The sequence below is a fragment of the Rhyacophila brunnea genome, unplaced genomic scaffold (assembly GCF_057557595.1).
Source record: "Rhyacophila brunnea isolate RB1 unplaced genomic scaffold, BYU_Rbru_1.0 scaffold_11, whole genome shotgun sequence".
Lineage (NCBI taxonomy): Eukaryota > Metazoa > Arthropoda > Insecta > Trichoptera > Rhyacophilidae > Rhyacophila > Rhyacophila brunnea.
In genome coordinates, this window is record NW_028232763.1 from 26,833,018 (window position 1) to 26,977,196 (window position 144,179).

General features: G+C 33.8%; 1 protein-coding gene across 4 annotated transcripts; it reads left to right on the forward strand.

The window, feature by feature from the left end:
• Window positions 1-47,797: 47,797 nt before the first annotated feature.
• Window positions 47,798-102,088, forward strand: Eaat2 (Excitatory amino acid transporter 2). Of its 4 annotated transcripts, none has more exons than XM_085960221.1 (10): window positions 47,798-47,991; window positions 82,911-83,087; window positions 85,559-85,895; window positions 87,193-87,357; window positions 88,805-89,013; window positions 92,362-92,533; window positions 94,274-94,468; window positions 95,230-95,364; window positions 96,090-96,201; window positions 101,650-102,088. In XM_085960221.1, the coding sequence occupies exons 2-10, from the start codon at window positions 82,928-82,930 to the stop codon at window positions 101,797-101,799; spliced, it is 1,635 nt and encodes a 544-aa protein (XP_085816347.1). In that variant the 5' UTR covers window positions 47,798-47,991; window positions 82,911-82,927; the 3' UTR covers window positions 101,800-102,088. The 4 variants fall into 4 exon arrangements, with proteins under 4 accessions (XP_085816347.1, XP_085816348.1, XP_085816346.1 ...); XM_085960222.1 differs by lacking the exon at window positions 47,798-47,991 and adding an exon at window positions 48,224-48,241; XM_085960220.1 differs by lacking the exon at window positions 47,798-47,991 and adding an exon at window positions 82,325-82,442.
• The last annotated feature ends 42,091 nt before the right edge of the window (window positions 102,089-144,179 follow it).

Here is a 144,179-nt window from a genome sequence, read left to right on the forward strand (position 1 = left end):
TCATCGGCCTGAATCTATCCACTACTGGATGAAGGCCTCTTCAAGCTGCTTCCACTTCTCTCGGTCCTGTGCATTGCATTGCCACGTACTTCCGCAGAACTTTATCATTTCATCGATCCAGTGGCCTCTAGGTCTACCTTGCGGACGTTTAGTACTTCTTGGATACCACTGGATGACTAGATTTGTCCAACGATTGTCTCTTCTCCCAGCTATGTGTCCAGCCCATCTCCATTTAAGGCTTTTAATAAACCCTATTACATCGCAAACCCTTATCTGCTTCCTTATCCACTCATTCCTCTTTTTGTCCTTTAGCGTTATGCCCAGCATGCACCTCTCCATACCACGTTGTGTTACTCTAAGTTTCTTGAGCTCCCTTTTACTTAGGGTCCATGGTTCACACGCATATGTGATCACGGGAAGCACACACAGGTTGAACACTTTGCGCTTTAGGCACAGTGGAAGGTCACTTTTGAAGACATTATTCAGGCGGCCAAAAGCACTCCATCCTAATAATATATATATATATATATATTAATATAATTATAATAATAATATATATATTGTTATAATATATGAATTTACTGCGTTGTATGACGAAAAAAAAACGAAATGGCAGTTGTCGCTATGAAGTTAAAGATGTGATGATTTAATTTATATTACCTACTGATTACTTATTACGAACTATAATTAGCATTATTTTGTATGTTAATAAATTTTAATTTGCTTAGTAATGATGGATTCTAAATGAGTTTTTTTACTACTGCTACATCAGTAATGCACAACAACAAAGCACAAAGGTTTGAATTTTACTTCGAACGAGTCTGCAATGCACAATAACACACGTAATATTGTCATTATACTAGTAGTAAGCTTCATCATCAGTGGTTTTACAACCCAGTGCGGCCTGACCTCTTCATCCAAGTACTTCCCCCATTTCCTCCCATGCTAGGCAAGTGTCCTCCGGGTTAGGGATTCCAATCTCGGGCTATTTTCGATACCTATGAATCCCGGGATTGATAAACATAATCCCGGGATTTCGGGATTGATTTTTTTATCAATTTTTATGGAGAATAAAATAAAAGCGAAAATAAAACAGAAAAAATACTTTTAATAAAAAATAACTACATTAGAAATAAACTGAGTTTGAATGAAGTTTGATTTATACCCATGTGTAGGTTGCGGATTCATTTTATTTTTTCACATGAATTATTAAAAATGAAAAAGATTGGAAAAAAACAATGCTTCGCACTTTTAACAAAGTAATTCCACCATGATATCATACGTTTTACGGCAGTTTCATATTTGGCTGACTAATTAGATTTTGCAGGTTGAGCAAGTGGCTGACATCCATTTCTCGTAAAAAAAAAAACAAAATCTGTTAATACAAACCTCTACTCTGTGGAGGCCCATATGATCCTATTAGGATCGGACATGGTCGAAAAATTAGATTTATGATGCGGAAAGGCCATAAGTACGCCATGATTATTTGCTTTACTATTTTAAATCTCGCTAATCCATTCATTATGTCTTTACTATCAGAAACAGCAATCTCATATTAAATTCACATTATTATTTATATTACAATATTATTTACTTCATTAAACTTGTGTATTTCTAAGATTGAACGTATACAATATTAACAATAAATGTCTTAAATAGTGTAAATTATACTAGATTTATTTTTGACCGATTTTATCAATGTTATTTGTAAATATAAACATTTTATATTAACAATGGAAAAAATGACCAGTCCCGGGATCCCGGGATTGTCAAATTGTAATCCCGAAATCCCGGGATCAGAATTTTGGCTCGGGATTGGATTCCCTACTCCGGGTGTCTGCGCCAGCTGCTCTATCAGTTTTATTAACATCATACAAGACACCACCATACAAAAACTACCATGGATTATATTTAAAAACAAATTTACAATCTAGTTAATCAGTTACGGGCAAATAACAAATAATAATAATAATAATACAGGCGAACTATTCGGTGTCGTTTAGCCAAAAAAGTTTCTCGTGTGCTCGGGCAAACCTTCACTCAGCGATTGGGATGGCATCTGTTGGTTGCTTTGTCGAACCAACTGAGCTTTGTCTTATATGCATAGTTATCGTATTATTATTTTTGTAAGACTATCTATATGATATTAATGGTATTTAACATATTTTCAAATCAAATAAATATAAAGTAGTCGAATGTAATATATAATATAAAAGGGTAGCCAACATTTTTCTGTCTCACTCAAAAAACATATTTTCCGTATATCCAGAGACTTGCAATTCGGTAGAGATATATTAAAGCGACGACCATACATTCTATTGGAGCGGCCTGGCACTCAAAACATTCTGTCTCCATTATGATATTCTTCAAAAACCAATTTTTTTATTAATGTCACAATCGATCTGAAATCTTCACTAATAGATTCCTCATAGATGTTTTCCTGTAAATGTAAAAAAAAATCATGGGTATCATCGATCATTTGTTTAAGATAATGGAATTTATTTCACTTTCACCTATTCCATTAATTTAGTTAATTTTTCGCGTGTTGCTACAGGAGGGTAGGGGCGACGCTAATGGATAGTTAGGCCGCTAAAGGCACCCATGTGGAATGAAAATCATTTCCCATATGCAAAGTATTATGATCCTTGGTCATTGTGAGCGTCACAGCAATATTTTCAGCTGTCTCCTCAGAGTTCCTATTCTTCCACGAAATATTAAATCATGTAGGATCTTTTTTTCAATAATTGTCAATTAAACACCATTATATTGATTCTTAATAGTTTTAAAATATAGTTATTCGTTTTTTAGGCTCTCTTTAATAAGTACATAATATATGTAAGTATATACTTTCGAAGTTTTTATCATACTTATAGCTGAAGAGCAATTCTAATATTATTTCATCGTTTGCAGTTTGAGTTCCTTAAATTTAGAGTGTTACAATATAAAGGCGCTTCCTCGGCGTGGAGTGGCGACCGCCTCTTGTAATCTCCAAACAATGGTACGTCAGCTCATTTCGAGGGCCCTTGTTGCTCGGTCGCCATATCCAATTATATTTCTCACTCTATTATTCCTTTAATATATGGCAACAGCCTGTAAACTTGGACAGAATGATGAAAATAAGAAATAAGATTGAATTTTTTTTAGCCTTATCTTTAAAAATGTTAAAAAATACAATGAATACGTTATATTATACATATATATATATATTATTTTTAATACTACAATAAGCCATAAGGCCCAGTGACAATAGTGTACGTTAGTAATAAATATTTAACAATAAATTAGAGAAAATCACATAAATATATTGTGATCTCACTCGATATCGAGCCCGGAGCCCCTAAATAAAAAAAAAGCCAGCATCTTACGCTCTGGACTATGAAGGCCGTGTTATTTTTCTATTAAAATATCGAAATAGAAGTTTACTAAAAATCCAAAAATAACTAATATACATCGCTCAAAGAAAAGTAAATTGTGGGAAAATACAGTTATCCAGTGATCATCGAGATAGGAAACACCTCAAAGGTCAATCGCCGCTGGATTGGCGATAGTTAAGTTGTAAGGAAGTACATAGTAACGCATCGCACAGAGTGTAAAGAAATCAGTAGAGGCCTTCATCGATTCAAGCTAATTATGATAATAATAGCATAAAATATGTTCAATGCTATTAATAACATATTTTTTTAATATTTAGTGGCAGTTTAAGATATATGAAGGCCCATTTGCTGACTGATTGAGAGATACCTACAAAAGAAATTAGGCCAATCAACAAAGTGTATTTTTTATTTTTTTATATTTTGTTTAATATAATGTACAATGACCTTTTTCTTGAATTTAATTAGTTTGCGTAAACAGATTAACATACCAACGTATCTGTTTCGTATTGCTTTTTTTACTTGTTGCAAAATTTTCATTTGTAGTTACTTATCGTATCCACTTAATTTTACAAATATATGAATGTGCTGCAACCATTTTTATAATTAAAAACATCAGTTTGTGAAAAACATCCACCTATTTAAAAAAAATATAGCAATTTTACGAAACTGTGAATGATGAAAAACTATTTGGTAGTATAAACAATCTCAGTAGGTAATACTGAAGATAATATTCTAAATTTGTATAAATCTATCGAAATTAAATTTTGGTAAATGTGCCGCAGCTGCCGTCATGAGATTTTATAACTTTCTTTTTAGACCAAACCAAACCTAACCTAACCTTACCTAACATAACCAATCTTACCTACCCCAACCTAATATTACCTTATATAATCTAATAGCGCCTGTACACATGCATGGAATTACTCTGGGCAATTATGCTTATTTTAAACTGTCATGACAATAACTGTTTACACGTAAAAGTGCTGACTGTCTCTCCAATTTCATTATTCAAGAGTAAGCGAGACGCGATGTTGTCATTTTATACTACTATCTGACAGGTCGTATTAAAAATCGGAGCTCAAAATGAGTAGTTCGTTTTTTTGCCGACAGGTTCGCTACGATCGCTCTGCTGCGCAGGCGCAGATCGAAAATAATCCTACTGTCGCATTTGGAATCTTCCAATCTTGTTTGATTTATGCACGCAATCTTGCCAACTGCAGGATAATACATGTTTCCCCATACATTTTCTTACTGTGCACAGTACATCCATGCACGTGTAAACGGGGTATTAGTTTGCGATAATGATGCATAAAAATGTATGAAAATTTCAAATTTTAAATTAACAATTGGATCGAAAAGCCTATGCGCCTACAGAAAGTGATATTTATTATAATTAATTATTGTCTACATAGAATAAACTGTTTTAGTAAAAAAAAACATAAAAGCTCATGACGGCATCTGCGGCACAATTACCCAAATTTTTATAGTTTACTCTCTGTGTATAGTCATAAACATTAATTAAAATGAATATTATTATATATGTACCTCAATATTAAATTTGTGATATACTAACAAAAGTTCCCAGCCTCGCACGAGATCAGTTAGTAAAGTTGATCGATGCACATATTTTATCTCGCTGAATAAAACGATAATAAGAAAATTACACTTTTCAATATCAAAAGAACTGTATCTAGGTATATAATAATTTATGTGGAAATGAAAATAATTCTGACAGCAGTAAAAGTCAAACAAAAGAATCTAATAAATATGCAATATGCCGTGTGAAAATTCAAAATTGGAAGGAATAAAAATACTTTATATTTTATATAATGGATGTCACGTGGACTTTGTATGGAAAAATAAAAATATGGCAAAAACCTTCAGAAATCGCATAAATAATTAACAAATACGATAATCAGATGGTAAAGATAACGAAGAAAATTCTGAAAAAGGATAGATGAAACCATCAGCGGTGATTTTCTTAGACGCATAAAATACAATCAATTCGCCATAAGATTTAAACGGGTGCCTCGAAACAGTCCAAACCAGTCATACAATTATTAAATTATAGTGAAATCTTAAAAAGATGGGTATAAAATATCACATAAAATATAACAAAATCTCCGCAATTAACAATAAAAGGATCCTATCGCATGTAGTGTCGTATTTAAAAATAACTATTTTTAGCTACATGATGTGATTCTAAGAAAGAGATACATTAATATTTTGTATTGATATCTACGTTGGTAGCTCGAATTTATGCATTTAATTTTATTTTTTATCGTGAGAATCAAAATCAGCTAGTGCCTCAGGCCTCTACGTTTTTAAGTCCACCACTTTTAACTATGTTTCGTCATACAGTGGTGCATGGAAGAGCAGCTTATCACTTTCTACTAAAATAAGGAAAGATAGCTGGAACTCCAATTCATAATAATCTGAATGAAAACAAACCTAAAGCCTCAATTACATTGAGCTTCTTTACGAGCTGTTTATTGGCGAATTTACAATCTGCCTGTCAAGTCGCCCAGTGTAATCATCGAATAAGCTAATAAGCAGGTTGTAAACACTCTACCGAGAAAAGTTGAAAGCCGGTCAACTTTACACGCTACACGCCGGCGTGTGGGCCTACTGCGTCTGCGCAGTAGAGCGCAGTAGCAACCTCCCTGTAAAAAAACGAACTACGTTCCGTCAAAAAAGTCGCTGGCATGTGGCTTTTCAGCGAATGGAAAGTTTTGTGTGTAATCATCAAATCGCAGTAGCTGAATCGCCCGTTTTTAAATTCTCCAATAAACAGCTCGTAAAGAAGCTCAATGTAATTGAGGCTTAAAGGACTATAACAAGACGAACAACAAAGAACAAAGTAACTGGTATTTTTAAATTTCAAAAAAACTAACTATGGTTTACTTTATTTAAATTATCGTGAAAATTTTCAGACTGAATTGCTAGTAATAAACTTACTATATTCTGGCGTAGAACGAAGCTCTACGTTTCTGCGTAGGCGTACGACAATACGTCGTAGGTCTACGACAGGGGTTCTTAACCACGTGCTTGGTCCATTTTCGTGCGCCCTCGGTAGAGTTGAGAAAATGGAAAATTGATCAACTAAAATCAGGACTATCTACACAGCAAACGTATGGTACTAACCGTGAATTAATTGTCATCACTTTCCTTAAAATTTCTCATTTGTTGGGGCACAAAGTAAAAACCCATTTGTAAGCAGCGAATTAATTAGGAAAGCATTTCTCACTGGCATTTTCATTATCTTAAAATCAAACGGACTGAGCTTACAAAATTAAATTCTATTTTTCCCCACATATTTCTGCGAATCTTAATTTTTAACCATGCACATAATAAAATAAAAAACAAGATCTCGACTTACTAATACCAACCTTGATAATTGTTTATAATTTGTATTATAATCTTACAATCCTGACTTTGAAAAGGTTGTAAGTGAAATGCAATGTCAAAGATCGCACTAATAGCCTGTGTTATTTTAAGTGTTTTTTTTTTACTCTTTATTGTATTTTATCTCTTTTTATTTTCTGTAAGTATGTAACTGTATGGGTGTTTTATGCTTCTTTTGTAAATGCCTAGTCTGTATAATCTACTGATACAATAAATTACACAAAATACTTAAATCTTGTTTTTTTTAGAAATCCGATATGCCCCCCACTATTATCCCAAATCTCAAATGCGCCCGCTACCGCATAAAGTTTAAGAACCCCTGGTCTACGACATAAACGGTAATATGCGTTTATGAGTGCCGTGTAAAAGTTTTTATTTGTATCAACAACGATGTAACAAAATAGATGCTCAAGCGAACAGCGGAGTCTACTTTACAAATTACATTATAATTTGAGAATTATTAAAGGGGGGGTGTGTGAAAATGGAACCATATTGTTTTCTTTACGCATTTTTTGTCAGTTTAACAGCCCACATGCTCAGCGTAGGTTAAAATGGAGCTTTTATGGAATTATGAAAGCATAACTCTGGACATTCCTTAAACGTTGTAGATAATCTATTTATAAAATTTTAAAGCCTTATTATCCTTTATATTTACTTTAAACATGTGATGACTGCATAAAGTATTTTTATTACATAAAATAGTATTCTTTTAAACCTCTCGCTCGAATGTTTTAGAATATAGTCATATTTCACTACATCCATGTGCAATGGTGTTAAGATTTTTTAGATTTATTAAATTTTAAACGCATTTACAAAACAATTAGTAAAATTGTTGTTAACATTATATAGTGACATATTTACGATAAAAAATTATATTTTATAATCTCTGTGATCCCAAATTTGACAAGAAGTAGGCATTTTATTATTCAAAAAATGGGCACGATTAACACCACTTCACATGGACGTACTGAAATATGACTATATTCTAAATCATTAGAGCAAGAGGTTTAAAAGAATACTATTTTATATAATAATGCAATAAAAATACTTTATGCAGTCATCAAATATTTAAAATAAATATAAAGGATAATAAGGCTTCAAAATTATATAAATTGATTATCTACAACGTTTAAGTAATGTCCATGGTTATGCTCGGAAAATCCAAAAAAGCTCCATTTTGACCTACGCTGAGCATGTGGGCCCTTTATACATTTAAACTGTTATATTGCGCTTATTTTATGACAGTTTATACCATAGCTACCGTATCGTGAAGCGGGCCTCTCTACTTAACGCTAAGGTTAAGGGCAGTGTGATGCTCTACAGCAGCGCCCAACTGGTTCACAGCGGTTCCGCGTTCCATTTTAGCGCTTTTTGTGTTTTTCAACAAATTCACTTAAATTATTGAGCTATCAGCAGTAGGTGCCATATGACTACTCGCGATCTCCTTTTGTAATAATCAAGTAAACTACAATTATTCTTTGTCACCTTAGCATAAATAGGCATTTTTATAAGAGTCAGGAAATACACTAAAAACAATTCAATCTCATTTTTCATATGTGAAGTATCATAAATTCTTACCTGTGGCTTAATTTTCAAACAACTTTTCTTTTGATTCTGCAATATTGATAAATTTACATTGAACACATCCTCGAAATACAAGAATATAAATAAAAAAAATAATAAGAAAAAAGTATATTTTCCGTTACGTATCCACACCCGTAATGCAGGCGTATATAGTGGCGTAACGAACGTTAGGTGCCCTTCAATATTGTGGTGAGAGGTGTCCCAGGATCAAATTTTCAAGGCCTCAGTTGGGGTGCTCTAGAGTGTGCGTAATTCCTATTTTGATATTATATATTATGTCAATGTTCGATGAGAAAAGACCTTCTCGCTCGCCGTAAAATGCCGCAAACTTTTTGAAAACTTAGAACTGTTCCCTTGTAGATACCAAGTCGCAATGACCAACCAGTCCAACTGAGGGTCGAACCGAGTTGAGAAGCTCTTCCCTTTTAACTGAGATATGGGAATACTCCCAGAGGATGTAATCGACTTCATGCAATTCGCCACATCAAGTCGTAGGTCCTATTAGGCCAAGCTGACAGAGCTTGGAGGCAAAACCACCGTGTTCCGTTAAGGAGTGAGAAGTCCAATGGTCTGGAGTCAATATAAATGGTTTTAACATTTACTAGGGTAAAGACTAAAATCTGTCGAAACATTGACTGGCATAATAGTCGATAATTTATATCCTGCTCATAGTATTGACAACCTTATAATACGACGTTCTCGAGAACCCACTTTGGGTAATAAAATAAGTAGCAACGTGGCATTCCCTCCAAATCCCTTGCAATATTACCAAGTAATGGCCCTTTCAATTGATCTATCGGCCTAATTATGACTCATGCAAATCTAATATCTACGTCAGTGGAGTCACACGAGTCATGTCGACTGCTTAAGGGGGATTATGCGCAGCGTAGGTCAAAATGGAATTTTTCTCTATTTTCAAAGCATGATCCTGGACATTCCTTAAACGTTGTAAATAATCTATTTATATAATTTTGAAGCCTTATTATCCTTTCAAACCTTACCGTTAAAAAAAATCGGTTAGGTACATGTTCAAACACGCGCGTTAACATCATTTTACTCCCTACTTCAATTCAGTTTCAGTTTGTCAATTTATGGCTACGGCCATATGTTGTAGCTTAACCACTGGGGAATGCCAAAAGAAATGGCGTATTTCAAAAAAACACTACCTTATTCTTATGTCAATAATTATTATAAAGCAATCATTATTCGTAGGATGAAATATAAAGGATAATAAGGCTTCAAAATTATATAAATAGATTATCTACAACGTTTAAGGAATGTCTAGGATCATGCTTTGAAAATAGAAAAAAAACTCCATTTTGACCCACGCTGAGCACGTCCGCCAAGGCCGGCTAACTCCATTTGGGCAAGTTGTTCAGGAAGGAGAAAAAACTTAATAATTTATTTAACTAAGTACAATTAGAAATATTTTTTTTTACAAATAAGCTCCACTAAGAATTAATAAACTATTTTAGCTTCCCTTTTATATAATATTATAAAGAAAATTTAGATAAAGCGCGGAGTTATTCCATTTACGATATTGGAAATTTGGCACCTGCGTTGGCTGTTTTGAGTGAAGAATGATAACACATTTGTTTATTGGTTTAGGAGTTTGAAATTTTGTGTGAGCATAGAAAACATGCTTTATAACAAAATGCCACCAAAATTGCAGTTGGCGGGTTTACAGATTAAGCAGTCGATATGTAGAAAAAACACAAATCTGCCTTTTCACAATGTAAACGTATAGTATTTATTAAAAAGTATGAGACAGAATTAATCATTCATTAGGTCTAAAAACTGGCTGCTTGACGGATAAGTTTCTTAACAGATCTTTTTAACAATATTACGCCCATGCTCTGGACACAAATACGCATTGAAAAAAATGTGAATTTTCTAGATCTTACTTTCGAATCCATAAGCTAACACCACTTTACCACTAGTCAATCTTAGGTGAAACTGTTATGTATTTATACTATAAAAACTATTCTTATTAAATATAAATAGTGTTGCTTTAACTTGGCGTGAAAATTCAATTTCTTTTAAATATTTTCGAATATAATGCGAGGAGTGATAAAACACCTTACCTTTGTTTATATACTCAAAATTACTTTTTTAGTTGCGAACCATTTTTACATTATCTAGAAAAAGTTTCGTAAGTACTACATTGTGTTACTTTACGATTACCGACTGCGAAAAAACATATTATATTCTCATAATATAAAATATTTTCAATGTAAGAAAACACATAAAGAATACTACATATATTATGCAATGTTGAAAGATTTATACAATGAAAATAATTTTTGATGAAAGGTAACGGAAAAATACTCGTTTAGAGTTTATTTATTATATTATAATAATAATAAAATATATGCAATGTACAAACTAGAGTTTTCAATACTTAAAGACAACCTTTTTTATATGAATTTTTGGGAATAATACAGTCACCAATTAAATATTTTTTTTTATATAAAGAAAACTGATAAAAAGCACATAAACGAAAAAAAGCATAATTAAAATTTCGATAAAATATCACTCGTTCATTGCTAAAAAGATAATATATCAAACATTACATACTGAAAATCTGAAACGTTGATAACAACAGACACATGATCCATGTTCAATGCACTGAACATATTAATCGTATCTCATTATTTCAACTTTCGATGACAAAATGCTAACCACGTCATCTGAGAATGCCCTGACACATGTATCGAATGAGATGAGATATCCAAAACGATCCAAACTGATTTCCACAAAGGCCAATTTTGTTACATTTAGAAAATTTGTGACGTCATACTCCCAACGTGAAGATCTCTTCACTTTGATTTACCAGCAGTTTTGTATAGGCTGTTACTGTTATCTTATTACAATTTTTAATTTTGTTCTCAACATTTTCCTCTCTCTTAAACTTAAATTCATGTAAATTTAAACACTTAAGGTGACGCATCAGTGAAACGCCAAATAATGTTCAACTGTACGCGCGACGAAAATTTGTACTTGCTTCGCATTCCTTGAGAGAACGTGGATTCGGACGCACGTCACTTTGCTGGGTGATGGCGACGGGCCAATTAATTCTAAAATCGTGTAAAGATGACTAAAAACTTTACCCATTTACTTTAAAAAGCAAACATGTCAATGAATATATTATTATTGATACTAATAGAATAATAAACAGAACATAAAATGGACGTATGTTGGATTTATATGAGAAATAATATTTCGTTTGACAGGCGTCATTTTCACCCGCGACCCGCAATCCGCACATCGCCTTGCAACGATCTTTTTAGACCGTGCCTCAACTAATGCATGGCCTTAAGTGCGTGGCGGCTTCAATGTTGAGTAAATGCTCCTGAGACATTCACAGTTTTAAAAATAATGATGCCACCAAACGTACGGTCCCGTGATCACCCGATTAAAACCGGCTGTGAAAATTCGTTTGTGTTTTCTTTTTCTTAGTAGTACAAATTCATATTATATCCAATCCTGATAATGAAAATATTATCTAAGATTGCAATCCCATATATACAATGACATTTTAAATGGACAACTCACTTCATATCGGCGCGCACGAGAAATTGTGCATGAAAGCCCGCAGATGTATAGGTAGACGTCACCTGACCATATGACGTATCCATTTCCATTATGCGATACAAACTTCGAGAATTTATAGAAATATAACCTTTATTGTAATGGCGTATTAGTGTCATTGCGTTAGAAACAGATTATCGGTTACTTACGATTTCTCAGAGATTAGACGCAAGTGAGCCCAGCGCATCACAGGCGACTGTCCAATGGTTTCTGTCATTCAATTGCATCGAATAAACATTCATCAATATCTTAAAATGGCATTTTATCAATAATAAATAATACTTACACATGAATAGTGATATCCCATATTTTTTGGAGTGTTTAGTAGATTTTTTTTACAATTTTTAACTAGGCACATTGGCATTTTGTAGCACAATAATAACGGTGGAGTCGAAACCTGACAGTCAGAAAATTTGTATGGGCAGACCCAGCGGTGTCGCCAGACCGCTTGTAAGCAGAATGTTCATTTGAGCGTAGGATACCGATATTAAAATATGAATTTCGCCATCCGGCAGACCCGACACAAAGTGAGTGTCATTTTATTTTCCAGATGGTTCGTCCATGCATATATATCATATTTTCTTAAAATGGCCTAAAATAAGACGGGTATAAATATAACGAAGCATCTTCGAGCAAAACTCGTAGCAAAGCAATGGAGTGGTGATTAAATAATGGTAGAGTCACTATTTACAGTTGAGATTTAAATAGACTAATGAAATGATATCAAAGCGAAACCGGGTGGATTAAATTGGAAAGAAAATACGCCAATTAAATCCGGTGTGGTTGTTTATTCTATACAGAACGCAAATAATATATATTATATATACCGAGAAAATGTGTAACTCATAATTTAACACAGCATAATGAATAAATGAGACATTGTGAATCGTAATATATTATTATTTATGTATTTTTACAATCTGAATTTTTTTAAATTAATAACAAATTAATTACGTTATCAATTTACTTAACTGATGTAAATGTTATAGAACTTCATTATCGTTAATTATTATCTATTAACCTACAATAGGTATTTGGAAACACGATAAAAGCATGCATATTTGAAATAAAAATGATCAAAATTCAATATGGTGCTGGATAAGACTTGAACATAAATCTATGGGCCATCCAGCCAATGTGATTTACCAATTTAGCAATCTGCAACCTACCTAATTACGACGAAATTAAATAACCGTCATGCAATTGGAGCACTTCTCAAATTTCGTTAATATCTATCGACTACCGCCTTTTTGATTTGAATCAAGGTACTAATAATAAGTACTAATCACGATTTCTAGTCGGCGTCCGGATCTCTCCAAATTTTAGTATTAACGTACTTGCACTTGCTAATTATTTTGATGCCCCATAAAGGTTTATTTTTCCTGATTTTTTTTTTTTTGTGGAACAGGTTAAATTTATAATTATTTTTATTAATTTAATTTTCAGTCTCGTAATACATAATTTGCTTTCTTTGTACAATTATATTGTTTAATATTTGTTATCATCGCTCATTAATATTTGTTTTAATATTTACTTTTAATAATTTTATATTCTATTTTACTACTAATTATGGTGCATTGCCTAATAAGTGTGATACCATGAAACTGTTTTCTAAATAAATAAATCAATATCATCATCAGCCGGGGTCAATTCACTGCTGGATGAAGGCCTCCCCAAGCTTCTTCCAACTCTCTCGGTCCTGTGTCGTATGACGGCATTTGTCCAGCGGCCGTCCTTCCGGCGAGCAATGTGCCCCGCCCATCTCCATTTCAGCTGATTGGCAACGTCTATTACGAGTACATAGCGTACTCCTGTCTGCTTCCTAACCCATTTGGACACACCAACCCGTTTGGACAGCGTGGTGTCTTATGTCCAAATACCCACATATAAAATAAATAAATAAATAATGCTTATGAAACATAGTTTTTCTTTTAATTACCAAACAATTTTAGTAGGTGGATACCTGTAGGCTAACTATTTTTAGAATACAATAAATAACTTTAAAATAAATATGAAAAACGCATGTTTCTCGAGTTACTCACTCTACATGTTAATTCTACGATATTTCAGCTATTTATGTTGACCATTATTTCGAGATATAAACCAATCATCAAAACGATTATAAAAAAATGGACAGCAAATGAATAAATAATCGACATTGATGATTTTTTAATATTTAAATCAGTATCGCATAGCGCTGTAAAAATTATATGATATTTATAATTTATTTATTGTACTACAATCCTGGTGTCTCTTTTTAATTGAGACATGTATATTTAACTGTGGTTCCATTATGAGTTTATTCAATTCAGAATGTATCCAATCAATATGTAGCTATGTTTAGATTTTGGTTCTGGGTGCTTCTTTTTTCAGTTTCCACTCCTTTTCCCATTTCCTGAATACGAATTTCTGAGAATTTGAATTGAGTATAATATAATATTAAAAAGATATTTAAAAAAAACAGACAATCAGATAAAAATTGAATAAATTACAAAGTGACAGATGTTTAAAATACTTTAGTAATATTTTTATCTACTTAAAAATTTATCGTTTAAAGAAACTTCGATAAAAGTTATTTTTAATTTTAAATAATTTGAGTACGAGATGTGTTTTAAATTATAGAATAAATATATATATTAAAAAAAAAATTCATTATAGGAAAAATATTTCAGTCAACCGAAATTTCGTACTTACTTACTTATTTATTCATCGAAACATTTATTTCAGGAGAAATATTATGTACGAATCGAAAACTTTTTTTTAAGAATTTAACCGGAAATGGATGGTTAAATACACCTAAAAAGTTGAGTATATTTCTTTCTAGATTCAACTCTTGAAAATGGTTTCTGCAGCGAAATCGAAACGTATATGAAAGAATAATAAGACGCCGTGACAACTACAGTATTAAAATATTCTAATAAAGAAAAAGAAGGAGATCCTTACTGATCACTATATAAAATATAATATAATATGTGCACAACCTACTCATATCTGTCCACATTACCGGACATTTAATAACTCCCTTAAGAGCCCACATGCGCCACGTAGGTCAAAATGGAGTGTTTATGCTATTTTCAGAGCAATAGCCTGGACATTCTTTAAACGTTGTAGATTTTGTTAGGAGATGAAATAGGGAACAGGCAGGGTAGGTTGACTCCAAAATGAATAACTCAGAATTTGGTGCGTGAATGAAATGAACCCTGGTTTTATTATCTCCTTCCAAATAAATATTAATTTAATTATTACAGATACGTTTACAGATTATAATTTAGCAGAATGAAAGCAGTTTATGCGTTATGAGAAATTGCTAAGTCGATCGGGCGAAGTGGGACGATAACCTTACGGTTAAGTCTTTGATAACTGACTGACTATTTGATGTCATGTAATTGAGTGTTTTATACAGATTCGATACAATAGAAAATGCTGATCATTATTTGGATATTTTAATAATCATGCTTTGTTGTGCAATGCATAGCTTGTTTGTAAATTATAAATAATTGATTTTAATTTTTTAGGCAATTAAGCAGTTTTAATTATTAGGCACGATTGATTTTCATATAAACAATTTTATGCATATAATGTTGTTTAGTAATTTATAAATAATTGATTAATATAATTATTTTGCTAAATTAGCTTTCTGTTAAAAATTGATTGATTCACATAAATCGCTTGTTCTACTATTTCAACATTGCTATGTTGCAAGGTACATTGTAATTATAAATTAACTCGTGCAGATGGTAGGGTAATGACCCCTACAGGACCCCCTTTCCAGTAATCCGAGTGGAGGATTGCGATACAGGAAGATGTTGAAGTGGGTGTTGACTGGCTGCTGGTGATGGGTAAATGTGAAGATCTGGTCGTGTGTTGTCTTTATTCGGTACAGCGCTCGCGTTTCGTGGATCAGACTGTACTGACAAATGCAGAGTAGTATTTTGCTGAGAGTGCGTCTCTTGTTCATTGCTTAGCACATTAACATTGCCTGTATGTTAAATTGTGCTTACAATCATAATTTCGAAAATAATATTTGTCATTTGAGATGCTTGATAAAGGTCAGGTTTGACTGTTGTGAAACATGATACTTTCACTGGTTTAATTCGGTTGTTTCATAACACTGTATTTGTTTGCAGGTGTCGAATTGCTTCGTTTTCATGTTTTGAAATTGTAACTTATCTGGCTCGCTTAGATTTCCCTTGATGTTTGTGATAGTGATGTATTTACTTTTATTGAGAGTTGTAAAAGTCATTGACATAACGTAGGTAGTATGAAAATAGCATTAAGTTATAATGCAGAAGCTGGGGTTGTGACTTGAATTATTTGATAGAGTGTCCAATGTAGTAAGGCTTGTAAGTTCAACCAAGGTATTTTGTTTGCTGGCCATCAGAAAACATTAAGTAAGTACGAGGGAATATGTCATTCAGCTGCTCGTAAGATGAATTCTTCTGGCGTTTCCGACTTGCAATGTGTGCAGAAGTGTGGAAATGGTAGCTTAGCTTGTGAGTGGGTCCACAGGGCTAAGAGAGATATAAGCTGTCGAGGGCGTTTGCGCATGCTCGGATTAGCTTAGAGGCTGCTCTGTTAGTCCATATCGTCTGTATGTACGTAACAGGGTACAGTGGATAGTTCAAAAGTGCGTTATTGAAACTATGAAGGGTTGAAAAATGGTTGGTTGAGTTTTGAGAAGTCTAAAGTTGGAGTATCAAAGGTTGCCTAAGACAATTACACATAGTCAGGAATCTATCTAGTATTAAGACTAGATCCTTTGAGTAAAAATGTCTTGGTGACAGAAGTCAAGGGTTGCTGCTTCTAAGTGTAACTAGAAATGCTAATTTCGTGGTGTGTACCTATATATGAATGTGTATAGGAAAACCTTGAGCTTGCCTGAGCGGATTTAACATGTCGGCTGGATGCACCTGGCGGATGACGATGGCCAAAGCGGGTTGCTTGGTGTCCTCCGTCGTGACGCCTGTGATGCACTGGTCAGCTGCTGGCTGCACCGGAACTGCCTCCGCCTGATTTGCTGCGAGGTCCAAGGTGCTCCGGCGATTTGGCTGCGCTGGTGGTTGGATGAATGTGGCTGATGAGTGCAAGGATGCGAATCCTTGGTGGCTTGGTGGTCTGCGTGGTCCGGTGTCTCGTTCGACGTGTTAGGACTCTGAAGTGGGCAGAATCTGATTGGATTGTTGTGGCTGGCCTCTGATGATGAAGACGGACTGTCGGAATCGTGGAAGTTGTCATCGAACCAAGGAATTGGTAGTGCCATTAGCGTGCACTGTAGTAGATCCTGGTGTGTTGTAGTTGTCGATGTCTGTATGTGTCCAGATGATGCGTCTTCTTCCATGGTGAGTTTGGCTGAGGCTGGTTTGATGATGATGGTCATTGTCGTGTCAAAGGTTCGCAGAACTGCGTTATAGTTGAACGCGTTGGCTGAGCGCGGAAATGGCGTTTTAGTTGAACGCGGTAAACAGCACGGCAAACAGCGCGAACAGTACGGCCCGATCGACTTGCAATCCCCCAGAAAACGCAGCGTGAAAATGATAAAAATTATAAAACGGAGTCTGCAAAATTAAATGAGTTGAATTGAATGAATTTAATTTTTGCTCTAGGGTCACCACTTTCGGAAGTGAGATGCGGATGACCAAGTAAATATTTATTTACTTTATTACAGATAAGTTTACCGATTATAATTGAGTTGAACGAAAGCAGTTTATGCGTTATGAGAAATTGCTAAGTCGATCGGGCGAAGTGGGACGATAACCTTACGGTTAAGTCTTTGATAACTGACTGACTATTTGATGTCATGTAATTGAGTGTTTTATACAGATTCGATACAATAGAAAATGCTGATCATTATTTGGATATTTTAATAATCATGCTTTGTTGTGCAATGCATAGCTTGTTTGTAAATTATAAATAATTGATTTTAATTTTTTAGGCAATTAAGCAGTTTTAATTATTAGGCACGATTGATTTTCATATAAACAATTTTATGCATATAATGTTGTTTAGTAATTTATAAATAATTGATTAATATAATTATTTTGCTAAATTAGCTTTCTGTTAAAAATTGATTGATTCACATAAATCGCTTGTTCTACTATTTCAACATTGCTATGTTGCAAGGTACATTGTAATTATAAATTAACTCGTGCAGATGGTAGGGTAATGACCCCTACATAGATAATCTATTTATATAATTTTGAAGCCTTATTATCCTTATTATCCTTAATATTTATTTTAAGCATTTGATGACTGCATAAAGTATTTTTATTACATAAAATAGTATTCTTTTAAACTTCTCGCTCTAATGTTTTAGAATATAGTCATATTTCAGTACGTCCATGTGAAGTGGTGTTAAAATTTTTTTATTTTTATTAATTTTTAAAAGCATTTATAAAACCATTAGTAAAATTTATGTCGACATTATTATAGTGAAATATTTACAATAAAAAATGTATTGATAATCTCTGTGATCCCAAATTTTACAAGAATTAGGCATTTTATTATTCAAAAAATGGGCAAAATTTACATATTCAAAGATACTTTTAAAGATACTGATTATAAGCTATGTCTTTGACCATTCAAATGTTATAAAACATCCTACAAATAATGTTTGCTTTATTATTGACCTAATAATAAGTAGTATTTTTTTGAAATCAGCCATTTCTATTGGCATTTCCCAGTGGTTAAGGTACAACATACGGCCGTAGCCATTAATTGACAAAAGATAACTGAAATAGAGAGTAAGATTATGTTAACGCGCGTGTTTGGAACATGTACCAAACCGCGTTTTTTTCGGCTAGGTACATGTTCAAACACGCGCGTAATGTACATACTGATTATCTTGTCAAATCTAAACAAAGATTAAATTTATGGAACGATACCATGTTTTGCTTCACTCGCGTGTCCATTTAGAATGTCTCACAGCGTAGTTCTCCACGTCTCCTCCGTCTGAAGGCTCGAGAACTGATAATAATAACTAATAATTGATGCCAACACATTTTTTTTTCAGTCTTAAATTTTCGGTCTACATAATTTGATACCAATCAGGATCGGCTTTGTCTGCTTCAATACAAAATTCTCAATTGATACAAAATATACATTTATATAATTACCATGATGTATCATAGCTACGCAGAGGCACTAGTGCCTAACATGCAACATCAAATTTGGTCCTCAGAATAATATAACGTTGACCTCCATGCAACTTTAAGTTTTCAAAGTGCAAACCTCACCATGCCCAAGTCTAAGTTCCAAGTTCACTAGAAATTCCAAAGTATTTAAACTTCAGCACTAGGCAACTTCGATATAAAATCTGCGTAATACATACTGAAACCATGTTAGTTTCTAAATAATTGATTGTCTAAACTCGAGATCATAGCTCGGATGCTATAACCCCGTATAAAATATTGTCTTCTAGCTAATTTTGTGCAATTTACATTATGTTATAAAACAACAAAACGCTCGTATTGTATTAAAAATAATAAATAAAAACAACTGAATTTATTCCACGATGTTCTTTTATAAAGTTACGAGCGTTGCTAAAAGTGACGTGTACCCGTATTATATAAAATGTTATTCTAAAGATTTTCTCTACAAAGAAGTTCAAACGTATTTTATGAAAATATTTTCAAACATTGTACGAATGAATCACTGTCCAAGAAAAGTTTTAAAAAACAGTTTTTTTATGTTTAATAAGAGTAAAAAATGCTTTTTTTTCAAATATATTGTTTAAAGTTTAAAAATTTGTTACTTTATTTTAAGCTTGAGAATTGTAATATATTTGGATAAATTTGAAATATTTCAAGTAAAATATAGAATGGTTTTTCTTCTATTAAATAATTATAATTTGTTAAATGGACACATTTTAAAATGAAATGGAAGACACGTAAGTAAATATTATAATCATTTAAATTGTCAGTTTTTAATAAATGGTTATTTTTAATCACTTTAATTTAAAGATCCTGAAAGTGTGTTTGGGCCAATTATGGTAGAGCTAATCCCATACGAATTCCTAACCCACCTCCCCCAATGATTGTTGAGCGTTCAGGCATGTTATAAACAATTCGTTTATATTCAGACCATCAAACCGTCAAGATTTGCACTAGTTTGACCCATAGCCTCATCAAATAAGTAATTCAATTACAATTTACGGTTCGCCCAATGCCACGTCAATTATCGTAATTAATTAATAATCATAAACTCGTTATCCATTCATCGTCACAAGTACAGCGTGTAACTGTGAGAGTGATTGTACCAGTTGTGATTGCGGGGACACGGAGCCAGCCCAGCGCACCCGTCAGACGCCAAAGGTTAGTGCCTGGATTGAGTCCTTGTATAACTACGCCCCCCCCCCCAGCATCCAAATCATTGTCTTCATATAGTCTACTAAAAAGTGCCGCAACAGTTTGCTGTTAACGCGGAAGAAACCCTCCTAAATATTGTAAATAAATGATTCCTAAATTGAAAATTCTTGAATAATAATTTTATAATGCGACGTAGTTTTGAAGATAAATTCTCCAATACTTAATTATTATTCAATATACATAAACCTACAACCTTTGGAATTGCTTCAGAGACATATCTATTTAAAAATTTATATTGTATTTACTCACTATTTTTGTTTTCAAATAAATTATTTTTAATGTACCTAATGAATAATACGCAATATTTAAGGTTGCAACATTCTTTATTGAACGTACATTCTTATTTGAAGAACGTTGGTAACATACGTATTAAACACCTATAAAAATGTGCTGATAAGATTTGAACCCGCATCCATCATAATCTGCTACCAGCCAATTTCTTTTATATTTCATAAGAAACGCGTATTTGGGGTATTATTAGTTATACATATTAGTTGATAAGTTATTATAATTATCATAAAAAAAAATTAAATAAATAACCGAAAATTAAATAAACCAGATAATAATAATATAATAAATAAATTGAAATACATTTTAATTTTCATGTACCTGCGTATGATGTGAATTTGTGAACTTCGCTGTACCTGGAAAGTTTCCGATTCAAAGAATCCACCAATGCAAAAATTCTCGTTGCTTTTACTCTCAAAGAACGAAAATTGGACCTAAAGCAATATTTCATACTCATGTGTCACAGAACTTACCTCTGGAAAGGAATCTGACGCGAATATCGAAATGAATGTTGTGTTTGGTTGAAAACTGACTTTTATTTATTTTATAAAATGAAACAGGATATAATTAAATCGATGAATGCAAATACTTATTAATTCATTTCAAATATTTTTTAAGCAATGCATTTACCATGGAACGCTTACTACCGCAGACCAGTCTGATGATCCAAAAGAAATCAGTCGGTCTGGTGATGCAAAAGGCAACACTTGCTTAGACTCCTCCAAACCAACTGCTCCACATCACACCCTGCTTGACCTACGTTTGGATATGACCAGATATACCACACACAAGTATTCTATGACTAAGTTTATATGACTTCTAATCTGAGTAAAGAGATCTTAACGTTCGCAATATTATTTTTTAAAATACAATAACATTGGCCTGTTTGGTGACAAAATCGGACAGTCCGAATATTGGGCCGACTTGTGCAACCCTTCCCAGAGGATATGATTTTTTACATCATGCGCTGTCCAATTTTTTTTAGGCCGCGGGCCATTTTTTCTTTAGCAAACATTTCGGGGCCAACGAGGATAGATAAATGAAAAGTCAGTTAATGTCAATTCAAAAGCTATTTTTTTACAAATTGTATACAAAAAAAATCAAAAATAAAAACAATAATATTATTAAGTTATTTAATTTTTTTTTGTAAAAATTTGTATTTATCATAAATTAATTACGTTTACAAAACAAAGATTATACTCATACGTATTAATTTTTAAGTTATTTAATGTGAGCATTGTGGCCTTAGTTGTTGAGCACCAATTTCTTTTATGTCAAAATCAACATTTTTTTGTTGAGGCAAGTCTAATTATATTTTCAAGCGTGGAGTCCTTCAAACTGTTTCTATATTTTGATATTTTGATTGTATATATTTCATGTCAGAGAAGGCACGCTCGCAGATATGTACTTCATATTTTAATTCTCATCAACAAATTTATGTTTTTTTCAAGCTGGAAAAATTAAACAGTATATTTCTTTGTTTTAAAAAAGTATTTTTAATATTTAGTAATATAATGAAATGTTTTCATATTTTAATGTATGGTGGGTAATTCTCTCCCCAATGTTTGATGAAAATTTAGCTGTACAGCTCGCGAGCCGCAAAAAAATTTTGGCGGGCCGCCAGTTGGACAGCACTGATTTACATCGTGTACTTATCCGTCACATGGATGATAACTGTTGGGAGGGTAACAATTATTCCAATTCAATTCATAGAGAGGCAAAAGGCGACAAAATTCATATCGAAGATATTTCTATAGAAAATCTAGATCTCATCTTCAAAGTGTGGATACATGTCCTGGGGGGATAGGCAGGTCGTGCGTTGCTAGGGACGGCAAATTATAAAGAGCGGCGATTAAAGAATCGAATACAAATATTACGGCTTTTGAGAACGGTGGCGGTTTTTCATGAAGCAGACGATGCGATCGCTTCATTAGAAAATGACAACAAAAATAATCGAAACATAACAATTACTAACAACATAACTATAGTTCTAATGTAATACCCATCATATTACAAGTACGGTTTATCGCACAAGAAAAATTACGTACCTCTACACCAGTCAGAGCCACAGACTTCCACTATTCATGGTTTCGTGGAAATACTCAGTAAATTGTGTGTTAGTGAGTTTAAATACTTCAGCTGAGGCATGGTCTCAAACTATCGTGACTACGCGACGCGCAGATTGTGCAAACGACATGTGACGAACAAAACATAATTTGTCATAAAAATTCAACATGCGTACATTTAACGGAATGTTTATTGTTATTTAAGTAATAATTCATTGACATGTTTTGTTTTTCGAGTAAATAAGTAACGTTTTTTAGTCATCTTTATACGATTTAAGAATTAATTCCTCCGACGCCATCACAAAACAAATTGACGTGCTCACGGGTCGACTATCGCTCTCCGATTGGCAACGCTTGCAAAATTACGTCCCACTTATTGCTGAAAATTATTTGCGTTTCACTGAAGTATGCTCTTAACGATTTTTGGTATTTTATCTGTTTTTAAATTGCCTAAAATAAATAATATAATAGGTAAATAGGTAACCTTACGAATTTGCAGACAATTTAAAACTAAAGGAGACAGCATTCTAAGTCAGCACGTTGTCTAGAGATGTCATTGGATATACTGTTTCCCTAAAACATCAGTTGCAGATTATACTACACTATACGAGTTCATGAGTAGATTCGTCAATCCAATCCTTGCTAACGGATGTGATTATTTACGTGGTAGCAATATATACTCCGAATATCGCTAAAAGGCGCGAGCGGCACACCGTGACCCTTTTTCACGCTACAGTAATGCTACAATATCGATCTACACCCAGTGTGACATAGAAAATAGTGCTTTTCATTGATGGTTTATGTCTTTCGAATACCCCTGGAAGTTGCCCACTAACAATAGCACTGCAATAATCCTACAAGAACGATCTACAGCGTAACAATGTAAAATAAATAGGTATTTATTAATTGTTATTTTGGATGATTATCATCTAATATATAAAAATCAATATTTGTTTGTTTGTTTGTTCGTATTTTATGCGCTGCCATACCGTTCATCCGATTGCGATAAAACTTTGTCAACTTATTGCTTGCACTTTCGCGAAGAGTATAGGCTATATCTTATTTATAAAAATGAATGTCTGTTTGTCTGTCCGGTATGCGTTCCTATACCACTCATCCGATTGCGGTGAAACTTTAGTGAGTTGTTGTGTGCACACCCGCGAAGGTTTCTGAATTAGAAAAATCATCATCTTCTTCTTTTTCATGCTATCTTCTTTTATTCGTATAGATCCTATACCATTCATCCGATTGCGACGAAACTTTCGTCAGTTGTTGTGCGCACACTCGAAAAACCATCTTCTTCTTCATATATCTTCTTTTATTCGTATGGTTCCTATACCATTCATCCGATTGCGATGACTCCTTCGTCAGTTGTTGTGGTAACACCCGCAAAGGTTTCTGAATTAGTACAACCATCTTCTTCTTCATTCTATCTTCTTTTATTTGTATGGTTCCTATACTATTCATCCGATTGCAATGAAACTTTCGTCAGTTGTTGTGCCAATACTCGCAAAGATTTCTTAATTAGTAAAACCATCTTCTTCTTCATTCCATCTTTTTTATTCGTAGGGTTCATATACCATCCGTCCGATTGCAATGAAACTTTCTTCAGTTATTATGCCCACACCCGCAAAGGTTTCTGAATTAGTACAACCATTTTCTTCTTCTTCTTCTTCTTTTATTCTATATTCTTCTATTCGTATGCGTTCCTATTCCATTCATCCGATTGCAATAAAATTTTTGTCAGTAATTGTGGCAACACCTGCGAAGGTTTCTGAATTAGTACAACTATCTTCTTCTTCTATTCTATCTTCTTCTATTCGTATGCGTTCCTATACCATTCATCCGATTGCAATGAAACTTTTATTAGTTGTTATGCGCACACCTGCGTAGGTTTCTAAATTAGTATTATATAAAATACAAATTTTGTTGTTTGTTTGTTCCATCCAATTTTGAATTTCGGTTGCATATTTTGGATTCGATTTTAATTTAGTGTTCTTTTGTTTGACCTTTACTTCTATTAGAATTACTTTCATATTGCCATATTGTATTACACAGATATTTTAATATTAAAAAGATAATTACTTATTATTATTTTTTAAATATCTAAGATAAATGTATCCACGAAGCAACCCTGTGCGAAGCCGGGTACTTTAGCTTGTAATATATAAAATAATATTAATAACTTGTACAATATTCAAATAGTAGGTAGTATCACTTAATCCTTTTCTATGCGTTATTAAGGTTGTATATATTATGTTCTCATAAGTGAATATATATATAAAGATATTTAATAATATGAAAATATTTAAAGGATAAATTTTAAAATGTATCGTCAAATTAAATAACAAAGGGAAAGATATGAGATTGAAATTTGCAAAGTTTTTTGGGTTTAGCGGGCGCGGAGAAGGCTTTATTTGACAGCGTCTCGCGGCCCTTTACAGATAACTGGGGCGGTAAACTTATTCCGTTATCTGGGAACTTAACAATCTTTGTCAGCCGCCAGACGACGATGGTCTGAAGCGGTATGTGCTTTGTGCAAACTTTGCCAGAAAATTACACAAAGGTCAGTGGAATATGCTGCAATTTGCGATAATTTTACAGCCGTAAACTTTCGAATTGGCTTAAGCTACATTGAACTTTTTGAGTGTTTCAAATGAAACACTTAAAGGGAATTGCATTCTAAGAGCAAAGGGTTACCGATTAAAATAAAAGAATACTCCATTGTTCCTTTAAAGTTAATAGAATATCACGCTGGTATTATGTTTATTAGGAAGGGAAAAAAATCAAGATTGCAGCATCGTAGCTATCATTAATTTTAATATTATATGCCCACATTAACATAGTATGTGTACTGAAATAAATAATGCTCGAAACATATTACCATCACGTCACGCTCATATAATCATCAGAATATTCAACAATATTGTGTCAATTGACAGGTAATTAATTACCTGTCATTTGTAGCTCCTTCCACACCACTAAAATAAAAAAAAGTGGATTACGTGACATGTATAAACTTGCAGGAAATAAAAAAAGCTATATCATGCGCCAAGACCTTACGTTTTGGCAGATTTTGCTGATAATATTCGTTTTCGGTTTTAAATGAGCTAAGAGATAGAAGCATATATATTTAATCATTTTAAATATCAAGTAAAAGGAAATTTCATCTTGTTTCCCATCGTGCGAAGTTGCCGTGAGTTCACGTTCACTCACGTGACGTAATGATAATGTGTATCTAGCATAATTCATTTCAGTACCTACACATAATATATGAATAGTCTCTGGATATACATGAAATAGTCACAAATGCCGTTGACAGTTTGAAAGACAGACAGAACGGACATAGCCCAAGTTTTAATAAAACAACGTGAAATATAATAAGTAAAGCTTGCACACTGGCGTATTTCAGAAAGTTTAAAAAACTGCAAAAAGGCGCGAGTTTTAATAGGGCTGCGGTATGTCTTTGTGAGCGTGAAATGTGTTTTTAATTAAGTTTTAGCATTTTCAAAGCGCCATATAAAGTTTCAAGCGAAACGACAAAGAAGAAGTTTTATTGTCACATTAATACGTTTGTTACATCATCACTCTAGTTTATATTATTATTTCATACGTTATATAACGACAAACGGGAAAGACCGAAAAATTCTGCGTACACAGTACCAAAACCAGAAAACTACAGTACCATGGACACATAATAATAGGACAAGTGCAGCATTCGCCAACTCATTATTCATAAAAACATCAACAGCAAACGTACCAGAGGACGATTCCACATTTTGTAACTTAGTAAACATCGTGATTGGTACAAGTGCAGCTCTACCAAACTGTTCCGACTAGCAGACGATAAAACAAAAATTACCTTGACGTTGGCCGATAGGGATGGTACGAGAAGAAGAATAAGCATGCTTTTGCAATTGGGTTGTTAATGAACTTTATTATTGTTATACTAGAAAAAAATACGCAAAGCAATATAAAGTAACAATATTCATAGCTGTGGAATGCGATGATTTGAATACCAGTACGGATTGGTAGTTATCTATTTCGATAAAACCGATGTATGTTACGTGAGTTTCATCCAGAGTGACAGTCGCGTGAGAGAGCTACCACGCGGGCCCGATTGCGTCATCGTTACTATGCAGTGCAATAATGCGACTGCTCTATACAGAGAGAAAGTGTGTGTATGGTTGTGTATTTGCGTGCTGCACTACGTTACAGACTGACTGATAAAAGATAAATAAAGACAAATTTATGATTTAATTTAGGTTTTCATTGTTCAGGATTTTGGCATGACTCATTCGTTCATGACTTAGAACTGGAATGGAGACACGTAAATTAAGTAATATCATATAAAGGGAAACCGTTCCAAATAATCATAGCGTAGTGATCATAATATGTACCCTACAAAGGACTCAAACGATTGAACTGAGAAACAATGTTCACAACACAAAGGGGTCGGTGTGATGAAAGTTGCATCGGTGTATTATTTACCACGCGCTGAAAATTTCCATGAATATATTAAATGCATCGGTCAGAGAGAACTATTCTCTCCAGTACAAAGTTTTTTTTCATATGAGAAAACATGTTTTGTTCTGGTAAACAAACACGTATGAAGCGTTCACGTGGAAACTTCACCTCAATCACAACCAGTGGCGCACCCAGGATTTATTATTGGGGGGGGCCGAAGGAGGAGAATGGAAATTAGTCCCATAGGCTCCTTTTCTTCTTCATATAAATATTTTTACATAATTTTACAATACACGGCGATATATTTGTACAGTTTCTCCTAGTGTTTATTAAATTGGAGGCATAGTGGCGGTAACCGTTGAGCGTGTCATCAGCGACTGGCGGATTGGAAGTGAACAGCGAACATGCTGGACATGTGTACCTAGTATGCTGAAACATTGCTTAAATAATATCGGCTGTGGTACCCGCTTGGTCTAGAGCAGTGTTTCTCAAAGTGTGGTACGCATACCCCCTGGGGTACGGGAAGAGTTTGGTGGGGGTACGTACGGGTTATGGCTACGCCTGGTGCAACAAGCATTAATGCAACATCCATGCTAGGTTTATCGCATGCGGAAGAAGAGCAATTGTTGGAATTACTAGCTTCAGACGGATTCTTGCAAAATAAATATAAGGAGTGTACTTAAACATCATTTAGGTTGCAAATACAACATGTGTATCCAGTTTTAACAGAGAAATTCCTGAAATACATTGCCTTTTTCAACTTCATATCTATGTGAAGTTGCTTTTTCAGCATTTGTAGACATTAAGTCAAAAAAAAGGAACAGCCTTTGGGTGTGGAACCGCATCTCAGATTAAAATTAATAACCAGGGAACCAAATTATGATGATCTGTCGTTTCAACATAAATAATTTCATCCTTCTCATGGTTTATAATGAATGTTATTTTTTTATAATATAACTTTGATTTATATTTTATTATGAATGAATTTTATTTTTCGTTTATTATTATTTTGTTTATGTACTACAAAAGGAATATATTTTGATTGTTATTAAAGTACTTATATGCATTTTTCTTTGACGAGGAGTACTCAGTGTTACAAAAATTATAGAAGGGGTACACAGATGTCGAAAGTTTGGGAACACTAGTCTAGAGAGCTACAATATTTATGCCGAATTCCACCGAAAAAAATGTTCTTTTGATTTACACCACCACCGTAGTGGGTGTAGTCGTTCTTTTCGCCGAATGTTTACCGCAGATTTTTGGTTTTTTAATATTGAGGTTTCAACATATTAATTGAAAATGGACAAAAAAGTATTATTGCTTTTAAATTATACATAACCTACTCAATACAACACAGCCTAATATCTCGTTTATCGGTCTTTTGTCTATTGCACTCGGTGTATCTACACCATGCCCCCCACATCCTGAAACGGGCCCTCAGGCTAGGGCGGTGGTCGGCAAACTGCGGCTCTTTGGCTCCTTGAGCGCGGCTCTGCCGCAGATGCTCTCTGCCATATTTGATATGGCTACAAAGAAGAAGCAAAGAAAATGGAAGAGGATAACCGTAAATGTAATGTTGAATAGACCGAGACTTCGCGTTTATTCAAAACTTAAATGGCTTACCGACCTTTATTTATGTGTCGGGAAAAATTAGCGCATTCAAATTTAGAGAGATACTACAACTAAAAACTCGTAATTTTGCGCTAAATATTCTGTCGATGGTGCAAGGAAGAAAGCAGCTGAGGAGAAGAGTCAAGAAAAATAAAGTTCTGTATTTAATTAGGTACTGAATAAAATCTTTCAACAATGTTAATATTGCAAGTTTTGTGATTAGTAAAAAGATTTCCAATTTAGAAATCGATTTATTGATGAGAACCTGGAATCGTGCTTAAAATTAAATCAACAACATACGAACCTGACTTGCCCAAACTTTACAAGGAGATGCAAGGCCATTATTCACATTGAGTTTGTCAGTCATTGCCATGATTCAATTTTATGGATACTTGACTTACAATTTAATTTTTATTAATAAATAAGATCATTATTACGTATGATATTCAGTTTTATTCAGTGTACCTACCTATAATTTAATTAGGACTTAAAACTTTAACTAAAGTTTATTAAGTAAATTAGCAGTGTACCTACTTACTACCTACGCATATAATTTCAGTTTAAGAAATTTGGCTCTCAAAAGAAATCTCAATCGTTGTACTGTTGATATTTGGCTCTATTGACTAATGAGTTTGCCGACCACTGGGCTAGGATATTTGACGGGCCCCCTATCCACCGCTTAGATTAAAGACAGTGTAAAACACTACATTAACGTTTTTTAAATTGTGTTTTACTTCAAATTGAGGTTACTTATACAGTGAATTATTGGCGATTTTCAATACATCTACTTTAATAATGGAGCTGTCGAGTATCGACACATAATAATCTGAAAATATATTGGACAATTATATAATTTAAAATGTTGTGATGATGTGTGTTTACCTCACTTATCTGGTCAACCCGACACGCCGGCCCCCCACAGCCCGGGCCCACAGGCTAGAGCCCTGTCAATCCTATCCAGCCATCACCTATACCACTCCAGAATTCGGGTGGGACACCGAGAATTTCATTAGGGAACGGGTTTCTAAAAAAACCTGACATCAGTGTTTCGAAATTTTTGTGTTAGAAATTAAAATCTAAGAAATTTTACTAAAAAGGGTGCTGGAGAATTACAAATCATTTTTTGCCGTGTTGTTTGTCTAAGCCCAAGGTATAGTTTATTGGCTTTCGATTTCAATGTGTAAAATCATTCTGATGATTTTCATATTTTACAACATATGTGTAGCAACCTCGTATTTACTTGAAAGAAAATATAATAATAATATTAAACCACACAAAGAAAATTGTTGTTGAAAAATAAATATTCACAAATAAAAGTTGTTCGTTTGTTGTCATAAGATAGATACATAGATATTAGATATTTCTAATCGAACAGCTATTTTCGACTTCACGAGAGAGCCAATTGAAATTTAAATTTTATTTGTATATTTTTCACTATAGTCCGACAACATCACACTGAACCTTTTGATGTTCGGTAGTAAAGGTAGTAAACAAATTGTTATGGTTTAATGTTTTTGAGGGCGCGTGCTGTGGACAGCTGTGTTTTTTGGGTATATTTCACTATTTTTGAGTTCACTAATTATTTCATGTCAGCACATTATATTTTTACACCGAGCTGTATCAGCAATTGTTGTTATTTGGTCCTCGCACTAAATTGCTGAACATAGATAGATTAGATCCGGGCGGTAAGTAAAATATTTATTTTTAGAAAAGTAAATAGTAGGGAAATTGTAAAAGAGATATTTTTCAAGTCAACGAAATATGTATCTATCTAAATATTGGGAGACTTAGTCAGGTAGTATTGCAACTAACTGCTGTTGATTTGATAATATATTAATAATATAATATCTGATTTGCTTAATATTTTCTGAATAGTTTAAGAACTATAAAGGATTGGGTTTTTTACAATTTATTAACATTTTTGCATTGTTTTTGTGGTTAAATTTGGAAATTCTTTGCAAAATGTATGTACTATTCTTTGGTGTGTGATAGTTATAAGTGAGTGAGAGAGTGGGTGAGTTTGTGAGTGAGAATAACGGAATGAGTGAGTGAGTGAGTGAGTGAATTAATGAGTGACTGAGTGAGTGAGTGAACGAATGAACAAAATTATGAATGAATGCATGAATAAAAATTAAACAAATAAATATTGGGTTCTAATTTTAGTAATGGTTCATCACATATTCACATGCAATACACGCGACATCAAATAAGAAATAGTAGGTATCTAACTAATTTATAAGGTTAATACGTCTTATTATAACAATATTGCCAAAATGATTCATCACACCTATACTAAGAATTATAATTATGTACGTTGGAGACAACGAGTCCTATGTCAATTTTGGGACTTGAAGTAAATTAACATGTTCTTGGATATTGTTGTGATTGAAATTGTAAAATGTCCGCGCGTGAAATTACTATCCTCGCGAGTAAATTTTGGTGATGGCCATTTTTCGGTAAATCCCAAAGTGAATGCAGGACCCATTGTCAGGGTCAGATTTACCTTAGGGTTAAAGGGCCTCTAATCTAAGCAGAGCCTTAAACATAAATAGAAAATTCACGATAAAAACCAGCCGCCTCTGTGCCAAGACGAAAAGTGGGTAGGTACATTCATTAAAATAGAATATTTTTTAAATCAACTAAAACAAAAAAAAAACACGCTAGGTACCAGAAGAAATACGTATGTTGTTGAACTTGAGCATGCGTGATAAAATTATCATTAAGCAAAATAATAAATAAGACAGGTGTAATGTGATTTTTTACAACGTTTTTATTAGGTCGTATTCTTATTTGTCCGGCGGTTGTTTATCCAGTACAAATCTTGCAATCGATTTTTAACTAACTTCCCGACTAGCTAGACATTTGAAACTTTTATAATATATCAGAACACGATGCCAATGGATTCTTTTAATACTTTTAGCCATCTTTAAGTAGAATTGAATTCATTTTCAGTTAATTCTCTTTTGTATGAAAAGTTATTTCGGAAGAAATCCGTTGAAAGTAAAAAATATTATCGGTTGCTGGGTCTGGGGTCCTAGCAACTAAATTATTAATATATACGTGCGTTACTATGGAAATCAATATGAAATGTCAAAATGACATTTCAGTATTCTATATTTATTCAGTATTTATAACAAGTACAAATTTTTTTGATCGATTAAGCTAGGCAAGTCAAGTTTATATGATTCAACAGAAAATTTAAAAACGTTGTTTATAAAAAGTTCTTTTTATCTTGTAATTATTATATTATTATGTTTGCTCGGTGTTTTTAAGGCTCCCAATAAGTATTGGCCTGGGACCTTCAAGTATAAATTCGGCCCTGCCCGTGGCCTTACCTTACAGGCTTACAGAATTGTCAGGTAAAAATACGTTTTGACCTTTCCAAAAATAGTTAACAAACGATTTTGCCTTAAAAGTTCAAACAAAAAGTTAACAAATCGAAGCAATTAAACGACCAATCCAAACGTTGCTAAATGAGTTATTTAAAGGCTGCAGACTCCACCGAGTAAAGTATATTGCTTTTGGTGGAAGGAATCGGGGTTCATAATTGATTATTTTGTAAGCTTGGCACGGGATTGAAGTAAGAAAGATTGGAGATTTAAAAAGTACAAAAGATCGGCCATGTTTGAATAGAGACGTAGGTACCTACTGTACGACAACATTATTTAGGCAACAACAGGAAGTCGCTCTTATCGCGTATAGAATATTTCACAGTGTTGTCATTTTTTGAGAAAACATATCCCGCGAAATTAGGTTTTTAGTTTATATCAATTCTATTCTCAGTAAGTTTATAAGTACATTAATTTATAAGTCTAATTATTGTTCAATAAATATCAATAGAATTTTTTTTCAAATAATTTCACCTCTTAATTATTACTATTATATTAGGTTAATTAATACAGCGTAATTATTGAATTTGGAAGGAAATGTATCATTGAACCCACATTAACTGATAATATTGCTGCATGTATTTATTAATTAAATAACTAGAACACAAATTATGACTAAAAAACAAGAAATAGAAAGATATAACATATTCAATATTATATTGATGACCCAATCACATGTTTTATAATTTACAAATGATGTCTTTATATCGTATTTTTAGTAAAATTGTTGTAGAAACACATACTGTGAAAATAATTTTCTATAAATTAAATTATATCCACCTTACATAAATTTTAAAACAATATGTACCTACTTATCGGTTTAAAAATTAGGAAAATAATTAGGAAAAAATAGGACAATTCATTATCTAACTAATGATCATTTATACTTAATTATTATACGTCTAAAAATATTAATAAAATAGATTACGATACACATAACTTTATAATATACAAACATAATTTCCAGTATTTGGGGAAATATTTCTAGTATTACAACACTGAATTTTGACATACCTGACATGACAGGAACCCGTCAAATGGGCTTGTTGAAAGTATTGTATGCCTGTTGCCTTTTAAATACGACTCTGTTTCTTCTTCGCAATAAATCAAAAGTTTACTGATAATAATTCGAACATCATTTCGTATTGTTTTAGACATCTTTTGAATATAAAAAGCTTCAAATTACGTAAATTGATAGATGCGTCCAATACGAAGTGTCAAAAATGTAATGAAAAATTTGGGGGCGTTCCTAATTTGAAACCGGAAGTTCGATTAGCTGTACGTAGTTCACAGATTTGCCACGTAGCCAAGATGAAGTTGCCGGACAATACATTAAAAGCCAAGATTTCTGAAAGGTTGGTAACATTTCATACGTTATGTAAGCATTTGAAAATGTCTATTCGAAAAAATAATATATCGTCAAAGTTAATCAAATAATAACAAGATAAAAAGAACTTTTTATATACAACGTTTTTTAATTTTCTGTTGAACCATATAAACTTGACTTGTCTAGCTTAAACGATCAAAAAAATTGTACTTAATAGAAATAATACTGAATTGTCATTTTGACATGTCATATTGATTTCCATAGTAATGCACGTATAAATTAATAATTTAGTTGCTAAGACCCCAGACCCCTTAGCAACCAATAATGGTGTTGAAATAACTTTAAAACAGAATTAACTGAAAATTTATTCATTTCTACTTAAAGATGGCTAAAAGTATTAAAAAATGCATTGGCATCGTGTTCTGATATATTCTAAAAGTTTCAAATGTCTAGCTAGTCGGGAAGTTAGTTAAAAATCGATTGCAAGATTTGTACCGGACAAAGAACCGCCGGACAAATAAGAATACGAGCTAAGAAAAACGTTGTAAAATGCCTCTTTCTAAGTCTAGTACTATAGCGATTTGATAATATAGAGACGTATTTCTTTAATCACAAAATATGTGTGTACATACAATATAATATTTGGTATTAAGAGAAGTAAAACATTATATTCATAAAAAATAATATAATAATTATAAAATTAATTGTAGTAAATAACGATATTTTTAACAGTTGTTATTTATTATAATTTATTTGGACAAGCTATAATTCCTCCCCCAACCTCTCAAGATAGTAGTTGACTTACCTGTTTGAATAACCATACTGATCCGCCATCTCAGATAGTCATATGATCAACACTTACCAGTTTATTTAGTGCAGATGGTCTCTACGAGTATGGTTTAGAGTAATTAAGACGTTTTGAACCCAAATAGTCTGATAATATAGTCGTTAGGGTCTCGTATTTAAAAAAAAAATATTTTCTGCCAAATAAGCGGCTGATGCAAACCTGAAATATGTGAAATGCCGCGAGTGTATCAACCGCGGTAGCATCCTATACCATATTCCAGCCATCTCTTCAAGGTATCATGTCTTTTGCCAGCCTAACGAAGAACTTGTAAGGGTCCCAGGCATGAAAGCTTCCCCGATGCAGCGTTGTGCAAAATACGCATCTGTCATCAAAAATAATTATACAAAAAGATCTGGCGTCAAATATAGCGTTTTTGACAATAAAAGCAATTTTAAGTTTCTCATACAAAAAACTTGAATAGTACACCAATATCTTTGACAATCAACATGCTATATATTTTAGTTTCTCTAAACAATATTTATAGTTATAACTCATTTCTTTGAAGTGCTATTTTTTAGACCTTACCTATTTAATTATAAAAAACACATCTAGCGTCTTTTTCTGCGAATTACTCTATCTGAAAAATTTTAGTCATTAGCAGTTGGCAATACTGCTTCGACGATATTATTGAATGGCATATAAGATTAGAATCACATCATTAATAAATACATACATATTGTCTAATTTATATGTTTAAATGAGTGTCTTATTTAATAAATCATCTATCCCGTTGTAACAAGCTAATAAAATTTCTAAGAAAGGAAAGAAATAAACCATCGTGACAACCATAAAGAAAACAAATAATCGAGAATGTCTCAAGTGATTAGGGTATGATTGATATAATTTATATACTGACACATTAATTAGTAATATAACAATCATTTCATAATGAAATAATATATTTTTTAAGTATGACTGACAAAGTTTAGTGTGGACTATTATTTATATCGAATCTTAACAGCCTACCTCCACCGTCATAGTACTGTACATATTAAGCTGGAAATATATTATGTTGCATGTCGCGTACTATCAATCACAGTAAGCTGCCGCTACGGGAAAATAGTGTGAAATGTCGTTTTTCTTGGTGTTAAAAATGTTATCAAATTAATGCTCCCATCCCGTAGCACATTTTAAACCTTTAAATTAACATTGTCGGTTAGCAAAATCTACCGAAATCACCAGAACAAGAATGAGATCAGCTCACGCGTACCACACTGCATCGACACCTACATGACTCAATGAACGTTTTTTATCATTTTCTACATGTCTACACATTTTGACTCATGATAAGATCGCGTGTTTTTTTTTTGATTTTAGCGGTAGGCACTATGTATTTTCTATAAGAATGTTGTCTTTTATCTGTGGTCTGCGGGTTGGGTTCTGTTCAAAATATTATCTATTGATATAATATCTCAAGTAATTTTAACATACGCACACGTAGAAACTGTTGAAATTTGCATGAATAATGAATATTAATTCAAAATGATTTATTTGATGATTGATGAAACAATCAGAGTTGGAACTTGGAATGCTCAATCATTTAATTTACAGAGGTGGTGATCGTTCAAAATATTCTGCAAAATGACGAAACGTTTTAGTTTATAAGTTAACAATGAAAAAAACATTTTTTTAATAAAATTTGAATTTTTATTTTTAGAGTTGAAATGCGATATGTTTTGTTGGACAATAGATACAGTGGTGTGTATAAACCTGATAAACGCACATAGCAGTTTTATTGCGTTTGTAGCTTTATTTCCTTTGTATCGCAAAGTGCTATCAGTTACTTGGCTGTTGTTTAATTAAACTCTGTTACATCACCTCTCTTCTGTCGGGCGCTAAACATGACATGTAACCAACCATCTTTGGTGAACAACATGATTTGTTATTTATTAAAATTGTTGTTTGTGTAAATAGTTAAATATACCAAATGAATCATAATAGGTACGTATTGTGTGCGTAGAAGAGAAAAGGAGTGAGACAAAACTTCACCGGTACATTAAAGTAACGGTCATACAGACATTACCATAGGGCATAGAAAGTTGAAATAAACCAAAATATAATGATTTTAGACTTATTTCCTTTTTTTGGCATATAAAAATATTATTTCATTAGACAGAATTGTAATAAACCGTCGTTTTGATTGTTAATGACAATATTGATAATATGTAAATCCCGCAAAAAATATATTTATATATAATATATATGTGTATGTGTGTGTGTGTCCATGTATTTGTGGAATAAAAAACTTTTTTCCGAATCTCCAACTTAAGTTATTGGCCCCCAGTTTTGAAGATGGGTTTATAGCTCGAAACAGCTGAACATAAAAAAATAACTCAGTTAAACTAGAATTAACAAAAATAACTTTGTTTCAAAACCATCATATTATAGTACCTACCTAGTGGTAATCTAGACCTATGGATCAAGAAGAGTGAAAGGTGCCAGGGAAGACCTTCATACAGTAGATCGACTGACTGATGATTATGATAGTGAATAATCCCATTTTGTACCTAAATCGGTACGTTAATTGGTTAACATTAAATTGATAGAGAAAATTTGTTTATTAACTACCTAGGTCAGTACGTTCGGTATTCGCCACGTTATCAAACCGATCCATTTTACCAATTACACTAATCAAATCCTGCTACTGTGATCACTGATCATATAAATAAACATGACGATCTCATAAAGCTGACTATTGCAATAAACCGCTACAGATTAATAATGTCTGAAAATAATAAAATAATCCTATAGTATTCAACCAAAAATGCTGACTTATACCTAACGAAAATAAAATGAGGGTGAAGACAAAAAATATAGCACTTTTTAAGTGAAACTTCATCGTATCAATTCGGCTGATGTCTAATTATAAGCCGAATCGAAAAACAAAAACTCGGTACGATACGGTAGGTCAAAATTGGACTGTCAGACTCGAAGTACCGACCTTTCGGTTGACAGCCGTAACAAACGATTTTTCCGTTTATCGGCTGTTTAACGAATAGCAAAAAAAGTGGTGCGTATGTAGAACTCAGAGAACTCAGAAATAATCTGAAATCTGTTCTGTGGTAGAACTAGCAATATGTAGATGTTGTGTCATTCGAAATACTTTGAGTACCTATCGATTAAATACGCAAATACGAAAGACTAGTAGAAGCATTACATACGTATCAATAAAATATTATCTAAAACATTGATGTACCTACGCACTGAAATTGATTTTTTTATTAAAAAATAATTTCACAAACGGATGAATATATTTTGATAGTTTTTTTTATGGCAGAAAAAACTATATAATATTAATGAACATAAGACACAAAATAAATAAATGCTTAAATAAATTACGGTGCCAATAAGATGGAGGTTATTGAATTTGCAACAAATTCTCTCAATTATTTTACTTGAATTATTCTTTTATTACCAAACCATTTTTAATTTGTTCAATCTAAGTTAACTTGTATAATAATATTATTAAATAATCTTTTTTTATATTTTTTATTTTTTCATCCATTGTAGTGCGAGCAGAGCATTCAAATCGGTTTAAGCCGAAAAATAAAAACCGTGTAACTGCGCGTTTCTAAATTAACCAAAAACCGAATAATTTTACGCGGTTAACTGACCGAATTCTTAGTAGGTACGAAGAAAAAAGGATAGAAATAATATGTAAAAGGACACATCAAAAACTGAGCAGCGCACCATTACAACAAATAAAATATTACCTACTAAATTTTTTTAACTATTCTCCAATAAACTGCTAATCCTTATTATTATTTCTGAGAGCTAGTTAACTAATTAAACCCTTTTGAAATGCCAAAAGAATGTCCCCAAATTCCAACCGCTAAGCTAAGTTCACATCTCACGTGCATTTGATTACTCAAAAAATTAACAAACCATAAATACTTACAAATATAATATTATACAAACATCATTTTCCAGTATTTGAAGAAATATTTCTAGTACTGCAACACTACATTTTAACGTATTTGTCATGACGGCAACGTGTGCTAGAGGAGTGTTTGAATATTTATCGGCTTTCCTTCTAGATACGACTCATTTTCTTTTTCGTAATACACCAAAAGTTTAATAATAATAATCGTAACATCACTCCTAATCGTTTTAAACATATTTTTGTTATGCTTTAAAGCTTTAAATTAGGTAAATTAATAGATCCGTATACCACGGGAGCATAAAATGAAATGAGAAATTTGGGGGCGTTTCTCATTTGAAAACGGACGTCTCATATTGCTCTACTGAAGGGGATGGTTAGTTCACAGTTTTAACACGTGGACAAGAAGTTCTTGTTGGGCAGTACCTACTTACATTCGGAGAAAATACATACCGAAAGATAGCTGCCAGGTAGCTATTATTTTGACTGATATTATGGATCTAAATTAAATTAAAAGTATAATCTAAACATGCAACATATATTATTTGATTAATCTTATGGTTTAAGCCAATTAAACGGTTAGTAGTTATTCGCTAAAGTACCGAGTAGTTTTTTTCCCCCGGTTAATAATTAAATGCCATAATTGCACGTGTAGATGCATTGACCAAAAACTACGATGTATTTACCAAAGATGTTCTACACGTCCTTATTCTATAGAGATGAAACGAAACATATGAAACTGAAGCTAAAAAGGACGTCTACAGCTTCAGTGATTTTGATAAGGCATCATCTTGCTGAAAAAAGGTTTCTTCAATGTCTTTGGCGTTTACCGAATAAATAAATACACATATAGATATTACTATTAATATTATTTGTATGCAGCGCTCACCAATAGAATATATTTTAAATATATCTGCCACTCTTCTGGTGCCTATCCTATCCCGGTATATGTTTATTAAAAAAGAGGGTCAGGTTAGCAAAGTAATATACCCCAAAGAGAAAATAAAAGATAGCAAATATGAATTACTAATATTTATTTTCAATACAATATCATCGAAATTAATTTTGTATAATGGGTGGCTACGAAGCCATTATTAATTATCTTCTTTCGTTATATCCAATATTCATAAGAAAATACATTTTAATTTAGTCAATAAGTACCTCTAATTAAATTGAAAAATAATACATTACAAAACTATATTTTCGTAGCATATGTACGTAATTAAGGGTAAGATAATAGGTATAGGTATAAAATGATTTCAATATACCAAATTTCATTTTAGGATGTATTTAATAGCATACTTCAGTGAACCGGCAAATAATTTTCAACTATAGGTGCGACGAAATTTCGGACTCGCTGGTAATCGGAGAGTGAAAATCGAGCTGTGAACACGTCAATTTGTTTTGTGATGGCGACCGGGGTATTAATTCTTAAATCGTGTAAAGATGACTAAAAAACGTTGCCCATTTACTTGAAAAAGAAAACATGGCAATGAAAATAATATTGTTATTACTAATAGAACAATAAACATAACATTAAATGGACGCACGTTGACTTTTTATGACAAATTATGTTTTGTTCTGCACGCGTCGTTTGCACAATCTTCGCGTCTTGTAGTCACGATCGTTTTAGACAGTGCCCCAGCTGAAGTACTCGTATATAGCCTTAAGAATCATGTTATTTTCAAACACGTATGGAGAGTGGGGTTTTTTGAATTCCCCGACTGGAATTATCGAGAAATTTTCGAGATTTTCAATCCCAAATCTCGAGAATTGAAATTTTTAAATTTTGGGAAATCCCGGATTTCGAGAATCTTTTCTCAGGATTCGGGATTTCTTTATTATCAAATATTAATTGAAAAAAAACTATTTTCTATATAAAAAAAGTGGACCGAAAACACAAAACGTTCAAAGACTGATCGGGGCATTTAACACAATTATTAAGCCAAAGTCGACTCAAAATGAGCGCAATTTTTGCAACATCAGGGTATTTTGTGTATCAAAAGCGTACACGATTGTCAGTCTGTGTTTTTTAAAATTCCATTTTAATAAGTAATATTTTGAAATATTTTTGTTTTCCTATTTCTATTTTGTTTGTCTTATTAGATAAATAAAAAAACTTTTTTTTTTAATTTGTCTGTTTTTACACTTATTTTAGGATTTTTACAGGTTTTTTAAAATTTCCCGATATCTCAAGAATTCTCGAGAATTCTTTTCTGGAAATCCCGAATCTCGAGATTGAGATTTTCTCGGGAAATACCAAATTCTACACGTATGTATGTAAGTATCAGTGGCGCGCGGTCCATAGATGCTGTAAATGCGTAGCGTGCTCAGAAATAATGGTCAAAGAATTTCGTAGTAACATTAAATAGGTATTAATTTTAATTAATAATTTTTATACAACGAATAATTCACAAGATTTTAAGAATGTACCATTCTAATTATTGAATATACATAATTCTGAAAACACTCATGAAAAAATAAATAGCCAATTATGGTACTGGTATGTAAACTTGTCGATCTATACGTAGGTATATTCTTGCTTTATCGGTCTTCAAACATTCACTGCTGGATAGTGGTTATTATATTATAGGTAGGCCTGTCCCATTTCTCTGAATTGCGTCCGATATTATACACCCTGTGTCCACCTCAATCTGGCATCTCTTCTAATACCACCCGTCCTTTATTATTACACACATATTCGATGCGTCGATCGTACCATAAACACCACAGGAATTGAGTCGTGAAAATATAAAAAAGGTATAAATTCAATTGTAATGTTACATGATTTCATTGAGATTTTGAAGAAGAAGAATTAACCATTCCTATTTTTATTTCTTACCAACCTACGTGACAGTCGTTCACAAATGACTCATTAGGAAGCCCGCGTGAGCTCGTCGTATCATTTGATTCATATTGCATCACATACGGTCTACGCCGTAGGAGTGATATATGGAGACAACAGTGGCGAAGGGTGACTTTTGGAAAGAGGTAGGCTATGGAGATCTGATAAAAAGAACACACTTGTCAGGTATACTTACGAGAAATAACAAGATAATACGATGTTACTATTAATGAATAGGTACACACTAACGACAACGACACAATAATTTAATGAAACTTCAAAAACTCACTGACGACACTATTTTTTCTAAACATTTATACACATCAAAAATCATTAGATAAAAGCTCTTTTTATTTTTAAAAACATTTTCGATGAAACTCCATAGAAATATTTTTTTTAAATTATCTAATTATTAATTATTTAGTTTTAGGCTCTGCGATCGGAGCTTACCTTATTTCATACAATTCGATAGACTGGGCAGGGCTACGTGACGTAAAGTCCATATGATAAAAATTGACAATTATTTGAAACGTAATTCGACCTTTATTTACGTCAAGACAGATGGCGCGCTGTGATATATTTTTTTAAAACCTTTGCAGATTGTTTTGTAATACATTCCTACACATACGGCATCTCTCATTGGCAAAATAAATTATTTTATAGAATATATAATCAAGTGATTATATAAATAAGTTAATATACAACTAAAAAATATTTATCTTAAGAAGGTAGGCTTCAAATAATCGCCTAGTATGGAGCCTTTGCCACTGGGAGATAATGTGAATCCCTGAGCCTTAAACTGAGGTCGAGAAACATCGTTCTTAGATCCTAGCTATAATACATTACAGTACCTAGACGTCCTAGATCTACTTCAATATATTATTTTTTGAATACATTTATCGATTTTATAATAAAATTGATTGCATTTCTTGCCGAAGTTTGAAATACATCCAGCAGTGTGCTTATTAGAATAATCAATTCGCATAAGTCATAGTCCGATCAATACCTCAAAGTATAAGCACACCCACTCCACAGTGAAAGATTTTTCAATATTTTTTTTTTAATTTATGTACCTATATTTCTGAGGTTTATTAAAATTATGTATATTATTAATTAATCTATATATTTTTGAACTTTATTTTCGGGGTGTTACTAAATATGTAATCCATCTTGCACATTATTTCCACCGCAGGCGGTTCTGAAGTCTTCTTGGATGACAGAAGAAAACCCTTTTTAGATTTTAGGCGTGATTGCAATGGCGTACATCTGTAGACATCTGGTGGTGCAATTCCAGCTAGAATGTGCACTTTTACCACAAAAGTAGGTTTTAAACATTCCGTTAGTATGCGGCAGGTTTCATTAAGGGATGTATCCACCTTTTTTCACATGGCGTGAACGCATACAGGACACGAGTATTCACCAGCTGAAAAAGGCAGTGACTGAGTAGTCGTTTTTCGAGTCTGGCACTCTAACTACTTCCCACAAACTTTTAAAAAATGCTATTACATTTCTAAAGATTTCATTAAGTACATGGTCTTTAGTTTGGTGTAATAAATGCATTATTTATGTATTTTAGAAGATTAGAATTGTATGTTAAAAACACTACACAATTATTATGTTTGTGTTTTATTTAAAAAAACAAATATTATTTTATTCCACTTCTGCAACAAAAATTACTGAAATTTAATAGTATTATCTTTGCAGAGAACAATTCATTTTGTAATAAGTATTTATATTAATACAGGCCATAAATATACACGGCTTATTACTATTTCATTTTAAAAATGAAATATACGCTGAGATATAAAATATAGCATGCAATTGAAGATCTTGGCATAAAAACATCAAATGTCCACTTTTTTCCATTTTCATTTTATTGCATTTCTATATTCCCTGTGTATGATTACATACAACTGTGCAAAGATACATTTTTAAAAAAAATTATAAGTCCCTCAAATCTGCTCTCGAAAATATGCCACTTTTCTAAAAACCGCAATAGTCCAGGCATTTTTGTGTGAAAACAGCAAAGGTCCAGTAGTTCTACACTTTTATCACCAGGCGGCGTTAGTAATGTTAGTATACATTCCATACAATTTAGTGTCTGAGCTGTCAAATTATCCTTGATTCGTTTAATTATTGCTTTTTATAACGTTTTCTAATGATTGTTTTTATATTTTATCATGAATATTCCTAGCAAGACATCTGAAACGTCTCGAAAGAGAAAAATTAACAAAACTATGCAACGTTTTTACCAAATAACGGTGACTTTCATTATTATTCAGTTTGATGCAATAAGGAAAATTCTGGGCCCTTCATTATAAAATCTAAAGAGACCGGAGAAAAAATTTTTTTTAATATGAAATATAGGTTATTTGTAGGCTAGTTATAATGTACAAAATAGACCAGGCTAGTAAGGGAGAAGTGCTTTGCGAACATTTCAGTTTCTCTCTAGGCTGTGGGATTGATTCAATGTAGTGAATAAAAATCAAATGCAAGTCACGATTGCATTTAAAACAACATATGGTGGATTAGTTCCATTGAAAGTAGCTTAATAAAAAAATATTTTAAAATTAGCTAAATATTTACAAAACCCAATAAATGTAACGTTTAATTTGCTGATAGTGAAGGTGTCAGACGAGGCTCATCGGTTTTCTTTTTTCATGTTAACTATCAATTCATGGTAGAAATCCATTGTGTTAATGATTTAATTTATTAAAACACATTTTTTTAGTACTTGTTCCACTTTTAATAAATAAATCTGGATAGGTTTCGTCCACCTTATAGGGACATTTTCAACTGTTGAAAACAGTTGGCAGAAAAACAGAGGCGGACGAAACCGGTACAGATTTATTTATTAAAAGTGGAATAAGTAGATACTAAAAAAATGTGTTTTATTAAATTAAATCAAAAATAATAATATGAAGCTAATCAGTATTAACCCGCACATGATTAAAACATTTTTTCAAATATTTAATTCTTGATTTTTTAGAAACATTGAAGTCGTTTGTTAATAGGTAAATAATATGTCCAAACCTTATTAAAAGTTGTATTATGATAAAAAAATAACAGAAATATATATTCTTTATTTTATTTAATAAAATTATAGTTTTAATCATACTATTTACATTTCGATCTTTTCAATTTTGCAATAAAAACAACAAATGTCCAAAAATTGTGTAAAAACAGCAAATGTCACACTCATTCTTTTTTAAATATCTATTTAACCGAAATACATTTAATATTTTTTTTACATTCATATAGTGCATATACGGTTTCTCTATAATTTCTCATTGTCAAATTAATAAAATTTCTTTTGATAACCAAGATATTATGTTTTTACCCTCTCCTGAAAAAAAAGTGTTTTGTGACATTTGCTGTTTTTATGCCAAGATCTTCAATTGCATTCGTGCAGATAGTACGTATTGTACAACGTACAGTCACGGTCGTAAAGAAGGTATAACCAAAAGTTACTTTATTTCGCTATACGGGTCACAATGCGTAGCTGCATTGGTTTTTTAAGTAAGTGGAAATTTAAAGTGTATCATATTGAAGAAATTGACAGACAAAAAAAGTGATTCTGAAAAATATAACCAAATTGCTAACAATAACATTCGATACCTAAGTACTTCATAACGACGGCAACAGTTTTTCAGTTTTTTTATTATTTATTTATCACTGGCGTGCGATGTCTTTTGAGATGTAACATGCTCTTAAAAAGCATATAGGTTGAAATCATAAGTGATATTTTGAGATAGGTATTTATAACATTTTTTGTTATGTTGGATTTCCCAATTTTGAAATACAATATATTCAATGAATACTCGATGACATATTTTCAAAATAAATGAATGTAGTGTTCATATCATTAGTTATTAATTAATTTATACGTCGAAAACGCAGTTTTAAATAATGGTGATAACAAGCATGCAAAAGATACAATTAAATACCAAAGTCCCGAGTCATACCACGTTTAATCCCATATGTAGCAGTTATTGACAACTATTTTATCATTAAATTTATTTATATTTATAATATCATATGAATACCGTTTAATAATAATTTACGTATACATACACAGCATCTATGGACTGCACGCCACTGTTATTTATACAGTGTGTGTATAAAATCTCGAATGAGTATAACTACAGAACAGATTGATAAAATATAGAAATTTACAAACGATCGCCATGCACCAAAGTTCTGAAGCAGGGTAGTTTAATGCCTGATCGCAAAAAAACCTAAATAAAAAAGACAGCGTCGACTCTTCCCAAAGATAGAAACAGGGAACTCAGAAATAGTTAGAAAGCACGTTACATTAATGTGACAAACTAAATTACATATTATTAACTAGTGAAAATAGCATACTCTTTAACACGTCTTTAAATTTCTCCCATATTTTTACACACTCGATATATTTAGCCTGTTAAACTATACCCAGTAGGGAAAGCCAGTTCCCATTAATGTTGTTCATAGCAATAATTATAACATGTATGGAAAAAAAACTACACATAATAGGCGGTTATGTTGAAGTATAGATTAATCAAAATTCTATTAGGTGCTGTATTATAATTATAATAATGTTGGTAATGCTATAAGACGTATACTATAAGTGTAAACGTGATTTTGATTAAGTATATAAAATAATATACTTAGTGAATAATAAAATACAAATTAGTACTTAATTTATAATTATTGGATTACGAGAACATAAACTTGCTATACTTAAATTATTATATTATGTTATAATGGTTTAATGATTTTCAACATATTTTTTTTACTCGAAACACAAGATTTAAAGCGTGCAATATTTATATTAAAAATAAATAATTTGGAAAACCCTTAAGTTTTTATATAATCGAAAAACTAGTAGGAACCGAAGATTAATTGTTAACTCTCTGAGTGAGTGCTCTCAGCCAATTATGCTATCGATCCTACCGACAATATCTAATATGCCCGTAGTAGCAGTTTTCCACCAAGCAAATGAAGCGTTCGAGTCGTCAGAAAGTATGTAACTGATAAAAATGTTTATTTAAATCAGGTAACACAACTATTGCTCTATTTGTGACGTCATTCAATCGTGGTAGGTAAGAGTTTTGCAAAGGGGCCTCCAAACCAGCCTGTACTTCCGGTCTCCTAGTATTTTTGAGGTTTTCGAAACTTTGTAGTGATTTTTTAAAAACTTGCTTTTTAACCGACAACTGTTTATAAATATTATAAAAAGCCAAAATATCATTCGTCTATAACAGGCACGTCCAATACATCGATCGCGGGTTGTATTTTGACCAATCGCACCATAGTCGTGAAAATGTAAAAAAAAGTGTGTAGGTATATACAGTTGTAATATTATAATAATTTCACTGATACATTGAAGGGAAAGCATTAAAGATATGAAGCCCGCGTGACCTTATTGTATAACTTGATTTATATTGCGTCACTCACGGTCTGCCACAGGAGTAAGAGAAAGAGATGTCGTGATCCCTAGCTCTTTAAAATGCGGTAAAGTGTTCCCTTACTATCTCTCAGTAGTCTCTTCACACCATGAAAGAATAGTTTGATGGTGAAGAAGTGTAATGAGTGGCCAAAAAAAGATTAAAACTTTTCTGTGTGTAATTTGTAGCTTCTCTGCCAAATTTAATACGTTTGCTTAAGGCGATACTTCAGTGAAACGGCAAATAATTTTCAACTATAAGCGCGACGAAATTTTGGACTCGCTGGCACTCGGAGACCGAACGTCGAGGTGTAAATACGTCAATTTGTTTCGTGATGGGATATTAATTCTTAAATCGTATAAAGATGACTAAAAACGTTACCCATTTTCTTTAAAAAGAAAACATATCAATGAATATATTATTATTGTTACTAATAGAACAATAAACAGAAAATTAAATGGACGCATGTTAGCGATAACGCCCATTGAACGGAGCGGAGTGCGGCGATCGTGGCGCAGTCGGCACAAGAAGCGTAAATACATAACCATAATCACACACCTCTTGCCTCACATTACCTCTCACCTATGTAATAAGTGGCGCCGATCACATTTCGCCTCGTGTTTCTTTGCAAAGCAATAAAATTTATTAAATAATTGGTCGGCTCTAAATTTATTTTCACAATTATGTCATTGTGCTAGCGGAGTAACTTAATATTTGCAATAAGCGATGTAAGCACACGGTGTAGAATAACTTATAATATGCGGAATAAGCGCGCGCCTGTACGACAACGCTCCCAACAGCCGAGTAAATTAGAGACCGTCGCACCCCATTCGCTGGTCACATCCAATGTATTTTCGTTTTATTGTCGTGCTATGACGTCAAAAGACGCCGCACTGAACTCTGTGTGCGTTTAAATATAAGGCGCGCGAGGCGTTATGTTCGTCATACGCTGTGTATGCTCTATTGTATTCCTTAGTGGTTCATCGCCCAAATAGAAAAAAATGCGCGAGCGCCCCGCGCGCCCGATTGTATATGCTCGGCGCTTTAGATTTATATGACAATTTATATTTCGTTCGGCATGCGTCATTTGCACCCGCGACCCGCAATCCTCGCATCGCCTAGCCACGATCTTTTTAGACCATGCCTCAACTGAGGTAGGTATAGCCTTAAGTTGGAGAACGACAATAGAAGATTGTGATAAATCACTGCCTAGTCTAAAATAAATATAGAATACAATAAATTATTATTATAATTTAAATAATAACAGTTATTCCACTTTGGTGTACTGTTCCTTTGATATTATCTACTGTGAAAAATGAGCTTCTCAATTCAGTGTCGACTGTGATAGGTGGGTGAGCGATTCACCTACATAATAAAAACTATATAAACAATTCATCGCGAAGTGAAATTTCATTTTATCGTAAAAAAAAAGTTCATAAATCAACGAATAATGCGCTATACGTTTTTAACTCGCAGAAAGAATAAAGTTGAAATTGTCTGTCTTTTTGGGGCTGCATAAACTGAGGTATTATACTTAGACAGATATTAAATTTTCTTATTATATCTACCTACTCACTTATTTTTCATTAAGAACTAAAATGTCGGTATACGTTAGCGAAATTATTCTTTTTTTCAGCGGCGTGTTAAGAGTGACGTACCTACTGATTGCTTTTGAGGCCCCTGCGATTTTTTTACAAATCACAATACGTACTTACATACAAACAGCATTAGGTATACCTAACGTGACCATTGTTTCCTCAAAACGGGACATCTAGGTACTAATAAACTTTTAGGTAATAGTATGTATATTCAAGAAAACGCATATTTCTTTATAGTTTTTATTTATTGATGAAAAACAGGAATGAACACGATATACCTACATTTTTCTGAAAAACAAATTTATCTAAGTAGATGTATTTGAGTACCTTGGTATCAAAGTGGGACATACGCCACCTCCCACTAAATTCATGTTTTAATTGATTATGGTAGTGCAAGTGATACTCTTTTCAAAAAATCCACCAAAAGTATCAAAAACGGTAGTTTTCATAGAGATTTTTGAGTTTAAAGTTGGTATGTTATATGAAAAACGGTCACTTTTCACACATGTTTGTCAGTCTCCTGTAAAATTTTGTAAATGGCTTATGTCCCACTTTGATACCAAGGTACTCATTTGGTTTTGATTTCAAATAGGAATGAAATTCTTGGAAGGATTTCTTGACTTGAAATTGTTAGGTTAGGTTAGGTTCTACCGTGGACTGCTCTCTTTCTGAAAACGGGGACATTTCGGCGTCCCGAAGCTGTGCTTGAGGACAACGGGGTAGGCTACTTAAAAACGGGACGGTCCCGTTCAAAACGGGACGTATGGTCACGTTAGGTATACCAGCCGTCAAAAAAGAACCATACTTTGACCTTTTTTTATCAGTATTGGACCATTTAATATTTTATCTCGAGGTGCACAATACATTCAAATATTTGCAATATTTTAGCATTTATTTCCAGCGATTTTTTTTCGTAATTGTTGCCCCAGCGCATCTATTCTATACACAAGGCTGCTATCGGCGGCTATCGAGGGATGTATGTATTGAGGTATTATAATTGTTAAATAAGTTAGCCGTCTAAACCAGGGGTAGTCAACCTTTTCATACCTACCGCCCACTTTTGTATCTCTGTTAATAGTAAGATTTTCTAACCGCCCACCGGTTCCACAGTAATTGTGATTTATAAAGTAAGAAAGTAACTTCACTTTATAATATTTATAAAGCAGAGGAGCCAGCTGGCTCAGCTACTATAATGATAATTACTTATGAAATATACTTTATGTTAGATTTTCGCTTTTGTTTGTTTGGCAGAATAAATATTTATAAAACAACTTACTGAAGTGTTTTTAAAACCCCTACCGCCCACCATGAAAGCCGGAACGTCCACTAGTGGGCAGTAGGGACCAGGTTGACTACTCCTGGTCTAAACTGTCAAAACTGTCTATCTAGCTCTAAAATTTAACACAGCCAAGAGAGGTGCTGTTAAAACATAACACTTTTTGACAGTTCAGACGATTATTTTTTTACTATTATCTATCATGGCTTGGTTTTTGCAGTATTTAATTGCCTTATAAAAAAACTAACGAACACCATCTATAAATAATTGTAGACTTCGTTCAATAAAAATAAATACGTATGACTGACAAAGTTTAGTGAGCACTATTTATGTCGGAGCTTAGCAGCCTACTTCCACCCTTTGCCACCATTAGCCCATCTGCGCATCTATTCTATACACAAGCCTACTACCAGCGGCTATCGAGGGTAGTTTATCATATTTATGTATTGAGGAGGTTAATTGTAACAATTTAGACATGTCGCATCAGAATATTAAAAGACAATTTGTTTCGTGATTGCAACGGGGGTATTAATTCTTAAATCGTGTAAAGATGACTAAAAACGTTACCCATTTACTTGAAAAAAAAAACATGTCAATGAATATATTATTATTGTTACTAATAGAACAACAAACAGATCATTAAATAGACGCATGTTGGATTTATATGTCAAATTATATTTCGTTCGGCATGCGTCACTTGCACATGCGACCCGCAATCCGCGCATCGCTAGCCACGATCTTTTTAGACCATGCCTCAACTAGCCTTAAAGCAAACATTGGATGACCGGCGGCATATAGATTAAGCATAAAATACAAGTTTTTTGTTTTAATATCCCCTGTTCGTTGCTTGTCAATAATTAAGGTACTGTTGTGATCTTAATAAGTTGACAGTTATTTTCAGTCGATGCCTCATTTTTGATTTAATCATTAATTATATATGATTTTAAGTTATATAATAGTTTTGGATGTCGTTTATTTTTCCCAGAGGAAAATTATAATAATATTATTGCAATATATGTAAACGAAGAATCATTGCTATATATCTAGTTATAACGTGCGTGCGTTTACAATAATTCAGTGTGGTAAAGTAACCATTACATTATTATTTAAAGTTTATAGGTATTAGCTATTAATTTATATTTATTCAATTTATACTATGTTTTTTGTATACTTTTATCATTTTATGACAATTCAATAAATATTATCGATTATATTATTAACATAACTCGACATTCTATATTATGTACATATCGGTCGTAAACGTGTGATTGTTCATCATATTTATTTTAGTAGTTTTTCTTATAAGTATATTTATTTTTTTCTATTGGACACACATATTTATTTTAGATGCTCTGCTCTAACAAAAACTAGAATGAAAGGTATTTAAAAAGTACCTATTTATTGACATTAAATTATGAAAGTAAGATATGTTTATAATATCGATTTAATAGGTAACAGGCATGGTCATGACAAATTATCAAGTTAATTTGGTTTTTAAAAAGTAAATGTGATTTTTTTTAAATTATTTTAAAATATCAATGCCAAACATGAATAAACTCAATGATTTCAGATTTATTATTTAGAAAATATTATGTATGATTGTATGCGATTTCACCAGTGCCATCTACATGTTTATTAAATAATATCGAAATACGTATCTCAGAAACAAACCTCTGAAACGAATTTTATTATCTTCATTACGTATCCGGAAAATTAAAAGAAAATCAGTTTTAGTTTACAATATTTAACATAGATGCTTAGAAAAAAACAGATTTATGTTTATAAAATTATAAAGTTTGGTATTATTTTTATAATAACTTATTTTCAAGATATATGACGTATCCAATACATAATATTATATAACTTTACACTAAACGTATTCGAACCAAAATTATTATATTAGTTATTTTCAATAATATCTCTTTTATTTATGTGAATCAATTTTTATGTTCCTTACCTACTTAGTTCATTCACCTTCTCACGCTCCAGCAAAGGGCAAGGAGCAAATCACGGCATTTTCCTCGGTACAGCACTTCCTCCCGCGGTTTTTGCAATGTCAAACCTGTAGCGGGTATCAAAACTAGGGATTGCAATACCGGTGTTTCAAAACCAGTATCCCAGTATTTTTCCATCCCGAACTACCGGTTTTAAAAATCAGTTAATACCGATATATTCGGATTTGAAAGTGGAAACAAAATGTATCAATTGATGTTTCAGGTTTAACATGACTGTCTTTTTGTTAGGTTACGCGATATATGGTTTACTTCCGTCGCCCTTCAACGCCCTTGGATACCAGTAATGGCTGGTGTTATTAAATATTAATATTTTAAAGAGATTTATATATTATTGGTAGATACATCTGTTTTTTTCACATATATTTCACGAATACCGGTATTCAATAGGATATACCGGAATACCGGTATTAGTATTTTCATTCGGTATTGCAATCCCTACTTAGAACGTCCTTGTGGATTGTATCAACAGTTATAGTATCATTTTATTATAATTACAATTACGGCAATACTAATTTATTTGAAGACTGAATAAAATGAAGATGAGAGTCTAGTGATGCTAGAGAAGAGATTACGAAACATGCAATCAAATACAATTTGCTAAAAATTTACCTTGAAAGATGCTTTAATTAATACGTGTATATTACAATACATTAAAACGAAAAATTACTATTTTGTGGTTATAGTTTATTATTTATAATTTATTACATACTCATAATGTATCTAATGATTATTACAAACCATTGAAATTTCATGTTTAATTAATTATCTCGAAGGTATGTATAGAAGAGAATTTTAAATAATTGGTAGTCTTAATTAGTGTTTCTGTTATTTTTTGTTAAAAATGTTTAATTTGAAATTATTTTTTTATTTATAGTCAATCGAGCTTATCTGTAATGTATCACAATACTGGAGCGTAATAATACCTACGTATTGAATAATTAAAATATTTCATAAGGTAATTTTTCAATAAATTGTATTTAATTGAATGTATACAAATATACCATTTTAAATCGTCAGGTTTTCGAATTTAGAACTAAGCTCAGTAACACAGTATACAAACTGTTGAATGATATGTCAAATGTTGGCATGTGGCGCCCTCACTCAGCGGACAACTTATACTGATGGATATACAGTAATTCCGTCTCCTCCGTCGTCTCATACGTGAGGGTGGGGCAGGCCATGTAAGCTATTCAAGATGATAGAAACCAAACCACCAAAAATTTATACCTAAAGGAAATGGTATCCAAAAGACTTAGCCTGCGGTGGTTAGATTATGTAGAAAGCGACACATCATTCTTGACACTAAGGTAGCGAGGCAAGAGTATAGCAGTCATCGGGTGGTGGAGACGTTTCCTAAAGGCGGCCAAGAGCCACTTTAGGTTGCAGTTTCGATGATGATGATGATGATGATGATAATCGTAATTTAGTCACTATGTAGGTACCTATCCCTAGTAGTACTGCACTTCGCCTTAATAGAAAAATAAATATACATATATGACGCCAGGAAGAGTTATTCAATAATCTGTTCTGTTGACTAATTATTTCCATCAGTGTATATCAATTCAGAAAGTTATTGTAAAACAGAAATAAACTACCAGATGTCTTGCTGAGTTTATTAATTACTTAATCTATTATTTGTTAGAGACCAATTTGTCAGCACTGGTATTGAATGCAAAGCTATTCGGACGTCTGAAAGTTGACAGAAAGCGACGTCTGAAGTCGGGCGTCGCGGGGAAGAGGAAAGACGTGGCAAGTGCAAAGTGCAGTGCGACGCAAATGGTATGACATAGCAGAAGTAAAACTTTTACAGGGTTGAAATAGTTAAGAATTTGAAGGTAAACTGTCAATGAATTGATTGATTGTTTGATCGACTATGGTATACCATAATCAATCAAATGTGTAACTGTTTGTATCAGTCAGTGGTGCACACGTTTTTAAAACCAAGGGCCACTGTCCCAGTATTCATTAACAAAGTGGCATTTAATAACAATGTAAAAAATATACAATATATATGTACATATAATAAAACCGCAACATAATATATTTGTTTAATTAGTTGACGCCCACGAAATAAATATAACTATCCTAGAAACCTAACCTAGAAATAAACTATCAACACGATTCAAAATGCACGATGCAACAAAATGCACTGACAGAGTGCTGTGGTGGTGGTTAAAGCTTGCGATCGAGAAATAATCAGAAAAATATTTTTTCTGAAATCTGGGATTTCTCATTTCTCGAGAATTCTAGAAATTATGACTAGGATAACACAACAAAGTGCTACATGCACCCCACGAGGCAGCATTTGCTTACCACTGCTCTATACGGTAAGCCGTAGGCTTCTCAACAATTTTCGTTTCATGGCACATTATTTAAATCATGTAGCACAGTGAAGAATACTTGCTATTGTTTTCAAATTATTTAATTAATATCTGTTTAATATACTGTATTTCATGTGTAAAAATAATCTGGTGCAATTATTAGTAAGTAGTAACGGTTTGTTTGCAATGATATAGTAATATTATGAAGATTGAAGTATGAATGTATAAAAGTGACATGTCGACAGTCATTTATTTATTTATTTATTTATAAAAAAAGAGTATTACGGCATTACAGCTTTTGGCCAATGCGCCATAATACATAATACATACAAATATATAAAAAATATCTTAATTACAAATAACAACTAATATGACAAGAAAGTGGAAAAGACAGCATGTGTAAATATTAAAGAAATATGATAATATATACAATTATAAATTTATCCTATTTAAAACGTCTACAAACATTATATAATTAATAAAAAACAAATCAACCTTTATGGTGCCATCAAATAAGCTAATTGCACGATACACAGCATCATGAAACATAACATCTGTCCTGCGACGAGGTATCATGTTTAATAACAATTATTGTATTCATGATTGAATGAGCTACTCGTTATTCCTGATCAATGCCAACATGGAAAATGTATTTTTTTAAATTTCTTAGTAGTTAGTTACTATTAGGGATTCCATTCCTGGGATCCCGAACTATTTTCGATACCTATGAATCCCGGGATTGGCAAACATAATCCCGAAACTTTCGTGATTGAGTTTTTTTATCAATTTTTATGGAAAATAAAATAAAAGCGAAAATATAACAGAAAAAATACTTTTAATAACATACAAAATACATTAGAAATAAACAGAGTTTGAATGAAGTTTGATTTATTACCCATGTGTTGCCAATTCATTTTATTTTTTCACAAAAATTAATAAAACTGAAAAAGATTGAAAAAAACAATGATTCCCACTTTTAACAAAGTGATTCCACCATGTTTTTAATGCATTTGTCATTTTGTTATTATTATTGAACTTGTATTTGTTATCTTTTCATAAATAAATAAAACTGTTTTACTTTCACATTATTGTTTATACATATTACAATATTATTTACTCCATTAAACTTATGTATTTCCAAGATTGAACGTACACAATATTAACAATAAATGTCTTAAATAGTATAAATTATACTAAATTTATTTTTAACCGATTTTATTTTTCAATTTAAAGAAATAATTTACAATGCGAAAAATATAATTGCTTATCAGCAAATTATATCGTTTGCCCCCTGATATTAAATTTGAACCCTTGGGACATGTTTTGAAGGCGTTGGCTGAGTATACGTGATTTCCGTTCAATTGAGTACCTTAGATGGCGAATAAGCATACAAATCCAAATAACTAATTTAGTATGCAAGGGATTGGAGGAGATATTCCATATACTAGAAGATTAGAATATTAAGAGTTTTATGAATATTTGTTTATATATTATACTCATGGCCCCCACAAAGTGGGGACTGACAGCACTCTAGCCTGGGGGGCCGGGCTCAGGAAGGGCCCGGCGTGGCGAGTCGACCAGATAAGTGATATAAACACACATCACAAATAAAATTCTCTCTAATAGTAAAAAAAAAAGTCGCCTGCGGGGCTATTTTTCTTGAATAATGTTATTATTTAAAATTACGTGGTTCTACGATACAATTGTTAACTGTGTATCGTTACTCGACAACTACATAATTTAAATAGATGAATTCAAATATACAAAAAATACTTAATATAGGTACACATTAATTTTACCGCGTACGCCATTTGGAAAACGCTACTGTAGAGCATCACACTGCCTTTATCTTTAGCGATAGGTAGGGGGGCCGTCAAAGATCCTAGCTTGGGGGCCCGCTTCAGGATGTGGGACCCATGATTATACTTATAGGTATATATTATTTTACACAAATAATCACTGTTATTTCGTTTCACTCTTTTTATTTATATAATCTACAATTTAAAAAAAAAATACAATTTATTAAAGTATCATAGAACAGAGTGCATTTTAAGAAAATTGTCAAAATAAAAATATCATACTCGTATGAAGACTTCAAGACGTATTTGTTAATCTCTGTTCGGTTTAATATACTATTCAATGCATCTCTGTATAAAGTCAATGTGACACACAAATGTATTTAAGCCGAGTCGACTATAAAAATACGAATGGAAATGGTCTTATGCATCTATGACTAGAGTTAGTTGTATGTATTCTTTGCGTAACTTTGTTACCGCAAGGTGTATTGCAAGTATCGTCTATTGATAGGCAGCAGTATCTGATCGTAATCGCTGTTGGCCACTTACAAACACCGTCGGGTGAATTAATAATATAAGGTTATTAATTTAGCCGTAGTAAATTGGTGGATTATATGGATTTGGTGGAGACAGTTGTTATTTTATTGATGTTAAGGTTATTTATTCACGAATACCTAAAAAGGTATCGGGAAAAAGAAGCAAACTTAATTAAAAATCTATCGACGCATTTTTTAAATTTAAGTAACTCGATAATTTGAAAATCGATAATTTTCTTACACGCTGGCGTATTTCTTTGAGTTTTTATAGCAAAAGCTCTTTCAATGTGTTGCATGTAATAAACAAGTGATATAAAATAAGTCGATAAGAAAAATATCCGTGTGAAACATCACTTCGCTTAATGGTGAAAAATTTTCCATTTCAAGATTAAGGGACTAAGTAAGCAATTTTTATTTTATTTATTTATATTTATTTAGAAAATCACATGAGAAAACTATACGAAAATAGTACTGCTTGAATATAGAAGCAGTTTAATCAGTTTTACTATTAACTAATATACCATCTAAAATACGTGCGTACCACTCTAAAATAAAAACATTAAATGGAAAAAAATAACACTATTTTTTACAATTATTGTAAAATGGGCGTTTGTCAAAGTGGTTCATCCAATTATTACATATTATTTTATAATTATGTTTATCATTTAATTGCAAGTTTTTTCGAATATCACAAAGAAATAAATAATACAGCGTTTTAATATATGTTATGTTTAATTTGAAAAATGAACTTGAAAAACTTGATTTTTTTTTATATATATCGAATCGAGCTTCGATATTGTGACCAAGTAAGTGTACCTTTGAATTAACTAATGTATTTTTTTATTTAGTTAAGGTACCTACCTACATACATATTGGTTATTTTAAACTTAAATGCATATCATTAGTAAAATTTACCACAATTAAAAATGCATTGAATTGCATCTTTCGTATTATGTCGCTGAAGACCCTTAGTAATATTACGCTCCCCCTTAACAAAATACTACTATAATTTGTGTGAAAATGGCCATGACATAAATAAAATGATTTTTTTTCCAAACAATATGGTTTCAAAAAATATATGAAAAAATGAACGATTATGATCTGTACAAATGATGCGTTTTCTTAAGGAAATCTTTACATGTTGAATTTGGAAAACATCAACATAATATAATATGTAACACGGTACATAAGAAGAAGAAAACATTTCTATCAATGATCGTTTAACAATGTTCGTAAACAATTTGTTTATAATGTTAATTTTTGACGCACCGATGTATGTTGGTTTGAACTAGGTAGGCATTAGGATTCAAATGGTTTTCCCGGTAATTAATTGTTAAAGGAATGTGTTGAAATTGATTTTATTGTCGTATTGAATTAAAATTATTATAAATAATTTTAATTTATTTTATTATAAATGATTATCCTGTTACATATTCATATTAAGATCTCAATAAAATAATAATAAATCCTCCTCTTTTTATTCACAACACACACACACATATATATTATATATATAATATAACTCCATTTTACAATAGTATGGATATTATTATAAAAGAATGCAGGTAAACTTTATTAAAATCATAGATACACAATAGGTAATAACAATGAAAGAGTAAAACAAAATGACGATGGGAAAAGGTGTAATAATAATTAAATGATATAAGTACATAATAAATAGGTAGGTACTATTAATTAATATCCTGTCTCCATTAAAACTCTTGACTTTATTACTATAACTATGATAATATAGGTAATTTGTATACTTACTTAACAATTATTGTATGTGGTTTATTGGCATTCAACCTTGGGAAATTTATATTTTATAAATGGTCATAAGACCAAACAAAGTAATTGATTTCAAGTAGGTTGTAAAAATTTAATGGAGATGGGATTAACTTCATACAATCATATTAAAACCGCGATTCGAAAAATAAAAACAACATTGTCTCGCAAATAAAAAAATATATTTATAATATATAAATTATATTTCAGTATAGGTAGTATGTAGTAGGTAGTTTAGTTAGAGGTGATATTGAGCAGTAGTGAGTGATAGAGGTAGGCTGTTATGATTCGACATAAATAGTGCACACTAAACTTTATCAGTCATAGTTATTTGTTTTCATTGAACTAATAATTCAATTTGCAGATGGTGCGAGTTAGTTTTTAAAATTCAATTAAACCCTGCCTTAACCAACCATGATAGTTTATGTACCGATGCTATGGGTGATCCGAGAAAACTATTGCACATTTTTTCAGTTATACTTATTTGATTTCGTTATATTATATTACATAATATGGTGTTGGTTAGTTTTTCAAAATTCATTAAGCCCTGCCTAGACCAAACCATAATCGATAAAAAATATCTAAAATGATGTATGGTTTAATGGCAAAATTTTAGATGGCTTATAGATAAATGAATATTTTTGACTATTATCTACTATAACTTGGATTATGCAAGGTTTTTTTTAAATTAAAAATCTTACCATAACTATGAAAAACACTAACTATGAAAAACAAAGAAATATAAGCAATATTAGTAAAAGAGCAAATACACGGAACTACGCCGAAGCATAAAACAACGTCCTCCTAAAAACTCATGCGCACGTAGGTGGAATTTATCAATATCCGATTTGGTTGAACAGGTTAGTTCTTTCCCTTAGGAGAATTAATAAACAGCTGATGTTGCAGAATGATTTTTGTTATTTCTAATACCATGTTTTCCGTCAAGTAATAACAGATACATGTAACACATAAACCAATAATGCAACAATCGATATTGTCATATATGTGGGATGTTCTTTGTTCAGTGCAATGAATATCGACGTAATAGAATTCGTTATTAATGATTATTAATATATTATATTGGAATGTGGATCTTTAATAAATTATAAGTATATAGGTACTTATTGTTTATAAAAAAATGTTTTCATCAGGTATGCATCAGTAAGGGAAATTCGCGAATGAATTTTAATATATTCAATTTTGCATCTCGGGAAATAAAATAAATAGGTACCTATTTTGTTTCAATAAACGATTGATTATTTTGGTTCAACGTGCTCTTTATGCGAAATAATCTACTTACACGTGCACTATACAGTGTGCATTCTCAGTGTTGCGCTCATGACTTTGCCAATAACTATTACAGGGTTGTCTGTGCATTTCCTTTTTATGTTTTGTATTATTATTATTATTATTGCCGCGCTACTATCTATGATATTGGTTTTAAAAAATGTGGATACAAATAAATGGATCTTATAAATGCTTAAAACAATTATTATTAAAACAAATATTATACTTTTAATCGCAGTGAGTTTGATATATCCAATTTATTTCGGTATTTAGTTTTATTGTTAACCATAGCCGAAAATTCGACCTCACATAGATATGAGGTAGTAAAGAGGAGGAAGATTTTCATAGCTTCATCGAACAGGCAAGGATAATTATCAGCAACTGAGAGCCAGAATTTCGTTAACTGTTTACGATTGAAACTATTTTTCAGTGACGTATCTTCTGATAAATCAATGAGTTCTTCACTTGCTTTTGTTGACATACTAGTTGGTAAGTCGTCTTGAAATGGGTTACAAATCCAACGTAACGAATCAAGCCATCTGTAGTGCATTGGCAATTCAAATTATTATTATATTATCACAATATTTTCCGTAACTTAAGTTTATTTCAATTTTTAAGAATTATAAATAGCTGAATGAAATATCAAATTTATCACTTTCTATTTTTTTAAATTCATGTATACAGTGGCGAGGGCCCACTCAATACTCGCTCGCGACCCACTGGTGAGTCGCGACCCATAGTTTGGGAAACCATGATCTATACTTTAATATGTGATCAATCTTCATATTAAAATTAACAATGAATAATATCAGTATTGAGGAAATGTTTATATCTAAATTATCCTCGACATAATATGACTTAAACCAGTATAAAGTTAGGTTTACAGATATTATGATCAATTACTTATTTATTTGCCATGTAATTAATTTGTAAGAAAATTAAGCTATCAAAAACGAACAGTGTTTAAAATTTTGGTGCTTGGTAACCCTGTATTTTATCATCTCAATCAGTGGACGCATCGGTCTTTATTTATTTGCATAAATGTTACACAAATCAAATGGCAAACGTTGACCTTTATTGACAACCAATCATTTCAAGCAATTGATGAAAAAGTCTGATGACAATCAATTAATATATTATTATTGTTAGTCATTAGACTGGCAATTTACTACTTTAGAAGAATACAAATGATATAGAATTACCCTTATATTATTAAACTTGAATGAATTCACTAAAACTATAACTATAAAATAATCTATACCTATATAATGATTGAGACTTTCACGGTTGTTTGTTATCTTATTTATAGATTTATGGGTTTTCACCGTGTGTATTTTTTCCTTTTTTCCTCTGAGTTTCGGGTTCGTTGCAGAGGCCTTAAGAGATGTGAGTTATTCTGGAGTGTAATGTATAAATGCGAACGTCGCTCCAAGAATGTCATAAGGAATCCGATTAGCTAAGAGCAAACATGGGTCAATGTGCTATGTCAATTGCATGGCCCCTACATCCTGAAGCGGGCCCCCAGACTATGATCTTTGGCGGGCCTCTCTACCTATCGCTAAGGATAAAGGCAGTGCGACGCTCCACAGTAGCGTTTTCCAAATGGTGTACGCGGTAAAATTAATGTGCATATTTTTAGTGTTTTTTTTTATATTTTAATACATCCATTTGAAACATGGAATTGTCGAGTATCGATATATAAATAAAAATTGTATCGTACAAACACATAATTTGAAATAATAATATTAATGAAGAAAAATAGCTTTTTTTTACTATTAGAGAGAATTTGTGATGTGTATTTATATCACTTATCTGGTCGACTCGCCACGCCGGGCCCTTCCTGAGTCCAGGCCTCCACGCTAGAGCCCTGTCAGCCCCTCCTTTGTGGGGGCCATGGTCAATTGTGACGACCATGAGATAACGGATCAAACATCGGATTTCGCTGACAGTGCCGGAAGCCATGGCGTTTTTAACCGTAGCTCATCATCCTTAGTAATATTATTACCTCACGAAATGTCGAGGAAAGAAGAAAGAACAACACACGATGAAACCCCAGTAATCTATAATACGATAAATTGATGATTGGTAGAATTTAACGTTGAATGTGGAATTTGATCAATTTAACAAATAATTATGATATAATATATACTGCTAGGTATGGGTTTACGTAGGGATTCAGGGACATTAAGTATATTTCGCTTGACAAGTAGCAATTAATTACTAACAACATTATTTGTAAACCCACGCTTTGGCGCGAAAAAGGTAGCAACCCGTATTTAGAGGCGACGCTCAAGGCTCAAGGGTAGGTTACCGACTGGCCGTACCTACACTCGATCTTTCATCCGCCCAGAAACAGATAACGGTAACTTTCTTTTTGTTTGTTTCACTGTGAATCCTTGCCTAGCCTTGACTCATTTACCGTTACAATATTATCATTATATTCCCAACTCTGTCGATTGGAAGATTTTTGATAGGGGATTTAGACATATGATATTTGGTATCAATACATACATGTTTATTTTATCGTGCATTCACTATCGGAGGTCGGCTACCATCAGGGTGATTTTTGTTACCCGGAACAGTTCATTGGAGCTGTTCTTAATCCACGGAATGTGACGTCGTTCTCTGATACGTTTACCATTGATCCTTGGTTAACGAATTGAGTAATGTCGTACTTTTGACCTGCCATAATGTGGCTGAGATACTGTAGTTTTCTGGTTTTGATACTACGCAAAACTTCTCGGTCCGAGTTCACGTTTGAAAACGTCAACATTTTGTCACCCGGTCAGTCCATGAAATTTTAAGGGTGCGTCTACACTACCACATCTCGAAAGCCTCAACTCTCCGTGTCATCTCCCGGTTTAACACCCATATAACATAGAAAAGGAATAAGCGAACATAACATAAATTAGCTAATTATAGCGCATGGTTTTGATAACCATTCAAAGACAGTGATACTTTTAAGTAACCGTCTTGCGAAAACCGTAGATACGCGATAAATCGCCATCGAATGTTAACAAAACTAGTAGATACCAATCAGTTATGTTAACATGGTTTTTATTAATTGTGCGTTGATTGATTTTGTAGGTACATTCAGATAATAAAAATATACATATTTTTAAGATTCCCATGGTAAAGCGATCGAAGATGTTTAAATTAAATGTATTTATAATTATCTATGAAAATCAGGCGCGCAAGAGAGGGTTCGGGTCCAGACCCACCCAGTAATGAAAAATACAAAGTATTTAGGTGAATAGAATATCACTTGATTTTTGTCAGGACCTCATGACTGATAATAGTTACGCGGATGATTTTGACAACCCGTTGAAAACACCCTTCTCAACGGGTTGATTCCCCTCCTTTCGGGATTCTACGACACGCAAGGTGGTGTCAGCGGAACTCATGTATAAGTGCAATCATCTGACGCACCCTATGTTTGCTTTAATATTCTGATGCAGTATGTCTAAAAGATAAGACAGCGGGGACAACACACACGGACACTAACAATCCTAATAATTATGACCGTTGATCTACGCGCATTTGTTAACCACTCGTAGATGCGACAAGTTGCAATAACTCGTAGCTGATCACGATAGATTCAAAGTGCGGAGTGTCTGGGCATAGGAAATGTACCCGTTAACGTGTGTAGTAAGCGGAATAAATACAAAAGTCAGTGGATTTTGTTAACCCCGCCCCCTCCCGTTTCCTTAAAAATCATAAATAAATTATTGTGGATATTTTTTCGAAATGGACACCTCCATACCACTTTTTTGTGTGCGCGCCTTATGAAAGTACAGGTATGTTCTAGAATTTCGATGCTCTTGGAAGATTGTTAATTATTACATATGTATGTCAGCAAGCGCTTCCTTAGTAAGATGATAATATCAAGGGTCGAGTTATTATGATATGACGGTCACGGGAATCTGATTGGATAGCTTCCCACTCGTTGATTTGGCATGATTCATTTGATATTATTATTGTGCATTTATTTTTGAACGATTTGATGTAAAAATAATCTTAATTTCGAAGTCCGTCTGAAACGAAAAGATCTATCGAACGCTCGTAAAAGATGTTCCGTAGGTAAAACGTAAAGTTGACGTGATTTTTTTTAAATCAGATCTATAGCAACTTAAAAAAGTATTTTCAAAATAAGTCATTTAAGAAATAAATAATTACAAGATAAAAAGAACTTTTTATATATAACGTTTTTAATTTTTCTGTTGAATCATATAAACTTGACTTGACTAGCTTAAACTATCGAAAAAAATTGTACTTGATAGAAATAATACTGAAATGTTGATTTCCATAGTAACACACGTATATATTAATAATTTAGTTGCTAGGACCACCTCCTTAGCAACCAATAATCGTGGATTGGATTTCTTCCGAAATAACTTTTCATACAAAACGGAATTAACTGAAAATTAATTCAATTCTAATTAAAGATGGCTAAAAGTATTAAAATAATGCATTGGCATCGTGTTCTGATATATTCTAAAAGTTTCAAATGTCTAGCTAGTCGAAAAGTTAGTTAAAAATCGATTGCAAGATTTGTACTGGATAAACAACCACCGGACAAACAAGAATACGAGCTAAGAAAAACGTGGTAATAATAATATATACTGTACTAATCGCATAGCAATGCAACATACATAGTTATCTATCCATAGTTGATATTTTAATTGTAGGTCTTGTGTATCCATAAGGGATTTCTTAAAAATACCCGAACTTAAAATAAATATACATTGGTATCGAGACTCTTTTTGGATAATATCATTTTATTACCATTTACTTAGTGATCATTTGGTAATCATCACATGTTATAAGATATTGTTTCTACGAGATGTATTTTGTTTACTTGTTGAGCTTTTTCAATTATTTTATAAATTATAATGATTTTCTTTTCTTTTGATCATGTCTGATCATAATAGGATCATATATGGGCATCCACTGAGTGGAGATTTACATTAACAGATTTTTGTTTTTTATGAAAAATGGATGTTAGCCACTTGCTCAACCTATTAGGTCCATTCTGACTCCTAACAGAAATTAAAAAAAAAACAATATGTGTATTTGCCAGACCCAGGATTCGAAACTGTGACCCACAACATCATAAGCCGATTACCAAGAGTAAGTGTTATCGAATGTGGCCCCACTATGTTGAGTCTCCATAAGTCTGTCAATATAAAAGGGCCGAATAGACTGCGAAATATCTTTTTCTGATTTTCCGTCAAGTCAGGATTTCTGCCTTCACAGTAAAAATATATTTTTTTTAAACTCACACACGTGCATGCATCCTTCCACTAATTATGTGAAATTATTAAGCTTATCATTTATTTAAAATAATAAATATGTTTAATACCATATATTATTTTATAGATATAAAATGCAGTGACATCCCTAGACAAAGTGCCGCCCCAAAGCAGACTTAGCATCCGTAGCCCTTTCATTTTTAGTCTCAAATAGTATGCAAATTTGTTATGCACTTATTATCTATTTTTTCTACTATCTTAAACAGACAAGTACACAAAAAACTTTTTTAAAAACTACATACACAATATCTATTAATGATTACTGCATTTGCACGAAACCTTCCCTCCAACATCAGTGTCTTTACTCCTTAAGCACAAAAATTTGCCTGTGGGATATCTCGCCATTATCGTCCGATGTCGCATGTTCTAACTAAGCGACCGCATCGTCTGCTTCATGGAAAACCGCCATTGCTCTCAAAAGTTGTAATATTCTTATTCATTCCACCATTTTCCACACTTTATAATGTGCCCTCCCCAAGCAACGCATGACCTGCCTACCCCCACGGGTCGTCACTGATAAAATTAATCAATATTATACATTCCAATACTTCAACTCCTAAATTACCGTATAAATAGGCTTACCATACGTCCCGGTTTCAGACATTTTTCCCGGCGGCCCGGCCGGCTTGGCATTTTGTCCCGGCTGTTGTTCCCCGTATGAATGATTGTCAATAATAAATTATAAACACATCGATGTGCCCAATCTAGTAAAAGTTATTCAATACAATATTGCTGTGTCTACCAGGAAAGTCCGCATTTTCTCGATAATGAAACACATTTAGTCGGATGACCGAGGCCGCATGCAGGAGTCTACCCTACGGTACGGGCGCTACTGTACTGCAAATTAAACTTATTTAGCATTACTTAGGCTGCGCGCACACGGCAAAGCGAAGTTTCGGATTCATCCGCCAAACGACGTTTGCGTTTTGTTTGCGAGCCGATTGCGTTTTAAATGCGTGTCAAATGCGTCAATATTTCGACGATGTTGTCCACGAGAAAACACGGTTTTCAAGGGGATTCATAAACGCCTTTTTTTGAAACTGCACCCTGCTGCGAGAGTATTTATCTTTCATTACAGTGGCGTACAAGGGTAAATAAATCAATATAAAATCAGTACATAATATTTCATTATACCTACATTTATTTTCCCACTATTGCTTCTTTTGGAGCTGGACTGTTTTATATCGAAAGCGTTTTGAAAATTACCTATTATTATTATTATTGGTAAATAAAATTTATTAGGCCTTTCTGAACATAATTATGTGGTTAATCAGTAATATTTCTTAATACGCGCCCCCATAAATTTCAGCTTTCAAAAGTTCGGTCCTGGCCTAAATGGGAAGATTTAAAAGAACATGTGGTAGGTAGGATGGCACGTATTGTATGACATAATTAATTACTCCATTGCTTCAGTGGCGTTCATGCAATGTAGAGCAACAGATATAATTTAATTAAAATATTTTATAGATTTTACTGTAGCGGGTGAATAGATAAATTATCTAAATTTTGTTATCAATTAATCGCAAATAATATATTATAACACGAAAACAATAATTAATATAAATATACATGTACCTACACAAGTACACAGGAACATACCTATCGATAGTAGTAGGAAGGTATTCATTATTCTCACTTCAATATGTTATTATTGGCACCCGTTTCCATTTTAGTGTATCTATAGAAAATAAAAGTGTCAACTAATAAAAAAAAATAATTAAAGAAGTACATACTTACTACAAAATAAATAATAATGGTTTAGTTTACCTTATAGTTATGGCGAACCTTCACGCTTAAAAACAGATTAAATTTAATAAAAATATTTTATAGATTCGATACCTACATAAAGATTCTACAATCATAAAAAGGAGGCATGATTCTATTGAAGATACATACTTATTTAATATCGAATATAACCAAATGCACACCTACTTGTATTCTTCCCAAAAGAATGGTGTTATTTTAAATATGTATTTCATAATAATATGAATAGGTAGGTGGGTAATTCAATACGTATCTATAGGTACTTATATAAATATTTTCGGTATAGGTATATAGGTATTCATCAAAAATTATTTAAATTTGCATATTACGAACTATACCTTAACATTGTTTATTCGTTTTTTTTTATTAAGTGAGTAGTTACAGTTGGTGACATCTCTCATTAGTTAATATTATTAAACTCCCAACATATTGCACAACGAGAAAACTATTGTTTCCGAGAAATGACATTTTAATACGCTTACCTACCGAATGTATTAACCGTATTTACAACGGGTTTTTTTAGAAACACTGCAAATATTCAAATTATTCAAAATATTATGTTTTTATACTTCATCATTTACTTAGTAGGTACGAGTATCTAGGTAATAAGGTTTTTACCCTTTCTTCGTGTATTAAGTTATAATCTTTTTTTATTGTAGCTAGAATTTGATGTCAATGTGTATTTGCCATTGGCGAGTGCGCAAAATGCTGAAAGGCAAAAGCCTGATCGCAAAAAAATACTCAAGTGGAATAGTACAAAACTTAAATTAATTAGAATTTAAATTCAAACTCCATCAAGTACCCTCGGTTGATAGTATTAATCAGACAAAGTTTATGATGATACATACAAGGCTCAATAATAGGTAATTTTAAAAACGCTTTCGATATAAAATAGTCCAGTTCCAAAAGAAGCAATAGTGGGAAAATAAATCTAGGTACAGTGGCGAAGGGTGCAGGTAAGCTGTTAAGGTCCGCCATAAATAGTGCACATTAACCTTTTTCAGTCAATTGTATAGGTATGTTTTTTATTGAAATACGACTACAATTAACAGATGGTATTGGTTGGATTTTAAAAATCAATTAAGCCCTGTCTTACCATACCATAATAGTATTGGTATATTTTAGGCGATATGACAAAATTGTGCACATTTTTTCATTCTTACTTATTTTTTTAACTTTAGATTAAAAATACATATCACACATATTGTAAGTTAATTTTTTTAATTCATCAAGCTATGCCTAAACCAAACTGTAATAGATAAATTGTATTATCCTATCTATAAAATATCCAAATTTATGTTAGATTTCGTATTTTTTTTACTATTATATATTATGGCTTTCGGTCGATAGTATTGATGATGATGGTATATAATAGGCTCAACAATAGGTAATTTTCAAAACGCTTTCGATATAAAACAGTCCAGCTCCAAAAGAAGCAATAGTGGGAAAATAAATGTGGGTATAATGCAATATTATGTACTGATTTTATATTGATTTATTTACCCTTGTACGCCACTGTAATGAAAGATAAATACTCTCGCAGCAGGGTGCAGTTTCAAAAAAAGGCGTTTATGAATCACCTTGAAAACCGTGTTTTCTCTTGGACAGCATCGTCGAAATATTGACGCATTTGACACGCATTTAAAACGCAATCGGCTCGCAAACAAAACGCAAACGTCGTTTGGCGGATGAATCCGAAACTTCGCTTTGCCGTGTGCGCGCAGCCTAAGGCTTTAAACGACGTTTGCGTTTTGTTTGCGAGCCGATTGCGAGCCGATTGCGTTTTAAATGCGTGTCAAATGCGTCAATATTTCGACGATGCTGTCCAAGAGAAAACACGGTTTTCAAGGGGATTCATAAACGCCTTTTTTTGAAACTGCACCCTGCTGCGAAAGTATTTATCTTTCATTACAGTGGCGTACAAGGGTAAATAAATCAATATAAAATCAGTACATAATATTGCATTATACCTACATTTATTTTCCCACTATTGCTTCTTTTGGAGCTGAACTGTTTTATATCGAAAGCGTTTTGAAAATTACCTATTGTTGAGCCTATTATATACCATCATCATCAATACTATCGACCGAGGGTACTTGATGGAGTTTGAATTTAAATTCTAATTGATTTAAGTTTTGTACTATTATTATTTATTAATACAATAAAAAAAGATTATAAGTTAATACACGAAGAAAGGGTAAAAACCTTATTACCTAGATACCTACTAAGTAAAGGATTAAGTACAAAAACATAATATTTTGAATAATTTGAATATTTGCAGTATTCTAAAAACCTGTTGTAAATACTATTAATACATTCGGTAGGTAAGCAGTTTTACAAAATATAATAAAAAGTTGTGACACAGCACAGCTATGAGAAGAAGTATTTCACGAGAAGAAAGGCTCGCCATATCTATACGGTAAACTAAACTATTATTATTTATTTTGTAGTATGTACTTATTTAATTAATTTTTTTATTAGTTGACACTGTCATCTTCTATAGATACACTAAAATGGAAACGGGTACTAATAATGATATATTGAAGTGAGAATAATGAATACCCACCTACTACTATTGATAGGTATGTGCTTGTGTACTTGTATCGGTACAAGTATATTTATATTAATTATTGTTTTTTTGTTATAATATATTAGTTGCGATTAATTGACAATAAAATTTAGATAATTTATCTATTTAGCCGCTACAGTACCATATTATTCAATTACATATTCAAAAAAAGTTGGTAGTTATGAATTCAAAACACCTTTCATAAAAAATAGATTGAAATATTAGTAGGTACATAACACGAAATTACCTGATATAGTCTCATTACAATAGCTATCTTTTTAATATGTAGCTATTGAATTCTAAGCAATAATATTCTATTGGAAATATGAACAGATTTTAAGGGGAGATATTTCAAATGTTTATGAATAATATGTTTTAAATGTTTATTTAATAAAAGATACAATAGGTATAATAATATATTACATTGTTCTAACAAATTATATACAAAAAACCTATAAAATATTTTAATTAAATTATATCTGTTTTCCCCATTGCATTAACGCCACTGTGAAATTCTTGATGACACTAATTAAGAAAGAAGGAAGATTTTTTTAATTTTTTCGGACTAAAGTAATAAATTATGTCATACAATATGTGCCTTATTGTGTTCCGCAAACTTGTAGCTATTATGTATATTAGTACTTTTTGTTTTCACCGTTAGTGTTATTATGTAAGAATTTATTTATTGCACTATCCGAAGAATTAAAAAAAACCTTTTTTTGTCGCCAGTGGCGTACTAAGATAAATAAAATATAAAAATATAATATGTAAACATTACCTACATAATTATTAAGTATTTCTTTTTTACCATTTTACCTATATTTATTTTTTCCACTATTGCTTGATTTGGAATAGAATTCTGTTATATTATATCGAAAGCGTTTTTTAATTTGATGATATTTTCATAGTGTAGAAATTATTTTTAATGACTTTCATGCGGATTTTTGTTAGCTATACGCAAATGCAGACATAGTCTAAATAAGCATTAATCATTCAAGTGAATCTTTCTGGTTGCAAACAATTCATCATGACTTCGACAACAATAACAATACAGAACACGATAAAACAGAACAGCCAGGTTTTCTCCAGGTGTTCTGTTTTGTCATGTTCTGTTTTGTCACTGTCCTGTTTTGTCGTGGAACCGACTGAGATTTAACATTCTTCATATTATTATATATGACAATGTGCTAGGTGCAGATTGCGTAGGCTTAAACCTTTACATTATACCCAAGTTTTTAATGAAAAATACCCACTCATCCGGTCATGAGTTTGTCATTGGTAAATAAAATTTATTAGGCCTTTCTGAACATAATTATGTGGTTAATCAGTAATATTTCTTAATACGCGCCCCCATAAATTCCAGCTTTCAAAAGTTCGGTCCTGGCCTAAATGGGAAGATTTAAAAGAACATGTGGTAGGTAGGATGGCACGTATTGTATGACATAATTAATTACTCCATTGCTTCAGTGGCGTTCATGCAATGTAGAGCAACAGATATAATTTAATTAAAATATTTTATAGATTTTACTGTAGCGGGTGAATAGATAAATTATCTAAATTTTGTTATCAATTAATCGCAAATAATATATTTTAACACGAAAACAATAATTAATATAAATATACATGTACCTACACAAGTACACAGGAACATACCTATCGATAGTAGTAGGAAGGTATTCATTATTCTCACTTCAATATGTTATTATTGGCACCCGTTTCCATTTTAGTGTATCTATAGAAAATAAAAGTGTCAACTAATAAAAAAAATAATTAAAGAAGTACATACTTACTACAAAATAAATAATAATGGTTTAGTTTACCTTATAGTTATGGCGAGCCTTCACGCTTAAAAACAGATTAAATTTAATAAAAATATTTTATAGATTCGATACCTACATAAAGATTCTACAATCATAAAAAGGAGGCATGATTCTATTGAAGATACATACTTATTTAATATCGAATATAACCAAATGCACACCTACTTGTATTTTTCCCAAAAGAATGGTGTTATTTTAAATATGTATTTCATAATAATATGAATAGGTAGGTGGGTAATTCAATACGTATCTATAGGTACTTATATAAATATTTTCGGTATAGGTATATAGGTATTCATCAAAAATTATTTAAATTTGCATATTACGAACTATACCTTAACATTGTTTATTCGTTTTTTTTATTTAGTGAGTAGTTACAGTTGGTGACATCTCTCATTAGTTAATATTATTAAACTCCCAACATATTGCACAACGAGAAAACTATTGTTTACGAGAAATGACATTTTAATACGCTTACCTACCGAATGTATTAATCGTATTTACAACGGGTTTTTTTAGAAACACTGCAAATATTCAAATTATTCAAAATATTATGTTTTTATACTTCATCATTTACTTAGTAGGTATCTAGGTAATAAGGTTTTTACCCTTTCTTCGTGTATTAAGTTATAATCTTTTTTTATTGTAGCTAGAATTTGATGTCAATGTGTATTTGCCATTGGCGAGTGCGCAAAATGCTGAAAGGCAAAAGCCTGATCGCAAAAAAATACTCAAGTGGAATAGTACAAAACTTAAATTAATTAGAATTTAAATTCAAACTCCATCAAGTACCCTCGGTTGATAGTATTAATCAGACAAAGTTTATGATGATACATACAAGGCTCAATAATAGGTAATTTTAAAAACGCTTTCGATATAAAATAGTCCAGTTCCAAAAGAAGCAATAGTGGGAAAATAAATCTAGGTACAGTGGCGAAGGGTGCAGGTAAGCTGTTAAGGTCCGCCATAAATAGTGCGCATTAACCTTTTTCAGTCAATTGTATATGTTCTTATTGAAATACGACTACAATTTACAGATGGTATTGGTTGGATTTTAAAAATCAATTAAGCCCTGTCTTACCAAACCATAATAGTATTGGTATATTTTAGGCGATATGACAAAATTGTGCACATTTTTTCATTCTTACTTATTTTTTAAACTTTAGATTAAAAATACGTATCACACATATTGTAAGTTCATTTTTTTAATTCATCAAGCTATGCCTAAACCAAACTGTAATAGATAAATTGTATTATCCTATCTATAAAATATCCAAATTTATGTTAGATTTCGTATTTTTTTACTATTATATATTATGGCTTTCGGTCGATAGTATTGATGATGATGGTATATAATAGGCTCAACAATAGGTAATTTTCAAAACGCTTTCGATATAAAACAGTCCAGCTCCAAAAGAAGCAATAGTGGGAAAATAAATGTAGGTATAATGCAATATTACGTACTGATTTTATATTGATTTATTTACCCTTGTACGCCACTGTAATGAAAGATAAATACTCTCGCAGCAGGGTGCAGTTTCAAAAAAAGGCGTTTATGAATCCCCTTGAAAACCGTGTTTTCTCTTGGACAGCATCGTCGAAATATTGACGCATTTGACACGCATTTAAAACGCAATCGGCTCGCAAATAAAACGCAAACGTCGTTTGGCGGATGAATCCGAAACTTCGCTTTGCCGTGTGCGCGCAGCCTTACATGCAACTTGTTTTATGAGAAAATTTAATAAAAATGATGAAATGCTAAAAAAAGTTTATTCCAGTGAGAAGTATGTACGACTGCTACAATAAATAAACAAAATAATTTAAATTTTTGCTGCAGCAGATCTTCTGCATTCTTCTTTTGTCCATACTTTTAATAATAAAACAATGTTTGGTGGCTAAATATGTTTCTTTGAGCTATCTCCTGTTCATATCCTAGTTTAGAGTTTCATAATTATTATGGTAAGCCTACTTATAAATAATTATAAGTACATTTTAATATGAACATTAAGCGTAATTACAAAATATTGAATTATTATAGTTTATAATATTATAATTAAAAATTGAGAATTTGGGTCGAAATCCCGAAAGCCAGAATCCCGAAGGCCGAAATCCCGAAAGTCTAAATCCCGAAAGCCGAAATCCCGAAGGACGAAATCTCGAATACTAAAATCCCGAACGCTGAAATCCCGAATGGCCGAAATCCCGAATAGCTGGAATCCCGAAGGCCAAAATCCAGAAAAATAAAAAAAAATACAAACAGCAATAATTGCGCAATCTTAACACTTATCTTGAGTTGCGCAAATTTTGCAAAAGAGACAAAAAACCATTTGTTGTGGAAAAATGGGTTTTTGTCTCTTGTAAAATTTGCGCTATTCAAAATAAGTGTTGAGATTGCGCAAATTTTTACAGGAGAGACAAAACCCATTTGTTCTACAAAAAATGGTTTTTTGCCTCTCTTGTAAAATTCGGGATTTCGGCCTTCGGGGTTTCGTTCGGCACCCACAAATTGGGTTAGAAGCAAAGCATTTTAACTATAAATAGAAGAAGTAATAAACATTATTTTTATTTCTGATATGATATTTGAAATTAATTCGCAAGGCGAGTGAAGCTTGATTAAGTTGGTAAACTCTACAAATAATATGAACGTCGCCCAGTTGCCATTCAAATTGTCCAATTCATTGTGATTACTTACGTTAGAGTGTAGTTATAAACGGTTTTACACAAAACTTCTTTAGAATTCATTAATTAAACAATAATGCCGAAGTCTAGCATCACTGGCTTGTCTTTTTATACCCCCTGCAAACGGGCAAATAAATGATATAACAGTAGTGTGAAGCTCTCTGTAAATTAACCTACAATGCGTAGTTTAATCAAGGTGGTCCTTTTTTTCTTCAATTTCATACATTTACGCTCCATCTCTATAGATCGCGGTATTTAACATCTTTCAACACATACTGAATTATGCATGAAACATAATTCAAACATGTACCTAGCTGTTCATGAAAGGTTATATGCACAGAATAGATTATTATTAGTAAATAGAATTCAGATAGGCTATACTTCAATACACTATATTTTAAAGCCGGGGTTTGAATGTGTGAGTGTCTTACGAAAATGAAGCACACATTATAGTGTGTGTTGCAACCTTTAAATATATCAATATTGAATGAGCGTCAGTGCATAAACCGAGAGCAGTTGTCAGAACAAAAGACAAGCTTAGAATAACGTATTCTTAACACGTGTTTAAGTTTATCCCATATTCTTCCACACTACTTGAGAACGGTTGCCTGTTACTCCACACCCGTTAGGTATTTCAGTTCCCATTAATTCTGTGTTCCCTGGTTATATCTTATTCATTTGGATTATATACCATGGAGATAGTGTGTAAAATTTTGTATACTTTTGTTACATAGCAACGTCTCTTAACAAAACAATTTGATTGTTCGGCCTGATTGTACCTTTTTCAAACACTAAAACATTAATAAACAATAAAGAAATGTCAACTTTATTTTCTTTTAATATAATAATAATAATACATAATGTATTATTTGATAACAAAACCTTACTTACATAATAATATAGAATTATTTACAACCGCATATTCTACTTTCAAGTTGATTTACTCAACTTGGTCACAAGTACACTCGTATTCATTCAATCCTCAGCATGTCAATTAGTATTATTAACCCTGAGTTATATTATAAATATTCTATTAAGATTCTGTATGTATAGTATCTTCATACGTTTAATGCAATATTCTAACCCGTGTAATAAATAATATTCATTGAGCGGATAATGCAATGTCAGCAAATTTTTGGCATGTTGCCAGCAATTGGATTGCTTGAACAGTCAAGAAAAAAAATTTTGCTCTACCGATTATATGATTATTACTAGGATTATGATTTTTAGGTGCTAAAAATGAATAATAGGTGCCTAAAATATGTAGATATAATTGGATTAAAATTTCATAAATATGTGCTAAAAAAACAAAAATAGGTGCTAAAAATTCAAATAGGTAGATACCGATTACAATAAATCATTTATATTTCAACAGTTAATTTATTATTTATTCACAAACAGAAAACGCTATATTACAATAAATAATTAAATAATTCTTTTTTCGACCATGTCCGATCCTAATAGGATCATATGGGCCTCCACAGAGTAGAGGTACTGTCCAACAAGAAGATTTAGGCATAAGCCGGAAGACGCTGTCGTCGACTAAATTGGGAAGCGCTTGTTAGTCTATAATAGAGTACGGTTAAAAATGGGAGGAGCTTGTTGGTTCACAGTTTTAAAACATAGCCAATAAGTTATTGTTGGATAGTATGTATTAACAGATTTTGCTTTTTACAAGAAATGGATGTCAGCCTCTTGCTCAACCTATTAGGTCCATACCCAGACAGACACAAATTGAAAAAACAATATGTGTACTTGCCAGACCCAGGATTCGAACCTGGGACCCACGGCGTTATAGTCCAACGCTTAAGCCACGCGACCACCGTGGGTTATTAATAATATTAATATTATATATATTAATATTATTAATAATAAAATAATGCTTCAAATTAATTCAAGTGAATCTTTGACGATATGATCTCAGCAAATTTTTATACACGGAAAAACTTCTTCCACTTCTACAGATATTGTATTGCGTGTGTAAATGAAACTATTTCTGAAGTTGAAAAAATTGAAACATCTGAGGAATCTGATGGATTTTCCAAAACAGCTTTAATAAATATTCTGCAGCGTTTAAAGTCCAGTAGTTTTATTTAAAACACTATTCAATTGGTCCAGGAACATTGAAATTTTGTGTTTTTGTGAAAATAGGTGCTTAAACCTAGAATATGTAAAAATATGTAATTATCCAAAAATATTTAAATAAACTAACAAATTGGGCTTAAATGTTTCAAAATTGTCTGAAAGAGATAGATATTTTTGATATTTGGTTGTGGGGCCGCTCAAAAAAAATATCTAAATACCTAAGAATCCTAAGCCTACTTAGGTATTATTTGGTGTCCTTCTGATCACGTCGGGGTCACCAATTTCGGGTGGTCCTTCTGATGATGGAGAGGATCACGTCGGGGTCACCAATCTGGTGTCCTTCTAATCACGTCGGGGTCACCACTGTGGGGTTCGACGATGTTGATGGAGAAGTCGAAGATGTGTGCAGGAGCGAGTTTTATAAGGCACGTAATGGTTGGTACAATAGATGTTACAGCAGTTCAGGTTACAATGATAAACTTATGATAGGTACGGATCCGAGGTCCGCTCCTCGGTACAATCAGATGTTGGGCGAAGCGATATAGAGACTGCGATGGTAACAGACTGGAAACGTATCTCCGAGTGACATTTTGATCAATCATTCTTCGTTATTTATACAATCAAAAGTAATACATAAACATTATATTCTAGTGCATAATTATCTTGAACGAGTCAGCGGTTTGAATTCGAGTACCTGTGAATGTTATATATTATTACAGTCATCATATGATATGAGACTATGGGAATTGATATTCGACTACTTTTCCATTGCGATAGCGTATTTCATATCGCCATTCAATCTGATGATACAGATAAAAGTTGTTTACTGGAATATGACTAGCTGAGAAATTATTATTGCGGTCGAATAATTTGATACATTCAAAATAGATATTTGATCACTCACATACTGACAGCTACATTACTATCGCAAAGGCATCGTATAATTTCCTTATACATTTTATACAACTTTTGAAACCATACAAGATTGTACTACGCGATACTCTTTCATGTTTTCTTTGTTATTTGTATGGGTTCACGGTCTGATACTCGTGTTCAGATATTAATTTTCCGATAAAATGTGTACCTTTTATCGATGAATAAAATCTTTAAAACGTTTTATTATGTGGATACTAGAGATTGCAATTCTGTAATTATCAATCCCTGGATTAAACGCATAAACTAATTTAAAATAACAATAATAAATTTTTTAGTGTCTGTATATCAGGGTTATCAGGTCGATCGCAATCTACCGGTCGATACTATATTTGGCAGAATTACCGCCATCTATTTTACAACGTTTTTATTAGCTCGTATTCTTGTTTGTCCGGTGGTTGTTTGTCCAGTACAAATCTTGCAATCGATTTTTTTAACTAAATTCCCGACTAGCTAGACATTTGAAACTTTTAGAATATATCAGAACACGATGCCAATGCATTCTTTTAATACTTTTAGCCATCTTTAAGTAGAATTGAATTCATTTTCAGTTAATTCTGTTTTGTATGAAAAGTTATTTCGGAAGAAATCCGTAATCCAATCCACTATTATTGGTTGCTAAGTGGGTGGTCCTAGCAACTAAATTATTAATATATATGTATTTTACTATGGAAATCAACATTTCAGTATTCTATATTTGTTTGTTTGTTTTTTATTTACTTCATATCAAGTAAGTACAAGTTTGAGCATATTGAACATAATAATTCAACTGAAAATTTAAAAACGTTCTATATAAAAAGTTCTTTTTATCTTGTAATTATTTATATTTAATATATCATTACTTAGGGCAGTGGCTCATTTCGTAGGAGTGATTATAAGGGTGATAAGAGGACATCACTACATCACTACAAACAGTCAAACAAAATTGACATGTTTGTTAAGCCGTTACCTATTATTTGTCTGAATAATTGACGATTTGTAATAATTTTTGTTTTTTCCTTCGTTTGCTACGCGAGTTAATCGAATTTTAAATCTTGACATAATGAATAGTCCAAAAAAATATATGTACTATATACTACATTTATATAATATGTTCTAAACATCAGAAAAAGTACATCGCGGAGGATTTTTCTTATGCAACGTAGATAAAAGTGCTATGTTTTAACCAGTAACATCTCTAAACAAAATGCCGCCCCTAGGCAGCGCCAAAATGCAGCCCCATTTTTTATACAGTATTTATTATCATCCTTTCGTGACTAAAATATCTAAGAAATGTATTGTTTGGATACATTATTAAATCTAATTTAAATGCCATCTTTGTTTCAATCGACAATACTGCGAGTCCACGGTTTCAAATACATTTAAAAATAAACCTGACAACTTCCAAAACACACGAGTGACTGGTAAATATATTTAGATAAATTTTAAATTAGGTAAGTATGTAGGTACTACCTATAATTAGCAAATCTGCACGAGTAATTGCTGGTCATCAAGAAGTAACGCCTAAGTACAACGAAAGTAAACTAGACATCGCGAACCCGACAAAAAAATACAGTCGTGTTAAATCTTGTATGTTAATTAATACATTTTTTTTCGAACCAGTGAGCTGATTTTTTTAATAGAACGATATTTCCATTATTACTAAGTTTAGGTTGCTATTTCTAAATATACCTAATTATTCTCCTCCTTTGAGTAACTGCCGCCCCCAAGCGACGCTCAATCTGCCTACCCCCACGGGACGTCACTGGTTTTAACAGCCCGTCCCTTGGCTGTCTTAACTTTTAGAGCAAGATAGACAGTTTAGACGTCTAACTTTTTTTTAACAATTACAATACCTCAATACGTAAATATGATAAACTACCCTCGATAGCCGCACTGTGTATAGAATAAATGCGCTGGTTGTAAAACGCTATAACAAAAAAATATATTTCTAGAATATTCACATAAAATTATTATATTCGTATTAACATTGAAACTTAATATCTATGTAAATTTTTTTTAATTAATGCAGTATCAATATTTATTTAGATATTGTTTACTGTAAAACAATTTACTACCGCGATAAATATGCTGACGAAATATGATTTTTCGTGAGTGACTTTATAGAAAATGTTTACACTTAATATATAAATTATAATATATTAAATTTATAAACATTAATACTAAAGTAAACTAGTGTGATTCACATGGTGACCATAAATTGGTTGGACTTTTGTTATATTTTCGTTAAAATAAAGTATTTTTTAACATTCCAATTTTATTGTACCTATCTGATCAATTTTCAGCGTATACCATTTATGATGAGACCACAGAACATATTAATAAAATAGAAATGTAAAATCCAATCACCATGGGCCATGATTTTGAAGCCAGGTTCGGTGTATTACTTAATGACGGTCAGACCATAAATGGCGTGTCCTCGAATAGGTATAACCAATATGTAATGCGCGCTACATTTACGTGACAAACTTTAATGTACATTATGATACAGACGTAACTATTAAAAATAATATATTCTTTAAATATTTGTCGACACTCAAGATTATAAACGTTGTACAACCTCGCCAAGAAGGCAACCCACCTTTCATTATTTTTGTGTTCCCTAGTTATGATATTATTATATTATACAGAGAGGCAGTCTTACACATTTATTGCTTTCAGAGCGGAGATATTCATCCTCTTTTCAGTCAATGGAATCCTAATGTACCCCCAACGTCACATTTAAAAACTACCAATCTTACGCACTTATGTATTTTTATCTAATTTCAACATCATCAAACAAGATGGAGAATACTGGAGTCGTGTTCAAGAAAACCTTGCTCAATTTTCAAGACAATGATATGCCACAGAAACATAGTTTGGAGATATGAGCAATATAATGTTCTTGCTTGTTGTTCACATATTCTTGATCAACATCACTATTGTAACAGGAAAAATCACTATCCTCATTTAAAATGTTCGATATATTACACAAATAATTATTTTGTTTGGAGCAAGAAGGCGTGTATGACTGACCGGTGTTCATTGTTACTGGTGTGGCATATCATGTTATAACCATTTTAGAGCAAAATTTGAATTTCCAATAACTACACATATATCATAATATTGAGACATTTGTTTTTTTTTTTTAAGTGTCTTTAGTAAAACGTGAGTGTGTGCCCTGGGAATTTTTATTTAAAATCAACGAATTCATAATTATGTGGCATATAATTGTCTTACGATAACCCCTTCAATTCCGAAATTAATCTACTTCACCATCCTTTTAATCATCCGACATTTATAATGGAAGAACCTTGGCTTTTGACTTATCTTGATAAACAAAACCCTCAATCACATCCCTTTAAGTTTGACAGCATTGACCTACTGACTGCTTAAATCTATTATCATGATTTTGGTTCACTGTCGCCTGAAACTACAGAAGCTTCTGAACTTTTTTGATCCACGCATGCAATCTTGCAACTTGCACGATAATAGGTACGTGTTTACACGTGCATTTTCTTGTAATGGCCCCGATAATACGTATGTACTATCAGCAGTAAATACATGGACGTGTAAACGGGGTATAACTAGCGATACACGCTTTTCTTTTTAATTTATACCTACATTACGTGGTAACATTATACTGATCGCATTATAAAATCGTTGAGTTTTGCGACTAAACTGTAACTATTTTACCTGCTGATATTCATATATTAAAAAATAATTACACAAAAAGGTTGATAACAGAAAAAATAAATTATTTTCGGTACTTACCTAATTGAAGCGTTGTAAAAGATATTTATTCAAAGCAAACAGAGATTTTTTGACAAATTACTGTTAAAAATAATTAAATTCTTAGTAATTTTTAAATATTAATAAGATAATATTTGTTTTACAATATAATGACGTTTTTAACCTTTTAGATTCCACTGTGATAATGAAATTTTTATTATGCAATATAATGGTTTTCATGATTTTTTATCAAATAAAATATAGGTAAGTAGACATATCAAGAAAGTGTGCCAATTCACTTTCAAAATAAATCGCCATCTCCGCTCTACGATCGCGAATATAGACTTGTTGGGTGTAGAAATTATTATATTTAACATACATTTTACAAGGCTCGATTGTTAGCCATTAGCTCAATCCTGCATATCCATGAACTGGATCAAACACAAATTGATTAAAAAAATACATAATAAAGTGAATCCAGTCTCATGATTCGAACATATGACTGTATAAATAATTAAATTTTCTACCATACGGTGTTTAATACTACAGAATGAAAGAATGCCATCTTCCATTGAACAGTTAATTAACAAACACTCATTATTTATCATCACCGTCATCATCAGCTGTGATCGATGCACTGCTGGATGAAAGCCTCACTTATCTCTCTCCACTCTCCTCCGTATTTGTTCTTCGCTGCCACGTACATCCATCGAACTTTATGGGTTTGTCTATTCAGCAGGTTTTATGGCGTCTCTGTGGGTGATTAGTTAGTGCCCCTTGGTACTATTGTATGATGGCATTTGTCCAGCGGTTGTCCACTCGCCGAGCGACCTCTATCACATCGCGTACTCTTATCTGCTTCATTATCCATCGGGTTATTTTGTTCCGCATTATGGCCAATAAGCACCTTTACATGGCACGTTGCGCTAACCGTGTTTCACATGCATACGTGACCACTGGTAGCACACATTGGTTGAACACTTTACGGTTAAGACATACATATCGTCGCTGTAGGATTGGTTTCCCGAATAGACCAAATGTTCAGGAGACGAAAAACAAATTTCATAATCCTATATTTAAATACATGGAGATATTTAAATTGTTATTTTTACACCAAATGGATGATGTATTCATTACCATTACAAAGTAATTTAAAGAAAGGGATGGTTCTAGTCCAATAAGATACAAAAAAACATTCTGCATCAAAAGGTCGATTTTGACAAAAACGGATATTCGGGAAACCAATCCTATAGCGACGATATGTCACTTTTTAAGATACTCTCTAGGTAGATACCCAAATGTATTCCATGCCAGTCTGGTTTCATCTTACGCACCACAGTCAGTTGACATTAATTGTTGTCCAATATAAACATAGTCGTTGACTCGCTCGATTTGAACACCGTTGATGAGGATCGCTTTTGGTTCAACAAAACAGTTTACCATTACTTTTTTCTTCGAGACATTTATCTTTAAACCTACTTTGCGGCTATCGTTTACAAGCTCCTGCTCCTGCATATATACACAATGTATATAATTCAATAAATTTTGACTAGTCAACGTTACAACAAAGTTCATTATCCTATTGGAAGTGGCTTGAACAACATTCAACCCAATTCGGACGTTTGGGACTTATACGTTAGAACCAAATATCCCCTTTTCAACACTTGCATTATGACAGTATACACATCATAAATACGCTAACTCGGCTCTTCTCTCCCATTCATATTGGAATAAAGCGATAAAACATATTAAGCTATTGTTAGAGCAAGGACTCTACAGTACCGAATCATGGACTCTTAAGAAGACTCAGAGCAACCTAATGGTGAGCTTTGAGAACGAGGTGCTTGCGGCGGATACTGGACTTGCAGATGGTTTGATTTTGCCGATGTAGCGCTGGATCTGGCTTGGTCACATACTACGGATATCTCAAGAGAGTCTCAAAGTACCTTGCCTATTCTCCGAGTCAACCGAATTCCAGCGTGTATATCGCTAAATATCACCCAAAGACACGGAATACTGATTTGGCCTACGAATAAAGCCACAGGCAACAGGTATTCTTAGAGACGCAATATTCATAATATGCTCAACCTGCAGAATGGACATGGATAATGAAAAATAAGTTACAGCTGTGTGAAATCAAACGGAACTAGTGTCTATAATCAAAATATAATTAATGTTACGAGAATGGGGAGATAAAATTTCATATAAACATATTTGTAGACGTCTTGGTAACAAACATCGTAATTATTAATCAATATTTGATTTAGTTATACTACCTATCGTCAATATGTGGCGGTTATTGTTTAAATTGAGGACAATATCTAAGCGCACAGCATACATTCGATGCAATATAAATGCACATCGTCAACGGAAGGCTAAGGAGATAAGGCTTTGACGCTGCAAGGGCGCGGGGATGGCACACGATCGATATACCCCGCCTCACTCAGTTGGAAAGTCGGCGTCGAGAGCTGATAGTCGTTTTGTCCCACGTTTAGTACTTCCGTTTAAAAACAAAACAAATTCATTCATTTACTAAGTTTCAAACATTTAATTAGTAAAATATTCCAATGTTATTTATAACACAATAAAAAGTGCTTTAAAATATCGCTAAATATTCTTTAAAAGAATAAAAATACTTATATTCATTGAAGATTCAACAGCTGATTACTTTGATTGTATTATTATCGGTGTTGTTGTCTTCGCTATAAAGTTTTTAAGTTAAAAATATATTTGGCGAATATTAGGGGAATAAAAGTGATAACGGAGGGTTTTGTATTTGGTAGATTTTTTTTACAAAATCAAAACGGTTTTCTTAAATCCGGCACGACGGGTACTAACAACAGACGTGTCGTTAAAGCGAGGGCCGAGCTTAGGGTCGTACGGTAGGGTTGAAGAGGGTATCGGGTGGCGCAACTCAAGAGAGGGTTCAGTCATGGAGAAGGCGGGACGTTTTTCAGGTTACCTGTTCGCGAAGATGGGGCCAGGCGGAGGCGGAGGTGCGCCTGGCAGGGGCGCGACGGCACCCACTGAGGCCTCGTTGGCCCCCGTCGAGCGCACTGGGGCCCGACGCTGCCTTTGTGAAAATCTTCTGCTCTTCGTCACACTCTCAGGGGTCCTGCTTGGAATTGTTTTCGGTGAGTAATAATTATTTAAAACCTATTTGTTTAATCGTCATTCTAGCACCATCAACGAACGATATTATAAGCATATAACTTTTCGAATTAGGATATTCATACATCTGTGCATCTTTGAAAACTGCAGAACAATAAAATTTGCTTCTTAAAAAAGTCGTATTAATTTGTACCTTCTATCGTTTATTTATAATATATATAAACTTTTATTTGACTTTGTAAAGTAATAGCTTTGATGAACATTTTCATCTTATATCGGCATATTGTAATGGGAAATAAATCCGGTTCATTCATCATTTTCCCTTATGAATATTTAGTCACCTGTTAATCATAATAATTCATAACAGATGTTTTATTAATGTCCTATTCAAAAAGTAACGAAATTCTTACAATATTTCAATAACATAATAGGTAGATACCATAAATGCAATATAAATTTTAAATCCATTATTAACACGCATGACTTTTTCATTTTTAATTATCTATTTCTATTATTCAACGAATAATTCACAAGATTTTAAGAATGTACCATTCTAATTATTGAATATATATAATTTTGAAAACACTCATGAGAAAATATAGCCAATAGAAAAAATCTTTTTTGAAAAAAGCAAGATACCCGGCAGGATCGAACCTGCGTCTCTTGGGTATCGCGCCCTGTGCATTACCACTATGCTACAACTGCCATGCTTAATTGCGACAAATTTTAACTATTGGCTTTTTTAATACCTGCTCATAAGCGCTCTCCAAATTGAGTTATGTAAAAAAGATTTTTTCTTTGTGTGTTTGTGTTTTCAAAATTATGTAGGTTTTTCATGTTTGTATGTCATTATTTCATGTCACACACAGCCGAAAGAATATATTTCATAAAAAATGCAACTATTCTTTGGAAATACTATTTATTGTAGAATGATAAATAATATTTAAATTATTTTTTTAATATTAAATATTCCGCGATGAAACGACGACTATCATTTTTTTTAAACTATTGAAAATAAAGTCTTAAATTCTTAATTCATCAATTATCATCATGAGCGCGACAACCCGTGGTGGGCCCTGACTTGCTCCGACAACTCTCTCCACCAGCCCCTACTCGAAGCGATCTCTTTTCTATTTGGAACCCTATTACCATCTATCTATTGGAAGAACGGAAAACGGCGACCAGCGGGTTTCCTATTCCATGCATCACGGTGTGTGTAATTCTAGTTTCGCGCTATAATTTCCACGAGTCTATTCCAAAAATAGTATGTTTTATTCATAAAATGGAGAAACTTTCGGCTTAGTATTTATTCAGAGTTCACATAGATTTAATCAATAATAAAAGAGAATATTTCAAACGGTACACGGACATAGATGAACAAGATATGATGACTCGCTCGACCAAATAACTAGATGAACTTGCCAAAAAATTAGTTCAGTTCAGGTAAGTATTTTATTTTACAACGAGAAACCACACTTATCACTAGAAACGAATCTGGATAGTGTAAGGTGCTTAGTTTTAAAAATAGAGAACCTGTATGACCAAAAAGGTCAGAGCCAGGGAACTCATAAATAATGGGAATTGAAATACCTAACGGTCAAGGAAAAGCAGGCAACCATCTCGATTAAGAAAGAATACGGGATAAATTTAAATACGTGTCAAGAATACGTCATACGTCGAATAATGACAACTGCTCTCGGTGTATGCATGCTTGCGGTGGACGCTCATTTAATTTTGTTGCACTATTTCACGCCTATAATGCGTGGTTCATTTTCGTAGGACACTCACACATTCAAAACCCTGCGTCAAACTTTACTGTATTGGTATATGGCCTATCGGAATTACATTTATTATGTGTTCTGTGGTCAGCGCTAATCAGACTAAGCTGACTGGCTGTAAGACTGCGAGAGATAAAAATTACGGAGCTAACATTGAGTTAAATCCTCGTCCGTCCACATAGCGCTTGCGGCGTCCAGTCAATGGGCAGCGCCATCTATGGGTCTCTTTTCGAAGTCATGCCGCTACTATCTATATTTTCTCTATCTCACCACATCATTGACTTCATATTTTTTTCGGATATAATCATATTATCTTATATTTTGATCTCAGAGAGGTTTACTTGCAATGCACCCCGAGTTTCCCTTCTCTAGGGTTCGCAATATACCTTTAGTTTTGAATATGTTTGATCGAACCTCGATCACATATGTTGTACCTTGTACCTAATTTTTATTAAGAATATTTTAAAAATATGTACATATTTTTCTGTCTATTACCAAATCTTTTTTTTTTCAAACAATCTTGTTGACATCCTGAAATGGATGCAGCCTGGTTTGTTTGCCATTTAATTTCACTAGGTATTGAGACCTTGATAGTTGATGAGATCCACTCCTAGGTATCTGAACTATATAACCTGCTCTGTTGATAGATCTTGAATCACAAGTGTGCCTAACATTAGTCAAGTAAATTTAATGTACGAGCATTATTCATTTTCCAGGGCTCGGATTAAGATCGCTCCACCTTATGCCAATTTCTATAATGCTAATCTCCTACCCTGGCGAGATCTTCATGAGAATATTAAAGCTAATGATCCTGCCGTTGATAATTGCGAGTCTGATCGCCGGATCGGCAAGCCTTAATGCCAAGATGAATGGAAAGATCGCTGTTAGGACATTGATATATTTTGTGACGACTTCAATGTTCAACGCTTTTCTCGGCATTTGCTTGGTGATGGCGATTCATCCAGGGGACCCTGGACTGAGAGTTATGTCTTCTAGCGCAGCTAAAGATACCAGGGACGTGAATATATTGGACAGCCTGCTCGATCTGGGTAGGTGAGTAATGTTTTTTTTTATATAATAATATATTATAATATGAGCCATCTTCCATCGATAATTATTGGCGACCGATTTGCAGTATGCCTCCCTACCCTGGTCCAGTCACTAACTGAGGTTACATACCAAAAAGATTATATTTTTGTCTATGCCTCTGCTGCTTTCTACCGTTCCCTGTATTATGAGCTGTAGTTAAATATACTTGTCGTTGCATAACATATACTTCCTCGTTGTTAATGTGATCAGCCCTGGAATTTTTCATAGTACGCAATACAGCTTCATCTCAACAGTTTCCATATTCTGATGGTCCGTTCTTTCGCGTCCAGGTTTTGACTCCATAGACGATTACGGATTGAATATGGTACATTATCGTCCTCTATTGGGTGCCCTCGATTTCAGAAGATCATTTTCAACAATTTTTCCTCACATTCCACGATCATTTTTACAAATTTTTTTTTAATTTTTTTTTTTAATACTATTTTTTATTTATATTATTGAATAGTATCTTTTTGTACAATAGCGATCACCCGCGACTTTGTCTGCGTGAAATACCAAAATGAAAAGTAGATAGATAATATTTACCTGATATATTTTGCTACATATTACAACTCAGGGTTTGTGACTAATTAAATCTTGGCGGGTGGCCGATACAGTAGTAGGCATGGCCCCCACAAAGGGGGGGCTGACAGGGCTCTAGCCTGGGGCCCGGGCTCAGCAAGGGCCCGGCGTGGCGAATCGACCAGATAAGTGATTTAAACACACATCACAAATTTAATTCTCTCGAATAGTAAAAAAAAGTCGCTATTTATCTTCAATATTATTATTATTTAAAATTATGTGGCTGTACGATAAAATTTTTAATTGTGTATCGATACTCGACAACTCCATAATTCAATTAGATGAATTCAAATATACAAAAAACACTTAATATAGGTACACATTAATTTTACCGCGTACGCCATTTGGAAAACGCTACTGTAGAGCATCACACTGCCTTTATCTTTAGCGATAGGTAGGGGGGGGCGTCAAAAATCATAGCCTGGGGGCCCGCTTCAGAATGTGGGGGCCATGGTAGTAGGTATAATGTGTTACAGCCTCTCTTGATATATTTTAAAAATAATTACTTAATAATAATAATATTGAAACATTTCAAGTAAAGTTAATTAAAATTTATTTTCTGGGGATGCGGAGAGTCTACAGCATATATTGACCGTATCCCACTGATAATTCATACAATTTGAAGAAATACACTGATTAGATTTTAATGTAATAATTAATCTTATAGTATATTTTTCAGAAATATGTTTCCCGACAACCTTTTCCAGGCTGCATTTCAGCAAACACATACAGTTTATGAAATAGTAGAGCATCGGCCGCAAGGGTACGATGCCACTAATTTAACTGATTCAAACGGCAATGACTTATCATCAAATTTTGTGGAGGTGCGAACCCTAAAATACAGGTATTTTATTTAAAATTAATTATTTAAATATAAAATCATATATATACATACCTACTATTATGTGATAGTAATAAAGTGATTATAGACAATGCATTGAATCTCTGCAAAGCTCGTCAGTTTTAAATGTATGTATTAGTACAATAACATGGTCAGTGGAGGGTTTAAGGACATGGAGACCCGAGACATTGACCTATGCCTCCCACAAAGGGGGGGAGGGTGACAGGCCTCTAGCCTGGGGGGCCGGGCTCAGGAAGGGCCCGGCGTGGCGAATCGACCAGATAAGTGATTTAAACACACATCAAAAATTCTCTCGAATAGTAAAAAAAAAGTCGCCTGCGGGCTATTTTTCTTCAATATTAGTATTATTTAAAAATATGTGGTTATACGATACAATTTTTGATTGTGTATCGATACTCGACAATTCCATAATTCAAATAGATGAATTCAAATATACAAAAAACACTAAATATAGGTACACATTAATTTTACCGCGTACACCATTTGGAAAACGCTACTGTAGAGCGTCACACTGTTTTTATCTTTTGCGATAGGTAGCGGGCCCGTCAAAGATCCTAGCCTGGGGGCCCACTTCAGAAAGTGGGCCCCCACAACATACGATACAAATTAAATAAAAAACTATAAATTCCATCTACCAAAGTAGTAAAATAATGCCAATGCATATCTTTCTTAGAATCACACTATGTAATTAAAAATAATTATTGTTGCAAATGACAGTGATAACACACAGTATTAATTAATGATTTTTTTTTTGTGTAGAAGTACCTACTATCTGTTACCTGAGTACCTAGTCATATTGTTGGTCCCTTTAATTTTACTTGCAGTTATTCTGTTATACTTTGGGTAAACTCAATTTGTAAGAAATACGCATCGTTTTAGAATTTTGATATACCAAATTCAAAAATAGTAGGTATAACTGGTTTGAACTGTTTCGCGGCACCATTTAAAGCTTTTGACGAATCTATTGCGTCATCTGCATCAAAGAAAATCGAATCTGAGGATGAGTGTATTTTGATTATTTTTAAACGAGTTGCCGTATAGGTATTTTGCAGTGAAAATTAAGCGAGCATCAACGCTCCGTCTAGACCAGATTTTTGTGACATCATTATAAGCTCGGCATAGATTCACGAACACCACAATATTATATAAATTCAAAACAATGTAATATAATTCAAAATTTCATAAAAATAAAAATCCACTGGTGTTAATCATTCAATTGGCTGAAAACTCAAACTATTTAAATTTCAAATGAATATGTACTCTCCAACCCGCATTAAATAATTGGAGTTTTCCACCATTGGATTGTTCTTTTTGTGCAATTTTATATTGTCATACTTCGATTCGATCTTTCGAAGTCTCAGTATGTGGAAGAGTCTTTAAAGAAACATTGTCGATAATGCTTTTGTATACCTATGTTCGATATTTTCAGATCTGGAACCAACACCATGGGAATCGTATTCTTCTGCCTAGTGTTTGGAACAGTTCTAGGGACGCTTGGCAGCAAAGGCCAAGTGGTAATAGACTTCTTTACGGCCGTTTTTGAGGTCATCATGAAGATGGTAAGTGGCGTTATGTGGCTTACCCCAATTGGCATCAGTAGCGTCATCGCCGGAAAGATTCTTTCTGTGGACGATCTAGGTTTGTGGAAATTGATGTCTATTTTTAGTGGTTATTATTGACTACCATTATGTAGTGGTTTTTGTTTATTTTATAATACCCTATTTTACAACCTCTACTTCATACTTCATTCATGTTAGTATATCATTATTAGATTATAATAACCTGAAGTTGCATAGTATCAATTTAGCTGACTTATTTACCATAATTTCCCCACCGTAGTGCTGCGAGCGATTGGTTAGTATGCCAAAAAAAAATATTCTTAATTTTTTTTTTCTGAAATTTGATTTTGCATTTGGAGAATTTGTTAAGAGCGTACTTCAGTGAAACAGCAAATAATTTTCAACAGTAGGTGCGACGAAATTTGGCACTCGTCGCCAATCGGAGACCAACTGTCGAGGTGTACGCACGTCGATTTGTTTTATCATGGCGTCGGATGAATATATTCTTAAATCGTGTAAAGATGACTAAAAAACTTTACGTACGTACTTAAAAAAAAAAACATGTCAAAGAATATACTATTATTATTAGTAATATAACAATAAACATAACATAAAATGGACGCATTTTGAATTTTTATGACAAATTATATTTCGTTCAGCACGCGTCATTTGCACAATCCGCGCATCGCCTAGCCACGATCTTTTTAGACCATGCCTCAACTGAAGTATAGCCTTAAGACTATTGGCACTATTTCTATATGAAAAGTTATATCTAACGACTTAAATATTCAATTGGTACATTTTATTTTTCATATAGGCTTTCAAGGTGAAGACTTTATCGTCAAATTATATTTCCACATTAAATGATAAACTTCAAATCAACTTTATATACAAATTTAACTTGATACAGTCTAACAGTTATGTAAGAAAATTGGGTTATTAATCATTTTCATACAGCATGCCTGTAAACACCCATTCTTTCATACGTTTAAATGTTTTGTATTCATATAATTCATAATGTGCTATTACGAAAAACCAAACCCATCTATCTATAGTCAGGCCGTGGCACAAACTTGCGAGATCCGATCGTAGAGCTAGTTATTGCTTATAATTTGAATGCAATCCGATAACCTGTTCGCAATAAATGAAGATTTTTGGTTTCATATTTTTTCGAATTGTTTACCATTGTTTTATAATATGAAATAATAATAATTCCCTACAAACAATTTATCTTATTGCATTCGAGGTATAAATACAAATATCAAAATAAACACTTTTGTGCCGCGGCCTTATGAAAACCATTTGGATATATTTTTACATTTTAAATATGCAAAATATAAGCATTTTAGAAGTTTTACTTAGGTATGTAAGTATGTAATTATTTTTCACTGTGCCGCGAAAATTGAATAATTTAAATTTTAAATAGTATGCCTAGGTACAAAAAGGGTTGGAAAGCACTGGTGATACTCAACAGTTCGAGACTTAATTACAACAAAAACATACATGTATTTTTTTAATTAGTTGACATGTAGGTAAATTGTTATACATTACCTACCTGAATGTTTCCGTGATAAGGTTTGAGTGTATGGCCCTAGTAACAGTTAGGCACCTTCGTAAAAATAGTAAATTCCAAATGCTGTTCATAACCAAACAACCATTTTGGTTTTTTAACTATTTAAATTCATAGCGTACTAGGTATATTGTAGCATTTCTAATAATATCATAAATGAACAAGTATTCGTGTATGTAATTTTTTAAAAAGCTACGCAACTGACGTTAAGAGCAGAAATAGAGCAGATTAATTGTCGGTGTTGTAAGCGGAAAAACTCATTTTCACAAAACCTACATACGAGTACCTACTGCCGGATTCGTGCTCTCAAAGGGGTGTAATCTTCGTATCTCTTTACAATATGCCGCCCCCACACATCGCATAGCCTATCCTTCCCCCTACAGGAAGTCACTCAAGATACCTTGTCTGCTTGATATGTTTAAATCTATTTAAATTCTAAATAAATATTTGGTTATATAAATTAGTCTTGTTTGATCTGTAATAAAGAAAATGTTCAATGACACGCAATTGAACAATTATTCACTAATTGCTACAATTTATTCTCAAATCACTAGAGACAACTACTAACTTAGAATTGGAAGTATCGTCTAATAGCTAAAATCGCGTGATATTGACATTCTATTTTTGTAAAGCTTTCTCGCAGTCGTATATCTTACCAACATACAGTGCAACAAATTAATAAGCTCGCAAGAAAAATGTTTACATATAATGCAAACTGTTGGCAAGCACAGCTTTAATTGACGCTAAGAATGAAACTATGATAGTAAAAATAGATGTTACATGTTCTTTTATAACTGCACTTTGATAAATATTATCAAGTGTTTTCAGTGAGATGATGTTTATTATATTATAAGTACCTATTTAAACCTTAAAATATTAGATTGGTTTGAATAAGGTCACGATAAACCCTGTTTTACTCTATTACCAAATCAGTTTCAAGTTGTAGCTTTTACGAATTCCCTATTTAAAATAACTGGGCCTAATTAATAGAAACAAGATGTACAGATACCGCCGTCGCTTAACCTAATCTAACTAAGACCCGGATGCTTATTCATAATTATTGGGCGAAATCAACCATTTAGTGACCGCCACAGAATTAAGCAACGCACATGGAAACTACTGTTAAAATAAGCAAATATATCGTACACAATATAATTTTATTATTCAACAAAATATAATATTCTACTACGTTTAAATTTCCATCAAATTTCAGGTCCATTGTATCTTGCATCACTAAACGACTGATTTCGAACCGTTAGGTATAACATAAGTATGACTAAGCGACTCTTAGATAACTACTATTAAATTTGATATATTTATTTGATAAAACAATAATATTAATTATTGTGTATATTAAAACGTGTTATATACTTACATATTTCTACTCATTATAATTAAATGTCTAATGATCCATATGCATAGTCATACATAATTGCCTAAGTGGCCTTAAGCAACGTTTCCAGTACTCGAAATGGAATATTTTACGAACCGGAGCGCTCGACAATCTTACATTCTTCATTGTGTATTTTATAAAAAATAAGTGTGTTAGATTATAGCATATCTAGTTAAGATGGTCAAATTAATATTTCCATGAGACGGTGCGCTAATTTTGGAGATTTTATTAACTGGAACGTCGCTCCAGTGCGTTCCGATCCATTTCGAGCCCTGCGTTTAACTGTTCGTCGCCGAATTCGGCGATTTAGTGGATATAAGATAAACAATTGACGTGTTTATTATCTTGAATGTCATCTTTTTGCCACTTTATTTGTACGATAAACATGTACATATTTACATTTCCATAATTTTAAATCATTTCATCAAATTGAGTTTTCTTTACCAAAAACTACTTTTTTCTAGGTTTGGTAATATCCCAGCTAGGATGGTTTATTGCAACGGTTGCAATAGGAGTCTTCTTCTATCAGTTGGTTGTGATGCAGCTCATTTATTTTGTCTTCATCAGAAAGAATCCTTACAAATTTTATTGGGGACTCATACAAGCTACTCTTACGGCATCTGCAACGGCTTCCACGTAAGTTATGACTTATCAACTATGCATACCGAGTGTACAACGCCGAAGGGACAGTTAGTCGAAAAATAACTATATATGGAGTTAGAAGATGACTGCATTGCAGAGTGGTCAATAGTGACGTCACTAGGAAAAGTGCTGCCCTAAGGCAGTCTTAGATAGGCGTCCTCTTTCGTTTTTAGTAACAAATTGTATTCAACAACAATCTTTTTTAAAAAAATACACAAACACCAAGGATTAGAGCATAATATTTTACACGAAACCTACTCTCACACAGCGGTGGTTTTGGGTACATAGAAATCTAGGTTGCTGACAGGTTTGAAGGCCCCCTTCTATTTTTTGCGCATCATCACACTTCACAACATCACCCTCAGTAAAAGAAGGATCCATAAATTAAGAGTAACACAGCATGGTATGGAGATGTGCATGCTAGGCATAACGCAAGAGGACAAAAAACTTAACGATTGAATAGGTAATCAAGCAAGTAATAGAGTTCGCTAAATTGAAATGAGCTGGATACATAGCTCAAAAAATCTAATCTAATCATCCAGTGATACTCAATAAGAAGAAGAAGGTAAACCTGGAGGCCACTGGATGGCATAGTTAAGTAAAGTTTTAAGTACATGGCATGTAGTTCAGCAGTTCAGAAGTTCAGCATGTAGAGGCTTTCGTCCAGCAGTGGATAGATTTAGCTGATGGTTATTTTATTCATTTATTTAAGAAAACAAAACATTGTGGATATAACAAATCAACACTCTCTTACATTATAACAAATATCTCAACACATCTCTTACATTATAACAAATATTACTCTCACAAGAGAGGAAAAAATAATAATAATAAAAAAAAAATTATACAATAAAATAAAGTTTCAAGTAAAGCAAAGAAACAACCAAGTACCTAGGTACCTCATTGAAAATGTCTATGTCTTTGGGTAGCGCATTGACTAATCTTGTACCCCTCGCTAACGGTCCTTATAGGCTTGACTCGAGGAAACAGTTCTGACCCAGAATAAGTCATGGCTGACAGGCGCATATAAGTTTAAATTCTTTAGGACACCAGGATTAGAAACCATCCCTCGTGATAGCAGGCAAAAATATTTCAAGAGCAGAAGTGACCTACGAGATTCAAGAGAGTGAAAAGTGAGCATGCCTTGTAGAAAGGAAGTCGGCAAGTAATTGTTTGATGAATTATTAAAAGGAAAATAGTGACACATCTTAAAATGAAGACATCGAAGAAATTTCGTGTGGACGCACTCTAAAATAAGCTCGTAGGAAACTTCATAAGGACTCCAGATAATACATACGCATACTCTACGAGACGAACAATGTGTGTATGACATTTGGATTCTTGAATGGTTTGGCTTGTCGCATGATGAATCCTAGAAGTTTACTAGCACGTAGAGCTGTGGAGGTCATATATTATTATGTAAGAAGAAACCAAAAAAAATCTTGCTTCGAATTAATTTTGCTAAAGTTGCAAATCGTCACTTACGCACTGCCCTTTTGGTGTAGAACCCCAAATAAGAATATTGTTTCATTCATTCATTCGTATTGCGGCAGGTTGTCGGCGACGGCCTTTTTACCTACTTACATTAACAACAGCACAATAACACAACACCATATTGTCAGCACGAATCACTGGTAAAAGAAACTGTTAATTTACATAATATACACATAGTAATATAGGCCTGCTGGTTAAATTTTAATAATTCTGGAATCATTCTTATTGTTACATTTGCAGGGCTGCAGCCTTACCTGTAACGTTTCGGTGCATGACTGAGAAGTTGAAGGTAGATCCACGGGTGACCCGCTTTGTCCTTCCGATTGGATGCAATATAAACATGGACGGGACTGCTCTTTTCGTTGCCATCGCAAGCATTTTCATTGCTCAGATGGATGGCATCCAGCTGGGATATGGAGAACTTTGTACAGTACTGTAAGTATCTTCTTCTTCTCGTACCAGCCCCTATTGGCAGTCGGCCACTATCACGGTGATCTTTATCTTTATTCTTTATCTCCTACTACCCGAAACAGTTTAATGTAGTTGTACTTGTACCAATCACAGAGGTTCTTAATCAAGAAATCTGACATCTTCCTCTGCTACATTTACTATTCATATTTCCTTGAATAATGATTTGAGGATGGTATACTTTTGTCCTCTCATGATTATTATTATACAGTATTTCTCGCTGTATGTATAATAAATAAATAATAAGTTTTAATAAAATTTGTTTAGCAAACAAGCATGGCATGGCAATTATACAATAAATAATATGTAATAGATAGATTGCACTACTGGGGCTTAACCTTTTCTATGCCTCACAATATTACTATGGCAGTATCTGACAGGCCGCTGATTTTTCACATGGAATGTAGGGCGAAGCTCTTACTACAATCGCTGTAATACCGATAATTTGTGGTTTACTATTTCATAATTATTCAAACAGATGTCACTACGTGTTTAATTTTTTTGATTATGCAAATCAATCGAAAGTGGATAGTAATTTAAGTTTAAAGTTGGACGAGATAATTCGCTATTATTTTCGCTATTATATTATTTTTTTTAAATTTAATAAGGAAAGTAAATACCTAATAGAGAATGTCTTTGTGGTCATCATATTAAATTAGCTATTTTATTGTACGAAACAATTTCCAGAGAATTAGATTAAATTAATAATTCATTCAATTGTTTTCTAGATTGACATCTACGGCAGCTTCAGTGTCATCTGCTAGTGTTCCCAGTGCCGCGATGGTGCTATTACTGGTTGTGTTGTCATCCATTGACGCACCAACCCGAGACGTGTCTCTACTGTTTGCTATTGACTGGTTTGTGTAAGTTAAATATACCACTAATACCGACCTTCTGAAACTTTCTCTAGTGGAAGACTTGTGCAACTTATGAAATAGTGCAATCATCAGGGTCACCCAATGTTTGCTTATTCTCATGAAACATGTCTAAAAGACAAAACAGTGTGGACAACCAGTGCTCGAAATTGACAATTTACGACCCGGAGTGCTCAATATATTTCTGAGAATAATAACATAGGTATTTACCTAATTTTACGTAGGTGTATTATATCAAAATATGGTTGAAATGGTTTTTGGACGACACAAAACGATAATCTCGGGGGTTTTAACGAACCAAAACTGTGCTCCGGTTCTTTTCGAGCTCTGTGGATGACACAAACGGACACTAACAATCCTTATAAATAATTATAAAACCGATAGGCCAGGCGCATTCGGTAACCACTTGTAGATGCAGGTCGTAATAACATGTATATTATGAGCACCTGTAGTAGTTATAGCTGCAGGCTATGTGTTAATCACTAGTCTCAAATTGCGGAGAGGTCAGTGGCAGTGGCCCATCACAACATAGACTCGATTCACTTGGGTATGTTTACATATCCATCACAGTATACAAGACGTTATTGAGCAACTTTTATGGTATAGTTTTTAATTATTATTGTCCAATCCAGTTTTGGTGTTGAAAAGGATCTTATGAATGTGTTTCATACTTGATTCTGACAATTTATTGTTATATTTTCATGGTTTTGCAGAGACAGAATAAGGACAACTAATAATATGTTGGGGGATTGTTATGCAGCTGCTGTGGTTGAACAACTTTCAAAAAAAGAATTAATGGCATGCGATGCTGCTGCCATCTATCAGGTACATTAAAAGCTCTTATTAATAACTTTTGATTATTAACAATAGATGGTTAGCCATAAAACCATTATTGGCACACTTCAACAATATAATGAACTTTTATCACTACATACCTTCCATTGATTGACTTAAAATATTATTATATCAATATAGTCAAATAACACATAAAATAGAGTCATTAATAATCTAATAGATGTAATATTGTGTCAAGTAAACATTTCATAGTAAAATTGGTTAGAAATTTGATAGAAATAATACCTACTGAAATGTCATTTTGACACTCATTGATTTCCATAGTAACGCACGTATATATTAATAATTTAGTTGTTAGGACCCTAGCAACCAATAATACTGGATTGGATTACGGATTTCTTCCGAAATAACTTTTCATGCAAAACAGAATTAACTGAAATTGAATTTAAGTCTACTTAAAAATGGCTAAAAGTATTAAAAAAAATGAATTGGCATTGTGTTCTGATATATTCTAAAAGTTTCAAATGTCTAGCTAGTCGAGAAGTTAGTTAAAAACCGATTGCAAGATTTGTACCGGACAAACAACCACCAGACAAATAAGAATATGATCTAATAAAAACGTTGTAAAATATTTTTTGTCGCCAAAACCTATGTAAGTACTTACTTATTTTATTTCTAGCCATGATTATTTATTGTATTTAAGGGTTCTGTGGCTCTATTCTATATACAAAGCGATTATCAACAGTAGTTTATCATATTTATGTATTGAGGCAGTTAATTGTTACAATAAGTTAACCATCTAAGCCAGGGGTCGCCAACCTTTTTATGCCTACCGCCCACTAAGGTAAATGTACCAGTAGTTGACCACTTAAGAAAAAAATTCAACAAAAATAACGATCAACGTTTAGCATTACACCGAATGTTGGCAAAGCAAGTCTACTCACAATGAATCAAATGTCTTAATTAATATGACAAGACAAAAATTAGGAAAAGGTCTGTTACAATTAAATTGTGTTCAATTTTTCAAGACCATGTTTTTGTTCCAGTAGTTGACCATCCAAAAAATTGAAAATTCCAGTAGTTGACCACTATATGTTTCAGTAGTTGACCATGTCTAATCAGAAGGCTTTATGGCAAATCTGTCATCAGAGTTGCCTCAGGGCTTCCTGTCAGACCACTCTAGCCCATAGCTACTTGAATCAACGTGGTAGCAATGGGTGGTTCAGTAACAAGTTACATAGGAGAGGATTTTGTTTGACAGCCAATCATCAGCTTTATTCGGGTAACAAAAGGTGCAAAATTAGTTACTTCAAACTAAAAATATAAAAATATATCTATTTTAGCAACTAAGTACATACATACTACATAGTAACGCATAGGCTCAGTACTTACCAAAATAAAACTTAACATAAAAATCGTTAGATATTCCAAGTAAAGTCCAATTCCGGAACTAAATAAACATTACGAGTTTTGCTTACTTGTGTCGGGTCATTTATGTGGGATATTACCACCTTCCATTCATAGCTAAGTACATCGGGTCGCTTTGGCCATTTCCATAATCTCCCGCACTTTTGCATTGATGAAATAAATAGTAGCTTTTACTTTAGAAATATGGACGATTTTTCCCCGGGAAGTATTATAATATAATGTTCATTAATGACTTTCATAACGGGCAGCCATCGAGTTTTAGGCTTAAAGCTTTCATCACTAGACTTATGTCATTCACTCTCCGCTGAGTCTGAAATGTCAACACTTGGGCTAGAAGACTCGGAAGAAAAACGCATTTTCTTCTTGACTGCTTTCAATTCCCCCATTTTTTTTCTTCCTTTACTTGCTCATTTAGTTCTTTCTTTCTTTGCCTCTCTGCAGCTCGTTCTTTTTTCAACCGTTCCATTTCTTCTTTCTTCCTTTTTTTGTTTAGGAAATACTCCTGGCAAGGTTTACCGGAAAAACTGGTGGGGGTTTTTTCCCTTTTTTGCTTTCTTCTTGAATTTTTCTTCCCCTTCACCGGGGAAGAAAATATGCCTCTTGAATGGACTACGAATATTTGATGGACCAGCCACGGGTTCACTGGCGATTGGAGACGAAGTATCATTACAAATCCTTATACCAGCCTTAGGTGCACTGGCGATTGGAGACGAATCACCATCACAAGTCCTTAGACCAGCCACAGGTGCCCTAGTGATTGGAGATGAAACATCATAATAATTCATAGTATTCCAGGCGGCCAAAGACATCATATCATCGGATTCCTCTTCTTGCAATGCCTCATCGATGAGTCTGACCGGGTCAGGTGGAGTGATATTTTCCAACTCATTTTTTACTTTTCGTCACAGTGCGAACAGTGACTTGTCATCTTGATCAAGTTCGTTGTTTTTGCGGAATGATTCAAAATTTTCCTCATCAATGTTTTTACTCAGGAACTCTCTCTAAATACCGCTTGGGTTCCTCTGATGTAACCATTGAAGGCACACTTTACGATTCTCCTGGTACTGTTACAGCTTAGGGCTCCATGGACAAAGTCCTCATTTTCGGAAATTTCTTGAGGAATTCTTTTGTACTTGTAGAGGACTCTCGTTGGTGTGACAGCCCCACCGACACTTCCTGTTACTATGACAGTTATGCATTCTTTATCGTCGGCATTTACCTGCTGGTACACTGTCTCGATTCCTTTTTTAGCTAAGACCCTGCTCCCCTAGGGGCGGCAAGTTATATGAAAGTATGGTGAAGCAGGCAGGTTATATAAAAAAGTATGGTGAGGTAGGCTGATAAACAATTTGCGGCAAAACTAACGTTAACATTATTAATTATATGGATACGTAATAATGACCAAAGTAAATCCTCCGTGATGCCCTGCATTTTTTTTATCGCGTCGCTATTTCTCGTAACTTGTCGGCTATTGTTGGCCTGCTTCATTCAGTTGCTATATATTTAGGGCTACAATTCAAGAAATTTTTGTTTTCCGAAGAAAAAATACACAAATCCGTTGCTGAAAAAATAAAAATTGACGCCTAGGTCATCTACTGGACAGAACCACCCTAGACACTTCTAATTGATAAATAATCATCGTTCCATACTTATGAATGTAAAAATTGTTCAAAACTAAGTGAAATAATTTTATTTAATTTATCTAGTAGTTGAGCACCCTGGTCAACTACTTAAAAAGTATTAAAAAAAGTTTGAGTAATTGACACAAACTTGCTTCCTTGTAAATATAGCTTAAAAATTACAAATGATATCGATACTTCAATATTATGACTGCCCGTAATGCATTAACTTGATATTATGAAGTCAAAAACATTAAATTGCCATATGCTTACATCCACTGATATCCTTAACAATTTACTTAAGAAATTAAAAATAAAATACTTACGGCGTGATGTGTTGTTTTCAAATAGCTGCTATGACGCTCCTATGACATATGGTGATGTGTTAGTTCCTCAATCTGACCACAGATGGCTTCACTTTTCTCAACTTTACAATTTAGAGCAATCCCGTGTCTACGTTTCTTATTTTGGGCATTTTATTGAAAATAGGTCAACTACTGGTACATTTACCTAATTGCTTATTTTTCATGATTAAAATTTCCTTACCGCCCACCAACATCGCTATATTTCAATCCAGTATATGGGTGAAATAATTTCTAGAAGGAATTTAGGATACTTGAAAAAACAAGTTTTTATAACCAACATTTTATTCATTGCAACAAAAAAGAGGGAAATTTTAAAAACAAATTCAATAGCTAATGAGAACGTTGTGCCTGATGCTGTGTGACTAAATATTTTATGTCTGTTTCAATTTTCGTTAAAAACAAACGACGGTCTCCTCTTTCAGTGATTTTCAGACGATTTCTTTGTTTTGTCATGATGTTATTCACCACACTGAAACCTGATTCAACAAGATAAGATGTGGGAAAGGGTATTAAAATATCTTTCATTGTTTCCCACATTTTTTGATACAAACCAGGCATTTTTTTTATTTTACCAAAGTTTTTGGCTTCCGGAAATATTGAAAATATTTTTCTCTCCTCGTTATATTTCAGTTCCAACAACTCTACTTGATAAATTATATCGACCTCATCCAAATTTACGGTGAAAGGATTTATCATCCAATTATATATCGTTATATTTAATATGACTTTTAATCTTATTTTCATATCAATTTTAAGTTTGCTGATATGGCAACTAAACCTTTCGGTTTCTTCAGGAGGTATATCTTCTTTTATAAATAATAATTCAGGAAATTGATAAAATTCTTACTTCAGAAGGTTACGATGGAGAAGATCAAGTTTTTCGATAAATAAGGACACAGTATTTTTACAACTAATAAGTGTTTTAGTGGCACCTTGAAGCTGCAGGTTAATTTCATTAAATCGTTTGAAAATATCTGCCAAATAATAAGAATCATGTTTAACTGTTTTCAATTGTTGGTAGATAGCTCCCTCGTGATTTTCCTCTAAAAACTGCATGACACTATCATATAATGCTGCAAAGCGTGACAGGCATGCACCTTTAGAGGGCCAACGAACTTATGTGTGTAAAAGTAGCCTGATAAATTCCTCATTATTGTCCTTGCACAAAACAGCTGGACATCTGTGAGTCTTACCACTTTTCGTAAAGATAAAGCAATCATTTCAGCCTGCGTTCGGTTCCCAGGACGAAATTCTAAGAATTTGCAATTAGGCACGTGTAACTTTCTAAATACAGCAATGAAAAAAGTTAATCACAATGTGTTTAATCCATAGGTGAAACTATGCCGAAAAACAAAAATTGTGAAGCAAAATTTTCAAAGATTTTGGGGTAAAAGCAAAAATCGCCCACCGCCCACTAGTGGGCGGTACGGACCAAGTTGACGACCCATAATCTAAACTGTCAAAAAGTGCTTATTTCAACAGCTAACCTATTGTAACAATTATAATACCGCAATACATAAATAAGATCAACTACCGTCGATAGCCGCCTTGTGTATAGAATAGACCCACTGATCTATTTTTAAAATGAGCATTTAATGCACAGTTTTAACGATTTGCTAGTCGCATTTTCGTCAAACTGAGACAATAATCTTTAAAAAAAATCCTAGTCTTATAATATACATTTGCGACCAGGCCATTTGGATCAATAATGTCTGCCTGTTAATATTTTTTTATATCTAAAGTGAGAGTTTTACTAGCAGTCATTTGATTTTATTTCGACACCCCTACGTATAAGGACAGATTACGATGACACCACAACGTTAATTATAAACTCTGGAATTGTATCTTTTAGTTATGCCTAAAAATATTGGTTGAATTTTTGTTTTTTGTCGATATCACCATTTTCAATTTAATTAAATCTTTAAAATAATTTAATAAAAGGCAATTATGTCAAAATAGCCAAAAACGCAGTTCCAAACTTTTACGTAAGAGGTGTCGATTTGGTGATGGGGTTTAATCAATTTAATTAATAAAGCATCTATCTTACTTGTGATTTTTTTGAATAGAATCCTCTGGAAATCAATGGCCGCCTAATGAATAGTAATACCGACGGAGATATACTACTTCATGATTCACCAAGTCCTGATACCGTTATTGTAGAAATGAGCCTTCAACCGCAGCCTAATAACTATTCCAAAGGATTAAATAATGTTTAAACAATACTTAACAGGAATGTGATGAATAATAATATATTATTTAATTATAACAATGATATTACATTATATTTTTGTATTGATGTGAAATGTTATCAAACGCAATTATTAATCTAATCTAGTGTCTATGTTACCATATAAGAAAACTGTACTGAAGAAAAATATTTGTAATACAGTAAAACCTTGATTTTCCTGAATTTTTGATTATCTTCTTTTGCTATGATCATCAGTTTCATGTTGTGATTATAAGAATTACCAAAAATTGTTACAAAAAAAATACTGAAAGTAAAAATAGATTTGTATTATTTTTCCCCTATTGGACTAGGTATCTTTATTTGTAATTGATACCGACCAAAGTCATAACATGGCCATCTCAATGGACATCAACCATAACTCTAACAAAACTCTTATCTACTACAACAGGCATGTCCAACTTTGATCATTTGCACCATAGGAATTAAGTCATGAAAATGTAAAAAGCATGTCAGTATGTGGAAGTCATTTTCAAATCAACCATGAGGAAGCTTGCGTGATATCATCATACCCCGTCGCTGTAGGATTGATTTGTCGAATAGACCAAATGTCAAATGTGCAGGAGACAAAAAACTAATTTCATTATCCTATATTTAAACACATGGAGGTATTTAAATTGTTGTTTTTACAGCATATGAATGCTGTATTCATTACAATGTAATTTAAAGAAAAGGATGGTTCTGGTCCATTTAGATACAAAAAACTATTCTGCATTAAAAGGTCGATTTCGACAAAAACGGATATTCGACAAACCAATCCTATAGCGACGATATCACATGATTCGTACTGCATCATTCATGGCCTGCCACAGGGGTGAGAGAAAGAAAAAATGTGAATCCTTGTGCTTCAGCTGAGGTGTTTTCCATTATCATTGCTCAATAGGCTTTTTGCACAGTACGTAGATCATATGGTGGTAGATCACTGCCAGTTCTAATACTTCATAGTACATACAGCAGAACCTACTAGAAGTTTGACATGCCTGTACTATAACTATACTACATTGAGAATAAGGTTTGATAGTTTAGGCTGGTATAAGAAAGAACGTGATGGGGGACCAGCGAGACAAGCCGATATGACTGGAGTGATGTAAACATTGTCAATGTTAGCAACCATAGACAACAAACAAATTAGCCCTGCCTACTTATGCACGGGAAGATAAACAGCTGCGGATCTTACTATCACTAGGGTGTCGCTATAGCTGTCATTATAAAAAGTGAATGAATCTTGGTTAGAATTTAAATATACCTGCCAAATCAGTCTACAGTCCGACAAACTTATCTAAAGAACGGTCAAAAATGGAACTACGAACTACCATATGGACGCCATTTTGAAAACGTCATTCGAATGTCAGATTCTGTCTAGTTGCTGTCTTGATTGGGTAGTTTTCATCAGTGGCTCCCCATCCACTCTTTAGATAAGTTTGTAGGTCTGTACCCGGCTATCACTGAAAGAAAACACTGATAAATTTAATTAAGCAAAATTGATGATCGCAATGTCAGAAATGGAATGATTTCTATGTTTGTGAATGTCTCAGGAACAGTTACCTACCTAAGATTGACGACAGCATGCACTCAAGACGTGTGATTTAGCTGCTGCTGAAATAATTGGTCTTTGCGTGGCCAGGTTTCACAACCCAATGGGCCCAACAGCTTGTTAGACTGACTCTTCCCTTTCCATACAGATTTTAGGATATTTCCAGACGATGTGGTTTGCATCCTGTAATTTACAGCTACACAGGTACATAGGTACAATGAATAATCATTACCTATTTAAAATGTTTAGATAAACAATCAAACCTACACTCACAGATTAACATACTGTTACCGCCTAAACCATGGCATCCTCAGAGGATCCAAGGCCATGAGGCTTGAATCATCATTGGGCGGATTCATGCAAACATGAGTGGATCGACTGCGAGACAAATTTCTAGCCCGTAAGCTTAGATGTAAGAAAATTTTATAGTCACCCTTTAGAAACTTGGCCAACAAAGTCTCAACTAAATAAGTATTAAGAATGATTACTTTCTAAGTGTACGTCCTGAGTGGCAGCGTTCGGCGCAGCGTTGAGCGTTTTGCGCAACTCAAACGTATAACCGTGTGTGAAAATGTTCGTAGACAATGTCTTTTTTTGGTTGTACATTTATACGGTTATACGTTTGAGTTGCGCAAAACGCTCAACGCTGCGCCGAACGCAGGCACTGAGGCCTCACACTCAGCATTAATAATTTTATCAGAAACCTTGCCATTAAATTCGTCCTTAGCATAAAAAAATCATTGACCTAGCTTTATTAAAAAAAAACATCCGTAAAAGCACTTACCTACTTATATTAAAGTCATGCATGATAATAATTAAATACCTGTAGGTACATTCATTCATTCCAAGCCATTCAATGTCTAATGTATTTAGTTTAAAATTGTGTATATTAAGATTTTATTTATAAGAATATGTCTGTGTTCATGTTGTAGGTAAGATATTTCAAAATATGTACCTAACAAGCAAAGAAATGCAGTAGGTAATAATAATTCCAAGAAATTCACAGACCCTTTTCAAAACATGTACCTAGAAAAGGTCTGAAATATGAGACCCGAGGTACCTACCTTCAAGCCAGGTACATATGCCACAGGCTGTTTTTGTCATTTTTCAGAGATAGAATTGTGAATTGTTTGTTGTGTGTTATTATTACCTACTTTGATACTGTCTCAGCCCCTAAAAAGGTCATTCGGTTTTCGAACTCTCGAGTGAGACGTCGGCTGTGGCGCCGCGCTCGCCAACGTCACCGCCATTTTAAATTTTATTATTTTTTTAAAAATATTTTTGTTAAATATTTTCTACGCTGTACTTTTACTGTAACTGTATTCCGAACAATAAAACGCCGTTTTCGCCGATAATTCCGCGTTGTCAATCAACATAAGCATGTCCCCGGAAGGCGAAGCCAGCAGACGATATCACCGTGACCTTACATCATCACGGGGGGGTCCAGCGCTACTCCTACACCCCCCCCCCCCCTTCGGAGGTGACAATATCTACCGTTAAAATAGACCATAATCTTGTTTATACGATCATGTTTCAATGCTGCAACAATATTGGTTTTTCTATGGTTTCGTTTTGATTCATAAATTCAATGACCTTATATTATTTTTAGTCATTAGTATTGATCTAGATTAATTCTAAAAAAAATAGGTAATGATATGATTATATTTCATGAGATACCTCCCCTATATTATGTATGCTGGCAATAAAATATATTTGCATTCAAAGGTTGCATTCGTGTACAAAATTATTTTGGTCAACTTGGCCAACAACGTCATTATTATACGTACGGCTAAGGCCACATAGGCAGGTGCCTTGCTTGGTGGCTACGTGCTAGGTGACATATCCTAGCGAACGGATGCACACAATACTATCGCAATGGCCACACTACACGCTTCGCACCTCGCTACGTGATTATTAGTCACCTCGTGAGTGTCCCGGCGAACAAACGTCTTGGTTATTTTTATTGTGTCACGTCCTAGTGATTTTGCAAGATGGCGGATGTTTCTTTAGTATGACAAACATCAACCACCGTATATTTTGAGGTTATGAATAATGACGCATGGGATGAATTGACATTAAGCACCCAACAAGTTGGAATTTGAGATTTTCGAAATTTTAAACATAAATTCTCTGTGAGAAGTAGCTTTCTGGTTAGTTTTGAGAGTCCCAAATGTTAAATGAATTTGGACCTAAGCACGTAGCGTGCAATGTGGCAGTAGTATTTTTAGTAGACAAGTACAGCACTTAGCTCAGCACTAGCGAAGCACCTACCTATGTGACCGAAGCCTAACAACATAGACTAATATAGGTAGGTACTTACCTTTGGTACCTACCTGCCAATACAAAATTCAATTAAATTAATTCAAAATATAGCAAACTCTATCAACATTTTTTTTTAATATTCGACAAAAAATATCCCAGCAGGGAGGAGTCCAATCTTTTTGCAGCACCTTACAATTAATGCAAATTTTAATTAACTTTTGCATTAAAATTAAGCAGTTGAATCAATAAAAATTTATTGAATACCTAGTATGCTTGAAGGTTGCGTAGATATTGTAGTAAAATTAAGAGGTCCATTTACCTGGATCACCCAATGTTAAAACTCCAATTTTTTTTGGGTGCGTTTGTTTGTGCACGATTTTTTTTCGTTTGTGCACCTATAATAACCGAAAAATTCCAATTTCAAATTGGGTGTTCCAGCTAAACATTGGGTCACCCAATGTTGAAATTTCAACTTTTTTGAGTGCATTCGTTTGTGCATCGTTAGTGCACGTTTGTGCACGCGTTTTTTTCGTTTGTGCACGCACATTAAGGGGGTTATTCGCATTTCAATTTGGGTGACCCAGCTAAATGCTGGATACTTGTGTCACTAAACTTGGATTATTTTCAAAATTTAAATTGTAAGCACTAGTGCGTTGGTAGTGAACGTTAGTGCACGATTCTTTTTTGCCTTTTCACCTGTATTCAGCGCGCTATTTAATTTTTAAGTTTGTATGCAAAACCTGACTGCGTGGGTTAAAAAAAATTTTTTTTAGTGTTTTAGCGTATTTTGCGCTCGAAGACAGCTAATGTGTTCTCCTCGTTTTGAGTCAAGCACCAACTCTCACAGCCATAAGTGACCACTGGCCTTATAATCGTTTTATAAATTAGAAGTTTACTTCTTCGGCCTAGAATTTTCGACCCCACCAGTCGCTTGCAGGCATGCCATCATTTATTCCCGGAGATAAGTCAGATTTTTATCTCCTCTGCTGTCTTATTTTGGGTATTTAGGCTGGATCCGAGATACGTGAACTTATCCACCCCTTCATATGCATGCTGTTCTATGACTATATTCTGCAGCGGTACCTGATCGCGTGTGCTGACCATATTCTTATTTTTTGACTGGTTTATTTCCAGCCCAACGTTTTTTGCTTTTATTTTCATAGTGCCACCATGGTCGATCATCCTCTGTTTGGATCTGCTTGTAATTAGTATCCGTCAGTGTGGTCTTTATTAGCCTTACTAGTTTTAAGGGAATTCCCAGTATTTTTAGGCTTTGCAGCATCTTATCCTTATTCACACTGGCGAAAGCTTGTTTAAAATCAATAAACAGGTGGTGGAGTGTCAGGTTGTATTCGTGCGCTTTCTCCATAGTTTGCCTCATGAGATGGATGTGATCTATGGTGGATCTATTTGGTCGGAAGCCGCATTGGTATTCTCCCAGGATTTCCTCACCATAGATCATTAACCTGCTATACAGTACAGATGAGAAAACTTTATAAGCTGTGTTTAGAATTGTGATCCCTCTGTAGTTATCGCACATTGTTTTGTCTCCCTTTTTCAGAATAGGCACGATTATACCCATCTTCCATTCCTCAGGTAGAATTTCTTTTTCCTAAATATTGAGAATTATCTTGTGGATATTTGCTTCCAGTGCAGGGCCACCACTCTTTATCAGCTCGGCTGTTATCCTGTCGGTTCCAGGTGCTTTATTGTTTTTCAGCGTTCTTAATGCTCTTCTTACTTCAGGCAGAGTAGGCTCATTAATAAATTCCTCAGCAGTGTGGTACAATACTTCTTCCGTTTCCTCATGACCATTACTATAAGCCTGATTTAAAAGTGTTGTGAAATAACCTTTTCATCTTTCCATCTTTCCATAATGTCCTTCTTTTCGATCAGCATTTGTCCTTCACTATCCTTACAGGAGTTTAATCTGGGTTGATAGGATTTCGTGAGATTTCAAAGAATCTTGTAAAATTTTCTGGGATCATTGTTTTTTCTTTGACATTCCATGTCTTGAAGTATTCTCTTGAGCATCAATCGCTTTTTCTCTCGACAGAGCTTTGTTGCAGTTTTTCTCTTTTCTTTATAAGTTTCGTAATTTTAGCGCGTTTCCCTTTGTAGGCATTTCTTCTTTGCTTCATTTTTTTCAAACAGTGCTTGCCTGCAATCATCATCAAACCATCCTGCATCTATTTTTGCTTTGTTTTCCCCCAGAATTTCTGTGGCACTCGTGATAATACAGTTTTTTGTATTTTCCCAGTCCACATTCACATCATCGGTTATTAAAGTCATTTTTAAGTTTGTTTCTATAGATTCCTGGTATTTATCCGAAATTTCTTCATCCCTCAATTTTTCAGCTCTCCATTTAGTTCTTCTCTGGCCTTATTTTTTCAGTATTAAGGAGATTTTTTGTTTTAATTTTGCTCTCATCAGGAAGTGATCAGAATCGCAATTGGCTCCTCTGCAGACGATCACATCCTCCACTGTTGTCACTCTTCTTTTTGATATAAGAATGTGATCTATTTGGTTGCATGTATTACTTCCAGGTATTTTCCAGGTTCCTTTGTGGATATTTTTATGTTTAAACCATGTACCTATTACTAATTATGAAATTATTTGCAGCCGCTAAAAAGCATAGACGTTCACCATTATCGCTTGTCGTTTCATGCAAACTGTGCTGCCTAGCTACTTCTTTAAATGCTTCCTCTTTTCCAATTTTTGCATTGAAGTCTCCCAAGATAATTAGAGTATCATGTGGGGAGACTTTTACGCAGGCTCTCTGCAGATCTTCATAGAATCTATCCTTAATTTCCTCGGTCGCATCATCAGTTGGGGCATAAACGTTGATGAACGTAATATTGAAAAGTGTACCTTTCAGTTTAAGTTTACATAATCTCTCACTAATTGGCTCAAATCCTAGTTACTGCCCTGCGTATATCAGAGCTGATTAAGAACCCAGTTCCATAGCGACCTTGCGTACCTGCAGATCCACTGTAATACAAAGTGTAGTTTCTCTTGTTTATGAAACCTGCGCCCTCCCATCTTATTTCCTGCAATGCAGTCACGCTCATTTTATACTCATGCAATTCTATTGCAACCTCCTCCATCTTGCCCGGCTGCAACATAGTGCGTACGTTCCATATGCCACATTCTATATAATATAATCGTTTGTCCTTAATTCTTTGCTTGGGTCGTTGGTTTATTTGGAGTCCGGGGTCCAAGGCAGTTGTTTTGGTGTTCGTAATCAGGGTTTTTTTTTACCGTGTTGGGTGATAAACCCTACGACGAACCCTCCTCCTTTATCCGGGCTTGGGACCGGCCATAGCGTAGGTAGAGTCGTTCCCTATTACTATAGGTGGAGATTGTGACATGGTATGGCTTAGGTTTTTCCTGGCTTCTTTAAACGCAGTTATATAATCAGCATGAACACGTTTTTTTTATTTCTCAACCTCATTTAAATTACAGAGCGAATCGTTCAACCTTAATTTGAGTGTGGTCCTTCTCCTTTTTTTAATGTACATTGGTGATATTACCTGGCATTGCAATATTAATTTAATAAAGCATTGGTGAGTACTAAATTTTTTCCTGGTTTTTTTTTCCCTGCTCCATCACTATACAGAATAGTGGTTTTATAGTCGTCGTCGTCGTCGTCGTAGAAAGAGGCAGAAGAGGAAGAGTAAATTATTGACACATTACACTGGAAAGCTAATTTGCAGTAAGCCCACTTTCGACTTCAATCAAAACATTGCAAAGACCATCAATCGTTTTTGGTTGCAGAGAGTAAAATTATGAATGGCAAGTTTTGTTTTAAAATATGCGCTGGACACATTATATATATAAATATAATAACGTATGATAGCAGTTAATTTCGTCACGTAAAACCATTAATATATTTAAGGACAAAAACACAATGCTCAAATATTTACAGTTGCACAGGTTTTTATTAAAATTTTAGCAAAAGCATTTGGACGCCAAAAAATCGCGGACCACCAGAAAACTTTCTGAGGACCACTGTTCTAAATCAATATATACATGCACCATTATGTCAATAAAAGTGTCTTTTTACACATTTTTTTCTGATATTCCAAATTATAGTATTTTGGGCGTACTATACCTGTTTTATATCGTACATAGTACGCGGACCAAAATTATAGTACAAATACTATAATTATAGTACGGTTGGTAACACTGGCGCTGGCCTTTCTGGATTTAACTCCTGGTGAGGTCACAATGTGATTTTCTTTCCCCAAACCTCGTGTTTGTGATTGTCTCACTAATTCTATGATTAACTACACCACTGTGATTGTAGCCTATTGTAGTGTCAAAAAAATAAAAATAACATTTGACAACAAATTGACGTTAGTGTCTTTACAACACTGTTATCCTATTCTATATTTATGCAATACGTCCTGTATGAAGTTGAAAAATGAACTACCCAAGTAGAGTATACGTTTTATAACTTTGCACTTTTTACTACAGTAATACGCCTCTGCTTGATTACCTCGCATAAAATTAGATCAAATGATATTAAATTGTATTAATAAATCTAGTAATAAATAATATATGTAAAAAAAATGTTTTTAGAATATATTACATCATTTTTATCCTAGCGCCGGTGTGCAAAGTTATGAAGCATAATATACTCTACACTGCGATCAAGGTGATTGTTACAAATTTGCGTCACACATTTTTGACTAGTTCGCTAATGTTTCTGTTGAAATTTTCTATACATTGTTTAATTCACCAGCCCTTTCCGATATGATTAAAAAAATCAATTACATAACTGTGTAAAAACTATCAAATGAATTTACTTTGTCGAATGTTTAAATTAGTATTAAAATAAATGTGTCTAATGCAATGACATTAATATGGACGAAGCATCTGGGAAAAAAAATGACACTCACTTTTTTGTCAGGTCTGCCGAATGGCATAATCTGTTCTAACGCACTTACAATAAAGGTGATATTGCTGTAGTGGCCGAATAATAACTATCAAATTCATCTATTGTTTATAAAAATATCAAGTTACTTTGCAGCGATACCTACATTCCCACTGAATGTATTTTCTAGTAAACAACATACATATCGTCAGCGAAATTAGAGACGGTGTAGTATTACATATAACAATACTTAATTAGTATTACGGCGTATTGAGCTGAGTAAACGTTTCCCATAGTATTTGCTTACAACTATAATAACATAATATCATAGCGCATTATACCATTACTATATTAGTTGAATAATCATTTTTCTCGTAGTGTCATATTTTATAACAAATAATATTTCATTTCACTATTCGATTTAAAACGCTGATGCTTACAATTAATCTAATGTAATTGTATACCTATTATATTGTATCTTGTGTAATTTTGTGTTGACGTATTACTTTTGTATTGTATAAATAAGGAAAGACAATTCAACTCAATGTCACTCGACTCAGAGTAATTAGCAAGTAACTATCATTGTATTAATACGCTGCTAAATAAATCTCACCATACGACAAAAAAAAAAAAAAAAAAAAAAAAAAAACAAGACGTCTTCTAGAACACGAAGAGATGGGAGATCGAAAACCGTCACAGTTCCTACGACATTTAAGGACGCTTGCCGGTACCGCCATCTCCGACGAAGTTCTAAGAACTTTATGGATGGGTAGATTGCCACCCACAATGCAGGTAGTGCTCGCCACCCAAAAGGACACAGATCTGGATAAAGTGGTGGACCTGGCTGATGCCATGGTAGAAGCCACAGAAAGACCGTCAATCTCGGAGGTTTCCATGGAAGCACTGATTGAGACTAGGATGTGGAAACTCACAGTCTCATTACAGGAGCAGATGACAAGTATACGAAACGAAATTGCCAGCATCCACAGCCGTGACTCACGCCCACGAGCAAACTACGACCGTCGATTCAATAACCGCTCACAAAGCCGTACACGTTCATCCAGGCGCAACAGAGAAGATACACAAGGCAAATGCTGGTTCCATCATAGGTTCGGAGCAGCTGCACAGAAGTTCACACAACCCTGCAGCTATCAAGAGGGAAACGCTCCGGGCAATCACTGATAGCGGCCAGCGAATACAGCCCGATGTCAAGCCGCTTATTTGTCACTGACCGCAACATGAAAACGCAATTTCTAGTAGACACAGGTGCCGACCTCTGTGTGTACCCACTTTCTAAGGTTCCAGGACGTCTAACAAAAACGACATACGAACTGTCAGCGGCAAACGGAACAGTAATCGCTACATACGGAAACCTTCCGCTGACATTAAGCTTGGGCCTAAGACGAGACTTCACATGGAGGTTCGTCATTGCCGATGTTAGTAAGCCCATCATTGGAATTGACTTTTTAATCCATTTTGGATTATTAGTCGACGCCAAGAATAGACGTCTGTTGGACCAAACCACTCATCTCACCACTTCCGAAAACCGCAGTACGGGAGAGGTTCTTTCGATCAAAACCGTTTCAGGCATGTCTGCGTATCACGACCTGTTGCAACAGTTTCCAGACCTCACACGTCCTGATGGCACAGTCAAAACGCCGCATCACACAACGAAACACCATATCGAAACAACACCGGGACCACCAGTGGCTGCTCGCCCAAGACGACTCGCCCCAGATAAATTACAAATTGCGAAGAGGGAGTTTCAGAATATGATGAGACTTGGAATCGCTCGACCATCAAGTAGCAGTTGGGCATCACCGTTACACCTGGTCGCCAAATCGAACGAACAATGGCGTCCATGTGGTGACTACCGAAGTTTGAACGCCAGAACCATACCAGATCGGTATCCGGTACGTCACATCCAAGATTTTGCCCAAGCTCTCCGCAGGAGGAAAGTATTTTCCACCATCGACCTAGTCCGAGCATACAATCAAATTCCAGTCGCCGAAGGAGACATACCGAAGACTGCCATTACGACACCTTTTGGCCTCTTCGAGTTCCCATATATGTCGTTTGGCCTCCAAAACGCAGCGCAAACTTTTCAAAGATTCATCGACGAAGTACTACAAGGCATGGACTTTTGCTATGCCTACATTGACGACAACCTGATCGCTTCAAGCTCAGAAGAGGAACACCTCCAACACCTGAAAACGCTCTTTACACGTTTGCAGGAGTACGGAGTTGTGGTAAACTCAATGAAATGTGACTTTGGTAACTCCACGGTCAAGTTCCTCGGATATCTCGTATCCGCGGATGGCATCTGTCCACTACCCGACAAGGTGGAAGCCATTCGGGAGTACAGCCGCCCAGAGAATGTCAAAGGCCTACGCCGATTTTTGGGTATTTTGAACTTCTATAGAAGGTTCATACCCAATGCTGCAGGTACTCAAGCACCTCTGCACACACTTCTCCAGGGTAAGGTAAAAGGCAAGTAGCCTATTCCATGGACTCCCGAGACTATCAAAGCATTTGAAGCATGCAAGAACAGTTTAGCTGATGCAACACTACTAGCTCATCCGAAAAATGACGCACCTCTAGCTATCATCAGTGACGCCTCAGACACAAGTGTCGGCGCAGCACTCCACCAATTGGTCGATGACCAATGGGAACCACTCGCGTTTTTCTCCAAGAAACTCAGCCCAGCCGAGCAGAAGTATGGAGCTTACGACCGTGAACTTCTAGCGATCTACATGGCAGTCAAGTATTTCCGACACATGGTAGAAGCCCGATCATTCGTCATATACACGGACCACAAGCCCATCACTTTTGCTTTCAAGCAGAAAGCCGAGAAATGTACTCCACGACAGTTTCGGCATTTAGACTTCATCGGACAATTTTCAACCGACATCCGTCACATCTCTGGCAAGGACAACGTCGTTGCCGACGCTCTTTCCAGAGTAGAAGCGATTACCGAAAATCCACTCGATTACGCAAGCCTGGCAGCTGATCAACAAAAAGATGAAGAGCTAAAGATATTCCTACGCGACGGAACCGCCTTACAACTGAAACAGGTGCAGATTCCGGACGCTAAAGTGGCTATCTTTTGCGACGTGTCTACTGCATATGCAAGACCTTTCAACACCAAGCCGTTCCGTGAAGCTGCATTCAATGCAATACACCGACTTTCACATCCTGGCATTACCGCAACCACGAAACTCGCAACACAGCGTTTTGTGTGGCCTTCTATCGAAAAGGACTGCAAGCAATGGGCTCGCAGTTGCATTCAATGTGAGAAAAATAAAGTCACACGCCATGTCTCAGCACCATTAGGCACGTTTGTGCCACCGTCAACTAGATTTGAGCACGTCCACATCGACATCGTCATCTTACCACCGTCGGAGGGATATCGATACTGTTTAACATGTGTATGATGGCCAGAAGCCTTCCCGTTGAAAGACCAAGAAGCAGAGACAGTAGCACAAGCATTTTACTCCGGATGGATCACGCGGTTTGGAACTCCAGTACGAATCACCACGGACCAAGGAAGACAGTTTGAGTCACAGCTGTTCAGACAACTAAATCGTCTGGCAGGTACAACTCACATTCACACCACCGCATACCATCCCGCAGCAAATGGCATGGTCGAGAGATTACATCGACAAATGAAAGCAGCCATCAAATGCCATCAAAACACGCGTTGGACAGAGACACTGCCCACAGTCTTGATGGGAATCAGGGCAGCTTGGCGAGAAGATCTCAAAACTACCTCAGCCGAGCTGGTCTATGGCAAACCTCTACGGTTACCTGGCGAATTCTTAGGTTCAAAGCAACCCAACGACTGTGAACCAGCTAATTTTGTCAAATATCTCCGACAACATTTTTATGAATTGCAACCCGCCAAAACAACGCACCACGGCAAGAAACACTCATTTATGTTCAAAGATTTGGATAAGACCACGCATGTGCTACTCCGAGATGATACTGTCAAAAGACCTTTGCAGTCGCCATACACTGGCCCACACGAAATCATCAGCAGGAATACTCGAACCTACGTCATTCGCGTTCGAGGCAAGGACATTACAGTCACTGTAGACCGCCTTAAACCTGCATACATCATAGCAGAAGAGAACGACAACTCATCAAAAGAGAAACCAACATTGAACGATCCAGCACCAGAAGACATCAGACGGCATGATAACGTCACACGTGCAGGAAGACGTATACACTTTCCTGATCGTCTAGGCTACTGAAAAACATCCCAAAAGTGCATATTCCATAGTGCTACGGTACATATATCGTTATATCATTTATACATTTTTAAATCGTTTAGGTTAACACGTAATTAAATTCCATTGTTATATCCATTTTTTTTTCAACAACAAAAAACCCACTCAATTATATCATATAGTATCGAAATTAGTAAATTTCTGGAAAGGGGGTATGTAGTGGCCGAATAATAACTATCAAATTCATCTATTGTTTATAAAAATATCAAGTTACTTTGCAGCGATACCTACATTCCCACTGAATGTATTTTCTAGTAAACAACATACATATCGTCAGCGAAATTAGAGGCGGTGTAGTATTACATATAACAATACTTAATCAGTATTACGGCGTATTGAGCTGAGTAAACGTTTCCCATAGTATTTGCTTACAACTATAATAACATAATATCATAGCGCATTATGCCATTACTATATTAGTTGAATAATCATTTGTCTCGTTGTGTCATATTTTATAACAAATAATATTTCATTTCACTATTCGATTTAAAACGCTGATGCTTACAATTAATCTAATGTAATTGTATACCTATTATATTGTATCTTGTGTAATTTTGTGTTGACGTATTACTTTTGTATTGTATAAATAAGGAAAGACAATTCAACTCAATGTCACTCGACTCAGAGTAATTAGCAAGTAACTATCATTGTATAAATACGCTGCTAAATAAATCTCACCATACGACATCGAAGACTTCGTCATTACTATCATCCTCTACCTACGCATCGACACCACATATCAGTGACCACCAACATTGCTATAAATTCCTGATGCTTTTTGTTGGGTCTGCTGAATGGTTCGGTTTGAAAGGGTTCGCTCAAATGAACATTGACACTAGAAACACTGTTCTAACACCATTCCAATAAAGGTCATATTGCTATAAATTCCCGATGCTTTTTGTTGGATCAGCCGAATGGTTCGGTTTGAAAGGGTTCGCTCAAATGAACATTGACACTAGAAGCACTCTTCTAACACCATTCCAATAAAGGTCATATTGCTAAAAATTCCCGATGTTTTTGTTGGGTCCGCCGAATGGTTCGGTTCGAACGGGTTCGCTCAAATGAACATTGACACTAGAAACACTGTTCTAACACCATTCCAATAAAGGTCATATTGCTATAAATTCCCCATGCTTTTTGTTGGGTCAGCCGAATGGTTCGGTTCGAAAGGGTTCGCTCAAATGAACATTGACACTAGAAGCACTCTTCTAACACCATTCCAATAAAGGTCATATTGCTATAAATTCCCGATGTTTTTGTTGGGTCCGCCGAATGGTTCGGTTCGAACGGGTTTGCTCAAATGAACATTGACACTAGAAACACTGTTCTAACGCCAATACAATAAAGGTCATATTGCTATAAATTCCCGATACGTGATATCGCATAATGGATATTGCGTGACGTCTACCTATACATGTGCGAATGTCGCTATGCGCGAATTTACTTGCTAGCCACTGTATTGAGTGCCATTAATAATGTCATTGGTCTAATGGGATCCTTAGTACAGTAAACCTCCGATAATGCGTGTGTGGTTAATCCATGCATGAATTTAATTTAAAAAAAAAAACACTCACTTTCATGTTTACGGGTCCTATAAGTAAAAAATGTATCACAATCATGTGTTGCGGCAACCCATCTGGTGTCAGCTGTTGACACTTTATTGGAATACATCGACCAATGGGAATTCGAATATAACGATATATTATCTCTTCGTAATTAAATTCGAACTGATATTAGAAAGATTCCTGCAAACAAACCAAAATCACAGATTTTCTTGATAAATAATGATAATTAAACATGTTAAAATAATTTTTTGCTTTAGAAATATATAATAATATGTAGTAATTTAAGCATTGTTCGGATTAACTGTGTTTTTTGTTTATTCGTGCCGTCTCTCCCCGCCATTAGGCTGAATAATGGGGAGTCTGCGGTACAACTGAAATGACAGTTATAAATTACTAAGTACATGGATTATCGAGTTAAAGTCATGACATGGCTATCTGTCACCCATAGACTGTAACCAAGTGTCTTAGGGTAACATTATCCATGACAATATTTTAACCATAAGTGTGAACACGAAAGTATTATATTATGGTAACCTTTGGTTTAAGTTATGTTTCTCTTGTTTTCTTTAATTACTGTCTATGTCATGTTTAAATAATAATTTCAATTCAATTACCTACCTACCTATATACGATTATTATAATCCTCATATTAATTACTTCCAATCAAATATTTTCCATTTATGTATCCATCTCATAAGTATAATTACTGTTTTATATTATAAATTAAGCATTAATAATTGCTACAATAAATTTTATATAATATTGATATGCATTGTTTTTCTTTTTTCTTTGACCATGTCCGCTCCTTAGTTGGAGTGTATGAACACCACACAGTGCCTTCAAGAATCCCTTCTTCTCGCCAATCTTATATGTCTTCTTAGGTTACCTATGTTAGATACCCGCCATATAAACTCTATGGATAGTATTTAGCCGTCTTCCAGAACGCTGCAATCCAGTTGGCTTGAAGAACAGGCAATTTAGATTGAAAGCCTGGTTCAACGTTATTACTCTCAGTATGATAAGAGGCTGTTTGGTTTGCTCTCTTACCTTCTCGTTACTGCTAAAAAAGTGCACTCGTATACCCACTATCCGTAGTAATCGCAATTCTATACTTATTAACAAAACTCATGGTCTTTCATCGTGGGTCTGAGGGAAGAAAAAATAAATAATGGAAAAACAGTGGTTTCTCTATGGCCTGCACATTTTGAAGCGGGCCCCTAGGCCAGGAAGTTTGATGGGCCCCCTACCTATTTCTAAGGTTAAGGGCTGTGATGTTCTACAATAGTGTTCTCCAAATCCGAACCCACGGTTCCACGAAATGAAATGAAGAGTATTTTTTGTATTTTACTGACGGCACAGCTATTGTGCCCTCATTAGTTGCCCATTAGATATAATTAGCATGTTATTTAAATGTGGTTATTAAATATAATTGAATGCTTCGCGGTGAAAGGGTAAATAAATTCACTTCAATTATTGAGTGGTCGGCTCGACATCATATGGCGCACTGATTGCGACCCCCTTTTGTGAGGTGTCTTGAAATTTGTACGTATACAGTTCACCGCAGGACATTTCTTCGTATGCCGTTGTACGTGGAACATGTGTTCCTATAACATTATTTTAATCAAATGACGAGTTCTTCGTTCAACATTTCACCGTGGAATATTTACATTTTGTACGTATCTTACACAATGCGGCGATAGTTTGTAAATAGTAAAATTCCAATTAGATTCAATACAAATTTTATGAGATGTCCTCGGTACCTATTTTCTTCTTTTCCCTTATATTCCGATGGTTATATTACGTATTTTTACAACGTTTTTCTTAGGTCGTATTCTTATTTGTCCGGTGGTTGTTTGTCCAGTACAAATCTTGCAATCGAGTTTTAACTAACTTCGCGACTAGCTAGACATTTGAAACTTTTGGAATATATCAGAACACGACGACAATGCATTATTTTAATACTTTTAGCCATCTTTAAGCAGAATTGAATTCATTTTTAGTTAATTCTGTTTTGTATGAAAAGTTATTTCTATACCATTATTGGTTGCTAGCTGGTCCTAGCAACTAAATTATTAAATAATAATACGTATGTTACTATGGAAATCAATATGAAATGACATTTTCATTATTCAGTATTTGAGTCGTATAGTTCCTATATACGATAAGTCCACTTTGATAAAATGTTTGCAAACTAAATATTTTCATTAAAAACTACTTCTTCTTATGAAAATCTATGATTGAATTTATATTATGGTAGTGTGTTGTTTTTATACAAATATTCACAATAAAATTAATCATTTTCATAGCAGTAAAGGAGAAATTGACAAAACAGTGATGGATTTATCGGCATTTGAAACTAACTATAAATTTATCGTATTTAGGAACCCAGTAGGTGTGACTTATCGGTCTTTGTTTCTCAACGCTAACGATGAGTGGTTGACAAGTATAGGGTTAATAAAAAACAATTATTATTTCAATAAATACAAAAATAATTTGTTAGAATGATTTCATTCATTGGTGATCTGGGAATTTTCGTCAGTAAAATAAAAATCGTATTTTTTTTAAATTTATTTATTATCATAAAACCTAATACATTAGAACGAATCGACCATCAGTTTTGTCTTCTCTTTATCAAATAGACAAATGATTAGTAAAATAAAATCAGAAAAATATAACATGGTTAGGTAACTTAAAAAGATTTTTTAGGTAAGTGATAGTAGAAAAATGTCATGTTTTGAGTACAAGCGATTCTTTAATGCCTTTCAGACTTGTAAATTGATAATTTTAACAAGAATTATGTACTATTGATTTTTTTGTTGTTTTAATACAAGTAAATAATTTGGAAAAGGCTAAAAAATAAAGCAATTTTTGAAAATCTCCCAAATATTATTCATGGGAGAAAAAATAGTTTTTCTAAACTAATATTCTTCACTAGATACCTAGGTACTACCACAAAACGCTATATTTTCTCTCATAGGTAGTAGTACCTACTTACCGGGCTGCTGGTTGCTTTACTAGAAAGGTTATAGCGAAGTTTTTTTTTTTACAAATTCGATGTATTTTGTTATAAATGTCTTGTCCGCCACTTAGTTTAAACATATTATGGACACCACTCGGCGCTTCCAAGAATCCCTGTCATTCATCAGTCTCCTTGCGTCATTCCAGCATTCCGTGGCTCCGCCGTATACACCGTGTACAGCATGGCCCCTACAAGGGAGGCTCTGGCAGGGCCCTAGCCTAGGGGCCCGGTGAGGCGAGTCCATCAGATAAGTGAGATAAACACACAAATCACAAAATTGCTTCCATAGTAAAAAAAAAAGTCGCCTGCGATTATGATTCAAATGGATGTATTAAAATATGCAAAAAACACTAAATATACACATTAATTTTACCGTATACACCATTTGGAAAACGCTATGTGGAGCATCACACTGTATTTGTCCTTAGTGATAGGTAAGGGGCTCCCGCCAAAGATCCTAGCCTGGGGGCCCGGTTAAGGATGTGGGGGCCATAGCGTACAGTCCTACAAACTTATCTAAAGAATGGTCAAAAATTGAACTACGAACTACACTATGGACGCCATTTTGAAAACGTCATTCGAATGTCAAATTGTGTCCAGCTGCGAGTCTTGATTGGGTAGTTTTCGACGGCGGCTCCCCCATCCATTCTTTAGATAACTTTGTAGGTCTGTAGATGTTATTTGGTGCCCTTCCGTTGGAATATGGTGGCTTGTAAGAAACAGGTCAGTCAGGTTGAACTTCTCTTCAGGCGACCGCAGTGGCCGAGCTAGGTCCAACGTCGCCTCTTCACTATCAGCGTGATGAGTTGGTCCGCTTGGAAGGAAAATATATTTTGACAATAGCAAAATGAATTAGGTATGTACCTAGGTACCTACTTACTTACCTAAAGCATCATTTTTGATTTAAAATGAATTTATATTTTGAGAATACTGGATTTGTTAAGATAAAATATTACCTATATAAAAATAATTACAAGATAAAAAAGAACTTTTTATATACAACGTTTTTAAATTCTGTTGAACCATAACTTGACTAGTAAAGTAAGACTTGTAAGTACTTGACAATATGTCATAATGATTTCAATAGTAAGGCACGTATATATTAATAATTTAGTTGCTAGGACCCCAGACCCCTAGCAACCGATAATGGTGTCGAAATTAACTAAAAAAAAACAGAATTAACTGAAAATGAATTCAATTCTACTTAAAGGGCTAAAAGTATTCAAAGAATGCATTGGCATCGTGTTCTGATATATTCTAAAAGTTTCAAATGTCTAGCTAGTCGGAAAATTAGTTAAAAATCGATTGCAAGATTTGTACCGGACAAAGCATCACCGGACAAATAAGAATACAAGCTAAGAAAAACGTTGTAAAAACAATCGAACTGTTTATTTTAAAACACATTTATAGGTATTAAACTATCACATAGGTACATATGGAAATTTAATAGTTTGTATGTTTTTTATGCACCGTTAAGCTAGTTTCATTTACACATGAAAAAGAACATCCATTACATAGAACTCCATTTCATCAAAACTGTCGCTTATTCCTTTAAGCCTTTCATACGTCGACGGCGTTTGAAAGGCTATCGGGAATAACCGACAAAATACAAAATGTTCAAAAGTTAAGAATTTTAGAAAAAAAAATCATTCTAAATAACCCAATGTTTCGATTTTTAAAATTTGCACTTTTATAAGGTCCTGAAGATTGTGTCTAAGTGGTGGTGTTGATACTTTTTAAAAATATGACTCAATTTAAGATTTAGTCTCGCTTATGCAATTCGGTCACAAAAATAGAATCAGAAAAAGAGGTCTAACTAAAAATTATAATAGCCGTACTGAGAAGTAAGAAGCAGATATTACGTTTCATATGTAGGTAAGTTTACACATAATATGTGTGTGATAGTTTATTTGTAAGTATATTATTACTTATATATTTTAATATCAAGTGATGAAGTTTTTTTACTAATAACTTAAATTATGGATCTCTGTGTCTAATGGCAGTGGCGAGGAGTGGAGGTAGGCTGTTGAGATGCAACATAAATAGTGCGCACTATACTTTTTGTCAGTCATAATTATTTGTTTTCATTGAACTAAGAATACAGGCAGATGGTGCTGTTAGTTTTTAAAATTCAATTAAGCCCTGCCTTCTCCAAACCATTATAGTTCAGGTGTGCTATGCGCGACTCGACGAAAATGGTGCACTCGTTTACAGTCGTATTTATTTATTTTCGTTGAATTAAGAATACATCCTATTAATACTTTGGACGCTGAAGACGCACCTGGCGCGTAATGACCAGGCGGCCGATCGATGTAATTAACGTGCATTTTAAAGATGGTAATTAAAAAATCATTAGAAAGACAGCAGCTATTAGTCGGATATTTTTTTAGTATTATATCGCTTAGATCAGTAGGATTTAATTGAATTTTAAAATCTTAGTTAAACTTAGTAAACATTGCAATTTTGAGTTCAATGAAAACTTATGTTATGTTTGACTGACAAAATTTAGTATGCACTATGTATACCCGATATGCACAACCTACGTCCACCCTTCGTCACTGAAAAGAAGACGGATATAGTTTTGGCATTCTTATCGTCTACAGAAATATAGTTCGCCGATTTATTGACTCTACACAAATTTCCTTATTACGCCAAGCATTAGAACTTTTACTATTTCTGAGTTCCTTGCGCCAAGCTCTCATTCATAAGGGCTGCGCAAGAGTATGTGTGTCGTTGACATTAAATCGGGGTTCTAGGATCATAAGGACGAAATTACAAAATGGCTGTTTTGAGTTAAATATTGCATTGTCTTGCTAGAACGCAGTTCTATTATATGTACAAAGATGAAACTCGTACGTATAGCGGTTTGCCAGACATTACTCGGCGTATCTACAAATCAATATGGAATTTTAGTTTCATATAGGCGAACACCTTTTTACACCTGTGTCACTGACAGTATTGCCGATTGATTAAGGACAGTTCGGTGTAAGCGGCGTTTCGTCTTTATGACACCGACATAAAGATTAGTTTATGGAAATTTCGTAATTTTTAGTTTGGCGTAAGATGTCAATTTGACTTAAGTAAACACTTGCTATCGGTTCATATTTGCATAAAAACAATGTTTTGAAGAGGTAATGTTTTTGGAGATGTCGAAACAGAACCAACGTACAAGCATGTGAAGTAAGTAATTATTTGTGTATATTTATTACAGTATTAAAAAAATTTAGATATGCGAAATATACTTGTGTGGAATGATAACTCAATTTTATCAAAACTTATCCTCTTTTACCTTTCATTCATGGACAGCCTGCGGTTGACAGCGTTTGAAAGGTAATAGGGAACAAGCGTCGAAATATTAAAACTCAATTTTATCAAAATTTATCCTCTTTTACCTTTCATTCATGGACAGCCTGCGGTTGACAGCGTTTGAAAGGTAATAGGGAACAAGCGTCGAAATATGAAAACTCAATTTATCAAAACTTATCCTCTTTTACCTTTCATTCATGGACAGCCTGCGGTTGACAGCGTTTGAAAGGTAATAGGGAACAAGCGTCGAAATATGAAAACTCAATTTCATCAAAACTTATCCTCTTTTACCTTTCATTCAGGGACAGCCTGCGGTTGACAGCGTTTGAAAGGTAATAGGGAACAAGCGTCGAAATATGAAAACTCAATTTCATCAAAACTTATCCTCTTTTACCTTTCATTCATGGACAGCCTGCGGTTGACAGCGTTTGGAAGGTAAAAGGGAACAAGCGTCTAAATATGAAAACGCAATATTGTCAAGACTTATCCTCTTTTACCATTCATTCGTGGACAGCCTGCGGTTGACAGCGTTTGAAAGGTAATAGGGAACAAGCGTCGAAATATGAAAAATCAATTTTATCAAAACTTATCCTCTTTTACCTTTCATTCATGGACAGCCTGCGGTAGACAGCGTTTGAAAGGTAATAGGGAACAAGCGTCGAAATATGAAAACTATATTTCATCAAAACTTATCCTCTTTTACCTTTCATTCATGGACAGCCTGCGGTTGACAGCGTTTGAAAGGTAATAGAAAACAAGCGTCTAAATATGAAAACGCAATTTTGTCAAAATTTATCCTCTTTTACCTTTCATTCGTGGACAGCCTGCGGTTGAGACTGTTTGAAAGGTAATAGGGAACAAGCGTCAAAATATGAAAAATCAATTTTATCAAAACTTATTCTCTTTTACATTTCATTCATAAAAAGCCTGCGGTGGACAGCGTTTGAAAGGTAAAAGGGAACAAGCGTCGAAATATGAAAACTCAATTTCATCAAAACTTATCCTCTTTTACCTTTCATTCATGGACAGCCTGCGGTTGACAGCGTTTGAAAGGTAATAGGGAACAAGCGTCGAAATATGAAAACTCAATTTTATCAAAACTAATCCTCTTTTACCTTTCATTCATGGACAGCCTGCGGTAGACAGAGTTTGAAAGGTAATAGGGAACAAGCGTCAAAATATGAAAAATCAATTTCATCAAAACTTATCCTCTTTTACCTTTCATTCATGGACAGCCTGCGGTTAACAGCGGTTGAAAGGTAATAAGGAACAAGCGTCTTAATATGAAAACGCAATTTTGTCAAATCTTATCCTCTTTTACCTTTCATTCGTGGACAGCCTGCGGTTGACAGCGTTTGAAAGGTAAAAAAGAACAAGCGTCGAAATATAAAAACTCAATTTCATCAAAACTTATCCTCTTTTACCTTTCATTCATGAACAGCCTGCGGTTGACAGCGTTTGAAAGGTAATAGGGAACAAGCGTCGAAATATGAAAATCATTTTTATCAAAACATATCCTCTTTTATCTTTCATTCATGGACAGCCTGCGGTTGACAGCGTTTGAAAGGTATTAGGGAACAAGCGTCAAAATATAAAAACTCAATTTCATCAAAACTTATCCTCTTTTACCTTCCATTCATGGACAGCCTGCGGTTGACAGCGTTTGAAAGGTAATAGGGAACAAGCGTCGAAATATAAAAACTCAATTTCATCAAAACTTATCCTCTTTTACCTTTCATTCATGGACAGCCTGCGGTTGACAGCGTTTAAAAGGTTATAGGGAACAAGCGTCGAAATATGAAAAATCAATTTTATCAAAACTTATCCTCTTTTACCTTTCATTCATGGACAGCCTGCGGTTGACAGCGTTTGAAAGGTTATAGGGAACAAGCGTCGAAATATGAAAAATCAATTTTATCAAAACTTATCCTCTTTTACCTTTCATTCGTGGAGAGCCTGCGGTTGACAGCGTTTGAAAGGTAAAAGGGAACAAGCGTCGAAATATAAAAACTCAATTTCATCAAAACTTATCTTCTTTTACCTTTCATTCATGGACAGCCTGCGGTTGACAGCGTTTGAAAGGTAATAGGGAACAAGCGTCGAAATATGAAAAATCAATTTTATCAAAACTAATCTTCTTTTATTTTTCATTCATGGACAGCCTGCGGTAGACAGAGTTTGAAAGGTAATAGGGAACAAGCGTCGAAATATGAAAAATCAATTATATCAAAACTTATCCTCTTTTACCTTTGATTCATGGACAGCTTGCGGTAGACAGCGTTTGAAAGGTAATAGGGAACAAGCGTCGAAATATGAAAACTCAATTTCATCAAAACTTATCCTCTTTTACCTTTCATTCATGGACAGCCTGCGGTTGACAGCGTTTGAAAGGTAAAAGGGAACAAGCGTCGAAATATGAAAACTCAATTTATCAAAACTTATCCTCTTTTACCTTTCATTCATGGACACCCTGCGATAGACAGCGTTTGAAAGGTAATAGGGAACAAGCGTCGAAATATGAAAACTCAATTTCATCAAAACTTATCCTCTTTTTCATTTCATTCATGGACAGCCTGCGGTTGACAGCTTTTGAAAGGTAATAGGGAACAAGCGTCTAAATATGAAAACGCAATTTTGTCAAAACTTATCCTCTTTTACCTTTCATTCGTGGGCAGCCTGCGGTTGACAGCGTTTGAAAGGTAATAGGAAACAAGCGTCAAAATATCAAAACTCAATTTCAACAAAACTTATCCTCTTTTAATTTTCATTCATGGACAGCCTGCGGTAGACAGCGTTTGAAAGGTAATAGGGAACAAGCGTCGAAATATAAAAACTCAATTTCATCAAAACTTATTTTCTTTTACCTTTCATTCGTAGACAGCCTGCGGTTGACAGCGTTTGAAAGGTAATAGGGAACAAGCGTCGAAATATGAAAAATAAATTTTATCAAAACTTATCCTCTTTTACCTTTCATTCATGGACAGCCTGCGGTAGACAGCGTTTGAAAGGTAATATGGAACAAGCGTCGAAATATGAAAACTCAATTTCATCAAAACTTATCCTCTTTTACCTTTCATTCATGGACAGCCTGCGGTTGACAGCGTTTGAAAGGTAATAAAAAACAAGCGTCTAAATATGAAAACGCAATTTTGTCAAAATTTATCCTCTTTTATTTTTCATTCGTGGACAGCCTGGGGTTGACAGCGTTTGAAAGGTAATAGGGAACAAGCGTCAAAATATAAAAAATCAATTTTATCAAAACTTATTCTCTTTTACCTTTCATTCATAAACAGCCTGCGGTAGACAGCGTTTGAAAGGTAATAGGGAACAAGCGTCGAAATATGAAAACTCAATTTCATCAAAACTTATCCTCTTTTACCTTTGATTCATGGACAGCCTGCGGTAGACATCGTTTGAAAGGTTATAGGAAACAAGCGTCTAAATATGAAAACGCAATTTAGTCAGAACTTATCCTCTTTTACCTTTTATTCGTGGACAGCCTGCGGTTGACAGCGTTTGAAAGGTAATAAGGAACAAGCGTTTAAATATGAAAAATCAATTTCATCAAAACTTATCCTCTTTTACCTTTCATTCATGGACAGCCTGCAGTTGACAGCGTTTGAAAGGTAATAGGGAACAAGCGTTGAAATATAAAAACTCAATTTTATCAAAACTTATCCTCTTTTACCTTTCATTCATGGACAGCCTGCGGTTGACAGCGTTTGAAAGGTAATAGGGAACAAGCGTCGAAATATGAAAAATCAATTTTATCAAAACTTATCCTCTCTCACCTTTCATTCATGGACAGCCTGCGGTTGACAGCGTTTGAAAGGTAATAGGAAACAAGCGTCTAAATATGAAAACGCAATTTTGTCAAAACTTATCCTCTTTTACCTTTCATTCGTAGACAGCCTGCGGTTTACAGCGTTTGAAAGGTAATAGAGAACATGCGTCGAAATATAAAAACTCAATTTCATCAAAACTTATCCTCTTTTACCTTTCATTCATGGACAGCCTGCGGTTGACAGCGTTTGAAAGGTAATAGGAAACAAGCGTCAAAAAATTAAAACTCAATTTCATCAAAACTTATCCTATTTTACCTTTCATTCATGGACAGCCTGCGGTTGACAGCGTTTGAAAGGAAATAGGGAACAAGCGTTGAAATATAAAAACTCAATTTTATCAAAACTTATCCTCTTTTACCTTTCATTCATGGACAGCCTGCGGTTGACAGCGTTTGAAAGGTAATAGGGAACAAGCGTCGAAATATGAAAAATCAATTTTATCAAAACTTATCCTCTTTCACCTTTCATTCATGGACAGCCTGCGGTTGACAGCGTTTGAAAGGTAATAGGAAACAAGCGTCTAAATATGAAAACGCAATTTTGTCAAAACTTATCCTCTTTTACCTTTCATTCGTAGACAGCCTGCGGTTGACAGCGTTTGAAAGGTAATAGAGAACAAGCGTCGAAATATAAAAACTCAATTTCATCAAAACTTATCCTCTTTTACCTTTCATTCATGGACAGCCTGCGGTTGACAGCGTTTGAAAGGTAATAGGGAACTATCGTCGAAATATAAAAACTCAATTTCATCAAAACTTATCCTCCTTTACCTTTCATTCATGGACAGCCTGCGGTTGACAGCGTTTGAAAGGTAATAGGGAACAAGCGTCTAAATATGAAAACTCAATTTCATCAAAACTTATCCTCTTTTACCTTTCATTCATGGACAGCCTGCGGTTGACAGCGTTTGAAAGGTAATAGGGAACAAGCGTCGAAATATGAAAACTCAATTTTATCAAAACTTATCCTTTTTTACCTTTCATTCATGGACAGCCTGCGGTTCACAGCGTTTGAAAGGTAATAGGGAACAAGCGTCGAAATATGAAAACTCAATTTTATCAAAACTTATCCTCTTTTACCTTTCATTCATGGACAGCCTGCGGTTGATAGCGTTTGAAAGGTAATAGGGAACAAGCGTCGAAATATGAAAACTCAATTTCATCAAAACTTATCCTCTTTTACCATTCATTCATGGACAGCCTGCGGTTGACAGCGTTTGAAAGGTAATAGGGAACAAGCGTCGAAATATGAAAACATAATTTCATCAAAACTTATCCTCTTTTACCATTTTCATAGCAGTAAAGGAGAAATTGACAAAACAGTGATAGATTTATCGGCATTTGGAACTAACTGTCAAATTTATTGTATTTAGGAACCCAGTAGGTGTGACTTATCAGTCTTTGTTTCTCAACGCTAATGATGAGTGGTTGACAAGTATAGGGTAAATAAAAAACAATTATTATTTCAATAAATACAAAAATAATTTGTTAGAATGATTTCATTCATTGGTGATCTGGGAATTTTCGTCAGTTAAATAAAAATCGTATTTTTTTTAAATTTATTTATTATCATAAAACCTAATACATTAGAACGAATCGACCATAAGTTTTGTCTTCTCTTTATCAAATAGACAAATTATTAGTAAAATAAAATCAAAAAAATATAACATGGTTAGGTAACTTAAAAAGATTTTTTAGGTAAGTGATAGTAGAAAAATGTCATGTTTTGAGTACAAGCGATTCTTTAATGCCTTTTAGACTTGTAAATTGATAATTTTAACAAGAATTATGTACTATTGATTTTTTTGTTGTTTTAATACAAGTAAATAATTTGGAAAAGACTAAAAAATAAAGCAATTTTTGAAAATCTCCCAAATATTATTCATGGGAGAAAAAATAGTTTTCTTAACCAATATTCTTCACTAGATACCTAGGTACTACCACAAAACGCCATATTTTCTCTCATAGGTAGTAGTACCTACTTACCGGGCTGCTGATTGTTTTACTAGAAGGGTTATAGCGAAGTTTTTTTTTTTACAAATTCGATGTATTTTGTTATAAATGTCTTGTCCGCCACTTAGTTTAAACATATTATGGACACCACTCGGCGCTTCCAAGAATCCCTGTCACTCACCAGTCTCCTTGCGTCATTCCAGCATTCCGTGGCTCCGCCGTATACACCGTGTACAGCATGGCCCCCACAAGGGAGGCTCTGGCAGGGCCCTAGCCTAGGGGCCCGGTGAGGCGAGTCCATCAGATAAGTGAGATAAACACACAAATCACAAAATTGCTTCCATAGTAAAAAAAAAAAAAAAAGTCGCCTGCGATTATGATTCAAATGGATGTATTAAAATATGCAAAAAACACTAAATATACACATTAATTTTACCGTATACACCATTTGGAAAACGCTATGTGGAGCGTCACACTGTATTTGTCCTTAGTGATAGGTAAGGGGCTCCCGCCAAAGATCCTAGCCTGGGGGCCCGGTTAAAGATGCGGGGGCCCTAGCGTACAGTCCTACAAACTTATCTAAATAATGGTCAAAAATTGAACTACGAACTACACTATGGACGCCATTTTGAAAACGTCATTCGAATGTCAGATTGTGTCCAGCTGCGAGTCTTGATTGGGTAGTTTTCGACGGCGGCTCCCCCATCCATTCTTTAGATAACTTTGTAGGTCTGTAGATGTTATTTGGTGCCCTACCGTTGGAATATGGTGGCTTGTAAGAAACAGGTCAGTCAGGTTGAACTTCTCTTCAGGCGACCGCAGTGGCCGAGCTAGGTCCAACGTCGCCTCTTCACTATCAGCGTGATGAGTTGGTCCGCTTGGAAGGAAAATGTATTTTGACAATAGCAAAATGAATTAGGTATGTACCTAGGTACCTACTTACTTACCTAAAGCATCATTTTTGATTTAAAATGAATTTATATTTTGAGAATACTGGATTTGTTAAGATAAAATATTACCTATATAAAAATAATTACAAGATAAAAAAGAACTTTTTATATACAACGTTTTTAAATTCTGTTGAACCATAACTTGACTAGTAAAGTAAGACTTGTAAGTACTTGACAATATGTCATAATGATTTCAATAGTAAGGCACGTATATATTAATAATTTAGTTGCTAGGACCCCAGATCCCTAGCAACCGATAATGGTGTCGAAATAACTTTTCATACAAAACAGAATTAACTGAAAATGAATTCAATTCTACTTAAAGGGCTAAAAGTATTCAAAGAATGCATTGGCATCGTGTTCTGATATATTCTAAAAGTTTCAAATGTCTAGCTAGTCGGAAAATTAGTTAAAAATCGATTGCAAGATTTGTACCGGACAAAGCATCACCGGACAAATAAGAATACAAGCTAAGAAAAACGTTGTAAAAACAATCGAACTGTTTATTTTAAAACACATTTAATAGGTATTAAACTATCACATAGGTACATATGGAAATTTAATGGTTTGTATGTTTTTTATGCACCGTTAAGCTAGTTTCATTTACACATGAAAAAGAACATCCATTACATAGAACTCCATTTCATCAAAACTGTCGCTTATTCCTTTAAGCCTTTCATACGTCGACGGCGTTTGAAAGGCTATCGGGAATAACCGACAAAATACAAAATGTTCAAAAGTTAAGAATTTTGGAAAAAAAATCATTCTTAATCACCTAATGGTTCGATTTTTAAAATTTGCACTTTTATAAGGTCCTGAAGATTGTGTCTAAGTGGTGGTGTTGATACTTTTTAAAAATATGACTCAATTTAAGAATTAGTGTCGCTTATGCAAATCGGTCACAAAAATAGAATCAGAAAAAGTGGTCTAACTAAAAATTATAATAGCCGTACTGAGAAGTAAGAAGCAGATATTACGTTTCATATGTTTGTAGGTAAGTTTACACATAATATGTGTGTGATAGTTTATTTGTAAGTATATTATTACTTATATATTTTAATATCAAGTGATAAAGTTTTTTTTACTAATAGCTTAAATTATGGATCTCTGTGTGTAATGGCAGTGGCGAGGAGTGGAGGTAGGCTGTTGAGATGCAACATAAATAGTGCGCACTATACTTTTTGTCAGTCATAATTATTTGTTTTCATTGAACTAACAATACAGGCAGATGGTGCTGTTAGTTTTCAAAATTCAATTAAGCCCTGCCTTCTCCAAACCGTTATAGTTCATGTGTGCTATGCGCGACTCGACGAAAATGGTGCACTCGTTTACAGTCGTATTTATTTATTTTCGTTGAATTAAGAATACATCCTATTAATACTTTGGACGCTGAAGACGCACCTGGCGCGTGTTGACCAGGCGGCCGATCGATGTAATTAACGTGCATTTTAAAGGTGGTAATTAAAAATCATTAGAAAGACAGCAGCTAATAGTCGGATATTTTTTTAGTATTATATCGCTTAGATCAGTAGGATTTAATTGAATTTTAAAATTTTAGTTAAACTTAGTAAACATTGCAATTTAGAGTTCAATGAAAACTTATGTTATGTTTGACTGACAAAATTTTGTATGCACTATGTATACCCGATATGCACAACCTACGTCCACCCTTCGTCACTGAAAAGAAGACGGATATAGATTTGGCATTCTTATCGTCTACAGAAATATAGTTCGCCGATTTATTGACTCTAAACAAATTTCCTTATTACGCCAAGCATTAGAACTTTTACTATTTCTGAGTTCCATGTGCCAAGCTCTCATTCATAAGGGCTGCCCAAGAGTATGTGTGTCGTTGACATTAAATCGGGGTTCTAGGATCATAAGGGCGAAATTACAAAATGGCTGTTTTGAGTTAAATATTGCATTGTCTTGCTAGAACGCAGTTCTATTACATGTACAAAGATGAAACTCGTACGTATAGCGGTTTGCCAGACATTACTCGGCGTATCTACAAATCAATATGGAATTTTAGTTTCATATAGGCGAACACCTTTTTACACCTGTGTGACTGACAGTATTGCCGATTGATTAAGGACAGTTCGGTGTAAGCGGCGTTTTGTCTTTATGACACCGACATAAAGTTTAGTTTATGGAAATTTCGTAATTTTTAGTTTGGCGTAAGATATCAATTTGACTTAAGTAAACACTTGCTATCGGTTCATATTTGCATATAAACAATGTTTTGAAGAGGTAATGTTTTTGGAGATGTCGAAACAGAACCAACGTACAAGCATGCGAAGTAAGTAATTATTTATGTATATTTATTAAAGTATTAAAAAATTTTAGATATGCGAAATATACTTGTGTGGAATGATAACTCAATTTTATCAAAACTTATCCTCTTTTACCTTTCAATCATGGACAGCCTGCGGTTGACAGTGTTTGAAAGGTAATAGGGAACAAGCGTCGAAATATGAAAACTCAATTTTATCAAAACTTATCCTCTTTTACCTTTCAATCATGGACAGCCTGCGGTTGACAGCGTTTGAAAATAGGGAACGAGCGTCGAAATATGAAAACTCAATTTTATCAAAACTTATCCTCTTTTACCTTTCATTCATGGACAGCCTGCGGTAGATAGCGTTTGAAAGGTAATAGGGAACAAGCGTCGAAATATGAAAAATTACTTTCATCAAAACTTATCCTCTTTTACCTTTTATTCATGGACAGCCTGCGGTAGACAGCGTTTGAAAGGTAATAGGGAACAAGCGTCGAAATATGAAAAATCAATTTTATCAAAACTTATCCTCTTTTACCTTTCATTCATGGACAGCCTGCGGTAGACAGCGTTTGAAAGGTAATAGGGAACAAGCGTCTAAATATGAAAACGCAATTTTGTCAAAACTTATCCTCTTTTACCTTTCATTCGTGGACAGCCTGCGGTTGACAGCGTTTGAAAGGTAATAGGAAACAAGCGTCGAAATATAAAAACTCAATTTCATCAAAACTTATCCTCTTTTACCTTTCATTCATGGACAGCCTGCGGTTGACACCGTTTGAAAGGTAATAGGGAACAAGCGTCAAAATATGAAAAATCAATTTTATCAAAACTTATCCTCTTTTACCTTTCATTCATGGACAGCCTGCGGTAGACAGCGTTTGAAAGGTAATAGGGAACAAGCGTCGAAATATGAAAACTCACTTTCATCAAAACTTATCCTCTTTTACCTTTCATTCATGGACAGCCTGCGGTTGACAGCGTTTGAAAGGTAATAGGGAACAAGCGTCTAAATATGAAAACGCAATTTTGTCAAAACATATCCTCTTTTACCTTTTATTCATGGACAGCCTGCGGTAGACAGCGTTTGAAAGGTAATTGGGAACAAGCGTCGAAATATGAAAACTCAATTTCATCAAAACTTATCCTCTTTTACCTTTCATTCATGGACAGCCTGCGGTTGACAGCGTTTGAAAGGTAATAGGGAACAAGCGTCTAAATATGAAAACGCAATTTTGTCAAAACTTATCCTCTTTTACCTTTCATTCGTGGACATCCTGCAGTTGACAGCGTTTGAATAGTAATAGGGAACAAGCGTCTTAATATAAAAACTCATTTTCATCAAAACTTATCCTCTTTGACCTTTCATTCATGGACAGCCTGCGGTTGACAGCGTTTGAAATGTAATAGGGAACAAGCTTCAAAATATGAAAAATCAATTTTATCAAAACTTATCCTCTTTAACCTTTCATTCATGGACAGCCTGCGGTTGACAGCGTTTGAAAGGTAAAAGGGAACAAGCGTCGAAATATGAAAACTCAATTTTATCAAAACTTATCCTCTTTTACCTTTCTATCATAGACAGCCTGCGGTAGACAGCGTTTGAAAGGTAATAGGGAACAAGCGTCGAAATATGAAAACTCAATTTCATCAAAACTTATCCTCTTTTACCATTTTCATAGCAGTAAAGGAGAAATTGACAAAACAGTCATAGATTTATCGGCATTTGGAACTAACTGTCAAATTTATCGTATTTAGGAACCCAGTAGGTGTGACTTATCGGTATTTATTTCTCAACGCTAACGATGAGTGGTTGGCAAGTATAGGGTTAATAAAAAACAATTATTATTTCAATAAATACAAAAATAATTTGTTAGAATGATTTCATTCATTGGTGATCTGGGAATTTTCGTCAGTAAAATAAAAATCGTATTTTTTTTAAATTTATTTATTATCATAAAACCTAATACATTAGAACGAATTGACCATAAGTTTTGTCTTCTCTTTATCAAATAGACAAATGATTAGTAAAATAAAATCAAAAAAATATAACATGGTTAGGTAACTTAAAAAGATTTTTTAGGTAAGTGATAGTAGAAAAATGTCATGTTTTGAGTACAAGCGATTCTTTAATGCCTTTCAGACTTGTAAATTGATAAGTTTAACAAGAATTATGTACTATTGATTTTTTTGTTGTTTTAATACAAGTAAATAATTTGGAAAAGACTAAAAAATAAAGCAATTTTTGAAAATCTCCCAAATATTATTCATGGGAGAAAAAATAGTTTTTCTAAACTAATATTCTTCACTAGATACCTAGGTACTACCACAAAACGCTATATTTTCTCTCATAGGTAGTAGTACCTACTTACCGGGCTGCTGGTTGCTTTACTAGAAAGGTTATAGCGAAGTTTTTTTTTTTACAAATTCGATGTATTTTGTTATAAATGTCTTGTCCGCCACTTAGTTTAAACATATTATGGACACCACTCGGCGCTTCCAAGAATCCCTGTCATTCATCAGTCTCCTTGCGTCATTCCAGCATTCCGTGGCTCCGCCGTATACACCGTGTACAGCATGGCCCCTACAAGGGAGGCTCTGGCAGGGCCCTAGCCTAGGGGCCCGGTGATGCGAGTCCATCAGATAAGTGAGATAAACACACAAATCACAAAATTGCTTCCATAGTAAAAAAAAAAAAAGTCGCCTGCGATTATGATTCAAATGGATGTATTAAAATATGCAAAAAACACTAAATATACACATTAATTTTACCGTATACACCATTTGGAAAACGCTATGTGGAGCGTCACACTGTATTTGTCCTTAGTGATAGGTAAGGGGCTCCCGCCAAAGATCCTAGCCTGGGGGCCCGGTTAAGGATGTGGGGGCCATAGCGTACAGTCCTACAAACTTATCTAAAGAATGGTCAAAAATTGAACTACGAACTACACTATGGACGCCATTTTGAAAACGTCATTCGAATGTCAAATTGTGTCCAGCTGCGAGTCTTGATTGGGTAGTTTTCGACGGCGGCTCCCCCATCCATTCTTTAGATAACTTTGTAGGTCTGTAGATGTTATTTGGTGCCCTTTCGTTGGAATATGGTGGCTTGTAAGAAACAGGTCAGTCAGGTTGAACTTCTCTTCAGGCGACCGCAGTGGCCGAGCTAGGTCCAACGTCGCCTCTTCACTATCAGCGTGATGAGTTGGTCCGCTTGGAAGGAAAATATATTTTGACAATAGCAAAATGAATTAGATATGTACCTAGGTACCTACTTACTTACCTAAAGCATCATTTTTGATTAAAAATGAATTTATATTTTGAGAATACTGGATTTGTTAAGATAAAATATTACCTATATAAAAATAATTACAAGATAAAAAAGAACTTTTTATATACAACGTTTTTAAATTCTGTTGAACCATAACTTGACTAGTAAAGTAAGACTTGTAAGTACTTGACAATATGTCATAATGATTTCAATAGTAAGGCACGTATATATTAATAATTTAGTTGCTAGGACCCCAGATCCCTAGCAACCGATAATGGTGTCGAAATAACTTTTCATACAAAACAGAATTAACTGAAAATGAATTCAATTCTACTTGAAGGGCTAAAAGTATTAAAAGAATGCATTGGCATCGTGTTCTGATATACTCTAAAAGTTTCAAATGTCTAGCTAGTCGGAAAATTAGTTAAAAATCGATTGCAAGATTTGTACCAGACAAAGCATCACCGGACAAATAAGAATACAAGCTAAGAAAAACGTTGTAAAAACAATCGAACTGTTTATTTTAAAACACATTTAATAGGTATTAAACTATCACATAGGTACATATGGAAATTTAATAGTTTGTATGTTTTTTATGCACCGTTAAGCTAGTTTCATTTACACATGAAAAAGAACATCCATTACATAGAACTCCATTTCATCAAAACTGTCGCTTATTCCTTTAAGCCTTTCATACGTCGACGCCGTTTGAAAGGCTATCGGGAATAACCGACAAAATACAAAATGTTCAAAAGTTAAGAATTTTGGAAAAAAAATCATTCTTAATCACCCAATGGTTCGATTTTTAAAATTTGCACTTTTATAAGGTCCTGAAGATTGTGTCTAAGTGGTGGTGTTGATACTTTTTAAAAATATGACTCAATTTAAGAATTAGTGTCGCTTATGCAATTCGGTCACAAAAATAGAATAAGAAAAAGGGGTCTAACTAAAAATTATAATAGCCGTACTGAGAAGTAAGAAGCAGATATTACGTTTCATATGTTTGTAGGTAAGTTTACACATAATATGTGTGTGATAGTTTATTTGTAAGTATATTATTACTTATATATTTTAATATCAAGTGATGAAGTTTTTTTTACTAATAGCTTAAATTATGGATCTCTGTGTCTAATGGCAGTGGCGAGGAGTGGAGGTAGGCTGTTGAGATGCAACATAAATAGTTCGCACTATACTTTTTGTCAGTCATAATTATTTGTTTTCATTGAACTAAGAATACAGGCAGATGGTTCTGTTAGTTTTTAAAATTCAATTAAGCCCTGCCTTCTCCAAACCATTATAGTTCAGGTGTGCTATGCGCGACCCGACGAAAATGGTGCACTCGTTTACAGTCGTATTTATTTATTTTCGTTGAATTAAGATTACATCCTATTAATACTTTGGATGCTGAAGACGCACCTGGCGCGTAATGACCAGGCGGCCGATCGATGTAATTAACGTGCATTTTTAAGGTGGTAATTAAAAAATCATTAGAAAGACAGCAGCTAATAGTCGAATATTTTTTAGTATTACATCGCTTAGATCAGTAGGATTTAATTGAATTTTAAAATCTTAGTTAAACTTAGTAAACATTGCAATTTAGAGTTCAATGAAAACTTATGTTATGTTTGACTGACAAAATTTTGTATGCACTATGTATACCCGATATGCACAACCTACGTCCACCCTTTGTCACTGAAAAGAAAACGGATATAGTTTTGGCATTCTTATCGTCTACAGAAATATAGTTCGTCGATTTATTGACTCTAAACAAATTTCCTTATTACGCCAAGCATTAGAACTTTTACTATTTCTGAGTTCCATGCGCCAAGCTCTCATTCATAAGGGCTGCGCAAGAGTATGTGTGTCGTTGACATTAAATCGGGGTTCTAGGATCATAAGGGCGAAATTACAAAATGGCTGCTTTGAGTTAAATATTGCAATGTCTTGCTAGAACGCAGTTCTATTATATGTACAAAGATGAAACTCGTACGTATAGCGGTTTGCCAGACATTACTCGGCGTATCTACAAATCAATATGGAATTTTAGTTTCATATAGGCGAACACCTTTTTACACCTGTGTCACTGACAGTATTGCCGATTGATTAAGGACAGTTCGGTGTAAGCGGCGTTTCGTCTTTATGACACCGACATAAAGATTAGTTTATGGAAATTTCGTAATTTTTAGTTTGGCGTAAGATGTCAATTTGACTTAAGTAAACACTTGCTATCGGTTCATATTTGCATATAAACAATGTTTTGAAGAGGTAATGTTTTTGGAGATGTCGAAACAGAACCAACGTACAAGCATGCGAAGTAAGTAATTATTTGTGTATATTTATTACAGTATTAAAAAAATTTAGATATGCGAAATATACTTGTGTGGAATGATAACTCAATTTTATCAAAACTTATCCTCTTTTACCTTTCATTCATGGACAGCCTGCGGTTGACAGCGTTTGAAAGGTAATAGGGAACAAGCGTCGAAATATGAAAACTCAATTTTATCAAAATTTATCCTCTTTTACCTTTCATTCATGGACAGCCTGTAGTTGACAGCGTTTGAAAGGTAATAGGGAACAAGCGTCGAAATATGAAAACTCAATTTATCAAAACTTATCCTCTTTTACCTTTCATTCATGGACAGCCTGCGGTTGACAGCGTTTGAAAGGTAATAGGGAACAAGCGTCGAAATATGAAAACTCAATTTCATCAAAACTTATCCTCTTTTACCTTTCATTCAGGGACAGCCTGCGGTTGACAGCGTTTGAAAGGTAATAGGGAACAAGCGTCGAAATATGAAAACTCAATTTCATCAAAACTTATCCTCTTTTACCTTTCATTTATGGACAGCCTGCGGTTGACAGCGTTTGGAAGGTAATAGGGAACAAGCGTCTAAATATGAAAACGCAATATTGTCAAGACTTATCCTCTTTTACCATTCATTCGTGGACAGCCTGCGGTTGACAGCGTTTGAAAGGTAATAGGGAACAAGCGTCGAAATATGAAAAATCAATTTTATCAAAACTTATCCTCTTTTACCTTTCATTCATGGACAGCCTGCGGTAGACAGCGTTTGAAAGGTAATAGGGAACAAGCGTCGAAATATGAAAACTCAATTTCATCAAAACTTATCCTCTTTTACCTTTCATTCATGGACAGCCTGCGGTAGACAGCGTTTGAAAGGTAATAGGGAACAAGCGTCGAAATATGAAAAATCAATTTTATCAAAACTTATCCTCTTTTACCTTTCATTCATGGACAGCCTGCGGTAGACAGCGTTTGAAAGGTAATAGGGAACAAGCGTCGAAATATGAAAACTCAATTTCATCAAAACTTATCCTCTTTTACCATTTTCATAGCAGTAAAGGAGAAATTGACAAAACAGTGATAGATTTATCGGTATTTGTTTCTCAACGCTAACGATGAGTGGTTGACAAGTATAGGGTTAATAAAAAACAATTATTATTTCAATAAATACAAAAATAATTTGTTAGAATGATTTCATTCATTGGTGATCTGGGAATTTTCGTCAGTAAAATAAAAATCGTATTTTTTTTAAATTTATTTATTATCATAAAACCTAATACATTAGAACGAATCGACCATCAGTTTTGTCTTCTCTTTATCAAATAGACAAATGTTTAGTAAAATAAAATCAGAAAAATATAACATGGTTAGGTTACTTAAAAAGATTTTTTAGGTAAGTGATAGTAGAAAAATGTCATGTTTTGAGTACAAGCGATTCTTAAATGCCTTTCAGACTTGTAAATTGATAATTTTAACAAGAATTATGTACTATTGATTTTTTTGTTGTTTTAATACAAGTAAATAATTTGGAAAAGACTAAAAAATAAAGCAATTTTTGAAAATCTCCCAAATATTATTCATGGGAGAAAAAATAGTTTTTCTAAACTAATATTCTTCACTAGATACCTAGGTACTACCACAAAACGCTACATTTTCTCTCATAGGTAGTAGTACCTACTTACCGGGCTGCTGGTTGCTTTACTAGAAAGGTTATAGCGAAGTTTTTTTTTTTACAAATTCGATGTATTTTGTTATAAATGTCTTGTCCGCCACTTAGTTTAAACATATTATGGACACCACTCGGCGCTTCCAAGAATCCCTGTCATTCATCAGTCTCCTTGCGTCATTCCAGCATTCCGTGGCTCCGCCGTATACACCGTGTACAGCATGGCCCCTACAAGGGAGGCTCTGGCAGGGCCCTAGCCTAGGGGCCCGGTGAGGCGAGTCCATCAGATAAGTGAGATAAACACACAAATCACAAAATTGCTTCCATAGTAAAAAAAAAAAGTCGCCTGCGATTATGATTCAAATGGATGTATTAGAATATGCAAAAAACACTAAATATACACATTAATTTTACCGTATACACCATTTGGAAAACGCTATGTGGAGCGTCACACTGTATTTGTCCTTAGTGATAGGTAAGGGGCTCCCGCCAAAGATCCTAGCCTGGGGGCCCGGTTAAGGATGTGGGGGCCATAGCGTACAGTCCTACAAACTTATCTAAAGAATGGTCAAAAATTGAACTACGAACTACACTATGGACGCCATTTTGAAAACGTCATTCGAATGTCAAATTGTGTCCAGCTGCGAGTCTTGATTGGGTAGTTTTCGACGGCGGCTCCCCCATCCATTCTTTAGATAACTTTGTAGGTCTGTAGATGTTATTTGGTGCCCTTTCGTTGGAATATGGTGGCTTGTAAGAAACAGGTCAGTCAGGTTGAACTTCTCTTCAGGCGACCGCAGTGGCCGAGCTAGGTCCAACGTCGCCTCTTCACTATCAGCGTGATGAGTTGGTCCGCTTGGAAGGAAAATATATTTTGACAATAGCAAAATGAATTAGATATGTACCTAGGTACCTACTTACTTACCTAAAGCATCATTTTTGATTAAAAATGAATTTATATTTTGAGAATACTGGATTTGTTAAGATAAAATATTACCTATATAAAAATAATTACAAGATAAAAAAGAACTTTTTATATACAACGTTTTTAAATTCTGTTGAACCATAACTTGACTAGTAAAGTAAGACTTGTAAGTACTTGACAATATGTCATAATGATTTCAATAGTAAGGCACGTATATATTAATAATTTAGTTGCTAGGACCCCAGATCCCTAGCAACCGATAATGGTGTCGAAATAACTTTTCATACAAAACAGAATTAACTGAAAATGAATTCAATTCTACTTGAAGGGCTAAAAGTATTAAAAGAATGCATTGGCATCGTGTTCTGATATACTCTAAAAGTTTCAAATGTCTAGCTAGTCGGAAAATTAGTTAAAAATCGATTGCAAGATTTGTACCAGACAAAGCATCACCGGACAAATAAGAATACAAGCTAAGAAAAACGTTGTAAAAACAATCGAACTGTTTATTTTAAAACACATTTAATAGGTATTAAACTATCACATAGGTACATATGGAAATTTAATAGTTTGTATGTTTTTTATGCACCGTTAAGCTAGTTTCATTTACACATGAAAAAGAACATCCATTACATAGAACTCCATTTCATCAAAACTGTCGCTTATTCCTTTAAGCCTTTCATACGTCGACGCCGTTTGAAAGGCTATCGGGAATAACCGACAAAATACAAAATGTTCAAAAGTTAAGAATTTTGGAAAAAAAATCATTCTTAATCACCCAATGGTTCGATTTTTAAAATTTGCACTTTTATAAGGTCCTGAAGATTGTGTCTAAGTGGTGGTGTTGATACTTTTTAAAAATATGACTCAATTTAAGAATTAGTGTCGCTTATGCAATTCGGTCACAAAAATAGAATAAGAAAAAGGGGTCTAACTAAAAATTATAATAGCCGTACTGAGAAGTAAGAAGCAGATATTACGTTTCATATGTTTGTAGGTAAGTTTACACATAATATGTGTGTGATAGTTTATTTGTAAGTATATTATTACTTATATATTTTAATATCAAGTGATGAAGTTTTTTTTACTAATAGCTTAAATTATGGATCTCTGTGTCTAATGGCAGTGGCGAGGAGTGGAGGTAGGCTGTTGAGATGCAACATAAATAGTTCGCACTATACTTTTTGTCAGTCATAATTATTTGTTTTCATTGAACTAAGAATACAGGCAGATGGTTCTGTTAGTTTTTAAAATTCAATTAAGCCCTGCCTTCTCCAAACCATTATAGTTCAGGTGTGCTATGCGCGACCCGACGAAAATGGTGCACTCGTTTACAGTCGTATTTATTTATTTTCGTTGAATTAAGATTACATCCTATTAATACTTTGGATGCTGAAGACGCACCTGGCGCGTAATGACCAGGCGGCCGATCGATGTAATTAACGTGCATTTTTAAGGTGGTAATTAAAAAATCATTAGAAAGACAGCAGCTAATAGTCGAATATTTTTTAGTATTACATCGCTTAGATCAGTAGGATTTAATTGAATTTTAAAATCTTAGTTAAACTTAGTAAACATTGCAATTTAGAGTTCAATGAAAACTTATGTTATGTTTGACTGACAAAATTTTGTATGCACTATGTATACCCGATATGCACAACCTACGTCCACCCTTTGTCACTGAAAAGAAAACGGATATAGTTTTGGCATTCTTATCGTCTACAGAAATATAGTTCGTCGATTTATTGACTCTAAACAAATTTCCTTATTACGCCAAGCATTAGAACTTTTACTATTTCTGAGTTCCATGCGCCAAGCTCTCATTCATAAGGGCTGCGCAAGAGTATGTGTGTCGTTGACATTAAATCGGGGTTCTAGGATCATAAGGGCGAAATTACAAAATGGCTGCTTTGAGTTAAATATTGCAATGTCTTGCTAGAACGCAGTTCTATTATATGTACAAAGATGAAACTCGTACGTATAGCGGTTTGCCAGACATTACTCGGCGTATCTACAAATCAATATGGAATTTTAGTTTCATATAGGCGAACACCTTTTTACACCTGTGTGACTGACATTAATGCCGATCGATTAAGGACAGTTCGGTGTAAGCGGCGTTTCGTCTTTATGACACCGACATAAAGTTTAGTTTATGGAAATTTCGTAATTTTTAGTTTGGCGTAAGATGTCAATTTGACTTAAGTAAACACTTGCTATCGGTTCATATTTGCATATAAACAATGTTTTGAAGAGGTAATGTTTTTGGAGATGTCGAAACAGAACCAACGTACAAGCATGCGAAGTAAGTAATTATTTATGTATATTTATTACAGTATTAAAAAATTTTAGATATGCGAAATAAACTTGTGTGGAATGATAACTCAATTTTATCAAAACTTATCCTCTTTTACCTTTCATTCATGGTCAGCCTGCGGTTGACATCGTTTGAAAGGTAATAGGGAACAAGCGTCGAAATATGAAAACTCAATTTTATCAAAACTTATCCTCTTTTACCTTTCATTCATGGACAGCCTGCGGTTGACAGCGTTTGAAAGGTAATAGGGAACAAGCGTCGAAATATGAAAACTCAATTTCATTAAAACTTATCCTCTTTTACCTTTCATTCATGGACAGCCTGCGGTTGACAGCGTTTGAAAGGTAATAGGGAACAAGCGTCTAAATATGAGTACCTTGGTATCAAAGTGGGACATACGCCACCTCCCACTAAATTCATGTTTTAATTGATTATGGTAGTGCAAGTGATGCTCTTTTCAAAAAATCCACTAAAAGTATCAAAAACGGTAGTTTTCATAGAGATTTTTGAGTTTAAAGTTAGTATGTTATATGAAAAACGGTCACTTTTCACACATGTTTGCCAGTCTCCTGTAAAATTTTGTAAATGGCTTATGTCCCACTTTGATACCAATGTACTCATATGAAAACGCAATTTTGTCAAAACTTATCCTCTTTTACCTTTCATTCGTAGACAGCCTGCGGTTGACAGCGTTTGAAAGGTAATAGGGAACAAGCGTCGAAATATGAAAACTCAATTTCATCAAAACATATCCTCATTTACTTTTCATTCATGGACAGCCTGCGGTTGACAGCATTTGAAAGGTAATAGGGAACAAGCGTCGAAATATGAAAACTCAATTTTATCAAAACTTATCCTCTTTTACCTTTCATTCATGGACAGCCTGCGGTTGACAGCGTTTGAAAGGTAATAGGGAACAAGCGTCGAAATATGAAAACTCAATTTCATCAAAACTTATCCTCTTTTACCTTTCATTCATGGACAGCCTGCGGTAGACAGCGTTTGAAAGGTAATAGGGAACAAGCGTCGAAATATGAAAACTCAATTTTATCAAAACTTATCCTCTTTTACCTTTCATTCATGGACAGCCTGCGGTTGACAGCGTTTGAAAGGTAATAGGGAACAAGCGTCGAAATATGAAAACTCAATTTCATCAAAATTTATCCTCTTTTACCTTTCATTCATGGACAGCCTGCGGTTGACAGCGTTTGAAAGGTAATAGGGAACAAGCGTCGAAATATGAAAACTCAATTTTATCAAAACTTATCCTCTTTTACCTTTCATTCATGGACAGCCTGCGGTTGACAGCGTTTTAAAGGTAATAGGGAACAAGCGTCAAAATATTAAAACTCAATTTTATCAAAACTTATCCTCTTTTACCATTCATTCATAGACAGCCTGCGGTTGACAGCGTTTGAAAGGTAATAGGGAACAAGCGTCGAAATATTAAAACTCAATTTTATCAAAACTTATCCTCTTTTACCTTTCATTCATGGACAGCCTGCGGTTGACAGCGTTTGAAAGGTAATAGGGAACAAGCGTCAAAATATGAAAACTTAATTTCATCAAAACTTATCCTCTTTTACCTTTCATTCATGGACAGCCTGCGGTAGATAGCGTTTGAAAGGTAATAGGGAACAAGCGTCGAAATATGAAAACATGATTTCATCAAAACTTATCCTCTTTTACCATTTTCATAGCAGTAAAGGAGAAATTGACAAAACAGTGATAGATTTATCGGCATTTGGAACTAACTGTCAAATTTATCGTATTTAGGAACCCAGTAGGTGTGACTTATCGGTCTTTGTTTCTCAACGCTAACGATGAGTGGTTGACAAGTATAGGGTAAATAAAAAACAATTATTATTTCAATAAATACAAAAATAATTCGTTAGAATGATTTCATTCATTGGTGATCTGGGAATTTTCGTCAGTAAAATAAAAATCGTATTTTTTTTTAATTTATTTATTATCATAAAACCTAATAC

What these genes read in the sequence shown, in the direction of transcription:
- Eaat2 (XM_085960220.1), top strand. Translation starts at nt 82,367, where the DNA reads ATGGCACACGATCGATATACCCCGCCTCACTCAGTTGGAAAGTCGGCG. An exon ending in GCATCTGCAACGGCTTCCAC is followed by an intron (nt 92,534 to 94,273) that starts GTAAGTTATGAC and finishes TTACATTTGCAG; the next exon opens with GGCTGCAGCCTTACCTGTAA. An exon ending in ATGCTGCTGCCATCTATCAG is followed by an intron (nt 96,202 to 101,649) that starts GTACATTAAAAG and finishes TTTTTTGAATAG; the next exon opens with AATCCTCTGGAAATCAATGG.